General features: G+C 41.4%; 19 protein-coding genes across 24 annotated transcripts; 11 read left to right on the top strand and 8 right to left on the bottom strand.

Annotated features, from left to right (window-relative positions):
• Positions 1-3805: 3805 nt before the first annotated feature.
• Positions 3806-8538, top strand: LOC102710877 (replication protein A 70 kDa DNA-binding subunit C-like). The gene is made up of 2 exons (XM_040524075.1): positions 3806-4222; positions 5793-8538. The coding sequence occupies exons 1-2, from the start codon at positions 3930-3932 to the stop codon at positions 8188-8190; spliced, it is 2691 nt and encodes an 896-aa protein (XP_040380009.1). The 5' UTR covers positions 3806-3929; the 3' UTR covers positions 8191-8538.
• Positions 8539-9445: 907 nt separating this feature from the next.
• On the bottom strand, positions 9446-10248 carry LOC102711157 (mitochondrial import inner membrane translocase subunit Tim9-like). Its single transcript, XM_006654845.3, has 2 exons — positions 10126-10248; positions 9446-10047 (listed from the first exon to the last, which is right to left on the bottom strand). Exons 1-2 carry the CDS (start codon positions 10218-10220, stop codon positions 9861-9863), a joined length of 282 nt encoding a protein of 93 aa, XP_006654908.1. The 5' UTR covers positions 10221-10248; the 3' UTR covers positions 9446-9860.
• Positions 10249-11943: 1695 nt separating this feature from the next.
• Positions 11944-14945, top strand: LOC102716410 (outer envelope pore protein 16, chloroplastic). The gene is made up of 6 exons (XM_006653902.2): positions 11944-12144; positions 12229-12280; positions 13036-13067; positions 13559-13592; positions 13668-13735; positions 14654-14945. The coding sequence occupies exons 1-6, from the start codon at positions 12031-12033 to the stop codon at positions 14792-14794; spliced, it is 441 nt and encodes a 146-aa protein (XP_006653965.1). The 5' UTR covers positions 11944-12030; the 3' UTR covers positions 14795-14945.
• A 3340-nt stretch (positions 14946-18285) lies between these two features.
• Positions 18286-19084, top strand: LOC102716687 (metallothionein-like protein 2C). The gene is made up of 3 exons (XM_015837396.2): positions 18286-18444; positions 18557-18634; positions 18714-19084. The coding sequence occupies exons 1-3, from the start codon at positions 18380-18382 to the stop codon at positions 18826-18828; spliced, it is 258 nt and encodes an 85-aa protein (XP_015692882.2). The 5' UTR covers positions 18286-18379; the 3' UTR covers positions 18829-19084.
• A 4199-nt stretch (positions 19085-23283) lies between these two features.
• Positions 23284-26097, top strand: LOC102711435 (putative protein phosphatase 2C 46). Its single transcript, XM_006654846.3, has 4 exons — positions 23284-24528; positions 24613-24726; positions 25114-25378; positions 25813-26097. Exons 1-4 carry the CDS (start codon positions 23284-23286, stop codon positions 25926-25928), a joined length of 1740 nt encoding a protein of 579 aa, XP_006654909.3. The 3' UTR covers positions 25929-26097.
• A 535-nt stretch (positions 26098-26632) lies between these two features.
• Positions 26633-32123, top strand: LOC102711703 (pectin acetylesterase 5-like). Its single transcript, XM_040524117.1, has 12 exons — positions 26633-26926; positions 27029-27111; positions 27866-27995; positions 28501-28580; positions 28663-28752; positions 29437-29561; positions 30356-30416; positions 30497-30547; positions 30662-30739; positions 30823-30928; positions 31016-31161; positions 31692-32123. Exons 1-12 carry the CDS (start codon positions 26698-26700, stop codon positions 31815-31817), a joined length of 1305 nt encoding a protein of 434 aa, XP_040380051.1. The 5' UTR covers positions 26633-26697; the 3' UTR covers positions 31818-32123.
• Positions 32124-32851: 728 nt separating this feature from the next.
• LOC102716869 (E3 ubiquitin-protein ligase XB3) lies at positions 32852-36734 on the bottom strand. The gene is made up of 8 exons (XM_040524102.1): positions 36451-36734; positions 36290-36349; positions 36065-36136; positions 35860-35981; positions 35635-35775; positions 35374-35481; positions 34804-35065; positions 32852-34677 (listed from the first exon to the last, which is right to left on the bottom strand). Exons 1-8 carry the CDS (start codon positions 36631-36633, stop codon positions 34273-34275), a joined length of 1353 nt encoding a protein of 450 aa, XP_040380036.1. The 5' UTR covers positions 36634-36734; the 3' UTR covers positions 32852-34272.
• A 7139-nt stretch (positions 36735-43873) lies between these two features.
• LOC102711979 (probable clathrin assembly protein At4g32285) lies at positions 43874-45902 on the bottom strand. The gene has a single exon (XM_040524690.1). It carries the CDS (start codon positions 45869-45871, stop codon positions 44099-44101), a length of 1773 nt encoding a protein of 590 aa, XP_040380624.1. The 5' UTR covers positions 45872-45902; the 3' UTR covers positions 43874-44098.
• A 6814-nt stretch (positions 45903-52716) lies between these two features.
• LOC102712260 (dof zinc finger protein DOF3.6-like) lies at positions 52717-54862 on the bottom strand. Of its 3 annotated transcripts, none has more exons than XM_040524692.1 (2): positions 54557-54862; positions 52717-54141 (listed from the first exon to the last, which is right to left on the bottom strand). In XM_040524692.1, exons 1-2 carry the CDS (start codon positions 54623-54625, stop codon positions 53191-53193), a joined length of 1020 nt encoding a protein of 339 aa, XP_040380626.1. In that variant the 5' UTR covers positions 54626-54862; the 3' UTR covers positions 52717-53190. The 3 variants fall into 3 exon arrangements, with proteins under 3 accessions (XP_040380626.1, XP_040380625.1, XP_040380627.1); XM_040524691.1 differs by having other exon boundaries at positions 52717-54144; XM_040524693.1 differs by lacking the exon at positions 54557-54862 and adding an exon at positions 54331-54406 and having other exon boundaries at positions 52717-54144.
• A 9205-nt stretch (positions 54863-64067) lies between these two features.
• Positions 64068-66449, bottom strand: LOC102717152. The gene is made up of 3 exons (XM_040524262.1): positions 66194-66449; positions 65387-65566; positions 64068-64940 (listed from the first exon to the last, which is right to left on the bottom strand). The coding sequence occupies exon 3, from the start codon at positions 64891-64893 to the stop codon at positions 64390-64392; it is 504 nt and encodes a 167-aa protein (XP_040380196.1). The 5' UTR covers positions 64894-64940; positions 65387-65566; positions 66194-66449; the 3' UTR covers positions 64068-64389.
• A 1070-nt stretch (positions 66450-67519) lies between these two features.
• Positions 67520-68479, bottom strand: LOC121054552 (cysteine-rich repeat secretory protein 55-like). The gene has a single exon (XM_040524607.1). The coding sequence runs from the start codon at positions 68342-68344 to the stop codon at positions 67547-67549; it is 798 nt and encodes a 265-aa protein (XP_040380541.1). The 5' UTR covers positions 68345-68479; the 3' UTR covers positions 67520-67546.
• A 2055-nt stretch (positions 68480-70534) lies between these two features.
• Positions 70535-72824, top strand: LOC102712539 (pentatricopeptide repeat-containing protein At2g35030, mitochondrial-like). The gene has a single exon (XM_006654850.2). The coding sequence runs from the start codon at positions 70535-70537 to the stop codon at positions 72527-72529; it is 1995 nt and encodes a 664-aa protein (XP_006654913.1). The 3' UTR covers positions 72530-72824.
• A 1812-nt stretch (positions 72825-74636) lies between these two features.
• LOC102717431 (NEDD8-conjugating enzyme Ubc12) lies at positions 74637-79112 on the top strand. Of its 2 annotated transcripts, none has more exons than XM_006653905.3 (6): positions 74637-74890; positions 75837-75948; positions 77203-77311; positions 77801-77879; positions 77975-78091; positions 78737-79112. In XM_006653905.3, exons 2-6 carry the CDS (start codon positions 75840-75842, stop codon positions 78872-78874), a joined length of 552 nt encoding a protein of 183 aa, XP_006653968.1. In that variant the 5' UTR covers positions 74637-74890; positions 75837-75839; the 3' UTR covers positions 78875-79112. The 2 variants fall into 2 exon arrangements, with proteins under 2 accessions (XP_006653968.1, XP_015693224.1); XM_015837738.2 differs by lacking the exon at positions 74637-74890 and adding an exon at positions 75421-75522.
• Positions 79113-81429: 2317 nt separating this feature from the next.
• Positions 81430-85194, top strand: LOC102712815 (ACT domain-containing protein ACR9). Of its 2 annotated transcripts, none has more exons than XM_040524112.1 (6): positions 81430-81767; positions 82371-82589; positions 82675-82780; positions 82913-83252; positions 83603-83887; positions 84207-85194. In XM_040524112.1, exons 1-6 carry the CDS (start codon positions 81530-81532, stop codon positions 84360-84362), a joined length of 1344 nt encoding a protein of 447 aa, XP_040380046.1. In that variant the 5' UTR covers positions 81430-81529; the 3' UTR covers positions 84363-85194. The 2 variants fall into 2 exon arrangements, with proteins under 2 accessions (XP_040380046.1, XP_015692450.2); XM_015836964.2 differs by having other exon boundaries at positions 81431-81767; positions 82374-82589; positions 84207-84781.
• Positions 85195-93261: 8067 nt separating this feature from the next.
• On the top strand, positions 93262-97296 carry LOC102713086 (cation/H(+) antiporter 20). The gene is made up of 3 exons (XM_040523933.1): positions 93262-94518; positions 95617-96588; positions 96658-97296. Exons 1-3 carry the CDS (start codon positions 93316-93318, stop codon positions 97057-97059), a joined length of 2577 nt encoding a protein of 858 aa, XP_040379867.1. The 5' UTR covers positions 93262-93315; the 3' UTR covers positions 97060-97296.
• Positions 97297-97786: 490 nt separating this feature from the next.
• LOC102717707 (actin-depolymerizing factor 7) lies at positions 97787-99880 on the top strand. Its single transcript, XM_006653906.3, has 3 exons — positions 97787-97927; positions 99190-99455; positions 99549-99880. Exons 1-3 carry the CDS (start codon positions 97925-97927, stop codon positions 99697-99699), a joined length of 420 nt encoding a protein of 139 aa, XP_006653969.1. The 5' UTR covers positions 97787-97924; the 3' UTR covers positions 99700-99880.
• A 443-nt stretch (positions 99881-100323) lies between these two features.
• LOC102717986 lies at positions 100324-102774 on the bottom strand. 2 transcript variants are annotated; one of them, XM_006653908.3, is made up of 3 exons: positions 101843-102774; positions 100807-101078; positions 100324-100722 (listed from the first exon to the last, which is right to left on the bottom strand). In XM_006653908.3, the coding sequence occupies exons 1-3, from the start codon at positions 102182-102184 to the stop codon at positions 100554-100556; spliced, it is 783 nt and encodes a 260-aa protein (XP_006653971.1). In that variant the 5' UTR covers positions 102185-102774; the 3' UTR covers positions 100324-100553. The 2 variants fall into 2 exon arrangements, with proteins under 2 accessions (XP_006653971.1, XP_006653970.1); XM_006653907.3 differs by having other exon boundaries at positions 100324-100734.
• Positions 102775-108880: 6106 nt separating this feature from the next.
• LOC102718455 (probable histone H2A.6) lies at positions 108881-109859 on the top strand. The gene is made up of 2 exons (XM_006653909.3): positions 108881-109158; positions 109246-109859. Exons 1-2 carry the CDS (start codon positions 108943-108945, stop codon positions 109492-109494), a joined length of 465 nt encoding a protein of 154 aa, XP_006653972.1. The 5' UTR covers positions 108881-108942; the 3' UTR covers positions 109495-109859.
• A 1157-nt stretch (positions 109860-111016) lies between these two features.
• LOC102718738 (soluble inorganic pyrophosphatase 4-like) lies at positions 111017-114001 on the bottom strand. Its single transcript, XM_006653910.3, has 9 exons — positions 113871-114001; positions 112978-113118; positions 112872-112900; positions 112566-112631; positions 112343-112450; positions 112010-112075; positions 111814-111934; positions 111374-111455; positions 111017-111295 (listed from the first exon to the last, which is right to left on the bottom strand). Exons 2-9 carry the CDS (start codon positions 113108-113110, stop codon positions 111253-111255), a joined length of 648 nt encoding a protein of 215 aa, XP_006653973.1. The 5' UTR covers positions 113111-113118; positions 113871-114001; the 3' UTR covers positions 111017-111252.
• Positions 114002-118176: the final 4175 nt, after the last annotated feature.

The following is a 118176-nucleotide window of genomic DNA, read 5'->3' on the forward strand; positions in this document are numbered from 1 at the left end:
CAGGGAGAAGACAAGTACGTATAATTAAGCGTATGTGATTCATTGATCGTGAGTCGTCAGGTCCTAATGAACCAACTAAACAACCAATTACCTGCCACCAGTTGACCATGGAAACCATGCATGCATACATGTTACACACGAAATAAATCAAAATAAACCCATACATATCCAGCATATATTCTTCGAGATATATATGTAAAGAATACATATAAGGACAGAAAAAAGACTAGTTATATATACATGTAGCTAGAAGAGTATTTTTTGGCTGATGGTGACACACACGAAAATACATAAATATATGTACACTTGGCAGCAGGAGGTTTGCTATGTCGGCACGGTAGAGTTAAAAAGGCTTCTTTTTTATTTCTTTGTGTACATGTTGTGATCCATGAAAGTGATCAACCCTGACAGTGATTGCCAGCGTGATACGGCAGCCTAATATTGACGATCGAGACCACCCGGTCCCGGCTTTAATCAACTACTACAATAAAACATAACATTTTCCTGCATGTGTTGTATACTTTATGTGAAATGAACAGGCTGTTGTTTAGAAATAATAGCTGCTCCTTCCGTTTTTTGATTTTTTTTACAATGTTTGACCATTCATCTTATTTAAAAATTTAGTATAAATATAAAAAATATAAATTGTGTTTAAAGTTCTCTTTATAAAGTAAGTCACAAGTAAAATAAATGATATTTTCATAATTTTTTAAATAAGGCAAATGGTCAAACATTATACATAAAAAAGTCAAACATCTTAAGTTATGAAACGGACGAAGTAGTTTTTATTTTCGAGTGCCTAGTAACTTGTCGTACGTATATATACCCTCTTATAAAAAAGAAACTTATGACGATACACCTATCAAATAATAACGATGAAATCTAATTTCTTGTTAAGTTTTATTTATTAGGTGTTTATGCGTATATACATGTATCAGTATCACCCATTTTTTTCTGGTCTCGTTTATTTTTTCAATCCATTAAAATCTTAAGTATTTTTTTACTATTTTACGTAGGGACTTGTGAGCATATAATAGTTGATGCTACCATGACATTGTATACACATAACAATTGTTGTATATCTTATATGATGCCTTCTTATAATTTAGGAGTCAGAGCAAGTGACTCATCACGAAACTATTAACATATATACATCACAATCATATCGTCAATATCCATACGCTAAAATATTGAGGTAATCCTTTGTCATAGTGCTACCATCGAAAAAAGCATATACGATCCAAACTAAATAAGCCTAAGATATCCAAAACAGTTTATATATGATATTATTGGTTCTATATGTGTTTTGAAAAACACATTTCGTGAGAAGTACCCACGATAAAAAATGTAGTATTACAGATTTCTCATCTCATAATATGATCATGGAAGTAGTGTAGCGGATCTGCAATACGGACTAAGGGGTCTCTAGCCCTTACTACAGGCTCTAGTCTCATGGAGACCCCCTCCCTAAGCCACCACTAATTTTCTGCTATAGTTATAAAAAAGATGTGTTGAAGCTCCTTCTAAAAAGTGGGAGAAGAGATCCAACCTCCACTGTTATTTTTTCTAGATTCGCCCTGTATGGAAGTAACCATAGCAATTTGTTGGGTGCAATTAATATAATTGGGGATCAATGTGTGAGTGAAAAGGACAGAAAAGAAAGTGGGCACATGTACCATGCAAGCATATATGCATCAAGTAGTAGAAACGAAGGAAAGGAAAGGAAAAAGATGGAGCTTGCTAGCTAGGCGCCACCACCATTTGATTTGGACGTTCGCGATATATATATATATATATATATATATATATAGATGTCATTTGCTTATATATGAATATCATTGATTTCATAAATAAAATATTGGTTCTGATTGGTTAGATCGATTCATTTATTTCTGGTGGCTCACGTTAATTAGGACTAGCTAGCTAGCAGCGTGTCAATCAAGATACTCATCGATTCATATGTCCATCGTCATAAATATATGCACGAGAGAGCCTGAATAATTTCAGGGTCGAAATTAAGAGGGCGATCGATCGATCGTGATGTATTCATTGCACCTATATACTATGTATACATGTTTACTGTTCTCTTGCATCGCAAAAAGTATCACTTTGTCGGCTAGCTCTGTTACTTCAACTTAATTTTTGACATCGACGCAATCTGCAATACATATATTTTTCCTCAAAATTATATGGATATAATAAGACGGACATATATAAATACTTATATTCTGAAAGAGCAGAATATAACTATATGAAAGAATTTATTAGTACCGTTCTTTACATGTTAAACCTGAAAAGTTTTTCATAGTGATAACTAAATCATTTTGAAATTTAATTGCACATGTTATAGCTAGGATCGATATCACATAGGGCCGGCGAGCTGTTTGAACATGGAGGAGGCTGTGTATCAACTTGATAACAATATTATAGTAAAAACCATGAAGCTAGCAGTCTCTGACCAGGAGTTGTTGTTGTTGGACCTTTGATTTTTTGTGTATTGTGACGAACTTTTGGGGTGTCCGTTTCACACGCTACATGCATAAACAAGGGTACATACAGCTAACCTCATCAATAGATCGATCGATCTGTTTGTATGCAGCACGACTAGCTTGGACTACAGTAGTGATGCATATGCATTGCATTGCTTTTGGGAAGACAAGAAAAGCAAGAAACTCTCATGATCGAAAAGACGCATTCGTGCGTGCAAATAACACAAAAAGGAAGAGCATTGTACACATCCATCCCATGCATCTTGCTCGTGATTCAGGTTAATCACTACAGGCTGCGTTCTTTAGAGCGGATTTTTACATCAGATTTTGCACACACGTTTTTTGAGCCGCTAGAAGATATATATATATTTTTTTAAATATATATATATATAGATAAGTTTATCATCTCATGTTTATCAACTAATTCCATCATCTATATCATTAAATAACTATCGTAGAATTAAATAATCTTTTATCTTTCATCAATAATCTATAAAAGAACACGACTATAGGCATAGAATCATTCGTTTGTATTGAAAATGCATGAACGATCTTATATAATATTATAATCTGATCATTTGTTTATATTGAAATTATGATCTTTATACCCTTTTAACCACACATGTCATTGGCTATATCAATATAAATCCACAGTAAGTGATTAATTCTCTGAATTCTCTGTCAATAAACTGCTAATGTGAATAAGCATATGAAATCTCTCTCAACCGATTATGTACCATGCACGTGTATACAAGTAGAATCAAATACTAGCTATAAACTTATATTAGAGCTAACAATTATAACATAAATTATAAGGTTGACTTCACTATTTTTTTCTTTTGTCTATTTTCTCGCTTGTATCTGTACCTTGAGTATATCTAAATCTTACACGAGAGTCAATAATCATTATTTTTTTATTCACATGTGTTTGTACTTGGCTTACAACTTGCTAACTCTTAGCCGTCTAAGAGCATCTCCAAGATCACACTAACCAACCCTTGTGTGTGCCTAGGATTTGTCTTAAAAACAACCCTTATTATTTCTTCAAAAAAGAAAAAGAAAAAGCTGAGAGTTATCCTTGGGCTGTACAGGCCCATCTAGGCCCAATCCAAGGCCGCCTAATCCACCAAGGCCAAGGGCAGCCCCGTCATTTCGCATCAAAAATTTTCTCTCTCCCCGCCCTCTTTCCCTCCAGAGCGCGCCTCCCGAAAACGCCTCCACCACTCATCCTCACCCTCCAAACCGCCTCGAGATTCGTGCAACCGCCCTAGAAGAGGAAGAAGAAGCGTCGCAGCAGCAGCAACCTCTCCTCCGGCTTTTCTTTCTAGGGTTCAACGACTCCTCCTCCCCCTCCTCGCCCAAATTCGAAAACCCGCTCAAATCCCTCTCCTCGCGCGACGCGGCCGCGGAAGCTTCTGGAAGGCGGCGGCGGTGGTGACGATGGAGCCGCAGCTGACGCCGGGCGCGGTGCAGGCGATAGCGGACCACCCCGACGGGGCCGGGACGGTCCAGCCGGTGCTGCAGGTGGTGGACGTCCGCCCCGTCACCACCAAGAACGCGCCGCCGACGCCCAAGCCCGCCGACCGCTTCCGGATGATGCTCTCCGACGGCGCCCACACGCAGCAGTCCATGCTCGCCACCGCCCTCAACTGCCTCGTCAAGGACGGCACCCTCCGCCCCGGCACCGTCGTCCAGCTCACCGACTTCATGTGCAACACCATCCAGGGCAAAAGGTCACTCCCACCCTCCCTCCCCTCCCTTCCCATCAGATTACTACGCCCGTTCGCTTGGATCTTTTACACTAGAAAGATTGGATCTTGATTACTGATTGCCCGCCCTTCTGAGGGGATCCACCGGTTTCACCCCAAGATTCGGTCTTGAGGAGGTTGCACGTCTTTTGGGGCCGTAGGGGATGTAGTTTTTAGTTTTCTTTCGCTTGCCATGGATCAAGAAACCTAGTGTTCCTTCAGTAACTGAATGACCTGTGTCTGTTTCCGTCTTCTCAGATAGTCCCCTTCCCCTTTGAGGTGTTCGTTATTTAGAGATGCCAACCATGCAATGATATCCTACTAAAAAACAGCGAAATGCTACACCTGTCTTATGAGCTCCAATGTTACTACGTTGTACGGATCCTGTGATTTATATTTACATCTATTCACACAGTATTCTTGTGTTTGTGTCAACATGGGACGGCGAGAAGGTTACATTGCTTTCAAGGATTAATTCTGTTTTCCTGGGCAGCTGGGATGTTATTAAGGAGTTTTTTTTTTTGATGTTTTTTAAGTCACAGTCGAACATGCTATCCCTGTTTTGAACCATCATGGTAAAATTGGGGTGTTCTGAGTTGATTCTGTGTTTTTTGAGCTTTCAATTGAATATTGTGTTCAAGCATGTACAGAGGGCCAGAGGCATGGACACGACCTCATCTTATCTGTAGGTTCTAACTTCTAAGTAAGTTTTGATTTTTCCACATGTATATTGATTTGAGATGCACTTCTATCTTCTTGTGTGTTTCAGTCCAACGAGATTATTGCACTTTGGTTTATATTGTTGCTATTGCTACCAATCATATTCAACCTGTAAACATGTTACAAGTAATTTGTTGGGTGAGTTGGTTAATAAAATGATTTTCTTTAAGTGAATGCTTAGAGTATAGTATTTCATTGGTTTCCATTTAAATCCAATGAAATGGCAAATCCTGGAGTCATGTTAGAACTAACCTTCATAAATAAGTACCTTGATTGTTCTTGTGTCCACAATTAAACACATTGTCTGATGGCGTATTTATCTTTCACTATTTCATCATCCTCATTGAGAGTTTCTTTTGTATTTATGGTTTTATAAGTTTTTTCTTTGTATTTATAGTTTTATAAGCTAATTTATTTGTATCAGTTTAGTTCATGTGATTTAGAACTGGCATTATGTCTTCTAAGGCTCTCTTTGTTTAGACTTATAAGCCAACTCTTAAGCTAAAAAGTATAAGTCTAAACAAACAGGCAGCCTTTTTCATTTCACCTTTTTAAAGCCATAAGCCACTTTTACAGTGTTAAGCCAAAAGCTAGGTTTGAGTAATTATTTGAACTAGATGTAACACCAAACCATTGCATTTGAAACTTTTAAGCTGCCAACATATAAATCATATAAGCCGAAAAGTTACCTTAAAAGCTTAACGCCAATAAGCCTAAGCCAAAACAAAGAGGGCCTAAAAGGAGGAACATCCTATTTGGAACTTCATATTGTTGCTTCATTTTTATGAAGCACTTCGTATCACTGTAGTTGACAATCCTTCAATTCTTTTTTCAGGATTATTATTGTTGTGAAACTTGATGTTCTGCAAAATGACTGTGCCATAATTGGGAACCCCAAACACTATGAGCCAAAGGGTCTAACCAAGGAGCAAGACCCTAACTTACAGGCTAGTGCGGCTCAAACTAGTAGTGGAACCTACTCTGGTGGTGCAAGCATGTTGGGATCCTCCATGGCACCAACGGTGGACCCGGCCGCTAGCAATCGATCATATGGTGGACCCTATAATAGTGCTCAAGGAATGTTGGGTTCTTCTATTGGCCAGACAGTTGAACCTGGTCCTACAAATGTCTCCATTGGTGGCCCTTATCGTGCAATCTCAGCACAGAACACAATGAATGCCAACTTGATGTGGTCAACGTCTCAGCAGTCCTTGGTGAACCCTAATCAAAACCAAAGGTTTTCAGGTCCTGCCTCAGGTGGAGGCTCTGGCCCTCCTGGCAATGTTTATGGGCAGCCTGCACGTCCTTCATATCAGCAGCCACCTTCAGTGAATATGAATAGAGGGCCTGCTGCCAGGAATGACTCTGCAACCCGTATCATCCCCATTGCTGCGCTGAATCCGTATCAGCCTAAGTGGACAATCAAGGCTAGGGTGACTGCAAAGTCTGATATCAGGCATTGGAGCAATGCCAAAGGTTCAGGAACAGTTTTCAACTTTGATCTTCTTGATGCACAAGGTGGAGAAATTCGTGCGCAATGCTGGAAAGAATCGGTTGATAAGTTTTATGGGCAAATTGAAGTTGGTAAGGTGTATTTGATATCTAGGGGAACATTGAAACCCGCGGCAAAGAAGTACAACACCTTGAACCATGATTATGAAATGACTCTGGATGCCGGGTTAGCCAATCTTGAGGTTTGCTCTGATGATGATAACAGCATCCCCAGGCTGCAGTACAATTTCCGGCAGATCAGTGAATTAGAGAATATAGATAATGAGACCATTGTAGATTTACTTGGTGTCGTTACATCAGTTAGCCCTTCTGCCACAATTATGAGGAAGACTGGCACTGAAACCAAGAGAAGGACTATTCAACTGAAGGACTTATCTGGCCGGAGCATTGAAGTAACATTGTGGGGAAACTTCTGTGACGTTGAGGGTCAGCAGTTGCAGTTGCAGTGTGATTCTGGTTTGAACCCTGTGGTTGCTTTGAAAGGTGCCCGTGTGAGTGATTTTGGTGGTAGATCAGCAGGCACAATCAGTTCAACCCAGCTGATAATAAACCCAGACTTTCCTGAGGTTGAAAGGCTGAGGCAGTGGTTCATGACAGAAGGAAAAACTGCCCCTTGCATTTCTTTATCTCGAGAAATTTCTAACATGGGCCGGGCTGATGCCCGCAGAACAATTGCACAGATCAAGGATGATGACTTGGGACGACAGGAGAAGGCAGACTGGATCACTGTTAAGGCTGCAATTTCACATGTGGGTACTGATAATTTTTGTTATCCAGCTTGCCCCAAGATCTTGTCCGGTGGGAGGCAATGTGGTAAAAAGGTCATAAATAATGGCGATGGGATGTGGCATTGTGACCGATGTGATGAGAGTGTTCAAAATTGTGAATATAGGTACCTGCTTAGGTTCCAGATCCAAGACCACACTGGTACTACCTATGTTGATGTGTTCCAGGAGGCTGGTGAGCAGGTTTTTTGTCGCAAGGCAGAAGAGCTTTTCTCAATAAGAAATGTTGACCAAGATGATGCACAATTTGCAGAGATCATAGAAGGGGTCCGGTGGCATCAATATCTAATGAAATTGCGAGTCAAGGAAGAAACCTTCAATGATGAGACGCGGCTGAAATGCCACCTTATGAAAATCGAAAAACTGGACCCCTCGAAAGAGAGCAATATCCTTCTTGGAGCGATTGACAGCCTTTTGCTGGATGGATCAGGCTCAAGCCCAGAGGGGCAAAGTGCTCCTTCCCCTAACGCTGGTTTCACTGATCTGGTAGGTGGTCACAGCGCGACTACATCTAGTGCAAATCAGTTTGGGCAGCTAGCAAGTGTAAGCGCCGGGATGTCTGCTCCACTATCAGCAACACTAAACATGCAGACATGCAGCATTTGTGGAGCCAATGGGCACAGTGCGCAGAACTGCCATGTGGGTGCCGATATGGGTAGGCAGGAAACATCAGCAGTTGGAGGCTTCACGGTTAGTAATCACAACTCCATTGGTGGTAACACCAGCTCCGGCCCGTGTTACAAATGTAACCAGCCTGGGCACTTTGCTAGAGACTGTCCAGCGCAGTCGGGCCTGGGCCCGTGTTACAAATGTAACAAGCCTGGGCACTTTGCTAGAGACTGTCCAGGGCAGTCTGCTGGTGTCCAGCACCAGACATATGGGAATAGTGTTTCATCAAGGGGTTACAATAGGCAATCCTTTGTTGGGGGCTACTGAAGTATTTTGCCAGTGAAGAAGCAGCACTGCGGCAGCACCTTGGTTTTGTTTATCATGTATGGTATCAGTGCATCGTGTATAGCTATTAAATCTGGCTTTTTTTGTTTATGCCTTTATTACCTCCAATATACACTGGGTAACTGGGGTATCACTACCTTAAAAGAACATTATCCTTGTCTACAGTATTGTAAATTTCAATGCCAGTTTCAATCCATGCATGTTTACTGCTTTATGGTCAACCGTTTGTAATTTGCCTCATCAGCTCGCTCTGTAACAAGAGGAGCTTTGCTATTGTGATTTTTTCCCCGTTCGGTTGGAATCAACAGAATCGTGCTAGAAGGCATTTGATCTGCTTGCTTCATGATTTTCAAAGACTGGATTGTATGGGCTGCAGATTTAGATAATTCTGGAGATGTTTGCACTATAAAGATTACAGGAAGAAATGGATAGACTTGTGATCGCAGCACGGTTCTTTCTGTATGTAGTTTTTTGCATTTTCAAATGTGGAAGTCGTGTTATCCTTTCTGCAGAATGGATTGTTCAAATGACGCAGGAAAACCATTGCATTGGATGAGGCAAATGCTGGACCCGGGTGACGCTGAACCATTTTATACTTCTGTTTTAGGGCTCCTTTGAAACAAATGAATTTTAAAGGATTAGATTCCTATGGAAAAATATATGGCTTTTTGGAACAAGGAATGCCTCTTCCAAATTTCTTTTTAAATTTCTTAGGATGACTCGAAACATATGATTTTTTTAAGTATTTTCAACATGAGATCTGAACTCTTGGAAAATTTCTTTTGTGTCTATCTCTCTTCTAATTCCTACATTTTTTCTATGCTCTACAAATGGTTACTCTAGCAGTTTTCCGTCTCTCTATAGAATTTAGGTTGATAATACACTCTAATCTTGCATCCTTTCTATCGCTTTGTTTGGATAATCCTGCATTCCAAAAGAGCTATTAGCTTCTGAACTCTACACGTGTATAGTTTGCATTCTGTAGACTGTAGGTAGGTAGGTGTTAGCACGTGGCAGCTTACACTGACTGCCATGAAACTTCGTGCTTATCCAATTCGCTGGTGTTAATTTGAATACATGTTATTACAGATATATTGGGTTTAAAATATACAACTATATTTGGAAAGTATATTCGTTATATTTGAGATTTCGTCTAATACGTAAATTGTAATGACATTTTTAAAAAAATAAATCTGTAATGGCACATACCTAATTAATCATTTTTCTCTTTCGCTTATACCCGCTTCTGGATTACGACAACTCTCAACTCATTAAGCATGAGTTTATTTCGCCCTTATACCAATTTCGAAAAAATATGTACATACGTTTTTAACATTGATAGTAGTCTCACAAGATCATTGTGCAGTGTATCATCAGGGCCAGACAGACGCCTAGATCAACCATAAAACAGGACGAACTGGAGTGGGAGGGCACTAAAAGTTTTGAGGAGCATCAGCTACTGGATTCAGATATCAAAATGACAGAGATAGCACTAAAACTGAGATTTCGTTTGTGTTGACATCTCCCAATAAAAGATCCAAAAATCCGGAACAGCACTGAATTCGTCGCTAGAAGGTGCCGTATCATACTGCAAAACTCGTCCTTTTTTTGGTTCTTTCTCTGAAGTGTGGAGTGCAAGAATAAACCATTGGTCAGTCGTCGTCGGCGGCGGCGGCGGCGAGGTGGGCGAAGCGGGAGGCGGAGGCGGTGGAGAGGAGGAGGAACTTGCGGACGCAGGCGTGGACGCAGTCCTCCTCCGTCTTGCCGAGGGCGCGGCGGTAGAAGGTGGTGACGCAGTCGGAGAAGCACCGGTGCGACACCCAGTTGTAGAGCCGCAACCTACGATGCGAGCGAGCGACGCCATTACGACCGGAAGGAATGGATACCTTCAAGAGAAAGCACGCAAGGAGTACGTACGCGTCCCGGGTCTGGAGGTTGTCGGTGATGGCCTCCATGCGCGCCTGGTCCTCCTCCCCGCCGCCGGTGGCCATGGCGGCGGCGGCGGTGTCCATGCTCCCTCCAAGCTGCCCCCTTTTTTTTTGTTGCTGTGGAAGAGAGGCAGCCCTAAGCCCGTTTCCTCTCCTGCTGCTCTCTACAGTGAACAAGATATGGGCCGGGCCGCGTGGGCCTCACTTGTTGAGCCTGCCTCATGGGCCAAAACCTAAAAACACAAGACGTCGGTGTCACTGTCACTGTCACTTGGAGTGAAAAAGACAAACTTTTGAAAAACTTTCAACCGTCAGAACGTGTTAATTTTTCATCAGATTGTTAATATTTTTGGACAAGGATGAAACTTGAAACATGCAGCAGTAATGGGAATCAATCGTTCAAAGGCCGACCATGTAAAAAAAAAAAGCCAACACAGCAAATACGATATGTTCACCAGCCTCTATTTTATTTAGATAGCTAAGGATATATGTAATGGTAGAGTCTAATATTTTTTGGGCAAACACGTTTATTTAGAGAAAACTTTCTCCGTCCCATAAACTTTTGTTTTGTTGATTTTGTGTTCAACGTTGGACTATTTATCTTATTTGAAAAATTTGTAGAGAAACTTAAAAATTAGTCACGCATAAAGTGTAAAAATAAAAATATTAATCACAAACAAATTTAAATAAGACAAAGAGCCAAATATCATATCTAACAACTAAAAAAAAACTTATTTTGGATGAAGGAAGTAACTTTTAGAACAGTTGTAACAACAAACGCTCTAACCATTAATCCATAAAATTAAATATTTATTATTATTATTATTTTCCCTTTTTCCACCCTCCTCATGTAACCTAGTTCCATTTTACAATGCTAAGAATAGCTGTTGAGCCGTTGTTAACTGTGACTACAGTGCTTGATTATCATTTCTTATCTCTTCCGTATTTACATTCTAGTTCTTATCTACACCTACGTTTAGAAACACCTCATTACCCTTAAAAAAACACCTCATTACCATGCACACGACGCTTTTAGTTACTATTTTCTCTGTTTCATATTATAAAAAATTATAGGTTTGTTTACGATCATCAATGTATATGTAGGATCTAATTTTTTATATGTATCTAGATTCATTAGCACATATAAATACAAGTAATATAAAAAATATTTTATAATTTAAAACAAAGGAAATATTACTTTTTCTCGATCTCATTCTTTTTCGTCAAGAGAGAAAAAAAAGTACTAGCAAGAGGGAAAAAGTGGAAGATACAGAAAGTACGGTATACGTTAGCAACCTCCGTCCGTCCGTTGGTATACTTGTATATTTCTTGTACGCATAATGATGACCTTTTTTTTATAGCTGTATACTAGTCGTATTCTGGACATGTACATACTAGAGACGGTATTTGTGCCTGTCCTGGCCTGCTTTGCTTCCTCTTCCCAGGGAAAAAAAAGAAGAAGAAAGCAAAAAAGAGAAAGTCTAGAAGCAGTTCAACTTGGCCAGTTCATTGGCCGACCATTGGATTTAAATCCGAGAGCTAAAATTCATTTTGACGATGATGTACTATATCTTTGTCACCGTAGCTCAAAATAAATCTGAACCGCTTATCAGGAACGAAATTGGACGGACGGTGCAGTCCGCGTTGGCGCTGCACCTGCACGTGACCCCAGATTCTAGAAGGATGGTTCCGCACCGTCCATTCATGGAGGTTTGCATTGGCGTGACTGACGCGTGGGCCACCACTTGGGATTGGCTTTCGTGCCTTGTCAGCCACTGCCATCGCTGCGGCCTACGAGTACCTCCTCGTCTTCCTCCTCCTCTCGCCACCACCACTGCACACTGGAGACAGGAGAACTTGAGAGGAGGGACGGAGTGATTCCGCCAAAGAAGAAATGCCTCGCGGTGGGTTCTCGGGGTCCATCAGCTCGCCCAAGATCGACGTCGCCATCGACATGGGCAACCCCTTCCTCAACCGCACCGTCGACGGCTTCCTCAAGATCGGCGCGGTCTGCATTCATTCATTCTCTTCTCTTCTTCTTTTCTTTTTCCTTAATCACATGATCCCTAATCCGAATCGAATCGCATTGCAGGTCGGTGCGTGCAAGGTCGCCGCCGAGGAGACATTCGACTGCCTCCACAGAGGTCCATCTCTTCTTCCTCCCCGTTCTTCCACTATTCTAGTGTGTAAAGTTTTCGTTTTTGAGAACAAGGTTGGCTGCCTCACACCAACGAAGGCCGCGTTCGGCAGTAACGTTACTGATCCAGATTGTCAATTTTTTTTAAGTGCACGCTTTATAAACCGCTAAAATGTATTTTTTTAAAATTTTTTCAATAGTGAAGCTGCTTTAAAATATCATATTAATCTATTTTTAAATTTTTTATGATTAATTAATCATGTACTAATTTATTATTATATTTTTCGTGTAGATAACTTTATCTCAAAACTAACGCGGCTGAGGTGATTAAGTAAATACATAACTGCAGCATCAGCATGCATCCCAAAGTCGAGCATATTCTAGTAGGATGCGAAATGTAAAGTGGGTTTCAGTTTCTGGGCCAGATTGAAGGATGCTTGTAGTAAAATGCTGATTTAGCCTGACCAGTTGACAATCTGTCTTCATTCACTGTCGACTGAAAGATCCATCCCGATTTTTTATATTTGGTTTTTTTTGTTGATTGAGCTAGGCCTAGGCTCACTTGACATTGACAAATCAGCTTTACTTTGTTCATAGCAAAAAAAAAAAGAAGAAGAAAATCAATTACCTTTGTGTACTGTAGAAAGATTCTGCTAGCATAATGCATACTTGAGAATAAAATGGTAGAATATGTGCTCTTCAGTTCCTGCTTTATATATATGTGCCACGTTGGGTCATAAAGTTCTTTTGTTTGCTTTCCAGGGGATGTTTCAAAGCACAGGCTTGAGCATATGGTAAGCATTTTCCATGCAGAATGTTCCGCATGTTTTTTCATTTTATGAATCTATTTTTAAGGCCTAGCACCATGTTATCGACCACAGTACATTTTTATGCACGTTTTCTCATCTTTGCATCTATCTGCAAGTGGATCCAATAAAAATCTTCTTTTTTTTAGGAAATGAATTCTCCAAATTACAGTACAAAGTGCCTGAATGTTTTTAGAGTAGATATATGTAAGGTACTAACAAATAGGGATAGGGATTCCATTGAATTACCTGCAAAGTGGAGAATTATTTGGCACATGCTATTTTTTTAGTATCAATCCAGTGTGTTGTCATCTAAGAATTTGATATGCAGTGGTTGAGGCGGAAAATTTTAACCAAGACTCTGCTGCACTTTTGCACTGTGCCTGAAGATTTCATCTTGAAATCTAATTGCTTCACTCATTGGTATTAAGGTTCCATCTAAGGTTTACTAATATCCTCTCTGATGAATGCTTTTGCAGCTGAAGAAAATGTGCAAGGAGGGTGCATATTGGGGTATATTTTTACGAACTTGAACGAAGTGGCATTTAATTATTTGAGTATCCGACATGTTTCTCTGACAATACACAGGTACTATTGCTGGAGTGTATGTGGGCATGGAGTATGGAGTGGAGAGGATACGTGGTCGCCATGATTGGGTACTTCCTCCATTTCTTTTTACTTGTCACCGTTGATTAATCTTTAAATTCTACGAAACACTTATGTAACATATCAAAGTATGTTGTGTGATTATATAACCATACAACTTTCACCGAAGAATTTAATGGTTAAAATTTGAATAGTACCGGTCAACATAACAAGTATTTTGAAACAAAAGTAGCACTAAATATCTAAGAATGGATCTTTCACAGTCGATTGAATCTTAGTTGAAAGGAAAATAAATCTGCCTTACCTTGAAAATATTGTCAGCCCACTTCAAACGTGGCTGCTCCTGTCACATATGGAACAAGATCCTCTAACTTAAGTCACAGTGGATGACATGTGGGCCTATGGATGGTGGGGCCCATATGTCAGCCACCCACGTCCTTCCGACTTAAAGTAAGAGGAATTGTGTCCGTCACGTATAAGTACTGAATTTTTACATTGACAAGGACTGCACTAAATATCACTTTGACCAGCAATTGCTATACTAATATATTTTAAAAGGTTATAACATTATAATAATCTAACTTTTTCGATGAATTTAGCCACATCATTTTCATATGCAAAATATTCATAAAAATATCACTAAACAAAGTTACGGTAGTTTAAAGTGAAACTTTTTTTCCTGGAGTAGACATTATTTAAGTGCCATATTGTTACTATAGTCTGCGAAACAATATTACTGTATATTAGAGCTTAGGAAAACGACTTCTTGTTGTACTACATTAGGAAATTTACGCACATAAACTCACCACCATGGCTGATTCTGTAGCTAGCCGTTTCCTTGGATAGTTTGGTTTTGGGTCAATCTTTAGAGCACTTTGTGAACTTCAGTTTATTACTCTCAATCATTTATGCCTGGTGCTATTTGATCTTGATGCCTTAATTTTCTTTCCCTTCTGTGACACTTGCAGAAGAATGCGATGATTGGAGGTGCCTTAAGTGGTGCTCTGATCTCTGCTGCCAGCAACAACCACAGAGAGAAGATCATCAAGGATGCCATCACCGGAGGCGCTGTCGCAACGGCTGTTGAGTTCATCAACTACCTCACTTAGCTCTGTAACTGCATCTTGCAGTGCTGTTTGTTGGACAACCAGAATAAGAGCTTCTTCACTGAAGCCATGTTCAGTTAAATAAGAAGTTAGTACCTTGTTCAGTCCCGTTTTGTTCCCTGCGCTTGTGATTTCAGTGCTTATTCGGAGTAATCATTTCCCTGATTTCTTGGCTTGCGTTCGTCAGTGTGACCGTATGATGATTTTTTTCAAGTTTTGAGAGAAAAAAAAAACATATTTGCAAGTTGCAGCAACTGGTTGAAGCTTTTATGCAATGATTACTTGATGATATTGGCCCTTGATGACAAGGAAGAAGTCTGAATTTCACCCCAAGTTGCCCTTACTAGAAATAAGATGGTAATGATAAGGGATTTGTCTTGAACTGACATCAGGTGTTTTGGCATATTCTGATTTAGGGTGGTTGCATAGTTACTCATCTCTATTTCTCCCATTTTTTAAAGATTTTTTTCACTATAACCTTGGTTCACTAGCTGAGCTTAGAAGCTTATCCGTTTTAGAGTCAGTTTTTAATTGGGTGTTGTGTTGCTAGAAAATTAGGTATGACATACACATGACAAACAACAAAGCTCTTAATTAGGTGGTTGTACAGTGCATTGGATTGGAGTAAATAATCTTCAGGCTGGATGTAAAAAAAAACTTTGCAGACATACTACAGGAAGACTGAAACCGACAAAAGATATTATTCGTCCTCATCGGTTTACTGCAGTCCAATACTCTCAATCAATATATCGGTGATTCTGAACTGTTGATTTGCCTCAATTTTTTTTCCTAAAACTGTTGAAAATCACTCCAGTTTTCACGTGATGCTGCAGTGCCAATAATTGGTGCAGCACACTGTAGTAGTCGTCTATACCCCCAATGATATTTGTTTCGTCTGTTGCAGGTAAGAATAACTCGATTAATTGTTCGTCCGTGAGCGGTCGTTTTCGTTATCTGACTGCACGTACGAACTCGCTGCATCGATCGATCAAACTTGATGCTGTTTTGATTCGAGAGGTAACCGGCCAAATGACAGCGATTTGTGCACAGCCAGCCCTATCTCGATCGACCAATCGCCTCGTATATATATCGCACAAGATACCGATTAAGACAGATGCTAATCGAGTCTCTCTGATGCCAAGTAAACACAGCTTTACTCGTCAGGTTAACTCGACACAGCTACAGCCTGCAATTAATCACTCTGCTAAAAACACAACTAGTAATAACATTTTGTTGCATCACAAATACTATCAGGAAAAAAAATCAGGAGACAACATGTCAGCTGAGACGTTTCGTCAGTAAACCGTTGAACTTGATCTGACTGCAGGCTCTCTGAAACTGTTCATCGGTCGAGCCAACCAGCTCTCTCATTGCGATTGGGAATCAACACTGCACGGTTAAATAGTTTTATTGTTCTTTTTTTTTTGTGAGGAAAGGAAGTCACCGGTTTCATGATTAAGCTGAGGTGGAGATGTCTATTTTTTTTTCAACCACGGTGGTGTAGTGCTATACTCACTCCGGTTTAAAATAAATTGACATAGTATTGATATGTATAATAAGTTGCTACATTTTATAACGGAGAGGGTATATAGAGTATGTTTCGCTACGAGGACTAGTCTACCGTCCGCTAGCTATAGAGTCCAAAACATCATCCAAAAGCGCTACGATGATCATTACATGCTTTGTTATAAGGCTCCCAGGGTGAAATTGTGTATTACAGCCGAAAAATAATTTATGGGTAAACTTTTATATACATATTATAAAAACAAAAATTATAAAAAAAACTATAAGGAGAAAATCGTAAAATTAACATAAAAGGTAAAATTTAAAATTTAATAGTATATAAACAGAGGCGAAACAATAGGAGCCTGCTAATCCACTTATTTCTTTAAACTTTGGTAGTACTATCCTTTTTGATCTAGAGTAATTTCAGTTAGCTTTGTGATGATCATTGTTATTGTGACGTTTTTAACTCTGCAGATAAAAGTGGTAGCTAATGGATTATAGCATTATTTGTCGCTAGCACTTTTATACTCTACAGTGTTAAAAACGCACGAAGTCATAACCATTACCTTCATCTTTCGTGCTCATTAGAACGCCTATAGGCTATAAATTAGCTAGGTAGTTTGGTAGAAAGTAATTTATTACTCCTTTTTATCAAAAATCGATCATCATATAAGGACATGTATAACAGTATAGATAACTATTGTCTATTTGATATATGCAGACAACTAAACAATTATATAATAGCTTGTCTGCTTGGCTGTATGTATAAGTTTTTCCCTAGAAAATATTGCATGCAGATTAGAAGTACGTGTCCAAGCAGTAGACGAACAAAGAGAGAGCGTAAGTTTTTCTTGAGTTAATGATGCCACGTAGGATGATCAACATTAACTGTATATATATAGATAACCATTGTCTCACTGTTAGCCCTAAGATGTAGGTACAAAGACCAAGAATCCATTTAATCAGCGTTAAAAGGTTAGAGAGTCACGTATCCTAAGTTGCATGCTCACATGCAAAACCAAAATTTGAAAATCATACCAAAGCCAAAGCCGAATGGATGGATGCATTTAAACATTTAATATGCGTGTGAACCGAAGAGTTATTTGCATTCCAACTAACTCTGTTCCCTTATATAATGATCAATTTAAGATTCCTCTTTTCCTTTTATATGATAATTAATTTGGAATAGAAAAAAATACGTCTCAAGTTGCGCATAAGTACATGGGTTTTACCCATGGCATATTACTCAAGTTATCACCCCCAAGAGTTTTATTGACCAAATTAAGTTGATATTATAGAAAATAAAAATAATTAATCATATATAGGTACCACTTATATATGATAGGTAAGAAACTTATAGATCTAACATTAATTTTACATGTAATTTTATATATTATAACAGAACAAAAAATAATTGTTCGGAAGCGTAAGTTCATGAAACTCTATAATCACAATACCTGTAATTAAACGTAAGAATTTTGCGAAATTTGGTCCACTAGTACGTATTTGTGGTTTACGAAATTTATTTCAAAATACAAGAGATTTCGATTTGCAGCTCAGAAAGATCAAGGCAGAGAGAAAAGAATGAAAAAGAAATTGATGAAGGCCTTCATTAGCTTTTTCTTTCAAAACATGTAACGATATATTTGTAAATAAAAAAATAGTTTATAAATATAATTTTGTATACGTATTTTTAATCAATATAAATGTAATTAAAGTCTGAAAAATAATTTTAATAAAAAAACTCTATAATCAATTTTAAATTTAAGTTTAATCCCGTAGCTGCGAACAAGAGCGAAAAAACTGGGCGGATGGAATTGATTGGTGAGTAGGGAGTTGCATGCACGCATACGTGTCTATCCATATTCCTTGTCCCAACGCAGTAGCAATGGCGACAAGGTGGTGGTCCCTTGAGCGATCACCGCCACTCTTTCCGGCCACGGCCACAGCCACGGCCACCGCCTATTTATAGCCGCCCTCCTCCTCGCCATCAGTTCATCACAAGCAAGCAATCTACAGGCCAGCAGCTAGCAAACCTCTTAATTAATTCGCTCGCCGTCGTTCGAGAGGAAGAAGAAGAAGATGTCTTGCTGCAGCGGTAACTGCGGCTGTGGCTCCGGCTGCCAGTGCGGCAACGGCTGCGGCGGGTAACTTAATTAAAACCTGCACTCAACATCATCGGTCGAGATAATTCATATGCTCATATATGTACACATGATCGATCGAACGCATCGACTGATCAACCTGCATATATTGCAGATGCAAGATGTTCCCTGATGTGGAGGCCACTGCCACCACCAAGACGGCCTTCGTCCTGGCCGCTGCCTCCAACAAGGCGTACGTTCATCTCTCCATCAAACTGTTCGTCGATCGATCTGTCGTTCATTTGAATCAGCAATGGATGTGTAATATGCAGGAGCTCCGGAGGGTTGGAGATGGCGGCGGAGAGCGGCGAGAACGGCGGCTGCGGCTGCAGCACCTGCAAGTGCGGCACCACCTGCAGCGGCTGCACCTGCTGCTCCTGCAACTGAAGAACTTGCCATGCCATGGATCCTACCCTACTACTTACTACTAAGTTCATGCTTGCTAGGTCGTTGTTCAGAGCTTGCTTGCTTGCTCTGACGCACGCCTAAATAAAATCGTCGTCTGCGTGTGTTCTTGCGTGTCATGTAGTAGCTTGGATCATCGATCGATCTCGTCATGATGATGTCCCTGCTCCATCTCCTCATGCATGCCTGCCTTCATGGCTTTCTAATATATGTATCTCTGCTGCTTCCTTCCAAACTCGATCTCTTCCTGCCTACCTTTAATTTGGTTTGAGCAAAGTGGTGTTGTTCTTCATTATACAGGCAGAAAAATCTGCACAGTATCAGTTACAACAGAGGCTGCATCAGCTGAAAGTAAGACCTGAATAACCAGGACCAGTAATTAACACTGACAACTAAATGCCCAAACTGAAATGAAAGATAATGATTATGCTTCTTTTTCGAAGGGAAAAATGGTAACTGTTGAAAACTCTGCTGCAGAGTAAACTGTCTAGAAACTAAAACAGAGGATGCATGCATCGGCTGAAAGAAAGAGCTGAAAATGTAAGCAGAAGAGGTAACCCAGATAACTAATGTCCAAACTGAAAGGAAATGGTCGTGTCTCTGATCTGATCATCATGAGTAAAATACTACTATCAAACACTACTCCTTGGCTTTGGCTGTACGTTGTCTGAATATTTCAGTACCAGGATTCAGGAACGCTGAAATCAGAGCAGAGAAAAATACAAAATACTGGCACAGTAGCACTGTAAGCAAGCAGGGGCCCTGGAATTCATCATGACGGAGAGTACTCCCTCCGCCCCCATAAAAAAATATGATTAGTATTTTTGTTGTTATTACATCATACTTCATACATGAAATTTTTTAGATTTTTTATAAATCTTTTAAATAAGAATCCACGGATACGGTTAAACTGGGACACTCCTTAGCACCAGCAGTACAGCAACACCAGTGTGATTGAGTGTGTGATGAACTGATGACTAAGCAGTGGTCAGGCTCAGGCAGGTAGGCAGGCTAGAGATGGAGAAGGACATGGGCAGGGCCTGCACTACTCAAGCTGAATGAGACGTCTCTCGCAGTGCCGGCCCAGCCCATCACATGGTCATGCTTCTGGCAGCATTGCATACTCTATGATCACAAAACACCCCCAATATCTTGCAACTTTTACATGTCTATTTCACTCCATCCATTATGTTTTGGGTGGTCAAAGAATCTTCGTCTTAATTAGTACAGTATTTGTTGTGCATACAAAGCATCTGTTTTTAATGCCTGCCGTGTTTCTTTGAGAAAAAAAAAGGAAGATGAATGAATGTTCCCTAAGTTTTAGGGAGGTATGTAGACAGCAAACATTTGGTTGTTCATATTTTGGCCCAGTTAACCTTTTTAAAATCCTGAGACGCTGTCACAGTTAACCATGAGACAAGACAAGATGATCGATGGACGAAGCTGGAAGAGCAGAACGAAAGAAAAGCAGCATAAAGAAGGGAAGGAAGAGACAGGTGATGCTCATTCAGTCCAATCCTGTCTAGGAATCCATGTCCATTGATGAACACCTTTGAGCATCCAGTTCTCTCACCCCACCGCGAAAATAACCGCACCTACAGGTGCCGTTTAATGGTAGAGGAAATGAGTACATAGGACTGTAAAAGAAAAAAATAGCTCGTGAGCTGCTCGGATTGACTCGTCTTATACTCGATTCGAGCCCTTAACTAACTGAGTCTGAGCCTAAGCTCACGATCTTTATCAAGTCGAGCTTGAGCTTCTCTCACGAGCCTATCTTTTTTATTTAAAGAGACAGTAGATTAAGTATAAATTAATCTACTTTTCTTTCACTGTATTTGATATTATTGACTTAAAATTATTGTTTTTACCATAAATTATCATTAAAATATTCTTCGTGTATTCGAGCCGAGTCTACAGAAGAACTCGAAGGTTCAAAAGACTCGATTGAGCTAAGCTTGTTGACAACCCTAGGTATGAGTCCTTCAGCACCTCTCTTGTACACAAGATAAGTAGACACTTCTGTTAGAAAATAAGTGTTTGGACACCATCAGTATATAGGCATATAATTAAAGAACAAAAATAGTACAAACAGTATTTTGTTTCTAAAAGCTAAACAAGTTCAAGGAAAAAAAAATCCTGGCATATATAATTCTCTCTTCCGAACAGAGAGTATTTTCTATAGAAAACATAATATTAATTCTCTAGAGAAGAGAAGATTAATTGAATTACAAAAGTAATGTACGGCAAGACTAATAGCACCATACATAGCCCAAAATGCCAAAATTTATACACATAGGTTAACTCCTTTGGACAAAACGAGTACAAATACTTTATAAAACATAGTCACACCCATAAAACTCCATGCACCCTGATTATGCTCTATAGCTACAGATGATTTCACAAACAATTAACAATTATGCACTTGTATGTAATCTATATTAAGCTGCAAAAACTAGTGTATGGATCATGGATCAAATCAAAGAAGATCACAAAACCTTGGCTATTAAGATTCACCGATGCCTACAGAAGAGAACAAAAGAATCACAAATGCCAAATCGGGTATGACTTGCAAGAAACAGCCAGTAACAATATAGTATGTATGCATCATCCATTAGATGAATAAAATAAATCACACTCAGAAATTCAATCCTGTTTATGAAAGTACTAGGATCTACAACTAATAATAACTCCAATCCAAACTCGACGTCATAGGAAATAATTAACATTATTGCAACTGGCAATATATATATGTATGTGATGCATGTTGCAAGCTGAGATCCTTGGGATATTCGCCTTCTTCGATGCTATTATCTCATATATAGTACATATATTTTCATTGTATACACAGCTGCACATACATACATATATAAAAACTAAATACACATTGTATAATTAAGGAGAAAAAAAAGAAACCACTTGCTATATATGCAGTATTATTTTATGTGTGCAAGTAGCTAGCAACTTAACCAATATAGAACTCCAACCTGGGTGTCTCTTGCGTTGACTTGGATCCATCTCCCATCCAATTAATCATCACAACCCAGCTGCTTAATTAATTAATTTGTTTTAGAGTTCACCGTCGTTACTACTGGTCAATGGATTAATCGATCAGTAATAAGCTAGCAAGCTCTCTCTAGATGCATGGACTGTGTTTGATTGGCTATACTCTAATCGAAGTCTTGAGCCTAGCTTCTTCGATCCGTGCATGGATTAGAAAGTCAGATGATGATGATGATGCATTTACAAATGTCGGCATGGCGTAGCTGCAAGGCAACCTTAAACAACATTATACATGACGACATGCATTTGCTCTCTTTTGATCCCAATGACTGAGATGTAAAGTCCGATTATGACCTGACGTACTTCCGTTGATTTATCAACTCTCCATTGATTGTACAGAGTCAAAATTAATACACTGTATATATATATATATATATATATATATATATATATATATATATATATATAAAAACTAAATCAATGTAAAAATACACGACCAATATATATATAACAACTTGCTAAGCATGGCGGCTCAACTGGTTAGATTAATTTCTAGAGGTGAAATCTATCCGCTAATTTTCGGCTACCGAGCTAGCGTTTTTTGTAAGACAGATTAATTACTGCAAGAACTGAGAAGCTAGTAACCGTGTGATATTATATTGTAAACACACACTTGTAACACCTATACATTACCAGCATGCATACACAGACACATGGAGGACACCATATTTTTACTAGCTTGCAGAGTAATTTTAAAAACATTTTAATTTTTTCTACTTCTGAGTTCAATTCAAGCTTGTTTATTAACGGAGGAAAGTAGTAGCAGTAGTAGTGTTTGCTCGATCAGTAAGACTGTGAAGTAGTTGATCAAGTGATCAGATTGTAAGTACTTGGAATTACAAGCTAGCTAGCTATCGATGTCAATGGGGTTTGACCTGCACACAGTTCAATTCGATCGTTGATGATACAAATTTGCATTTCGCATATATATGTGAGACTTATATATTTAACAATCAATGGATCAATTTCATTTCAACACTAGCTAGCCAGGGAGGCCGGCGTTACGACACGTCGTGATTAAAAATTAATGAAACCGTCCTGCTAATCAACTGATTATTAATTAATTATACTCTCGTCGAAACAAAGTCAACTCCATGATGCCTATAGAAAGAAACTAGAAGAAGAAGAAAACTTTGAGGATGCAGCTATATAATATAATATATAGTAATATATAAGCAAAGAAAGAAAGAAATATTACTCATATATTGGTAGATCCTTGCAAGGTCAACTCCATAAACAAAGCATCGAGGCAATGGCGATGTCAACGCCCCTCCCTCGCCGCGCCCATTTTTTTGCCTTCCTTCTCCCGCCGCCGGCCGCTCGATCGATGCGCATCCAGATCCGGCGACGCCGTACGTCTCCTCGATCGTCCTCGTCATGGGCAACAGCCTGGCGACGCCGTGCTTCGCTGATGGCGGCGCCGGCCGCGGTCACCACGGCGGCGCTGGTGGCGACGCCGTTGCGGCTGACGACGACGCCATCGGTCACATTCTGTGCCACGAGGGCCCGGCCTTCGCCTGCGCCATCCATGGCGTCTTGCTCCCGTCGAACCAGGCGACGGTGGGGTCAACGGGCGGCGCCGGCGCTTCCATTCTCAACGACGGCGCCCAGTCCTTCTCCGGCTCGTCGTCGTTTGACAGCTCCAACTCCTTCTCGTTCCGGACGCTCCAGTCGCGCCAGTACTCCGGCCCGCTGGATTACTGCACGTCGCCGTCGCCGTCGACTTCCGGCACGTCGTCGTCGAGGCAGCTCGGCCCGCGCACCGACAAGCAGATCCTCGACGACATCGAAGCCAACCGGCAACGCCGCCGGTGTCAGGGGTCCAAGAGGCCCCCGCTCCTCGGCCGCCTCCGCAAGTTCGTCGCGTCGCTGCTGCGCGCCGGGCCGTGCGGCTTCCCCGAGCAGGAGGATCCAGGCGCCGTGACCAACGGCCGCGAGGCTCGCCGCGTGATGAGGAACGGCGACGAGAGCATGCGGAACGGCGAGGCGACGGCGGACGACGGCGGCGCGGAGAGGGTGCAGTGGGCGCGCGGCAAGGCCGGGGAGGACAGGGTGCACGTGGTGCTGTCGGAGGAGCACGGGTGGATGTTCGTCGGAATCTACGACGGCTTCAATGGCCCCGACGCCACCGACTACCTCGCCGACAACCTGTACACGGCCATGTGCCGCGAGCTGAGCGGCGTGCTCTCGGAGGAGGAGCCCGACCTCCCGGAGCAGCAGCCGGCGCCGACGGGCCCGCGGTGCAACGGCGGCGCGGCAGCGCGACACCGAGAGGTGCTCGACGCGATGGCGCGCGCGCTGCGGCGGACGGAGGAAGGGTACTTCGCGGAGGCGGAGGCGCGCGCGGCGGAGTGCCCGGAGCTGGCGATGATGGGCTCGTGCGTCCTTGTCGTGCTGATGAAGGGCGCCGACGTGTACGCCATGAACGTCGGCGACAGCCGCGCCGTGCTGGCGCACCAGGCCGAGCCGGACCTGTCCCACGTGGTGCTGCCGCGGGGCCACCACGACGCCGGCGACCTCGCCGGCGTGAAGGAGGCGATCAAGCGGCAGTTCGACGCGTGCGAGATGGGCGAGCTCGCGGCGCTGCCGCTCACCATGGATCACAGCACCAACGTCTACAAGGTAATGATCGACGAACGATCACCATTGATTGCTGCTGCATAATTGCATTGGTTGTGATGCATCGATCGAATTGGTGAATCGAAGGAGGTGAGAAGGATCAGAAGCGAGCACCCGGATGATCCAGGCTGCATCACCAATGGAAGGGTCAAGGGTTCTTTGAAGGTGACAAGAGCCTTTGGAGCTGGCTACCTAAAAGAGGTCTGCACTAGCCACCTAATTACTCTCTCAATCTTGTTCTGACATCACATAATTAATCCTTTAGTAGTGACTATCAAGCTACACTTGGCCTAAGTAGAGAATAATTCATTAGCCTCTAATGACTAGTAGCATAATACAGTTTTGAGATTACTTTTTGATTGAGCTTTGTTGTTGCGCCACCAAACAATGGGTTTTCTACATACACTTTACCATTTCCACTAAAGTGATTGTTGGTACCCTTCACTTTACAATGATTGATGACTAGCATTTCCTTACCTTTACCCCCTTCTGATCACCTTAAGAGCTTCTTTGAAATGCAAGAATTTTATGAAATCGAACATTTTATATAAAATTCCTGGAATTCAAATTAATTATTTGATATTGCAGCCTCGGTGGAATAGAGCTTTGCTAGAAGTATTCCGAGTGGACTATGTTGGCAACTCGCCATACATCTCCTGTCGTCCTTACATTCGGCACCACCGTCTTGGACCACAAGATAAGTTCTTGATACTGTCCTCCGATGGTCTCTACGAGTACTTCACCAATGAGGAGGTGGTGGCACAAGTAGAGGCCTTCACAACTAGATACCCTGATGAAGACCCTGCCAAGTACCTTAGCCACCAGATCCTCCTCCGTGCCGCCAATCAAGCTGGTGAGTTTTACTCTTGTGTTGCTATTTACTTGGTAATGTTGTCGATCTTTGTTACTCCTTCCGTTTTATAATATATGACTTTCTAGTCTTGTCTATATTCATGTGCATGTTAATGAATCTAGGCACATTTACAAATGATATATACGGATCAATGGATAAATCTAAACAATGCTAAAATATCTTATAATATGAAACGGAGGGGTAGTACCTATCAAATTATTTAAAAATTTACTATAGCGATCTATAGTTTTAGTTGCATAGACTTGATTTTCTGGTTACCAGTATCATTTTAGTTGCATTCCAATCAAGTGGGGGCTAAAAGAACAACTCTTTCTTTCTATCTATCATAATATAGTAAAGAAGAAGAGGTAATTGTTTACTTATGGAGTCATGGTTATGACTGATTTTTAATTTTTGATGGATCATACATGTAGGGATGGGATTCCATGAGTTGCTAGAGATTCAGCAGGGAGATCGGCGACAGTACCATGACGATGTGTCCATCATCATCATCTCCTTGGAGGGCAAGATTTGGAGGTCATCAGAATGAACTAATCCTGACCATACTGATTAATTTCTACCATCAATATTGTGTATTGGTAGCATACATGATGGAATCCACAAATGTACAGAATGTTCAATCAATTAAGAGGGTAGGAGCACATGGAGATTTTCCTCTTTGTGAGTCATGAATCGATCTCTCGAAGCAATGAGCAAGTTTTGGCGGCATTTTATTTCACATTTTAATTTTGGGTTCCCGTTGAGTTTTATATGAAGGGATTTTTTAGATAACGGAATTTATTCTGACATTTTCTTTTTAAAATGCCACAACCGATTATTACATAGGCTGAACGAATGCGAATTATAAATCACAACCATTAATAAAGTGATATTTTATATTTTAGGATTTATGTTTCGAATTCTTTGTATACAAGATTAATACAAAATTCTTACCCGTTCTAGAAATACAAAAATAAAAGAGCCCTTCCTTTACATAGAAAAAGCAAGCAAAAAGTATGAGAATAAACAGAAGTGTAAAAAGCAGAAAGAGCAGTTTTTGCATAAGCAAAAGCTGTGTTCATGTAACCATAACCGTTGTGGCTGAAATGAATTATTAATGTATGCGAGTCTAATTTTGAAACTAATTCATCTAAAAAGGTTTGAATTGGAATTGCTCAAGAACAACAGAGAAAAAAAATAATGAAAAGAGTATCCACTAGTACTGTAATAAGTAAGTGTGTACCTATCAGAGTATATAAAACCTGACAAATTGAGAGGAGGAGGCGGCGGCGATCAATTTCAGATCGGATTCGGATTCCATGGCGTCGCCCGCGACGTCCTCCGCCTCCGCGCCGGCGAGCCACCAACTGCGCCTCTGGTGGCGCCGCCGCGGCCGTGGCGGCGCCGTCGGGGCCACCTTCTCCGTCGCGCTCCTCGCCGCCGCGCTGCTCCTCGCGCTCTCCTACTACGCCTCCTCCCCGCCTACCGCCTCCTCCTCCGCCCTCGTTGGCCTCACCCTCGTCCGCCGCGCCAAGGAGAAGGGCGCCGGTGAGTGCTCCTCACCTCGGCCTCGATTTCGCTGTGCTAACACCACCGGGCGCGCCTTCGGTTGCTTCACTACAGCTGACAGTTTTGGGTGTGGTTTTGCAGTGTGCTTGGATGGGAGCCCGTCCGGGTACCATCTGCAGAGAGGCTCCGGCACTGGATCTCGGAGCTGGCTCCTCCACTTGGAGGTCAGCAACTGTTCTTTTAGATCTTATATTCTACCGATTTAGATGCATAACCTTGAATAATTAGCTTACTTTGGAGGACAATGCATGCTTACCGATTTTATGATTTAGGCACCGGAGTCATTGCACTTGCCAAGTAAATACTCTCTCGGTATTTTAATAGATAACGTCGATGATTTTTTGGCACACCTTTGACCATTCCTCTTATCCAAAATGCTCATGTAAATATCATTTTTTTGTGGCGATTGGATTTATTACTAAATGTATTATAATTATAACTTACATGTTCGCATATTTGCGTAACATTTTTAAATAAGACGAATGGTTAAATCTGTGCCAGAAATTCAACGAAGTCATTTATTATAATGTGGAGAGAGTAATACGCAACTGCTCAAGTTGTATCTGTCATGGCCTGTGACCTCTGAACACTCAAATTAGGATAGCTTGCACACATTTTAGGTATAATTTAGCTTTTACTGATTCACTGTTGAAGAATAAAGTCCCTTCAATGGTTTTTGAAAAAAAAGAAAGAAAAACTATGTTTGGAGGATATCAGCATATAGCAATGAGCTGGTAAGAAGAATGGCATAGCTAGATTATTCATGAAACATAATGTTGTGATATCTAGAGGACTTATTGTTACCAGTTTCTCCTAATGGATACTAGCTAGTCTGTGCAGTTTTCTCTTGTTTGAATTAGTCTTTGCCATTCTTGCTTACCTTTGACTTTATAAATTATCATGTTCCATGATCTTCAGGGTGGAGGTTGGTGTCGGAATTTGAGGTCCTGTGCTTCACGTCAGAAATCGGTGTTGGGATCATCGCGGTACATGGAACACCAAATTGAGTTTGCTGGGATCTTGAGTAATGACAGATTTCAGAACCCAGGTAGCTACAGTTTCTCTTTATACTAGCTGTTTGCAGTTCACTTCTTTTATTAATAATGTGCTCATGCATTCAAATTGCTGTATTGCTTCATTAGTGCACTGTGTACATTGGTTGTACCTGCTGGCAAAATGATCATGTCCAACGAACTAAAAAGTTATGTTGTTGCCACTGTTTCTTACTGCAGTGTTTCTTGCAGCATCAGCATCAATTCCTTGTTTAGACTTTGGACATTTCTTGAATTTTTATTCTCCACCTTAACCTATCTGATCACATTTCACTAATCGTTTCTGGCATAAATAATATATTTCACCCTCCATATATACCTAGAAGTACGTGCATCTATGTTTTATCACGTGTTAAAAAAGCGGCATCCGTCTAGAATTTAGATAGCGTGAGATCAGGATCAATTCTTAACTACAGGAATAAAGTCCTTAATCCTTTTGGGAATAATATTTTCGAACTCCTAAATGTTGGGATTTTCATTTAGCTTGTCTTCCATGTGCAGATTTTTATAACTGGAATAGAGTTAAGATAAGGTATTGTGATGGTGCATCATTTTCTGGAGACGTCAAGGATGAACTGCAGGTATGATTTGCCTATATTTCCAATATATGCTTTTAGTAACTCAATATTTATTCTGATATCCAGGTATTGTTAATCTCTGCAGAATGGCACAAAATTCTTTTTCAGGGGCCAGCGTATCTGGGAAGCAGTAATGGGCGAACTTCTGCTAAAGGGACTCAGCCATGCTAAGCAGGTAATTCCTGGCAAGCACAACGCTGTTCTTTTTTTTTTCAAGCGTAGGCATGATTCAACTGTATGAATCAAACAACCACCTTAATTTTATAATTTTTCCCTCCATGAATATATGTGTTTTTAGTTGAGGCTAAATGGATAAACATATGGAAGGTTACATCATAAGAACAGAATGGGTGGGATCTCTTCACCATTGTAATAAAGTACTAGCATATTGCCCATGCACCGCAATGAGATTTTAATTAGAGAAAATCGTTATTAACCTGTTATTATAATCATTTTCTGTATATACCATCTCTTAGTTGCTGCATATATTTGTTACTAACGTTTTGGGCCATTTGGCCGCACCCTCCTTTTTCCTTCCCACAAAAAGTTGAGAGTTTGGAGGGGGGGGGGGGGGGGTTACATGTCCCTCTAGTCCTACGGTGTCATTTTTTTTCCTTTCCAGAAAATGGGAGTTAGTGGTGGGGTGGTGGCAGGTTCATCACTTACCGCCACCACTACTCTTTTTTAAAAGAGTATAGATAACTGTCATGGTCTTTACTGTATGGTTTTCTTACCACGTTATGTATTCACATGCTTACAAAATGACGGTATATCTTGATCTAATACATTATGCTATTTTCCATACTAGAAATTTGACTGTTGTACTGATGGTGTAATGCTGATATTTTCCAGCTTTCAGGCTTTTCTAACAGGATGCTCTGCTGGTGGGCTAGCCACTTTCATTCACTGTGATAATTTCCGTGCACTGCTACCAAGGGATTCTAGGGTTAAATGTCTTGCGGATGGTGGCTTTTTCCTTGATGTGTATGTCTCCAGATCACCTTTGCTTGTGCCTTGTGTTTTTTTTTTTTTTGGTTTTCATTTGCATGCATGCATGAAGTACTTGCTAGCTGTTAGACATTCTGTGTCAATCTAAGTATTTGCAGCTGCAGGCACAGAGAGTAACTACTACTAGTAGAAGGCCTCAAACATCTAAAACTATTTGCGCGTATGAACATTGAAAATCTTGGGCTGACATGTATATATAGTGGAACTTGTCCAAAGATATATGTTATTATTCTTACTCTGGTGTCTTGTTATAAAAACATCCCTGGACCAACCAGCAGTTGTGCATATGCATTTGTTCTGACTTTTCACATAAGTTTTGGGCTCCATCGTTTCGCAGTTGCAACTACTTATAAGCCAAAATTTGAATTTTAGAACTTAATTTTGAACTTGATTTTGTGGTTTTTTTTATTATGTTTTCTTTTACACATTTCACTTTTGAGTCGCCATGGACACGTTTATAAAAGTTTTACCTGCAAATTATTTTTCGTTTGCAAAAACGTGTTTTCGCTTATTCCTCCAAAAAGCAAAACGATGGGAGCCTTTGTTTGCATTTCCTCTATGGCATCACCTAAGGTCACTGGTTCATTTCAAGTCATTAATTTAATCATCAGCAACAAACATGTTGCAAATATTCAATATCTCATCTTCCTTGAGGCATCAAACCTTTTGTGCCAATTTTCAAACCCCCCAAAAGCAGATAGATAATGGAAAATAGTACTGCACTACCTTCAGCTTCTATCTAGCTCATCATGTTGTTTTCTCCATTACAGAGAGGACATTTCCAGGAAAAGGACCTTGCGGGCATTCTACAGTGATGTTGTCCGTCTTCAGGTCTCTTTCCTTCCTTCCTCCCTCCTCCAAAGTTATCCATTTCCAATATTCAAATGTCTTTGTCGAATGTTGTTTTTCAGGATCTGGGGGGAAAATTTTCACATTGCAGTCAAAACATGGATCTTGGCCAGGTTAGTCGCTAATTTCCTGGCAATGCAATCATTTGGCATGCATTTACATCAGTAATCTTGCAATCCCTGATCTTATGTCATGCTAAAACCCTGGCCCTTAACTTTTTGTTCCAGTGTTTCTTTCCTAGTGAAGTTGTAAAGGATATCATCACCCCAGTATTTGTTCTTAATACAGCATATGATGCCTGGCAGGTATCTTCAGCTCTGCCACTAGAGTTTTCCAGTGTAATGTTAAAAATATTGGCACCAAATATTCTTAAAATTTCCCATGTCAGGTGCAACATGTGTTGGCTCCAGAAGCATCTGATCCACAACATTCATGGCTAGAATGCAAGCTGGATATCAGAAAGTGTGATTCTGATCAACTTGAAATTCTCCAAGGTTGAGTCACCTTGAATCTTAAATAATTACCTTATCTGGCTTTCAGGATTTGTAGTAATGTTTTGCTATGCCAAACTAATTGTGCAGGTTTAAGGAAAGAATTGCATGATGCTATAAGCGAACTTAAGCACAAAAGGAACTGGGGATTTTTTATTGACTCATGCTTTGTACACTGTCAGTCATTGAACTCGTTGACCTGGCATTCTCCATCTTCTCCTAGAGTCAACAACAAGGTAATGCTTTCATCCCCTAAAGAGAACAAAAAAGGGAAAAAAAATGTGTTCTGTGGAAGGAACATTGTGTCATGCCAAATCGACAGTTAATAGGTTAACCTGTGTTGACAGCTATCCTTCGCAAATTTATGGTGACCGTCAGCTGACTTAATACTTATTTTGCAATGATGATGTTCTTGATATTATTGAAGGGTCTAAACCATTCGATATATAAAAAAGGGTAGCATGCGAATCACAAGATAAGAGGGACTCCATAAATAGTTTTTCAAGGACTCCTGAAGCAGTCAGCCGTGCTACTGCTGTACACGAGTACATCGTCTAAGCCCCATAAAGAATATTTAATGTAACCTCATAGGGCATCCTTCATCTGTTGTAGATTGCATGTATTCATTACGCACTACCTTAGATTTGTTTAATTGCCTGCATGTAATACTTACTGAACTAACTATGAACATGAAGATGCCAGTATTTCCCAAATCTTGGTTTTCTTCAATATTATGCTAGTGGTCTAACGCTAAATCTGCAAACAGACCATTGCAGATGCGGTTGGAGATTGGTTCTTTGACAGGAGAGAGGTGAAAGAAATAGATTGTGAATATCCCTGCAATCCAACTTGCCACAACTTGGTTTTTTCCAGGCCTTTCAAGGGACGATGAAGTTCTAAACAGGTTTCTCCTTTTGCCATGATATTGTAAAACCAGGAAATTATATATGAATCATCAGTCATCATGTAATCTTCAGACTTGTTCGGGTTTTTGGCACCCAACATCATACCTTACTCTAGAAGCGAACTGTGAGATAGTTAGACTGCCTGAGTTTGGGCGCAATTATGTAAGCATGGAATTACAGTGTATTTGAAAGCAGAATCCTATGTACTGTACAACTTGTTTTCTATAAAAAAATGAAGTGTATTCTTATACTGTTATGGAATTTCTTAAGCATATATGGTCAATCTACCATACCATAATGTGCATCCTGAACCATCAAACAGCTAAGATCTTCCAACTTTTCGCTCCGACTAATGCTATAATTTCTAGTTCCCGAAAGCAAAAAGGTTGTTTTCTTTTAATTTTTTTTAAAGTAATCATATATAAATGAGAATTGCATGAATGTGCCTGGTGCGGAAAATTGTGAAACCAGGGCCCTATCAAAATATGGATGTTCGACAGGGCACCGATCGAATGCCCGAGCATCGATGGGACCCATTCGACAAGGCCCACACCTGCCATGAGTAAGAGGCATATCATACCTTCCATCCTTGTTCTAATAATATATGACATACTATGGTTGAGTAGATGCATGATGTGCCATTTATGTTACAGCTGCAATTTAACTGACAAAGATGTGTCGTATGAGACAGATGGGCATCTACTAACCTGTCATTATCTGTTAAGCAGTGGGATTACTGATCGTTTCCATTACAGGGACGGCCACGCACCCTGAGAAAGAGAAGCAAGCTACGAAAACGAAAGCAGCCAGCCAAGAGTCGTCGTCGACGATGATGCCGCGTTAGGTTCGCTCCTCACCAGTTGTTTTCTCTCTTTCTTTCCCTCCATTTCTGGCCCAGCCAGCATGAGCACCATTAATACAATTTTTTTTTCCTTTTCGAAGGAAAATCTGCTCAATACTTAGATTGAACATGGCATCTCTTTTCAGCAAAGAGAGAAAAAAAAAAGGGACATTATTCATCGCTGATAATGGTATGTGCCTCCCTGTAGACAGTAGACATGTCACTGCTCTCCAGGAGCAAAACGACACAAGCATTGCCTCCTAGTAGTAATTCAGCATCTATCTGGACCCACTGAGAGCACAAGTAAAACTGCCATTTGAGCAAAGTGATGAGCCATCAGAGATTAATTAATGGCACCTAGAAATTAGTTAGTTTCTGTCACATGATGAGGTGTGGCTCCTGGATATTTTGTTGCCTGTGTGATCATATGGACTAAAGAATGGCCAAGCTTCACAAATATCTACCCGTGTGATCGTCACACGCATGCTTAAACCAAGTCAAATCACCAAACCTGACGTGGAATTGCATCCATGACTTGGAAAGTTTCCACGCTGTGTTGTGTCCTGGTCAAACCAAATACCATTCTACAGTTGCACTTGGCATTGTCGCTCATTGTCATCTCTTAGTCCTAAAACTCTGCATAACAACAAAGCTTTTACCAAGAATTTCTTGTTATCTCCATGAATTCCATTGAATCCTAACCCGGTCCACACGGCAGGCTGTTGATCAGAGTCGGTGAAATGTTGTGATTTGGTGATAAAAATTTCTTGAACAGGATGAGCATCTTTCAGGAAAGCTTCCGACAACTATACGTACTGGGATCTCCACATCACTGCAGGTAATAGTATGAGAACAAAGCAACACCGCAAGAAAAGGTAGTAGATCGCAAGGACAACCAGGGCAGTGCAGCTACAGCTACAGGCAACAACAGGCCATCACCTTCATTGTTTCAGCCTGAATGAAACCATCTGATGCTGATGCCATCACGGACGGAAGCCATTACTAGCAGTAATCCGACTGTAACAGCCGGACGGCGATGGACAGTGCCACTGACAGAGACAGTGACACGCCACCACAGTTGAAAGAGCCGGTACATACTACATACAATGTCACACAGACAGCAGCAGCAGCAATTCATGGCGATCCATGGACCACCCTGCTGGTTGCAGCATCACCAGGACATGAACTCACACCATTATAACACGAGACAAGGGCCAAAAATGGGCATGATTCATCACACAGAGGAGGGGGGCAGGCGGCGCAGAGCTCACATGCCATGGCAGGCTAACTTTAGAGGCGATGAACCCCAACCAGTTTCACATCTCTGCATCCTTCACCACACAAGCACTGTGTGATAGATGATGAATAGCTCTCTCTGGTCTTTCAGAGCTCCTATGGCAATATGCTAAGCTTAACCTGGCAAGCCGAAAAAATAGGGTGGACACACAGACAATGGGGACTGGAGGGCTCTACTTATTTAGTCCCTATCTATTAACTTTCCATGGATCACCCAGAAAGTTGCTCCAAAACAGCCATTTGGATTTCATCTGGGTTCCGGAGTCCAATGGATGTTTTTCAGTGATTGTCCGTGCGTTTCTGCTTTATAGATCGTGCTCAGGCTTGTCCAGGGTAGCGCTGTCACTGTCCGCCATGCGGCTCGAGCCACGGCCAAGCTTGGAGAAGGAGCCCATGGCCGAAGATAGCCCTTTGAAGCTGCTGCTGCCCTCACTGAGGTTGTGAGATCGCCGAGACCGCCTCCGGGTGAGCTGCGGGGATGCTGGCTTGTCAGGATCACAAGCAGACTTTGTTTGGGCCACCACCAGCCGTGAGATGCTGCCACGGCAGAATGGGCAGGCTGGTGATGGCGGTGTCAGGGTCGTCGGGTTGGGTTTGTTGTGACAGCACAGTGCCAGCGTGCACGGTGCGCACATTTGATGCCCACAATCTTGCACCTCAATGGTGCAAGCCTGGTCGAAGCAGATGCAGCAGAGCTCCGTGTCGCTCACCTGCGCCCAAATGATCAATACAGCCATTCAGTCACCAGACAAATGCACCCAAAACCAAATTATCCTATGTGTTTATGGGAGCCCAATCTGACAGATAGCATGGAAATTGTTCAGCACTCAAAATACCTCCGAGCATGCATCGTCATCAGCACTGTCATCATAAGGTGAAGGGGATGGAAGGGAGTACTTTGTGCCATTCAAGATTTTCTTCTCCCTCTCCCTGTTGGCTTCCATCAGAGCTGCTTCCAGGAGAGCCTTAGCTTCTGGGTCAAGCTCACTGATGAACTTAAGTGGAGATGGCCACACCATAGGCTCTGCTGATGAAGGGTTTAGCAAAGCTGCACATGCTCCATGGTTGCGCTTTAGTGCAACGGAATAGGGAATTCTCCTGGGGAAACAAAACCATTAAAATTTCAGTGGTAGAATACAGTCAATTCAGCCAAAGGACAAATGAAGTTTGAGAAGAACAGCAAAATTCCTGTGATTTGCAGGACGAGAATTCAGCAAATGGTGAGTTGAGTTCACTTCATAACTAGAGTGAGTTCTACTGCCCAAGGACTACAGGGATTCTATTAAACACCTAAAAACAACACCTGCACAGGAACTAACAACTAAACTTGAAGCACATCAATGTTTACAAATTTTCCTGCCATATACCCTGAGACAAAAACTGCAGGGTAGAGATCTAGTTCTCACCCAGCCGAATCCCTTTGGAGCCGATCAGCTCCCCAGGCAAGCAGCTTCCTGATGCAATCCAAGTTCCCGCTACGAGCAGCCAAATGCAGCGACGTGCTTCCAGGGAAGCTGCATCATCAACAGCACATGAATCAGCGATTGAACGGGTGAGGAACCAACGGAGCTGAACTAGAAGACCAAATGTCTGATATGCCACCAAAATTTGTGGCATAAGAGCAATTTTCTCCCAGGCATTTGGGATGCCAAGATCAGCAGCATTACCCATATGATCCGGTCAGAGCCGACACAATGGCGCCGTTCTCCAGCAACACCTGCACACACCCCGGTCGCCCCTGCCTGGCTGCGAGATGCAGCGGCGTGGCGCCGTGGTCGTCCCTGACGTTGACGAACCGGGCGAAACCCCTGCCAGGCTTCGACAGCAGCAAGTGAGCAGACGACGACAAGAGACAATCCAGAGCTGGCACCGGCCACACGACAGGGTCTCACCATGAGTCGGCCACCGGCGTGGTCTGCGCGGCGGAGAGGATGGCCTGCAGGCAGTCGACGTGGCCGTAGTAGGCCGCGTGGTGGAGGCAGGTCCTCGCGTGCACCGAGTCGAACATCAAGATCTGGTGCGAGATCGTTGAGGTCAGTTATATTTTTCAAGCAGAATTACACTGCTACGGCTTACTAATTTTGCAGTTGTGCTCACATTTGCGCCGGCCTGGAGGAGCTTGAGCACGCAGTCGATCTTGCCGTGCATGGCCGCGAGCATCAGCGGCGTCTGCAGCAGTAGAGCAAGCAAGGTGAGAGAAAAAAAAAAGACGAGATTTTGATTTTCTTTTGAAATGAAAAGACGAGATTTTTAAGCAGATAGTAGTCGGAAGAAACACCAACAAGCCGCAAAAAAGGAAGAAATTTTGGTGGGATCTCTCACCTGCTTTTGGCGATTCACCGCGTCCGGTGGCGCCCCGCGATCCAAGAACATGGAGAGCACCTGGAAGAGAAGAGAAGAGAAGAGAAGGGGGGGTGAGGCAAGCAAGGAGGGATCGATGGCGGTGGAGAAGAAGAAGAAGCAGCAGCAGCAGTGGCAGTGACCTCGATGCGGCCATTGGCGGCGGCGATGTGGAGGACGGAGAGGCGGTCGTAGAGGGTGGCGCGGCGGGCGAGGGAGGGGTCGGCGGCGAGGAGGGCGGCGAGGGAGTCGAGGTCGCCGAGCTGCGCGGCGCGGAAGAAGTCGTGCTCGTCGCCGGTGCGGGCGCAGCTGACCCCGTGACCCATGGCCGCACCGCACCTCCCCTCCTCCAGCACCCGCCGCCGGCGAAGTGGGTGGAGGTGGGCGCTCCGCTCCGTCAACACAGTGGGAATGGGGAAAGAAACGAGCTCAACGCCTCTTTATTCACCCCTCTCTCTCTCTCTCTCTCTCCTCCTTCCTTCTTTTTTTTTTTGGGAAAAGAAAGAAACTTTCAAAACCGATGGAAATATCTTCGAATTATTTATTTGTTTTGAGTCTTTCGCTGCTGAAATTCATTCCATTCCTCGTAACTGCTACCGCTAATTTGTGGTCTCTTTTTAAGTCATTTTACACAGTTCGGCCTCCTTTGGAACAACTAATTTGTGAAGAAAGTTTTGCATGATTCAAATTTTTTGTGACTTTTTTCTATTTGGTTCTTTGAAACAAGTAATTGAAGCTTTCCAAATCAGGTGGGATTCCTAACAAATGGCTAAAATGCATTTAGATTTTAGAGGAAATTTAGCAAGAGCATCAATCTCTTGGAAATTTCATGAATCTACCTCTCTTATCAGTGTTTGGTAATTCTACCTTTTACACCTGCATTCTTATAAATTTTTTTATTCTTCTATTTTTTTTAAACTTACTTTTCAAATAAGCCCTTGATTTACACAGAAATCTTAATAAAGTATATCTCTTTTGAAATAATAGACGGACTGTATCGATAGAAAAAGTACTCAAGTATCAGAGAAACATGATCCTCTACAATAGTATATAGCTACTGCAGAAACCTACGATACCGTGTATTTGAAATATCCCGTTACCGATAGATTAAAACGGAAGGTTAAAATTTCATCGCTACAGTTATCCTTACATATTTATTACTCCTCTGCAGTACTGAGTACTGCAGAAAGAACCTAATTACCTAACCCATTTCTGAAAGGGTCTACATTTTCTTTCTTTTTTTAAAGGGGTCTACATTTTCTTTGATTCCTTTTCACAAGTCTCTCGGAGAATAGAATTGATTTACTGTCTTTTCCTTTCAGAAGTCTCCTCTGTGCTTCTTTCGGCCAGTGATCTGATGCTCTGTTCGTCTAAACCGCAGGTGAGATTTAGATTAGATTAGATTAGGTGGTAATGCTGGTACTGGATCAGTAAACGCCAACCTTTGCTCTGGTTATCGTGGACCCTTCTTTCCCTTCTTCAAAGGCAAGTCTATAAAAACATCTGTAGCTAGCCTCTCTTGTTTTCTTTTGCCAATGCACTGCACTGCACTGAATAATTCGGGTGGATTGGCTATTGCTGATTAATAGGGCTCATTTTTGTCAATTATTTATAGTGGCTAAAGTTATAGTTTTCTGATAAAAATCAAATGCAGGTTGTTCTTTTGCGAATCATTTACATGTAGTTTCTGTAGATTGATAGCTTTGTTAAAACAACGACAGTTTTGATGAGATGTAAGGCGTGTTTAGCAAAAATTTGACCAGCAATAAACCAAACACGCTCTAGTCCATTACCTATGCAACCCTACTAAATTTTAGTAATTCCGAAACTTTCCACTGTCAAGACTCATTCAAATTTGTCACCAACGTCCCAAACCAAACACCGCTAACCTTACTCATCTTACACTACTAAAATTTGGTATTATCAAAGTTTGGTTAGTTTTTCATTAACCAAACAAAGCACACACGTAGTACTCTTAATCAAACCTAGCTGAGAGATTTGAAATCTGATAGGGTCCTTCATGGATTGGTTAATCAACAAAATACACTCAAAACTGAAAAAGAAAAGTGAGGAGTCATGATTTTTGGGGATGAGTCGGCATGTATGATTGATGAAGGCAATCATGGTTCTTTTTTTCTTTCTTTTTTTTCATTGTGGTGGAAATGGTTTTATTGGACGTATTATTTAGTGTGGTCACAAATCAAATTATTGCGAACTCGTAAGGAGACGTGTGTGCACAAGAAAGGCAGAGCAGATTGTAAACGTAGGACCCATCACTCCATGCATGCGTGGTACCATACTACCAATATTAGCCATGCAAAGCTCTCTTTCATTTGGCCTTAAAATAATTAACTTGATCATGCAATTTAGTTAACTTAATTTGTAGTATGTAATCTTTTTTTTTACCTTTTCTTCCCCAAATGGTGGTTGGTGAAAGTTTGAAGGAGAATGATTCCCTCCATTTCCAGGGCGACATCTTGCAAGCAATGTGGCTCAAAGAAGGGAGCACTTTTGTTTTTTTATTTGTAACAAAAATAAAAGGTCTTTTTTTGGTAGTCTAGTGTCGGTGTTTCTTTCTTTCCGGCAATTGTTTTATTCTGTTGGACCTGAATTATTGAAATGAGTTATTAGTTGTCGAGAAAAGTGTAGCAAAAGCAATATTGCAACGAAATGCTGGTGAGGACATTAAGTAATTATAGCCTTATTTATAGCTATAAACCGAGAGGGTGATCATGTGGTATTTTGAGGGTGGAAAAATAAACGGCATATTTGCAAATGAAAAATAACTTATGAATAAAATATTCATAAAATATATGTGTTATATGACGATTTAAAATCCTATGATAAAAAATAAATTACAATAAAAAAACTTAAAATAAATTATCCATCTAAAATTAAAGATTTAATTTTTAGCTTATAAGCATATGCGTGGAGCGAAAAAGATAAGGGTGTGATCGTTTAATCATCAATCACCCCATACATTGCATTGAGGTGAGCAATGCATGGATATGACCAGAAGTTTTTGAAGAATTTTTAGTAGTATGAATATTAGCTGTAAAGGCTCACAGCTCGTACTATACGAGAAAAAAGAGTTTTGAGAAGAAGGCATTTGATTGATTGATCGATCATTTGATGTGATCCTTACTCTCGTTCTGTTGTGTTTTGTTTTCTCCAGCATCATGTCCGATATACGCAGCGTTGTCCCATCACAGATTCGAAATAGCTAGGGCTCTTTTACTACTGGAGATCCACGGTTTTGGCAATGGTAAAATTGTAATCTTTGGCAGGAAAAGGTTTCGTTTTTTTCTCTTGCTACGATTAGTAGGAGCAGTTATTGTCAGCTGGGCGTAAGGTTTGCAATTTGCAATTCAAAAGGAACAGGATTAGATCACGCTTAACCAAACCATATGCTGATGACAGTGATAACCAGAGAAGCACGTGATAAGATATTTTTTAGCTCCTCAAACCAACAAATGAGCTCCATTTTCGTCGCGAGGGTCTGTTAGGTTTGGACAAAATTTAACCCATACAAATAAAAGCAAATGAATATAAATGTTAATCTCTAAGGAGTTTTTTTTTAAAGAGATTTGAACGAATTACATATAAGGTGTTTAGAAAATATTGCTCTAGCACAAACAAACAAACCCACATATTTTTCCTATATTTCTCTCTATAATTAGTAAGACCATTCTACTATTCAAATTGCACTTACAGTATCCTCTATTTTTCTCTTCTAAGATGAAGAAACCCTAAATCATGTGTTAACTTTTTTTTAAAACTCTATCTAGAATAGGATTACACACATACACCACATCCTACTAGCATCCATAGAATATCATGTGCTCGATTAAATTGCACTAGTTAATTTCGAAGAGGCCCTACTGATTTGTCAGTTTGCATCCAAAGATGATGGGCAGAGAAGAGAGATCGATCTCCCGTGGGCAGGCAGGAGCAGAGCATGTATTGTCGAGCTAAGCACATGTCATGTACACAACCATTTCTCATTTCTTATTACTATAAATATTATAATACTGTGCTGGCATGTACACAACCAGTTCAGCAGGTTAATTAGGATTAATTAATTAGAGAATGGGTACAGTACACATCACTACTGTGGCATGTACCTGGACAGATGAACCACTGGGCCCATAAGGAGGAGGCTAGGATCATCTCACCTGCCTTAGCTACTTGCTTGATGCTGCACATGCTATGTTACATGATCCTACTTGGAGAGCCAGGTTAGTTACTGACACCATCTTAATTAGCACTAGTTTTTAGCTGATGGATGCATGGTCCAAATGATTCAGTAGTACTATGGTCAGATGATAAGCATATATATTTTCTTATTAACCCAAGTACCCAACCCAACCGAAATTTCTTACTATTGATCAGTTGCGCCGTTAAAGTTAGCTTCTTTTTAACTACTCAAATGGATCAACCTTAGCTTAACATGCTGACGAGATCGAGTCTCCATGACCGTGCATGATAAATGAGATCATGATTAAGTTGGCATCAAATTAACTGCAGAGATTGGCTATGTGCATCGCTGCATCCTATAGCCTATAGGGCGCTTCTGCAAATGCCAACGAAGACTATTTTTTTTCTTTTTTTTTTCCCAAACGTGTGTTTTCCGAACTGTTTAACGTTGTATTTTCTAATAATTATATAAAAATTGCTTGAAAATTAAATTAATATATATCAAATTTACAATAGTTAATACTTAATTAATCATATGTTAATGATTTTCCTTGTTTTACGTGCACTTATTACCCAACGTGCAATCGCCGCCTGTGAATGGACCTATAGCTACGCCGAAAATGTTCTCACAATAATTGCATTATCTTGGTGTAAATGATTGATGCAACAAAACTTCGATCATATACAAAATATTAACTACAGATAGATGCATTCATCAAGCTCCTTGTGAGCGAGGGAGCGTACTAATGTCAATTAGTAGAACACTATTGTACCAATTGGGCCACCGTGTTTGGGTTAGAGTGGACCTAAGCTTGCATCTAGTGTGGTCTCTGCTGATAAAGAATCAGTTCCAATCACTAGTTTTTGTCACTGTGGCCCCCCATCTCTTGCACTGATTCGACTGATCGATCATCACAAATATACTATATGGCACGTTTTATCTCAATCATATTAATTTCGATTTGGAACCGATCGATTGTTTGACTATAGATTAGTAAAATTAAGCACAAGTGTGTGCTAGCTAGGAGGTGTATCTGAGATGGTGTAAGTGTGGTGTTACGTGTGAAGTGGTGCATTTGAGAGCATTACGTCTAACCTTTAGTTATAAAAATAGAACGAAGTGATTAAAATAATTTATGAGTAAAAATTTAAAAATTTCCTGTACATACTATTCATTGTTTAAAATCCAAGGTTAAAAATATGTTAAAACAAATAAAATCGTACATCACCTCTAAATTAATTTTTAGAATTTAAATTTTGGTTGTTGACAATAAGTCAACAAGAAAACGATGAGAGGACCTATAAAATTAGTACCGGTTTCATGGTTTTCTATGCAAATTAGGGTTGGTCAAAGATGGTCTCAAAACTGAAGCAGAGATTATCTAGAGGAAATATAGCCCATCAACCCCAATGGTATATATGGTGTCAGCAGTTGAGGAAATTAACCATTTAATTTGCACACTAGAATTTGCTTCTGCTTATTTATGAAAAAGGAAACTAAAGTCAGAGGAAAATATCTTGGTCAGTACGCGTGGCATGCATAATGCTGATGGATGTTTCATCAGCAAATTAAGACACTCACAATCAAACAAACCTTTTGGTAATGTATAATCAATGCCTTCATTTCCAAGTGCTTTTAGTTAGCAAATGTTTCGCTGTCAGATTGATGGTGATGCCATCAGCTGCATGAGAGACTGACACGTCCATTGACGAACAGACAACTTGGTTGTTACTAATGTTAATGTTGTTCTCTTCACAAGGACATGTGAATCGAATCCAATGGAGCGTAATTATGGTGGATCGACTAGATCTGCCTGTAAATTATCAGTTATTACTCACTAATTGGTGTGTTAGTTTGGAGATGCTAAAGCTGAAAGCTTTGGTACTGAAGGCATTGGCTTACCAAACAATGGTAGGTTTGGATGCTGACATCTCTGAAACAGGAATTGTGTGTTTTTTTAACATTTGTGAAAAATATGAAATCTATAAGAGCTCCTTTGGAGCATATGAATATTTTATTTTTATGGGAAATAGTTTAATTCTCTAAAAAAATTCGTGAAGTTCTCTTTCAAACGAGTAGACCCTAAGGGTATATTCGTTTTTGAGGAAACATACATGATTTGGATTACTAAGTAATAATTCCTATAAGTGTCATTCGGTTTGTAGTAATGAAGTATAGGAAAACCAAAGAAAAGTTTCCTTTCCTACAAGTTATAGAGGAGAAAACAATTAAAATGTTATATTGACTCCAAAACCTCTTTGAAAAAAAAAATACTATGGACTGATGTGTGCATGCATTCATATCCCTCCACATTTCATATTCCTATAAGTGTTAAAATTCCTACGAACTAAACACGTCCTAAAATGTTACGCTGTATACTCCGATAAATCTAAATCTGAGCTAGCATTCCATTGGCAACTTACAGAAAAAAGAAACAAGAATATTGGTCGTTCGTAACATTTCAATCAAGCCCATTATTTTATAGCCCAGTATGCTGCATACTCTGATAAATCTAAATATGATTTTCTTTTTCCAAAGTTGTATTCAGGACCTAGGCCTATCAATAATGTTTGGATTGGACTGTCGAATTCCAGTCCATAGGCAAATCATTGGTTGCCAATTGAGCCCAGCCCATGAGGGATGGATATGAAATTTGGCCCATTTGAGCTTATGAGGTCGCCCATCTATGCAAATGGAATGATATCCGTTCTAGTAATTAAACATTGCCCCGTATCAAGAATTTCATGATCCCTTCATACCAAAAAAAAAATGTAATTCTCCAATGGCGTTTTCCTGAACAATCTGACTGAATCTTTGAATTGTTCAGTTAAGACTTATAAAGAATGTAATGCCAAAGATGCAACAAGAACCATCCAACCAACGATTGCTGCGGAATCCTAATCGCAAATGTGATCGTGCTCAATAATCAAAACTACCTTTTGTTTATAGTTTTGAGAATATGTGTACAGGGAGGTGGTTATCGTTTGGCTTTTGATGAAAAAAGCGAAATTATGTATTTACAAACAAAAATAATTTGTAAATAAAACTGTATATACGTATGCTTAGTGATCTAAAAGCAAATGTTGAAAAATAAACAACAATGAAAAAATTATACATAAGTTGAAAATTCAAATTTTGGTTTATAAGTATAAATAGAAACGAAAAGATGAGGCTGAGAAACATGCCGCCTCTTAATAGTAAGTGATTTGCAATTTATATGTAGAATCCTCAATTTAGAAACATTCTGCCAAGGTGTTTCCTGAACCGCTGGCTGAATTTCTGAGTTGCGCAGTTAAAAGAATTCAATGCCAAAGTTGAAAGAAGAACCGACCAACCATTTCTGAAAAATCCAAACAAAAAATGCGATCGAGCTAGATAATCGCTCGCCAAAACTGAATTTTGCATTCATGTACACTGTGTAATCGCAAATACTAATTACAGGTATAGTAGGACACATCAGCAAGTTCATCGCTTCTCTTGACGAATCGAATCAATCTCGCAAGAGAGGATTACTCCTTATTCACAACCTCATCAACTCTCTCTCTCTCTCTCTCGATGTCATCAATGGCGGCAGGTCATGGCATCTTGCTAGCTCAGTAGTAGCCACTGTACGACGCCATGGGCATCCCGTACTGCATCGGCATCTGCATCGGCATGGCGCCGCCGCCGGCGGCGAGCCTGTCCATGGCGACCTGCCCCTGCATGCCGCCCTGCCGGTAGTGCGCCCACATCTGCTGCTCCTGCACCAGCAGCTGCTGCTTCCTCTCCATCTCCGCCATCTGCACGTACGCCGGCGGCGGCACGGCCAGCGACGCGGCGAACGGGTCGCCGCCGACCGTGTGCACGGTGCCGTCGGGCGCCGGCAGCGCCAGGACGGGGGCGGCCGCGCCGTGACCGTGGCGCGGCACCGCCACGCTGCTCGCGCTCCCCGTCGCCGCCTGCGCGCCCACCTGCTGCCGGACGGCGCCCTGGTCGTACATCCCGTGGAGCAGCAGCGGGTCCAGCCCGCCGCCCATGGACGCCTTCTGACGCGACAGGTTGCTCGCCGTCTCCACCAGCGCCAGCTCCCAGTCCGCTTTGCCTGGCTCCACCGCCGGCGTCTGCCATGCCGACGTCACCTCGGGGGCGTCGTCCGATGGGAAGGCAACCCACCCGCCGTCCGCCACCGGTGGCCCCGAGAAGAGCGCCAGAGCGAGCTTGTTCTCCTGGTCATCTCCCACGGGTTCCCTGAGGTCGACGAGGTCACCCGTCTGCGGTGGCGCCACTTGTTCCGGCGACCTCTTGGCGACCGGTGCAACTTTCTCCGCCGCCGATCGCGATGGCTCAGCGGCGTGATGCTCTGGCGCCGGGAGCGCCTTGATGCCGTTCATGTCGGGGTAGGGATCGTCGCTGCGCGCAGGCTGCTGCTGCCATGGAGGCGGCGAGCTCTGGCCTGCCCTTCCGCGCTCTCTGACGAACTGCTCGAGTGTCTCGAGGAGCTTGTCGTCGATGCGCTTGACGTCGGCGAAGTCGGCCGGGCGGGCGAGGCGGACGTCGTCGCACCAGGCGTAGAACGCGAGGAGTTCGTCGGTTTGCTTGGCCGTGCTGACGTGGGCCTCGAAGACCTTTACGCAGTCGGGGTAGTCCATGTCAAAGAAGCGGTCAAGGAGGACGGCGAGCACGACGGCGACGTCGGAGCAGAGCTGTGTGCTCTCCTTGACCACCGCGTAGAGCGTGGCGAGCACGACGCGGCTGCTCCTGGCGCCGCCGGAGGGGCGGCACGCGAGGAAGCGATCGAGCAGCTGGCGAAGCTGGAGCGCGCGGCCGAGGAGCGCCTCGGTGTCCATGTCGTGCACCGACGACGCCGGCGTCGGCGACGATCCTCTCTCGTCGGCGAAGCGCACGGTGCGCGGCGCGGGGAGGAGGGAGATGAGGAAGCGGGCGCGGTGGTCGAGGTAGTCCGCGTAGGCACGGACGAAGGCGGAGTGGTCCCACGACGCGGAGTGCGCCTCGTCGCGGAAGTCGGCGAGGGCCGCGAGCATCGGCGCGCCGCGCCGCCCCACGGGGCGGAGGAGCTCGAGGCGGAAGTGCGGGTCGCCGTCGGCGACGAGGCGGTGGACGAGCGCGAGGCACTTGGCGGCGACGACGTAGTCGCGCGTCCTGGAGAGCCGCCGCGCGAGGGAGGCGGCGCAGGCGGCGGTGTACGGCCTGGAGTGCGCGGTGAGGGAGATCACCTCCCGGACGTGGCGGTCTTCCGCGGGGGCGTCCTCGTGCGACGTCGCGCGGACGATGGCGACGTCGAGCTCCGGTGCCACGGCGGCGGACACCTTGGCTATGCTGATGGAGGTCTGGTCCTTGACCGCGCCCAGCGCCTTGCGGATCGACATGGCCAAGCAGTCGCAGAGCAATGGGCAATGGCGATGGAGGTGTTCGTCTGGTTCTTGAGCTAGACGACGACGCGGTTTTGGAAGAGTTGAGGGGAGGATCCGACGGCTGGGATTGCGTGAGGGGTGGGGATGGACGGACGGCATAGGTCCGGAGAGTGGGTGGCACGTAGGAACGGAAAAGGTCAACGCGTGGTCGTTGATCGCTGACAGTGGGCCCCACAGTCGCCTGGGAAATTGGACTGTTGGTTCGTTGGGAAATTAAATTTGGTTTCTTCTCGACGAATTAAGCCAAGTCGTGTGATTTTTTTCTTCCCTCGTTTGGATCGATATAAATTTATGTTATATTTGTTGTCATTTTGTTTGATGGATTTTATGTGCACATTCCTTCGATCGAAAGGAAGGTAAAGAAAGAAAGTAGAGGGAAAAAACATGGAGAATCAAACGAGATGATGGGTAGGAATTTTTCTTATCAAGCTAGCTACCATATATCGATTGATACGATACGATTCCATATATATTCGTATGCCTCTTATCTGTTGTTGTAGGTTTGTAGTGACTAACGCATCAAATTAATGCTTCAATTCGTTCTTAGAAGCATATCCCAGAGTTCTGTGAATTATACTAGAAAATATATTTGCAACATATTTTCAAGTTTATTTTTTAATATTTGAACACATCTAAAATTAGCTCTCTCATATTCCAAATTTGGGGCAAAAATATATGTCCCCAACAAAAATTATTTAGTTTTGAACTTATGTTGGAGTATCCGTATTTTTTATGCTAATAATTTTTGGGACATGGAAATAAGTCTAATCATTCTCTAGAATATGCTCCGCTTATTCTCTTTCCTCAATTTAGACCCACAAAAATAGGGACATGGAAAATAATTCGCGCTTAACTTTTCAAACGGACGAATTACTCTCTTGCTTAGGCTGCGTTCAGCTTAGACCCACAAAAATAGTAGACTTTGAGCTAATCTAGTATCTTGTTTTACCTTGGTCGCTTCTCGAACAAATATAAGTTAAAATCTAAATTTTAAATCAAAGCTAATTTTAAGGGTTTTTAATATTTTTTGTTTTTATATTTGTATTTTAGATCGTTAAGAACACGTATACAAAATTCTTATTAGATAAGTCATTTCGCTTATATTTAATTTCAACCCAGCAACGAGGAGACCATAAGTTTCTTTTAGAGAACAGATAAATCCATTTTAAAATTTATAATAGTTAATATATAATTAATCATCTCCTAATGACATGACATATCCCTTTCTCGTGACGGCTATAATCTGATTTCGCTCACCATTTTTCAAGAGGTTGAAGTAAATATAAACTTTAGGGGTACGAAAGGGATAAAGTTAGTTTTTAGGGGCATACAAGAAATTTCTCTTAAAAATTATAAAAGTGATATGATTAATTAAGATGGAGAGAGCTCACAAGTTGAGCCAAACTAGGCTATTAACGAGCTAAATCGAGTTGGCTTATTGTAACGAGCATGAACAAAAACAAGCCTTAACGAACTGAACTAGTTAATCATTATCCACCCTAATTAACAGTCGTGAAGACCATTTTTACTAGACGAGCACACAAAGATAGTATCAAACACTAAAACACCCCTACATAACAGACAATATGGGTAAAGTACTACATTTTTTTAATACAAGGACTTTTGTGAATGAATTTGAACAGATATCTGTACATATTAATTTATCCTAGAATACCCTACATTTCAGGATGGATTGAGTTAAAAGAAAAAGAGAAGCTAAGAAAACCCTGGGTTCTTGTCTTGATCAGTGTAGTCTTCCATCACCTTATTTTGGTTCCCAATTTGGACGACATTTACGTACCCTCTATGACAGCATGAAGAAATGAAGTTGGTCTTTTAATTTTGATCCTACATACTCTCTTCATTCTTTTACGCATGACGTTGGTTAGTGTAAACCAACGTCATATAAATAAAGATGGAGGTAGTATCTTTTTGTGGGCCACAATATTCTCATGAGTTTCAGCCCAGGAATGACAAGGCCTTCAGCTAGCGGGCCCGAAAGCTCGTATTATATGTTTCACTTGCCGTGTGAAAATTAATTTAATTGGACAGTGCCATATGAAACAAATACTCCTACTAATACTACTTCATAATTGCCTCGTCTATATGCTTCCTCCGTCCCAAAACAAATCAATTTTTCAGTTTTTAGATACAATGTTTAACTCTTCATCTTATTAAAAAAATTATGATTAATAATTTTATTTTTATTAGATAATAAAACATAAATAATATTTTATGTGTGACTATTTTTTAAAAAATACTTAAAAATTATTGAGTAAAACATAAATAAGACGAATGGTCAAATGCTCGATAAAAAACCAAAAAGTTGGTTTTTTGGGACGGAGGGAGTATATAATATGTGGCATCGGCATGATATATATTGAGTAATTAAATGGAGACATGTATAGGGGTTTTCAAAGGAAGAACACCCATGCATTATATATTTAGATAAGTGAATAGCAAAAAAAAAAACACACACACACACCATATGTTATATGTGTCTCTTATATTAGATGAATTTAACCTCGCATATCAATTGCGACAAAAGTTACATGACAATAAGTAAACACTAGGTATAAATTGAATTTGCTTTAACTTTTAGCTACACAATATAACACCACGTGGTTTAATTATATAGCTATATATTTCGTAGCTAGATCACACAATTCTAGAAATATTCACATGATGTAGCTGCATAAGTGAAGAAAGAAAATAATTGAGATATGATTTCGTTAATTAAAATAAAAGTTAGTTGTGATAATGTGTTCATGGCTTTCTGAGAGAATTAATATGAACAATTTACACCATGGATGAACTAATATTATATCCGTACTAACGCTACAAATCAAATATATTATAAACTCTTTTAAATGCAATAATATATAAATCAAACATTCAAATTTGTTTGTTTATCACAAGCATTTAATAATCTGATTATTTAAAATAAACTCTAACAAATAACAGCAAACCACCAGTTAACCGTGACTATTGTAACTTTGCACAATTAATTATATGTTGAACCATATTGTAATAAATTATAAGTTTTCAAGTTTGGATGGTAATTGCAAAACTTGCAAGGCCTACTTTATAATATATGCAAATTTTGAAAACACTGCAACAACAAATTGATATATTAATTTCAAAATCACTATAGTATTAAGTTCACATATTGCAAGGATACTTTTAGTTAAATAATTTGTTCATATTATCTAATATTAACAGAAAATTTAAACTCTATAAAAATAAATTTAATGAAAACCACTTTATACAAACATGAATCGCATCACATGCAACCACCTTCTTACAATAAACAGAATTTTGTTTATGTTGTATATCAAAGATACAAAAAAATTGTGTACCTCTCAAATAAAACATAATCAAATGTCTAAATTTATTATGAGTTTAAAAACAAATTTCATAATGTTTTCTTATATTACATAAAAATGTATTTAAATCAAATATTAAGTGGTCATATAATACATAACATATATTTATCGTACGAGTTCTTTGTAGTTTAAAAAATATATTTGTTAATATTTGTTAATCATAATACTGATCCATGCACATGTCAGCTGATTTCAACATGCAATACGCTGATAACGTGATTATATAGATGTGCTTAAGGGTCTTCATTCCTCCAATATTAGTTAACACAGGTGTCTTGATCACATTGATGCTTTACTTAATTAATGGTTGCAAAGGAAATTTATTGGGGGTTGATATATATATATATATATATATATATATATATTTATTTATTTATTTTCAGATTAGCACCTCGATCTAGGCTGTTGCCCTGACGAAAAACGGTTATCTTTTGCTAAGCGTTCATCCTTAGCTAGAACCGACAGGTATTGTTGATGGAAAATTTTAAATGGTGTTTCATTACTACTCCCTTCATTTTATACCGTAAGACTTTTTAGTTTTGCCGGCAGTATATGTCTGTATAAAATGGAGGAAGTACAATATTCTTATTATGTATATATGTATGTATATACGTATGATCCTGGCCACCTCTTAACAAATTAAAATAGTGCACTTTTTTCCCAATGAGATCAGTGAACCCTGAGTGAATTAAAGATGGGGGACACTAATTAGCTCCAGTTGTCTTGAGATGCTGAGAGAGAGAGAACCATGGCATGTATTCTAGATTGATTGATTCCCAGTGCATCCATTCACCTGAATCATATATATGCTTGATCGCCCTAGCTAGAGATATGATGTGTCATTTAGTATCCCTAGATACTTAACGAACCAGCTGCCACATTCCAAGGCATACAGTACATACAATGTACGATCGATCGAATTAACGCCATTGACGACGACCACAGTCCTTCCTAGCTAGCTAGATTAATTAGCCAGTAGCTACATATGCATGAGATCGATGTGCATGGATCGAGATATATACCACAAAGAATATGTACATGTGTGTGACATCGATCTTGGAAGCATGGGTTAAATCATTATTCCTCAAGAATCCAAAAAGAACTATGGCTACAATATCTCTCTCTCTCTCTCTCTCTCTAACCATTACTAGCTAGCTAGCAAGCAAGATCGATGCATGACTAATTAAGCTGCTAGCTATATAGTAGATGAGATGAGAAGTAGTGGTGTATGGAGTTGCATGTGCATGGTGACTTTATTCTCCCAAAGGGGAGAACAGAACAAGAACTGGGTCTGGGAGGGGCCTAGGCCTTCGAGAAAGCAAAGCCAAAGCCAAAGCAAACCCAAAACAAAGCTATCAAAGCAGCAGCTGCTGCTGCTCCTGCGAGAATCTGATTCCCTGCCTGCGAGTAACATGCATGCATGCCCATTTTTCCTCACTCCCAGATCTATCTTGGACCAGCTACACCAACCTAGATGATCGACATCGTCATCATCGATACGATACCATTCTGTTAATCACTTTACTCTTACATCTCTTAAGCTTAAACGACCGACCTAGCTAGCTAGTAGCATGACTGATGATAATGATATGTCCTAGATAGCTTAGTTACTAATGCATGCACAGTAGAATTAATTACCAGTAAGCTAGCTAAGTAAGTACTACATATATGGTCTTAGTTGTCTCTCTCTAGCTTTCACTGCACACAAATATATGATCTCTGTGTGTGGCGGGCGCACACAGGGAGACACGCACACATTCTTTCGTACGCTTCATTCACTTTTCTGTGCCAGTGTTGTTGGCAGCAGCATGTGCTTTTGGGCACACCGTTCCGGTCCATCATCTCTCTCTCTCTCTATAGTTCAGTTCCCTCCCTTGCTGTTCTTGCTAGCTACCAGCCATCATAGACGACGTACGTACGTACGAGATAGATAGATCAGAGATCGAACAGCTAGCAAAGAGAAAGATGAGAGAGAGTGAGCTAGCTAGCTAGTCCCGGCCTGAACAAACACAAGCTTAATTAATTAATTAATTAATTAGCTAGTATGAGTACTACGCAAGTATATACATACTAATTAACTAACTAGTGCTGATCAACCAGCAGCAGCAGCTGCTCCTGCAATATCATCGTCCTGCACTTCCTTCTTCAGCTAGCTCCTCCTCTTTCTCAGTGCGTGCGTGCTCTTCTCAAACTTCTATGCACACACAACACGACGAAGACTAGCTCATGAATCTCTCTCTATATATATACATATACACACACTAGAGTACTAAACTCTCTCATCCATATATAATGCAGGTCGTCCTCCATTAATTAACAAATTAATTTAACTCACCCTAGCTAGCAACGCACATATATGTAGTGCTTGCTCTTAATTAATTCCATTTTATACACAAAAACATTGGACAGGATGCATGCATGCATGGATAGCTACCTCTGCATGCTTACCGATTCCTAGCTGGCTAGCTAGCTACGTGTTTATATATATATATATATATATATATATATATATATATATATATATATATATATATATATATATATATATATATATATATATATATATATATATATATATATATATTTATTTATTTATTTATTTATTTATTTACTAGAGTACATGCACATCATATGCATGCAGAGAATTTCAGATACATGCAGTGCACGGTGTGTTTATATATTTATGCGTACGTGTGGTCTGCTTAATCACTAACTGATTAAGCTATATATATGAATTTTGATCTCAAGTATATAAGTGTGCAGCTAGCAAATGCATGCGGGCAACTGATCGAGACCAAGTTATAAATTAGTAGCTAGCTAGACAGGAGTAGTATAGTATATGATTTGAGCTGATGAAATCAAAATGGCCCTCATGAAACACTAAAGATCAATCAGTGGGATATCTTCACACTTTAGTACGTTCTATCACTGTAAAAGGAGGAAAAGGTAAAGGTAAAAATCAAAAGAGCCTTACTTTTGAATGGGCCTCTCACCCCTCTTTGACTACACACCCTTTAATTTGTAATGGCAATCAATTAACATTGTAATCATATTTGCCAAGCAGTACTACGTATATATACACCGTAGTATTTGTCATATATATGTATATTCATTGTCTGCATATTTAATTTCATATATAGGGAATATGCTCAAAATTATATATAGACTGAGATTTTCTTAATAGGGCTGGGCTTACACATGCGATACATATATGTTGTATATTGCATGTTTTCTATATTTAGGAGTATCTCTCTTGCATTACTTAGAGAATAATTCATGCATTAGCTATAGCTAGCTAACTCTCCTAACATATTTCTCATCCACAGATCGATCAACTCAAATACATATATTTATGCTACTTGTGTTGCAGCAATAGCAACATTACCAATTGAGAGATAATTAAGACAGCAACATCACATGATATATAGGAGAATTAATTGACATATAATAGGAGTTTGCATGAACAACAGTAGTAGTGGTGGTACACATAACTTGGCCCCAATGCACGAGTAAAAAAACCTAACATTTAAAAGAAAAGAAGAAGAAGAAGAAACACATGAAGTGATCAGATAGATCATGCATCCAAAGCTAAACTAGCTAGAGAATACTAGTACTACTTTTGCATGATCCAAATTAAAACACTCCTCCAGTCTCCATTGGCACATTAGCTAGCTGAATTGCAAGCGCAAAATGCAAATGCCTCTCTTGATCACCATCCTCCTTAAACTTAATTTCGTTCTATATCTCACACCACCATTGATATATAATCATATCGATCACACGCCCTATGATATATATCTAGCTAGCTAATCGTAGAGCTACAATAGTATATTTGCAGCTCGATCACCATTAGCTAGCTAGATTGTTGTGTGATTAGCTAGGCTCTCATCACAAGAGATGGTTACCTGTGGCAGCACTGGAGTAGGAGGTGGTGTAGCCTCCGGCGAAGTGATGATCGCCATACATGCCCCTCGGGTAGCCTCCTCCGGCTTCTCTCTTCGATGGCATCGCATGGTGGAGCTCTCCTCCGTCGTCGCCGCCGCCGCCATGGCCATCGCCGTCTAGGCCTAGATGGAACATTCCCGGCATTGCCATTGCCGGTGCTGGCGCCAGCGTCGCCTGGTCCATCGCGTGGAAGAACGGGAAGCTCTGCATCTGCTGCAGTCTCCATTGCTCGAGGCCGGCGGCGGTGGTGGCGCCGCCGCTGCCGACAGAGTAGCAGCCTGCCGCGTCGACGGGCGGCTTGCCGCCCATACCGGAGAAGGTGGAGCCGAGGCTCATGGCGTCGAAGTCGGCGAGGCGGAGCAGCGGCGGCAGGATGGAGAGGTTTCCGCCGAGCATCGCCGGAAGAGCGGGCGCGTTGGCCGTGGTGCAGGTGGACGACGTCGTCGAGCCCGCTGGCGTCGAGCCGGCGGTGGCGGCTGATGACCCCGCCGCGGCGGCCGCCGACGCGGCCTTGGGCTTGGCGCGCTTGGCGTGGCGGCGGTACCCGCCGCCGACGGGGACGTTGCGGAGCGCGCCGCCGCGCGTCCAGTAGCGGCGGCAGGCGCGGCAGAAGTGGCGCGGCTGGGAGAGCGAGTAGTTGTTGAAGTAGCAGAACTTGGTGTTGGTGGAGTCGCAGCGCGGGCACTTGAGCCCCGGCTCCGGCAGCGGGATCCTCGCCAGCCGCGCCCTCTCCGACATCGACATCGGCTTCGCCGGCCCCACCCCGCCGCCACCACCGCCGCCGCCCTCGGGAATCGTACCCGGCATGATTGACTGCTGAAGAAGCTCATGACTATTGCCGTCGCCGCCGCCGCCGCAACCGGCTTCAACCTGGTGGCCATGACCATGAGCATGCTGCTGAAATAAATCAAACCAAATTAATTAAATGAAACACAAGCTTAATTAATTAGCTGGAAAGTGAAGAGAAGCATCAAGCATCAATACTCCCCAGCTGAATCAGAGGCAGCTAGCTAGCTACAAAGATGGAAGAAGAAGAAGACGAAGCAAACGAGGAAGACGATTATTTGTGCAGTACGTATATACCAAGACACTGCTGATCCGGATCGGAATATTGAGCTAGCCCTAGCAAGTATTCTCACATCTTTTTTTTTGTTTTCAAATTTAATATGATCTCCACAACTTTCCATCCATACACACAGCTTTTATTCGTGCTTGCGCAAAAGAGAGTGAATAAAATCTCTGGATGGAAAAGAAAAGAAAAGAAAAGAAAGAAAGGGGAGGAAGACGATGACTGAAAATTGATTATTACCTGTTGCTGCTGCTGGTTGTTGTTATCATTCCAGCTCGAGGAATCCAGGAAGGCAGGGGGGAAGATCATGGTGGTGGGTAGCTAGCGATGCTTCTGCTTCTGCTTCTGCTGCTGCTGTCTAATAGAGAGAGAGCTCTCTCTAGCTAGCTACCTCTGCTTGCTGAGCTGAGCTGAGCTCTTTGGAGAATTAAAGTGCTAGCTAGGGTTTGGCAGCACTTGTTTTTTTTCGTCCCAGCTGCTGCTTTCCCTTCTTCTAGCTACCTTGTATTTTGTTTGTGGTGTGGTGTGTATGGCCAAAGTTTTTTGTGGTCGTTGCATTGATAGGGGCCGGCTTGGAGAGATAGTGGAGGGAATCAGAAGAGAAGAAAGCTAGCTGAGACTAATAAGAGGTGAGAGAGAAGGAAAGAAAGAAAGATAGAGAGAGAGAGAGAGAGAGACAGGATCAGCGAGTGTGAGGTGTAAGGGATAGATCATGAGGAGAGAGAGAGGGAGGGAGCTAGCAAGCAGGGAAAAAAGGAGATAGAGAGAGAAAGGAAAGGTGAACATGTCATGTACCACCATCCTTCTATGTAGCCATCCTTATTTTTGTGATCTTGTGGCTTTCTTCTTTGCCGTGCTTGCTGCTGACTGCTCTCTCTCTCTCTCTCTCTCTGTTCTTCTGAAGAAGAGGGACACCAATGTGCAAGGGCTGACAGCTACCCAGAGAGAGATCCTGGATGGATGGATCGCTGGTGATGACTGATATGATGATGAGCTTGTAGAGAGTAATATGCCTTAATAAATCTAAGGTGAATTTAACTTTTAAACACTATTATTTAGATGTAGTCATATGAATCTTAACCGTGACAGCTGCAACATATGTGTGCAAAATGTGCAACTTTTATATAGTCCATCGATAAAATATCTAGACGAAAGATTCACATATAGAGCATACCAACATTATCTCTGCTTATTTGTTTTATTTTTCAGGAGTAGAGATATCAAACGCCTTGAAAATGCTTTCAAACTATTTAAGGAGTACACACATGGCCACAATGGCTTTTCAAGTAAAGCAATCTTGTGTACTAGTATATTATATTTCCTCGAGCATTTTACAAATGCAATGCATCTATAGGAGATATTAATTGACAGAGAAAATGTTTTAAGCTCATAAAAAGGCAAAACCATAGATCGGGTGCACGTCTCATTTTTGTTTATTTTCATCATATTGTTCCTTAAAAGTCTTTTAGAAATTTTTATTTTGTAGCAATTAATGTATTTTTGATACTATATATGGAGCGGGAGAGAATCAGAGGGCTACATCTTAATATGTTTTCCCTTACATTTCATATCATTTTAAAACTATTTTCCCTTATATTTCATATCATTTTAAAACTATCATTTGACAACATAAATCTCAAAACACCCTACTACATACCAACAAGTGATCCCCCGTTTGCTACCCTCTTTGTCCAAAAATATAAGAAGCGGTAGTGTTTGAAATTTATCCAAATACTATAAAGGCATGTTAAACCAATCTCAATCAATCACAACCATTGTTCATTTATTTATTTATTTATTTTCACATACTTTCCCATCTAAACCAATTACAACAATCCCTCACCTCAACCCTTAATCTTCCAAAAAATTCTAGATGTTCTAACATTCTTTTTTTAGCTAATGGATAATCTGGTCTTTATTTTCAGTACAAGATACATACACGCATTCCAAAATTCTTAGCTCAACCAAACACAAATGTGTTGTACGTTCTTGTATTCTTGGGTGGAGAGGGAGTAGTAGACATTATCTCGCAAGTATATGCAATTAATTCCAAAATACAACTCCCTCGTCATTCTGAATCTAAATCTGTTTTCCCCTCACTTTTCCCTCTCAAGAAAAGAAAAGAAAAGGATTTTTACCAACTATCTTCAAGTTCTAAAGGGTGTCCAAGAGGCAGGGCACACGCAACTACCAACTGCATAGCCTCAATCTCATGTTGGACTAGCAACAGCAAGCATGTCTAGACCCACACATCCAACATTTTCCTGACATTTTGCATGCAATTCCAAGCAACTATGGGAAGGGAGAGAGAGAGAGAGAGATTCACACGCAGTAGAAACAGTCTGGAGCCTTAATCTAACTAGCTTACTGTAGCTTGAGTACTATATTCATGTCCAATGCTACAGGATCACCAGGTGCATTGCATAGTTATTTAATGGTGTAGGCTTCATCTTCAAGCTAGCTAGCTTGTAAGAAGCGATATGTACTAGCTATTGTGCCATTCCATCTCAGCTTGATTAATGTTCTTCTTAATGAAAACAGTGATAACAAGTTGATCCGTCGGCTTGATCGCTAATTGCTTGTTAGGTACTATATACTATACTCACCAGCTGGTAAATTTAAGCTTTACACATGATGTGTTAAATTAATCTACAACCTCATCTTTTCTTTTCTGCTTATGCTTATAAACCAAAATTTAAATTTTAAACTTTAATTTTAGAGTTGATTTTGTTTTTTATTATAACTTATTTTCAGTATTCGCTTTTAGATTACTAAAAACACGTATATAAAGGTTATTATTAAAAAAATATTTACAAATATGTCATTTGGTTTGTTTCCTGACAATTGCATTAATTATTCCTATGTACCTGCAGAGGACCAAGAACTGTTCCAACAAGAAAATATTTTTTCCCTCAAAATATAAAGAAAATTGTGCATTATGAACGTGGCCTATATATTATAAGGACGATACAACTTGAGTAGTCCTAGCTCACCAGCAATAAACTGCATGTAGTCACTATTAAAATGGGCCAGGTTTTTAGAAATTTGCTGTCCTTTTTTGTATGTTACAGGTAGGATATGCCAATCATTCGTTAACTCACGTGCGGTTAATAATTTGGATCATTTGCTTTGAGATTCAGCGGTCCAATTAATTGCAAACGTACTAAATGTGTGGTTTCCTTATTTTTCCCTTTTGAGCCATGGTGCCTTAGACACCTAGAAAATTAGGCCAACTATCTCTCTCCAATGCAATTTCGCAAAGCTTGATTAAATCTTACTCCTATACATTGTCCTAAAATAGAATTTTTAGTGCAAATTAAGCAGAGAGAGAAAGAAAGAGTAAGAAGTCTTCACATCATCCCTGCGCGCAGAGGCTTAATTGCTAGATGGCCTTTGGGCTAATACATGCCATAATTAAATTGGTTGCTCCCTAGCCGATTGCATCTATTACTTGTAAAGTATAACCTATTTAATTTGAAGTTCTGATTATTTTTGAGACAATTTCTAACGGCTAGAAATACTTATATTTATTATTTTGCAAAATATTTTGTCTGTAATTATAAGGATCAATTTGTAGCATTATAGTACGGAGAGCTACCACGCGGTAATATATCCTTTTGACACTTAGAATTAATTAAATCCTTTTGGCCTTGTCTTAACAAATGAGCAATTTTACAGTCCAACAAAAAGTAATAAAAAATATCTCGAGATACCGGTAACCTCGCGGTACCAAATCGTTTTTGATCGTTGGATCTAACAGCGCACATCCTACTCAACTAGATTCAATGATGAGAAATAATTTGGTACCTCGAGATACCGGTACCTCGAGATACTTTTTGTTGGACAGGAGTAAATCTCTAACGAGATACTACTAATTAATAAAGATATCAAGCTTGATTATATCGCGTTGCACTGTGCATTCTTTAGAATATATAATCTCTCTGCTGTCACTATGTGGTGAGAATTGTGCACCACATATCGATCGATGATTGAAAAGAGATGATTACGATGATTGCTTGAAGAACAAAGAAAGCCATGCATGCATTGTGCACTACATGCTCATCAGCTTGCTAGCTTGCTTCTGGTCCCCCAGTGTTTGTGAAAAAGGCAGAAAGAAAGAAAGAAAGACAGCTAATGTTTGTTATTATTAGCGATCAATTAGATCTTGCATGTTGTGACTTTGCAAATTAATCCTGCCTTGTTGCTCGCTCGCTGCATGCAACCGTGAGAAAGAAAAGAAAAGAAATTATATATCACACAAACGATGATAAAGATATATTAACAAACAATGAACTATATATGGAATTAATAGTAGCTTGTACGTACGGTCCTCTGAATGTCAGAATCAGAATTGAAATTAATTAAAGTGTACATATAAAGTGTAGATCGAGTTGGTCCCGGCCGGGCCATTTGAGTATCGATCGTGCGTCGTCGTACTACCTTGTACGTACTAATTAATAGTGTGTCGTCGTTGAGTCTCTGACAAGCTGGCCCCACCGATGACTGTCGGTAGTGTGACCACGGTAAATACTAGTAGTAATCAGCTGGGAGGTGTAATTAATTTACTCGATCGATCGATCGATGAAATTGCGTGCCACCTGCCGACGACATATATAATAAGAAACCAACAACGACCAATCGTACATAGGATAATGTTCATTCCCTCATCGATAGGATATATATATATATATATATATATGCATGCTTGCAATCATGGATCTAAGGATCTTGCCCTTGAGTTATTTGGTTTTGGGATGGGTTAAACTCTGGACAAGAATATTTTTTCTCGATCCAAGTCTAACCTACTTAAAAAAAAAGAGATAATAAAACTTTGCGGTGATTGTTTAGTTTTTTATTAAAAAAATCAAACGGTATATTACAAACAAAAAATTGTCAATAAAATTTATTTATATATATATATATATATATATATTCCTAGCAATCGCTAGGAAATAAACTTCGGTGATAAAATACCAAAATCAACTTTAAATTTAAATTTTGTCTTATAAGTATAAGCAGAAGCGAAAAGATAGGTTGAAATTATAGATACCGTTACATCGTCACTCCAGTCGGTTAAAAAATGACACGCGCGCGTATAAAATCTCAAAATACACAGATTTGCTCTAACACACAGTTAAGCTGCCGTACGCATGGGTGCACTCATGCACGCACGGTAAAGATTCTACTATACGTGATGAAAGGTTGCCTGAAGATATGTTTGAGAATGGTTTCTTTTGTAGTGAGAATTTTACTACTGCTGTTGTGCAATAAAAAGCGTGGAAATGGTTATTCGGAGACGATATCTCTTATAGTAAAAATTCTACCGCAACTATCATATTTACTCCATTACATGTTATAAGATATTTTAGATTTGTCTAAATTTATTTATGTATTAATATATATTTTTTATATAAGAGGCTAGATTTAGCACACATATAAATGTAAACATAGTCAAGACAAAAGAATTTCTTTTAGTAAGGAACAGAAAAATATCATTGAAAAAAGGTACGGGAAGAATGGTGACAGGGGCTGGGGTGGGTGGGGAATATAATTTGTGGAAAATTTGTAGGTTTTTTTTATGTCAGTCAGTCACAGCCGTACGTCCTACCAGGGCAATCGATCGATCTGCAAGAAAACGGGTGATGGTAACCGGTATATTCGTAAATGAAAAAATAGTTTATGAATAAAAATTTTATACGTATAATTTTATTGATCTAAAGGTCAAGATTAAAAATAAACCACTATATAAAAATCCCAAAATTATATCTAAATTATGATTGAAAATTTAATTTTTATCTTATAATTAAGCACAAGAAGAAAGAAGAAAGTTTAGATAGGTCTGGATCGAATATACCCAGTTCATCCTAAACATGCATAGTATCTTAAGGTTAACTCTTTTACATTTGCGAACTAATTTTGCGAGGGATGAAAATCAATAATTAATTATGGAGGCAGATAAAAAGTTTCCACTTTGGTTTATACGTACTGTATGCTAATACAAAATTTCAGGAATTAATTATGATATCTTTAATGCTAATTATGACGCAGCAGTAACAAATAGAAAAAAGATTAGTACTCATAATTAATTCGACAATTGTTGATGTTCCTAGCTAAGCGCACATGGGAATATCGTCTCATCTAATTCCTTCGAAACACACCATGGTCCAACAAACCTCGAGAGAAAACCTTTTTTTTTGTTTTTTTGAAATGACACTATATATTGTAGACGACAAACATGCCGCTTTCTTCCTGTTTATAAAGGTCATATATAATTTAGTTTCTTACACCCCCATAAAAACGTATTTATTAGACTTACGAGCAGTTCATCAGATATTAAACGTTTTATGTATTTAATTAAGCTTCAGACGCTTTCTTATATTTAGAAAGGACAAGGATGTGTAAGCTTTCTTATATATATATGGCATGCATGTTTCTAGAAGTGCTAGGATTTTTGTTTAGTTTTTGATGCAACTGGGTCAAGGGAAAAAGCTTGTTAATTAGCCGTGCTTCAGATGACGTACCTTCAATGTTATTGCTAAAGGAGGTGCTGACGTGCTGTAATCGTTAGACCGACCGTGATATACAATCTTAGATTTGGCTTCTGTTTATAAATTTCTACTTATGTTCGTAAGTCAAAATTTAAATTTTAAACCTTAAATTTAAAATTGATTTTAGATTTTCTTATTGTAGTTTATTTTTCAACCAATCACCAAGAACACATATAAAAATTTTATTCACAATTATCTTTTTCTTTGCAAATATACCAACATTAACCCGTTGATTTATTACTCCCTCCATCCCAAATGCATATAAGAACTTTTGTGTGTGGCATTTTTTTCATCCTTGAGGAGATATCATGAGGTACCACTATTTTCTATGTAAAATTTGGTACCTTCTAGTATCTAAGTTACCAAGAGTTACTAAATTTTACATAGAAAACAGTGATACCTCTTGATACCTTTTCAAATACGGTAAAATTGCTCTAAAGAGAGTGGTGAAATTAAACGGAGGACGGATAGACTTGATTTTTTTCAAAGCCCTCGGTCTCTACCTCAACAGAAGCTATATATAGCTAATTATTACAAATTTTGTAGCATCCAAAATAAAGACAAGAATCAACTAAAAACAGATGACACAAAATGAAATTTAGATTTTGATTGACTGATTGAAACGATGCGGAGAAGTTATTATATTCTAAGATAGATTTTAAATATTAAAGTTGATATATTTTTGAGACGAGTGAAGTATAATATATGCTACACAATAATAGATTGTTTTGGTTGGATCTAATGCTCTTGATTTGTATTTAATTTAAAACCCAGCTAACTAGAAAATCGAACTTCATATCATAACATTTTTCACTTGCAAAATTTGGATTAATAAAAGTAAGGGTTATAAAGCCTGAAGCTATCAACATGATGCCAAGTGAGACGGCCTGCCGAATTACCCTAGCACATGTTATTGAAGTTGTTTCCATTTCCAACAGCCTACCTTTTGATGCCATCTTACACTTTTGGGCTTGACAAAACAATTAACCCCAAATTAAATGGAACTAATATATGGCCCAAGTCGGCCTAGTACTCCTGAAAACTATTACCACGAACTGAATATTCTAAATAAAATGGGATTGTTTATGTGGTAGGAAATTAATTAATAACTACTCCAGCAATAATAGAAGACCATTACCACGAACTGATTATTCCAAATAAAATTGTTTATGGAGTAGCAAATTAACTAATAATTACAGCAGGTAATTGACCAGAGCTTTTTTAGTCTGGCCGGCCGTCACCATCGCGGCGATAGAGGAAGCTGAAACTGGAAACCAGCATTTGCCAAATCTATAAGCTGTTCATCAAGGTTTTCTGGTGTTCAATATAAAGAAATTAGATACTAATATGCTTATTGCTAAAACACTTTTCTTTTTGAGTACTTAAAACTGTATGGTAATGTGCTCTCATTGGCTACTTGTTTGTACTTCGTTGGTTACCTTTGAACTCCAGTAATCATCGACCAAAGTCATTCATCATCCAGCCATGCAGATTCAGTTGCTACTACTGATACAGTGGCAGATTAATATAATTAAGTCACAGGAGAATAACAAACCTAATGATGCATAGCATGTCACAGGGCCCATGTACAGAACTTCTCCCTCTCATGCTGGTATATATTTAGAGCAAGTTCAATAGTATAGCTAACTACTGGCTCTAATTCATCTATAACCAATCTAATAGTCAATTCAATAATTACCTACAAAACATTAATACATGGTCCCACATATTATACAAATATTTTGTCTTGAAGCCCGTGTGCAGCTGACTATAGGGGTGAAAACGGGTCGGGTTCGATCGGATTTCACCTTTCCCATATCCTAATTCATATTTTGCAATCGGGTTCGGATCTAATACGGATATTATCGAATACGGATACCATCACGGATAATACTGGGTACAAATACGATACAAAATACGTATCAAAACGGATACGAACACTTACGGGTACGAATATTTATGCGAATATCAAGTCAAAACAACAACCATATACATATACTCAAAATGCGATGATATTAGGGGCTAGCAGCATATTGCAAAATGGCAAATCCATAGTCCAATACTCATATAACCAGTGCAAACCCACATCATAATAATATTCAGACAAATATCACAATAACCAAATAATATGAGTCCCAAAATGATGTGTAATCAAGCAATCAAATGGGTTCTAAGTTCTAACTGAGAATCAGACGGGGAGATGGCGAGATGCGAACGCCGGACTGGAGGGCGGAGGCTCGAGGCGGCCGGCGGGGGGAGGAGGTCGGGCGGCGCCTCGACGACGGGAGGCGCACGCCGGATGGCGCCTCGGCGGCAGGAGGCGGACGTCGGCTCGAACGTCGCTTGGACAGGGGGAGGCGGACGCCGAACGCCGCCTCGGCGAGGAGACGCGGCCGTCGGATGCCGCCTCGGCAGGGAGATGCGGACACCGGACCAGAGGACGGAGGTTTGAGGCGGCCGATAGGAGGCGGAGGCCGGACGGAGGCTGGTGCTTGGCGGCGGCGGGCTGCGTGCGACAGTGCGAGAGCTGGGAGGCGACGAGCCGAATAGCCGATGTCGATGCCACGTGCGTGCGTGACGCTGTCTCGTGACCACCCGTGGCCGTGACTCTGCTGCATGCGTGAGTTAGGGTTGGTATTTCTATGGGCCTTGAATTTGATGGGCCATAATTAGCAAATGTCGCCATTTAACCGGATATTAATTCGGGTATAATCCAAATAATACCCGTAATATATTCCAGATAATCCGTATCCATCGGGTATTGCCCTCCTGAACCCGATCTCATATCCGCCAAAAAATACCTGGATTTGGATCCGGATCCGCGTAAAATCCCGGGTACCCGAATAACTGACCCGAATTTATCCCGAATTAATATGGGCGGGCGGGCGGGAAATATCCGTCCCGTTTTCACCCCTAGCTGACTACAAATTAAGAGCAGATACAATAGTAGACTATAAGTCAGCTATAAGCATATTTTAAAGAGATAAGAGAAGAGAGGTAGGCTATTAATTTGTAGCCAGCTGCACACGGACTTCAAGACAGAGTGTGTGTATAACATGTAGGACCATATACTAATGTTTTATAGGTAACTATTGTATGAATTGGCTATTAGATTGACTATAGATGAATTGGAGCTAGTAGTTAGCTATACTATTGAACTTGCTCTAATAGCTCACATCTCTTCTCTCTCACCTCTTATCTCTTTAAAATATGCTTATAGTTAGCTTATAACCTGCTATTGTACCTGCTCTAAGAAGTAAGGTAGAAGGCTAACTTGTTCAACCAAAGGGAAAAGAAAAGAAATAATGTTATTCAGTAAGTTTTCATCAAGTAGACACTAGTGCAGCTTTGTTTTCAGTTAGCATGCTGCAATCGAGATGAAAATCACTATTCGGCCTTTTCTTTCAGTCTACAGCCTAGACAGCCCTCTTGCTACTATGTCTCAACTCAGGTTGAACACATACACACGCCGTGCTGAAACTTCAATGTGCCATCACAGATCACACCTGAGACATTCAGACAAAATCAGGATGACGGTGACTGCGGTGGCTTTGTTGCCTCATTGTCTTGCCGATGACCTTTAACCATGGCTTCTTCCTCCAAATGCTCTTTCAGACCTTCTTTGTAGGACTCGACATAGTTCTTCAGTGCATCTGTGTAGTTTGAGGCGCGAGCCATGTACAGCCGCTGTAACGCAGGCTTAGCCTTCTCTGCACCACCCTTTAATGCGCCGAGGAAGTCCTCAACAGCAGTAGGTTCGCTTCTTCCCTCCTCAGTCTTGATGTCAGGTTCCTCTTTGGCCTTCTTGTAGTCGTTTGGTCTGAGCTCAGGGCCAATGTCTCTGACCCAAGAAGCCCCATACAGCCTGGTTGCCTCCTTCAGAACACACCACTTTTCTTTCCAGGTGAGCTTTCGACGCTTCTTGATGTGTGGAGGATCTGGCAAGGATGAAGGAAAAGCAATCTCCTTAAGATCATACCTGACGTAATCATACAATTTCCTGCAAACAACTCTGAACTTCATGCCCATTGGTACCACAGTGCTCTCTTCTTTGTGTGGTCTGGCAGTAGAGTAACCTGCAGCATGATGAAAGTAAAGGCTTGTCAGGCCTTCATTTCATTTGCTCCTATGTTTCTATATTCTAGCACAAGGCATGTAAAAAATGCACAACGAGGTTGGTATGAATGCTGAAGCCAACCAAGATAGATACAACATGTACAGTAACCTGTGTCACTGGAAAGGTACAGAGACAACTTGCTAGCTACTACCTAGCCAAGATTTCAACATGAATGAACTGAAGATTCACTAACAGTTGGGAACTTCAAATTTCAGTCAGTCATGCTGATACGACGACTAGTTCTTAGTTAACCACCTAGCCATTAGTAACAGTGTGCAGAACCAGCCATAGTAAAGTTGTAATCAAAAGGCAAAAATATTTTGTTAAGTAGAATAGCATACATAGGCGATTGGTAAATTGTAAGAAAAGGGAAGAATGAAAACACTAAGAAAGGAAGAACTTCACTTGAATTTGGGGTCTTGGAGGTTGGAGAATCAAGCTAGAGCCTACAGGGGGTGCCGCTCGACCTCCGCCCCCTGCTGCTCCCACCCACGGCCAAGCGCTGTCGCCGATGCGTGAGAGAGGCAGTCCCCGTAGGCGAGGGAGCGCCGCTGCAATCCGCAAGCCCCTTCTCGCCTCTTGGAGCTAGGGTTGAAAACGGATTAAATACGATCAGAAACTAGCTCTATCATATTCGCTTTCACTTTTTTTTTTCGGAGTCGAAATCGGAATCGGAAACCCAGATACCGAAACGGAATCGAATATTATCGAATATAAATACAAAGTGAATACGAATCAAAACAAATACGGTGACAGATATTAATCGGAACATAAAACCCCCTTAAACTATGTTTCTCAAATCATAGAAGAAATATAACTTGTTATATTTTCTAATATAACTCATCAACATTGGTCTGAAGCAACTGTAAATTATAATTCTCTATATCACTTAAAATATTTCATGTTCTTTCTTGCACATCTAAATACATATGAAATCAGACCTTTAGAAGGAAATGGAAAAACATTGTGTGATCCGTAGTTGATGTTAACATGGCATTCATTTACCTGTTATGTGTGACATTTACAGTGAGCAGTCGAAATTCAGTGTTCTTTACATTTGACAGAAGTTATCAGGTGTTCAGGTAATTAGAACAACAATGCAAATGCAGATATTTGACATTTATAGAAAGTAGATGCTAATCAGCGAGAAGGCTAGGAGGAGCCAACGACTGCGGAGCGGCGGCGATCTGGCGAGTCGGCAAGGAGGCGCACCTGTGTGACCGGCCGAGGGTCGACTTGGCGATGGGGCGCAGACCTCCGCGGCGGCGATCTGGCGTCTCGGCACAACCCTCCGCGGCGCAGTCCAGCGAGGAGAGCCGGCGTGGTCCAGCAAGGGGCGGCGGCGAGGCTCGATCCTGCGAGGGCGACGGTGCGCCGTGGCCTGGCGCGTGCGGGTGGGGCGAACCGGCGAGGGGCGGCGGCCTGGCGAGTCGCCGTCGTCGTCGGCGGCGGCGGCGGCGGGGCCTGCGCGCGTGTGCGGCCTGCGGCCAGCCAGGCAGTGTGACTGCTGCCGTGCGGCGTGCGTGACCGCTTAGCACTTTGCAGTTGGGCTAGGCCTGCAATTTGGGTTGGGTTGGACCATTGGAGCACAATCCGGAAATCCGCATAAAAATTTCGATACTTTCCTACTGTTATCTGATACCAATAGATATCACTCGAACTGTTTTTTGATTTCGTATCCGAGAAAAAATCAAATTTGATTCCGGGTCCAAAAATAAAATATCTAGAACTATTCGACCGAATCAAAACTATTCCGGTCGAACGAAAAATATCCAAATACGTTCCAACCCTGCTTGGAGCGAGATTTTTCATCTTTTACCACTCAATTCGCATGCCTTTTATCTTTTACCATCTAAGTCACGCGTCTTTCATATTATACCATAGGAGTACAAATTCGCTAACGTGGCATGCCACAGTGGCGCACGAATTAGATGATAAAAGATAAAAGACATGCGAATTTAACGCTAAAAGATAAAAAATCTCGCTCGGAGCAGGTCCGCCGCCGCAGGCCACTGCTCGCCTCCTGGTGCAGATCCGCCGCCGCCGGTCGGAGAGTCCAAGACCTCCCTCCCGGATGGGCTTTTTGCGATTTCGTCGTGGGCTTGCTTACCATAGAATTGGGCCTCGTCAAGGCGTAAATTTAGTTTAGTCTTCTGATTGACTAATTTGTAGTAAAAGCTATTGGCCCAAGTAACTGAGAATTACAGCTCACAACTTGATGAATAACAAAAGGGAAAAAAAATTTACATACAACGCTAGCCTACTGACAGAATAACGTCACCAACATTGCACCGGCGTTTTGCCGTGTCTTCAAAAAAAAAAAATAACGAACCACACAAATAATTTGATTCCTGCCATGAATGTATTCCCTTCTGGCTTCTTATTCTCTGGGATTAAACGTACTCGTAATAATATCCATCTTATAAATGTATTCTGTAATAATAAGACAGTATATATATATATATATATATATATATATATATATATATATATATATATATATATATATATGTATGTATGTATGTATGTATGTATGTATGTATGTATGTATGTATGTATGTATATTTATGGGTTTAAGACGACCATGTCATAGTCGCCGGCGGCGGCGGTGGTCTGGCCGTCGAGCGGGAAGAAGAAGGGGTAGGTCTCGTAGCGCGCCATGCAGCTGCTGTAGAGCACGCGGCATCCGCGGCGGAAGCGGCAGTAGTTGGGCATCTCCGCCACCGCCTGCGCCACGCACAGCCCGCAGTCCGCCGCCGTGATGTCCCGCGTGCACCACCCCAGCCCGTAGATGCTCACCCCCTTCTCCACCCTCGCCGTCTCCCTCGCCAGCCCGCCGCCGCCGTCGCTCCCGGCGTCCGCCGCCACGCGAGCCATCACCTTCCGCTGCGCCCTGTCGAACGCCTCCGGGTCGGTGGCGTTCTGCGTGTTGAGGAGGACGAGCGCGTAGCCGGTGTCGGGGAGGCCGCGGAAGTCCACGTCGTCGTACCGCATGAAGCAGTAGTCGTACCACACGCGCGCGTCGGCGCTGCCGCGGCACGCGCCGGCGAGCTGCCTGGCGGCGGCGGCAGCGCAGAGCGCGCAGTCGGGGGCCGGGATGTCGCCGCGGCACTGCGCAAGGCCCCAGATGGCGGAGTCGCCGCGCCCGGCGGCGGCCGTCGCGTAGTAGCCCGCGGAGGCGCGCGGGACCAGCTCCGACAGCACCTGCCCGACGCTGACCTGCGCCTGCGCGCTGCTCATGTTCTTGCCGCAGTACGTGTTCACCGGGTCCACGGCGGAGCACGGCGCCGCCGCCACCACCACGACCACCGCCATCACAAGCAGCACGGACACTGACGGTGAGCACGACGCCGCCGCCGCCATTGATCCCGACTTACTTGGTTTGTGTTGATCGATTTGATTTTGAGCGGCCTCTCTCGAGAGCTTATATATGCTAGCTTGGTCCAAGTGAAGCTGCAGCCATGGATGACCAAGCTAGTGAGTGCATGGCCCTGCCTAGCTCGTCGATTCTTTTTTGCAATTAGAGATGAACATGTGTCGTCTTGTAGATAGTGCAGCAGACAAGTCCCGATCCCTCATTGATTTGCATGCTTACCATGGCAACAAGGTTTGGTCTCCATCGACATGGTCAACTCCTAGCAAATTAAACCAGCCAAAGGTGTAAATGGGTCCGTCTGCCAACCTGCTTATAGACCAATTAAACGAGTAGTTCATTAGGTTACCCGCTTAATCGTCCTGTAAACGGATTCGTGAATAAGCCCACTTACACCCCTAAAGTCAGCCACTGCCCAATTCAATATTTTCCAATATATACTTTTTTTTTCTTACTTGGCATTGTTTACTTTTAGAACTAAATGAAGGGAGGAGTATATTCTTATCTCAAAATGCCTACTTAGTATCCTCTGCGTTTTTAGAACTAAACTTCATTTCTAGATTGTACACGTTCAACTCGACCAAGACCAACCAGGATCTGCATTGCATTTCAAGATCAAGAACTAAACTGCAAGCAACTGTACAATCGAGAACTCACAACCTCAATTAGCCAGCCTGGTCATCGATTGGGTCACCTTTACCTTTCAAGCATGGGTTGCATTGGTTCTACTCGACTAAATTAGTTAATTATTATTACTGACCAAAATTGAGGCAGCTTTTGTTGACGACGTTATTAAACGCTGCGTTTTGACCGGTTACGAAAAATGGATGTGTCCGTATCGGTGGCGACACTAATCAGGCGGTCAACCCGGCCGGGATTATTAATTAGTAGTGGAGTGACTGTTCCTCTTAATTGCTCGGGCTGATGAGCGGCGATAGAGACATTTGTTAGGTCGTCGCTTCGACTAGTCTGCCACTCACTCACTCGAGTCGCTATCTAAATAATTTCTTTCTTCGTCTCAAACGCTTGCAGCTGAAAATCTCGTCCCAATCCATTACATATACAGAAGATCACATGATAATTCGTTCTGAAGGCAAGTGAACGAGAAAAATATACCTCTGTCCCTAAATTATTGTTGTCGTTGTTTTTTATACACGTTTGATCATTCTTCTTATTTAATTTTTTTTAAAATATAGAAAGCTATATATATGCATAAACATATATTTAACAATAAATAAAATAATAATAAAATAATCAATAATTATATAAATTTTTTGAATAATACGAATAGTTAAATATGTATAAAAAAATCAACGGCGTTAAAAATTTAACGAGGGAGGGTATCACATACCAAATTCTTGTAGGCTTAGATTCAGCTCGTAGCAGTTTAGACTTAAAACTTGAATGCCTCCCAAATCTTAAGTTGGAGTTTAATACATTCCTCTTCATCATAGTTAATTTAACTGAATGTTTAGTTGATAGTGTTATCTTGATCGTTTAAGTTTAAGGGTGTGTTTGGTTGGTGGGATATGCCTGGATGGGAGATGGCCGTCCAGGTTTTTGATGTGTTTGGTTCATGGACAAAACTGGATATGGTGACCCAAAAAGGAAATATTTCACGAAGATGCTGGATGGGTGTATCCGGTCAAATTGGCCGGATTAGCTCATCCACCTTCACGAACCATGATCATTAGTGATTATTTAGTGATAATTAGCTTGTTCTAACATTAATTAGTAATTACCAAGTTTAAATTAGTATTAATTAATGATGATAGATATTTTTAATTGATAATTTATATTAATTACGATAAAATCTATGACGATTAATTTATATTATTATTTATTAGTAATTCAATATGTCTATTCTATCCATCCAACCAAACAAAAAATTGGATCATTCTATCCATCTAACCAAATATAAAATTAGATCACCATATCTCTAAAAATATAGATGGTCATATCCTATCTCACCTTAACCAACAACCAAACCACCCTAAGTTGAGACGATGAACCAGGAAAAAAAATTCACTTAGAATCTGCGCCGTGTATACTCGATCGGACGGCCAACATTGGACCTGTGCCTTTGAACGAAGCGACGCGTTCGAGGCTCCTCTCCGGCAGCCGCCGCCGCCGCTGCCTCTTGCTACTCTCGCCCATGAGCACGCGTGTCCCGACTAACAATGGGGAGGCCTTCCTGTGTCGAACGCCTCCCTCCGGTCGCTCTCCGGCGCGGCGTCTCGGATGCTTTCCTCCGCCCCCTTCTCCGGGGCTCATTCCTCCGCTTCCTCGCCACCGCGGAGATTACCCATCCTCCGCGGAGGGGGGAATTCCGTCGGGACCCCGGTTCTGAAGAGCACAGGCTCGCCTCTCTCGGGCGGCAGCGTGGAGTGGCGGCCGCTCGCGCCATGGTCGACGGAATGCCGCACCGGGATGATGATGTTGACGCCGCCATGGTCGCCATCCACCTCAGGAGCCGCGACCTTCCGCGCGCGGAGGCTCTCTTCTGCGCGGCGCCACCGCTTGCCCGGGGACTCCATCTTGACACCTTGATGCTCGGTGGGTACGTCAAGTCTGGCCACCTCGACCGTGCCCGCAGGCTGTTCGATGGAATGGCGGTGAAGAGCGTGGTCGCCTGGACATGCATGGTCTCTGGATATTGCAGCGCGGGCCTTGTGGACGAGGCACGCCGCCTGTTTGATCTGATGCCATGTAGGAATGTCTTTGCGTGGACGACGATGGTGCAGGGGTATGCACGCAATGGAATGCTACGGGAAGCAAGGGAGATGTTTGATCAGATGCCGGAGAGGAACGTGGTTGCTTGGACAGTCATGGTTAAGGCCTATGCTGACAATGGTTGTATCCAGGAGGCTGGGGAGTTATTCAGCAGGATGCCTCGGAAGAATACATATTCTTGGCATGCCATGATTACCGGTTTTATGTTTGCTGGGAAAGTGGATGATGCGATTGAGTTGTTTGATAAGATGCCACATAGGAATGTGGTTTCTTGGACTATAGTGGTCACTGGCTTGGCACACAATGGTTTTGCTTGTAAGGCCAGAGAGTTCTTCGACAGAACGCCAAAGAAGGATACTCCAGCGTGGAACGCGATGATCACTGCTTATACCAAGGATGGCCATCTGAATGAGGCACGAAGGCTGTTTGATCGGATGCCTGCAAAGGATCTGCTGACCTGGAATATCATCATCAATGGGTATTCCATTAACGAACTTAAGGACGAAGCTTTGAGGTTTTTTCTTCTTATGCTCCGCTCAGCAGTATCTCCTGACAGCGCTACATTAATTAGTATCTTACTAACATCTGAGAGCACAATGGAGGTTAGACAAATTCATGGGTTGTCTACCAGACTGGGATTCCAGTCCGAAACTAACTTAGGAAATACTCTCGTCACGATGTATTCTAGAAGTGGCGATCTGTCATCTTCATGGCTTGCTTTCAGGGGTTTGAATGTCAAGGATGCCATAACATGGACATCAACAATACAAGCTTTAGCAAACCATGGGTGCGCACCTTGCGCCTTGCAGGGTTTCGCCCAAATGTTAAGGTATGGATATAAACCCAGTTCAACTACCTTCACTGCAGTGTTATCAGCTTGTACCCATGTTGGATTAGTCGAGAAAGGTCAAAAGATATTCAAATCAATTCACCATGTTTATGGACTGGAACCAACCATTGAGCACTACTCTTGCCTTGTGGATCTCCTAGGCCGAGGAGGGTATGTGAGGGAAGCCAAGGAAGTGGTCGACAGTATGGAGCAGGATATGTGTGATGAGGCCATTCTGGGGATCCTGCTGGGAGCTTGCATGACGCATAATGAGGTGGAGATAGCAAGAGAAGTGGCTGAGAGTCTTGTCAAAATTGACCCCTCTGGTTCAGGAGGCTATACACTTTTAGCCAATGTTTTTGCATCAGGTGGGATGTGGAATGATATGGCAAGTGTGTGGAAGATTATAAAGGCGAGCAAAGTCAAGAAGACTCCTGGTTTTAGTCAGATTGAAGTGAACGCAAGGAATCATGTTTTCTACTCAAGGGACCAGATGCATTCACAATGCACAGAAATTTATGAAATGCTAAATTGCAGTCTTGTCCCTCAGATGAAGGGTTCATCAAGCCTAGGAACAGGCTCTACTGATCAAAATATATATTATATAGTTTAGAGTCATGCCCAAATTAAAGGCTATCAGTAGTTCAGTACAATATTGATCTTGATCCCCTGGTCAGGAAGTAGAAAGAACACGATGCAACAGTCTTTGAAAACAAGCCGTCTTCCATGAAAGAAGTGTGCACAGCTGCACTACAGGAGCCACAAATATGGCAGCACGCTGTGTGCTTCTGATTCACCACCGCTTAAGCAGGGTAGCAGCTCTCTCAATATGAAATGGCATGCGAGTCTTTTACATATTATAAAAAGGCAAAATTTGCTACATGGCATCGAAAAAACGCGTAATTAACCGGTGGACACCGTAAGATCACGAATTTGTTTTAGGGCACCACAAAAATATGGTATTAGCTGTTAGACACTCCGGTCATTATTTTATTAATTTCATAGTCAAAATTTTAAAAAATGACGAGATTACCCTCGGTGGCCAACCAGTCGGTCTCGGCACCACACCACACCCAAACCCTAGCCTATAGGGCGACTGAGCAGGCGGCAGCGACGGCGACCCAGCTTCGGTGAGGACGGCAGCAACCCGGCAACCGAGGGCAATCTTGTCATTTTTAATTTTTTTACTTCGAAATTAATAAAATAATAGACGGAGTATCTACTAGCTAATTACCATATTTTTATGGTGTCCTATAGCAAATTCGTGATCTTACGGTGTCCACCGGCTAATTACACGTTTTTCGATACGCTCTGATAAATTTTGCCTTAAAAAAAAAGGGCTGAGAAGCTTATCAAGAGTTTACGTGATCATGTCACTATGTCAGCATGCTATAGACGGGCACAACCGACATATATTCAAAGGATTATTCTGCATTCGAGAATCAAACTTGGCATCTTGAGGGCACTGTCGCTTCGCAGGTGGAGGTGCAGCTGTCTTTAAACTTAGCATTATTAGTAAAAAAGAGTAATCCCTAACAAAGAATTAGAGGAGAAGCATATTTGCGTCTAGAAAAAGAAACGAGAAAATCGCCGTCTCTCTCAAGTACTCATTAAGAAATTTGCTATTATACTATTGCTAACAGTTGGGTTCACCACAGTGTCACTGTAACATGTGGCGGGGCAAAGTATCATTATAATTAACATGAACTCTCTTCTCGACGTTTAATTGGCAGTGAATATGCCCCGTCCGATCAAAAATATCTGTTATTTAGAATAAAATTTGGTCAAACTTTTAAAATTCCGACAACTAATTATTTTTAGATTCTTATTAAATACAAAATAAATGATATATATTGTACTTATACTTAACTATAAATATATTTGACCAGAGGGTTTAATTAAGTCACGTAGTAAAACTTTCTAGCTACCTGAAAAGACCAAAATGCCCATTCAACGTTACCAAATCAATCATCTCCTCCCACCATCGTTCTTTATAAGTAAAAAAAAATAATCCATAACAAAAAGTTACTCCCTCCGTCCTAAAATAAACCATTTTTTCACTTTTTATCTATAATTTTTGACTCTTCATCTTATTTAAATTTTTTTGCGATTGATATTTTTGTTTTTATTAGATAATAAATCATGAATAGTACTTTACGTGTGACTAATTTTTTTCTAATTTCCTAAAAACTTTTTAAATAAGACGGGTGGTCAAACGCTGGGCAAAAAACCAAAAGAATTTTTTTTTTGACAGAGGGAGCAGAGGAGAAGCATATTTGTGTCTAGAAAAAGAAACGAGAAAATCGCCCTGTCTCTCGAGTACTCATTAAGAAATTTGTTACTATATACCATTGCTAACAGTCGGATTCACCACAATGTCACTGTAACATGCGGCGGGGCAAAGTACCATTATAATTAACATGAACTCTCTTCGCGACGTTTAATTTGTAGTGAATATGCCCTGTCTAACCAAAAATATCTGGAATAAAATCTGGTCAAACTTTTAAAATTTTGACCACCAATTATTTCTAGATTCTTAATTTAAATATAAAATAAATGATATATATAATACTTACACTTAACGATAATTATATTTGACCGGAGGGCTTAATTAAGTTAAAACTTTCTGGCCACCTGAAATGACCAAAATGCCCATTCAACGTTACCAAATCAATCATCTCCTCCTCCCACCATCCTTCTTTTCTCAGTCCTCTCTCCTCCCGTACGCGGCACCGCCTCGCCACAGCCGCAAGGTGGCCGCCGGCCGGCCGGCGAGCTCCCCCCACCCATCCGCGCTCTCCCTCGCGGCGGCCCCGGTTCCCGGCTTGTTGGGACTTGGGAGCGGCGGCCCCGGTACCAGATTTCTCCTCCCGTCTCGTTTCACGTCCGTCTCGTCTCCTCCTGGCTTCGCCCGCCGCCTCCGCCTGCGCCGATCTCCCGCGAGCAGGGGCGCCGTCTTCCTGCATCCTCACCGGTGAGCACCCATCCATCCATCCGTTAAGCAGCCACATCCTCTTTCTGTCTCTCTCTCTCTCTCTCTCTCTCTCTCGCTCGTGGAATTTGCATGACAAACCCTAGATAGTTTCTCTTCTGGATCTGGCTTAATTTGCCTCAATAATAACCTTAAGGGAGACTAATAACAGGTTATTTTTTTGTTCCCAAAAGGTTTAGGTTTGGGGGAACCTCCATTTCCCACGTTAGATCCGCCCCTGGTTATTGTTTTTGCAGTGTCCCACATAATAAGCATATAGCAATCGTTTCTTACATCTGAGTACCATCCAATCTCTCATATTTGCTTGTCCTCGCATATGGTCTAATGTACAAGTATTTTGTAAATGCATGTGTATTGTGTTCTTTTTTGTTCGTCCCGTGGGAGTTTAGAAGATTGTCCATCTGAAAATGTAAAAGCATTTTAAGGAAAGAAATGATAAGACGATCGTTCTGCACACAGAAAAATTATGCGGCTGCAAACACCAAATTGTGTACAAAAGCATTAGCAGGTCTAGAGGACATGACAAAATGGAGAACACCATCGTTATGTGCTGTATCTGGTTCCAGTGTGCTTACATTCCAACACAGCTGAAACAAACAAGAAGAATGCGCCAGGTTACATCCAAAAAACCCGAATGAAACACCTCCTAAGTTTAACCAAGCTACTTTGTTACTGGTTAGTGCATATTATTTTTTGAAATTTTGGACCCTCCTACTAGTTTTCCAGTCTCCAATGTCGAAATCCATTCAGCTAGTTCAAAATAGAAAAACAGACCGTTCCATTTTATGCACTTAAGTTCTAACTGTTCAACTAAAATAAGGTAGACATCACAGATGCAACAGTGCAATTACTTATATTTTTCTTTTGTGCTTCTATCAGTTGATACTGTTTTTCTCTGATTTAGTTATTTTCCCTTTTTTCTTTGCAGAAGATGCTTAATCTCATTAAAATAAAGGATAAAAAGAAAGAGCAGGCAGCAAGTGCTGCTGGAAAGGCTCCTGTAAAAAAGCAATCAGCTGGAGAACTCCGTCTTCACAAAGGTGCATTGAATTATACATGACTGTCCGTACTTCTTTTTCTGGTCACAAAAACATGTTGTCTGGACATTTACAGAGTCTTTGCAGTGCATTTTTTATATCTAATTTGTTTTGTAATGAATTTGCAAAACATGATAAATTACAATATTATGAAAATATTTTTAATACTAATCTACATATTGTGATTGCTATGTATCTGAAATAGATATTTGGAAAATGAATGTGTTTCTGTAACCAAAGGAATTACCCTTTTTGAATTTTATTTCAAAATTTGGTGAGCTAGAGATACAAATACAACTTTTAAAAATTTAACTAAGTCTCAGAGCTCATCTAACTGTTTTGGGAAATGAAAATGTTCCTTTCACAGCACAAATACTCTTCTTCTTATTTTAAAATTTTAACCAAGTTGTTAGCAATCTCTTTATTTTCAAGTTAAGCATGATTAGTAATCCCTCCATCCCAAAATGTACTCGTAGCCAGAAATAGCTGCATTTTGGACAGAGGAAGTAGTATGTTTCATGTGGGGCAGTCCTGCCACTGTTGACAAGGGAGGAGATAACAGCACTCCAGAACACTTGCTAGATGTGGAAAGTAGCTCACTTGTCTTCTCTTTCCTCTGTTTCTCTTGTTATTTGCTCTCTGTCCTGATTTAGAGGAGATGGAGCATTCCTTATCCCGTAAAGTTATGGTGGCAGGTTGACAGCTATTCCGATGTAGTATTAACTTGTGGCACTTAGGCTAGGTGTATGGTATCTCATTCAGTAATATATTCCATGGCATGCCGCTGTCTGTGCCATGCTGTCCAGGTGCTACAGAATATATGAAAGCAATTCTTCCAGCTATGCACTGTGACCAAACCATGAATTGATGGACCATCTGACTAGGAGTGCCTTGAAAGGTTTTTCTTGAGGCCAAGAACTGGACAAACTAAGTCACAAGTTCATGTGTGCATGTGTATCTGTCAACACTATTTACTTGAATAGTAATTTGTAGGGATCTGTGCAAGAAAGTTACAGGAGTTGCTGTTTTTGTATGTAACTAGTTGGGCCAAATTGGACTTATGAAGTTCTCTTCTTTCTTTATTTTTGTACCATCAAGCCTGTATCATTATCCACATGATCGAGTTGGATTGGATTTTGATGTAAATAAATTTAGATTTTGATAATCCAGTTTTGTATTTTGATTATCATAAATTTCTCCTTATTACAACTTTATCATGCCATAAATTATTTATGACTTCTATATGATACTGAGCAGATATTAGTGAGCTAAACCTACCCAAGAGCACATCAATTTCTTTTCCCAATGGCAAGGATGATCTGATGAACTTTGAGATCATCGTCCGACCTGATGAAGGATATTACCTGTAAGTAGAATGATTAATGTTTACTTCGCGTTTTTATGTTCTTCTGCACTACCACACAGGTTTATGTTCATTTAAAGAACTTTTGGTAGTTTTGAAAGATTATCTGTCATGTTAAAGAAAAACATTTACAGTTTTTTCGGAGCTGTTTATGGCAAAAGGAGTTTAACATTACCATAAGCTAAAATGGATATCCATTTTCCCACTGTCTGTTGGCTAGGTGATAGGCCTGCCACCACTTCATGTGGATACTTTTGCCTTGACATAATCGTAATCACATTTTACAACCGACTTGTGTAAGCCTTTAAAAAGGCATCCACCTAGGCTGGTAGCACCTTCCAGCCCTGCTGACTCACCCACATAGATGGCTGACTATCCCTATCTAGGTTGCACTGATAGTGCATTTGTGAATTTTTTTTGTGTGAAATGTCAATTCTACATACCATAGTCCTACTACTGTTCTATCAATACTGATTTTTTTTTTCTTTTTAGAGGTGGCACTTTTGTCTTTACTTTTCAAGTATCTCCCTCTTATCCTCATGAACCTCCAAAGGTCAAGTGCAAGACAAAGGTATACAATATAACTATCTATGCTATATTTTCTTCCCAGTGAATTGTGTGTTGCTGCCTCTTAACCAATTTCTATGCATTGTAACTTGCACTCAGGTGTACCATCCAAATATTGACTTGGAAGGAAATGTATGTCTGAATATTCTGCGTGAAGATTGGAAGCCTGTTCTAAACATCAACACTGTCATTTATGGCCTGAACCTTCTTTTTACGGTATTTCAGCTTCCTTGACACTTATTGAATTCAACTATGTATTTTGGAAAATAAGGACAAAAAAGTTGATTATCTAATCATTTTAATCATGTCTGCAATTATGTTCAAATCTAGCATATCATTGCACCCTGTTTACATGATACTTTCAACAGTAAAATTATATTTATGATGACGTTGTCATCTACATTGCGCTTCACGGTTTATGTGACGCCGTTATCAACTTTAAGAAGCAATGTGGCCATGAAGATATTGGAAGTATAATATTATCATGTTGAGAAATGCATGCATAATCCATGAGTTAGTTATGTTTGTGATCTTATCAATTTCAGAAAGGTTTCTATGGCATTGTTTCATTGTTTTTTGAGTATGGATGCTGCCATGGTACACTAGAGTAATATCGATTACAACTGGTGTAGTACGAACGATGAAAAGTTGCTTCCCTGAAACCTGTTTTTGAGCATGAGACTGTAGAAACTCTTGTTCTGTTGCCCAAACATCTCAACAGAAGTGCTGAATATCCTGAATGATTTTCTTGAGATTGTTCGGATGACCAAATTATACATTGATGCCGTTGCCACTACTGGGTTGTAGTATAGTAAGATCCCTCGTTTAATGGGCTTAATTTGCTGTTAATTTTGTCTGTAGCAACCAAATGATGAGGATCCCTTGAACCATGAAGCAGCTGCTGTCCTTCGTGACAACCCAAAGATGTTTGAAGCTAATGTCAAAAGGGCAATGGCCGGAGGCTATGTGGGTCAACACTATTTCCCAAGATGTGCATGATGGTGCTGGGTGCCAAAAACATTACTACGTTTTAAGCCAAAAACATTACTTCCGACATTTTGGATGTATGGCTTCGGTCCGTAAAAGTGTTGTGGGATGCATGCGATATGTTGTTGACTGTATGACGGCAATGCTGCCATCTGTGTGATATTTGTTTGAAGTCAGTAAATTGGTAATCTGGAGGTGGTACAGATAAAATTTGAATTGCAGTTCAAGCAGGATTTATACATCATTTTCTGACTGCAAGGTCATAAGTTTCTTGTTCAGTTTGCTTCTGACACATTTAGGTCAAAATTGAGATACTAATAATCAGGCAAATGCCAAGTCCGATGATGAAAAATTTGGATGACAAGTTACGAGGATAATGCCAATTTACTTTCTGCGAAATTTCAGTGAGATAGATAAGCAGTCTGTCTTGAGAGTGCCCAGCCGAGCAGAAGCAAGGGCGGTCTCTGTTGGTCCTGTAGACAGCTTCCACCAGGGTCGTGTTCACCTCGTGACAATTTTTGTTTTCCCAATTTTTTTGCTGCAAGCTGGTTGTCTCAGATGTCTCCATCTATTGGCTTATTCGAGAAATAAGTGAAACAATATATTTATAAATAAAAAATAATATGTGAATAAAATTTTTATATACGTGTTCTTATTAATCTAAAAACCAAAGATGAAAAATTAACTATGATAAAAAAACTCTAAAATCAACTCTAAATTTAAGATTAAAAATTAAACTTTGACTTATAAGTGAAAAGATAACTTTACTAGTTGCATATATATACTGATGGATGCACTGGAGTTCCGATTTCTGAATCCAGCGTGTCCAGCAGTAAACATGGAAAAAGGTTATGAAAAAGGAAGATTGATTTTAGGGGCTTATTAATTTGTGGTCCGGAGAGCGTCAAATGGTTGCTTCGTTTTTGTGTGTTTCAGGTGGTTGGTCGCACTGTTCCTTGAGGGCTGCTGCTGCTGCTTATCTCTAATCATGATAAGAACAGTATTATTCAGCACCACTGTTGTTAACCTAATGCTCTCCATAATGCATGGCTTTGTGAAGAGTAGTAGTAGCTAACGAAACAAAGCTGCCTCGATCATGTAACAGGATAGGGTGATGCTAGCCTCAAATGATGAGGAGGAGCTGATTAACAGCAGGAGGAGAGGCTCCTTTCCAAGGTAGTAACCATCTTCCTGATTGATTGGGGGATACCTCTACAGGGACTAGTTTGTCAGAAACAATGGGACAATTAGCATCAGACAGACACACCCGGCCGGCCTGTCAAATAATCTATCACCACTGCCTAATGACAGACACCAATAGCTGGGAGCTCGACCCTGACAACTTTCACTGTAACCTCTACTGTCAGTAGAATGATTTTATATAATCAATATTGGATCCACAGGAAAATCTGAGCTGAACACATGGTTTTTTTTCCCCTTCTTTATCCAATCAATTAACTGAAGCTAGGTAAGGTAGCACACCAGCAGCTCCTGGTGCCTAGCTAATTTATGTCCTGTACAAAATATCAAACTGAACATTGACACATCTCTATCTTATCCTCCCAAGTTGTCAGACAAAGGATAACAAAGACATATATGTACAGCATGCCCAGGCTAGACGCCATCTTCTTGAGTATTAATTGTGACTAATTAAACACCTGCTTAGTAGTAGTACTTAGAAGCATTAATGATCCCACTGTTTGCCATACCCATACATGCGAAATCTGGAGAGAGCAGCTGGTTTGGGTTTTGATACTTCCGGAGAAATGCAAGGCTGTCCGAATAGAAAAGGAAAGGTGAGTAATTCTGGGCCGATCAACTACAGAGAGAGGGGCTGCGGTCGGGTGGCGATCCATCGATTTCGACTCGAATGTGTGGCTCCGATTCGTCAAAGTGACCTTGACAGCGAAGCACCCCACGCAACACACATGAGCAACACGAGCAGATTCCTAACATACCCTTTTCTTTTTCACCTTTTATTTTCTTTAAATTTCTGAAACTACCCATTTTAATGTCCTACTCCATATGGCATGTCCAAGTAACATCGGTAGAATTTTATCACACTAACCTGTCCTCAAATAAGACGATAAAAATTAATTACTCCATTTGTAACAATCTAGACAGGGTCCTGTTTATATTCATAATTTTTTATTCATGTTCATATACATACACAATGTCTAATAATCGTAGTCCGAGGTAATTATATTTTGAGACGTAAGGATTAATTTTTATTTGAAAATTTCTCGGAGGATTCAATATAGTACGAGGGAAATTTCCTTGGTCCGTGAATGTTTCGAATTGCACTTAATAACTTTTCCTTGTTCATAACTTTCCTGGTAGGATTGACGAGAAGGGGACCGAAAACACAAGAGGAGAGGTAGTTAGGGTCGGTTTCGTTCCCGCGCTCGGCGGCGAACGGTCAATGGCAGGTGGGGCCCACCCCCTCGTTCATGAGCCACGCTGACTCAGCACGGGGGCCCACCTGCAGTCCACAGATAAAAACAACTCCTCCCCCTCGATTTATTATTCACTTGGACTCCTTCTCCTCCCTTCTCTTCTCCGGATTTCTCCTATAAAAAGATTTGTTTTTTAGGAGCAAATTTTGATTTTTATAGCGAGAAACTAGGGAGGAGAAGGAGGAGGAGGGATCCGGAATCTCCGCGGGGTATGCCACCGGTGGGGGTGGGGGAGGTGGCGGCGAGAGGAGGAGGAGGAGGAGGGATGGTGCTTGGCGGCGGCGCGGCGGCGGCCGCGGTGGGGGGAGCTGAGGACGCGGTGGTGATGCAGCTGGCCGCCGGCGAGGGGCAGGACACCGTCATCACCATCAACTGCCCCGACCAGGCGGGCCTCGGCTGCGACCTCTGCCGCACCATCCTCGAGTTCGGCCTACGCATCACGCGCGGCGGTGAGGACTCGACGTCTCCTCCTCCTCTCTTCTTCTTCTTCTTCTTCTTTCTCTTTTAGGGTTCCTGAATATGTTCACCAACGTCTAAATCGGGACCGAGAGTTCGGAGATTAGATTAGATTTGATTAATGTTTCGATTTTGGACTGACGACTGGTTTTGCTATTTCTGTATTTTTTTTTCTTTTTCTTGTTCTGCCCTGCCGTGTTTCTGGGGAAAAAAAGGATTTCAACTTTTTAGCTGTTTCGTTTTGTTTATCTCATCGTTATCGGATTTTCTTTCCTTTTTTCCTTGCGGCAAGTCGCCATCTAGTTTCGTGTCCCTGTTACTGTGTTCTCACTGCGTTTCGGATTCATGTCGGTCTTACTAATCATTGGTGTTTTCCATCTTAAACATTAATTCTGTACTGCATCATAAGCTGACGAACCACTGCAACTTGCAACCAGTACTTACTCATGATAAGTAAACGCTTTTTAGTTCAAAACTATGTACTACTACTTACTTGCAAGTGGTCCGCCTGTTCCACTTTCTTCATCAAAACTATGTACTGCAATTTTCTTAATCCTTCACCCAACATCTAAAATTTTTAGTCTTTGGGATTTTAGCAGATGTGTCTACGGACGGGCAATGGTGCTTCGTCGTGTTCTGGGTCGTGCCCCGCTCATCTTCAATCAAGGTCCGGTGGGCGAGCCTCAAGAACCGGCTCATGTCAATGTGCCCGTCATCTTACCCAATGTCTTTCTACCCTGAGATCACCCAGCCAGGCCCCTCCCAGTTCTACCTCCTCAAGCTTTTCTCATCGGATCGGAAGGGGCTATTGCATGGTGAGAACCCGTTTCTACCTTGCATTTTATAATGTTTGTAGTAGATCAAACTGTGATATAATTGCAATTACCATATGAGTCGCAGATGTTACACATATATTGTCGGAGCTAGAGCTTATAATCCAGAGAGTGAAGGTGTCAACCACTCCAGACGGCAGAGTTATTGATCTCTTCTTTGTCACTGATGGCATGTAAGTTGTCATTGTTAAAGTTCAGGCTTTCTGTTTATGGTGCCCACTTTGAACAAACTGCTTGTGCAATATGCCGATGAAATGCATCACATAATAATTCTTTCATATGACTGCTGATACTTATATGTGAAGGGAATTATTGCACACAAAGGAAAGGCAAGAGGAGACTTGTTCAATGCTGATTGCTACCTTAGGTCCTTCCATAAGCTGTGAAATCCTATTAGCAGAAGGGTTCCAGCAAGGATTCTCCTCTCTCCCACCGACAATCTCTGAGGAACTGTTCAGGATGGAACTGGCTGACGGAGACAACTGTTCAAGGTCTCTTAGTGCAGAGATGAAGAGGGTGCAGAAAGCCACCATCAACTTTGACAATTTCCTGAGCCCTGCACACACACTGCTCCAAATTAACTGTGCTGATCAGAAGGGTCTCCTTTATGACATTTTGAGAACAATGAAGGACTGCAGCATTCAGGTACATGGAGATATATGCCTGTATTTGTAGTGTACATAATTAATGTTATGAATGCTTATTAATCTGTAACATTCAGATCATTTTGCAAAAAGTAAAACAGAGGGATTTAGATGTTCTGAACATCCAAGGGAACTGTCATAAATGACCTTAGAAATTACTAAGATATGAATAAACAATTTTTGTCCACCTTGTTGAGAAAGTTTATAGCCATCAACAGCCGCATAATGATTTCTTATCTGTTATCTAAGCATACAAAGGGTGCATACATTAATGGCTTACAAGGAACAGTACTTGTTTCATTGCACTTGTCACTAGTATATAATTCACATGTGCCATTGGTACTTTTTCAGGTAACATATGGCCGGTTCTGGTCAGACAAGAAAGGTTTTCGAGAGGTGGATCTTTTTATCAAGCAAGCAGATGGAAAGAAGGTTATTGATCCTGAGAAACAGGATGGTCTCAGCTCACGCCTGAGGTCAGAAATGCTCCATCCTCTCAGGGTGATGATTGTCAACCGTGGTCCCGACGTAGAACTCCTTGTTGCCAACCCTGTTGAGCTATCTGGGAAGGGACGGCCACGTGTATTCTATGATGCTACATTTGCTCTGAAAGCGCTTGGGATCTGCATTTTCTCTGTAAGAGTAACACCCCCCCCCCCCTCACCCCCCTCCCCCTATCCGTTCACTTTTGTTTATGTTTATAAGCTAAAATTTAAATTTTCAACCTTAAATTTGAAGTTGATTTTGAGGTTTTTTTTCCACCGTACTTTATTTTTCAGCTTTGCCTTTTAGATCGTTAAGAATATGTATATAAAAGTGTTATTCAGAAATTATTTTTCGTTTACAAATATACCGTTTGGCTTTTTCCTCCAACAATCGAAAAGATGACCCCCATAAATTATTCAGAGAAGGTTCAAAAGGCGTTTGTGTTAACTCTCTTGTTTATGCATTTCAGGCTGAAATCGGGAGGCAGACAGCATCGGAGCGTCAATGGGAGGTCTACAGATTCCTCCTGGATGATAGCAATGAGTTCCCGTTGGCAAACAGCCTGGTCAATAGGAACCGTGTTGTTGATAGGGTAAGGAAAACACTGCTGGGCTGTTTCAACTGAGGCTTGGTTTCTATCTCCATCAATCCAAAGCTCAAAGACGACTGATACCGTCAGTATCCAAACTGTCCTGGTTAATTACCAGTCGAAAGCTCAGAGTAGGACTATTTCAGGTTTGTCAGTGTCGGTGATAAACTTGTTGGCCAAGCTGGCTGGTATCACTGCCTGCAATTGCAGCTTCTGTTCATGTCATCATGTCATTGAAGGATGATACGGGTTTTTGACCAACTCATCGTGTTCAGTTGTGATGGAAGAGTCATCTCTATCTAGGTCGTCTGTGTGTCATCTTCAGAAATAGCTGTCAATATATTTATAGCATAGGAGCAGATGACATACCCAGTTCCAGAGTTCCACACTCTGGACACTGTTGTAAATTGTTTCTGACAGTAAAAAAAATGAGAATCAGTGCATCGCCATCTCCCAATTCCCATCCATTTTGGCGTTGCTCACATGCTGCTATGAAGAGAGAAGGGAAGGGTGGAAAAGTGCATGTTTGGTGGGAGGAGCAAATCGGAGCTTCAATTATTGTGCTTTATTTTGGGTAGAGGATTACTGGATGCTGACACAGATACATGAGCTTGTTGTAAAGTAGTGCAAGATGTGCCTCACCTGCCTCTGCTTTCCTGCCTCCTTCCTACCTTCCTTCCTGTGTGATTGCCATTTCTTGAGTGGGTATATTAAGCTTGTTCCCTGATGTGGGGTTTGTACTTTCTTGTAAGCATTCATGGTAGCATCATGGTTAGCTTAGAACCCTACTTTGTTAATGCAAAAGCATGTGTACCAGGTTGTAAATATACTCGATGGAATTCTCTAGTGGCCACTATGTGTCCGTGTACATTGCTTCCAGACCAAACACCTGATGAATAATTGGCTCGCATGAAACCTCTGGATTATTCATTTATTCAGATCGTGTCCGGTGAGAACGGGTGCCACTTCGTTTGTCAGGGTTACTGTTCAAAAATCAGATTGAAGACCAGGTTTAGTCATATCAATATTATTGTGTTCAATATCATGGATGAGATGACTGATGAGAGTAAACATAGATGCTTGAAACTGCATTTATCTGCAATAACTGCATCATCATCACCTGTTGTCTAGACAAAACACAATTTGGCCAAGTTGCATCGATGATTGGTATTTGGACGCGTGCATCATCCTTAAATTTGGGCTGGAGTTTGTTTTTTTATCATTGGGATTATCCTAGACAAAGTCGGGAACGTACATATGATTAGTGTCGTTAGCCTATATGGTCTCCTAGTCCTTAATGACGAAATGGACCTTAATTCATGTGATTAGTATATTGTCCTTGTTTTTCTTAAACTAGTAATAAATCTAGCGTGCTGATCCTTTGCTGCAACAATAATGTTGTTGTGATATTTGTATTGAGAATTATACGTGCCAAGATACCATTAGCCAAGGAGCAGACGAGCTAGCTTTTTGGGCCAAACTAAAATGGGCCTCACGTGTGGTGCACAGTCCCTTTGCGGTCCATATAACACCTCAGCCCAATCCCGTTCTAGCCCCCCCCCCTCCCCAAAAAGGAATAAGTCCACTTGAGGTCCCTCAACTTATCGTCCAGTCTGTTTTTCGTCCTTATACCGTAAACCAGATACGACCGGTCCCTGAACTGTCAAAACCGGCACAAAAAGGTCCCTCGGCTTATTGGTGAATAAAAACCAACATATAAATAAAACTTTCATATACCTTCTTAGCATAAATACAAGCGAAAAAAAATAAGGAGTCTAGTTAAAAGTTGGGAAAGGAGAGGAAGTGTACTGCTGGGCAGTGCCAGCATGCTGCATGCTCAATTCCATTTATCAACTACGAGTGGATGTGTTATGTTATATATATACGAATAATATGACTAGTATGGAGATAGAAAAAATGATAGAAGTAGCGGTAGAGAGTAACATGATTCATTTTTAATACTTCTGGTGTAAAATGAGTCAAAAGATAGTTTAGAGGCGAATTGCTCTAATAAAATAAAATAAAATAAAATAGTTTAGGGGAGTAAAATAGACTTTTTTTCTAAATTTATTTTTAAGATGTAGTTTTATGATATAACAAATTAAATCTATATTTTTTTAATAGTTTGATTAAAGTATTCGTAGTTTTGCGAACTTTACTGTTATTTTTATCAGCTTGGTACGCATCAATTTGTAATGCATTAGAATTTAGATATGATATCCAGCGTGCATGGTCTTGTAGGAGATGGATGGAATCATGCGATCGAAAAGCATTTGCGTGGAAGACGAACAACTAATTAATCAGTTGAGTTTCATGGACTCTAATTATAAGATGGTTGGAGTCTAGGCAACGTCGTTCAGTTTTTGGCCGATCCCGTGAATGATCACATGCATCATATTGAGTTCGACCGATCGAGATCCCTGTTGCAACCCCAGTAATATTAATTAATATTTATGCTCTCACGGAGATTTAAATCCAGAAACTTACGTGCTACTTAGTTTATGCTACATGCTCTTTTACTGAAATAATTAATTAATGTGCATATTAAGACGATCATAAATATATATGTGTTGATTAGTTTAGAAAAGATATATATGCACGTTGATTTGATTCCATGGATCGATCAAAGCTGATTAATTGATCCACATATATAAGCACGTAGGTATATACAGATTTTGCTTTACTGCTACGTACTCAACTTATGCTCATCACCTTTCCGTGGCATCTCATCATCTCGATCTCGTGCTACGTAGCTTCATAAAGTTGTTCAATGCCACATGCATCAACTGTGTACTTCGACCAACACAAGTAGCAGTTTTTTTCAGTACAGGGTGGATGTCCACCCGCTATTTGTATATCATCTAAATAGTCATAAAAAATATGAAAAATTTTAATAACATAGATAAATATAAGTTATATTACTCCATAAACATGCAAGGTTAAATTTAACTTCTACAAGTTGTAGCAAAAATAATAAAAACAATTATAAATATGTGTATCCTTAGTTTTAGTTTTGTATTTTTTTTCTATAACTTGTAGAAATTTAAACTTACATATTTGTGGAGTGATATAACTCATATTAATCTATCTTGTTAATTTTTTTCATATTTTTGACGACTATTTATATAGCTTGCAAGCACACGGGTGAATGTCCACCGTGTGCTAAAAACTGTTTCATCTCTTTACGAAGCTAACTAGTTCACGAAATTATAGTTGTTAATGAACAGATTATATATATAGTTTGAAGATTTGAAGTATTACGGATAATATGCTAACATGTCCCTGTGTTCATAAGTCGATCTGTTGATTATAACCGTGGTGTTTAAAGACTTCTGTTGGTTCTACTTAGGAGCAAGGGCACATGTCAATAAACTTGAAAGCCTCCTATTAGGGGAGGATATCGAATCTCAAAACAAACACACGCCACGTTAAGCCAAGATTTAAAGAGTCGTCTCGTTGCTAACCACCGATTTCGATCCTACAACCTAAGTTATAGCATTTGTAGTTGGATATGCTATAATAGTAGATTGCCCTCGACGTGTACTCTATGTTGTTCTCACCAAATACATCAAAATAATATGAGATGTGCTGTTACCCAATTGTCACGAGACTGAATGTATATTAAAAATTCACGTGTCTTGCTGCAATCTTGTGGATACATTGACACCAGAAAAATCTAAGTTTAAAAATAATGTAGTTGGGTGACACCCCTCGACTAATATAACATTAGTGATTTAAAGATTAAATAGTCACTCCGTCCCAAAATAAAGTTATTTCTGCCACACATACTTAGTTTCAAAATAAAGCTATTTATACAAATATCTTCTCATCTCAACCAATCACAATAATTCTCCATTTAAATTTTTCACATACATTCTCTTCTCACCCAATCACACACCATTTCCCAATCATTCTTACCCATTTTCTTACTTTTTGAGCCTAACTCTAGAAATTATTTTGGAATGGACGGAATATTAGATAGTAAAATATGATAAAATAACTTCTAAAATTAACTTCAAAATTTATTTTAAATTTAAATTTTGGCCGTGACTATAGGACGAAAGTACATGAACGATGGAGCTGCTGTTAGTTTAGAATGGACGGTCACGGTCGGTCGGCGCTTGATTGCTTCTACAAGGCAGAAGATGCTGATGCTAGCAGCTAGCCAGTAGTAAAACTTTTTTTTTACTGCTCCGTCCTATAATAATCTTATTTTTGTTTTTTCGGGTCTAACGTTTGACCATTCGTTTTATTTGAAAAATTTATTAAAAAAACTTAAAAAATTAGTCACGTATAAAGTATTATTTATATTTTATCATCTAGTAATAATAAAAATATATATTAATCGTAAAAAAATTTCAAATATGACAAATGGTCAAACATTGAACATGAAAAAACGAAAAATAAAATTATTATGAGACGGAGACAGTAATTAGCTAGAGTGAGTAATTAATTAGCTTCCAAGGCACGACGACATTGAAAGGTTGACAAGTGTTTCATATATCAAGATACTTCATGCATTATGCTAGTGCTTGCTGTGTGATGACGTAGTCGATTAGAATGATGGTGTGCGCTCTCTTCGGTATTTAATATATAACGCGGATGACTTTTAGCAGATGTTTTGATCCCTTGTCTTCTTTAAAAATAATTACGTGATTATTATTTTTTTAATTGTTTATTATTACAAACACTTTAAATATAACTTATATTTCTTACATACTTAGATTTTTTAAAATAAAATAAATAGTCGTGGACAATAAAACAACGACACAAACATTAACACCAGAGGAAGTAATTAATACAGTAGATGGTATGAAGTTTACTGTGGAAAAGAGCCATGTCACGTTGCTTTTGGTGAATGGTTGGACGCTTTATGTGATGCAATCATGGCAGGAGTATTCGTTGAAAGTTGATATGCATATCCCTGCACTTTCGTAACTCTTATGGTTTTAGGTACGAGACGATCTTCTAAATTTATTTTTATTATAATTTTCTATTAAATATATATAGAAAATACATAAATATTTTGTTTTTATTAAAGTTTGTTAAGACTCGTCTATACGGATTGTATAGTGTTTTTAAACTAAATATTTTAAAAATTATTAATAGGTAAAGTTTTAAAAGTTTGACAAATCCATATAAAAAACAAGCAGAATTATAAAACTGGAACGAGTAGCACACTAAGGCGGTGTTTGGGATAAGAGACTAAACTTTAGCCCTTTATCCTATTGGATGTTTGGACACTTATTATAAATAATAAACATTGACTATTAATAAAATTCATCCATAATTTTGGACTAATTCGCGAAAAGAATCTAATAAACCTAATTAATCCATGATTAATCTATGTGATGCTACAGTAAACATACTCTAATTATGGATTAATTAGGCTTAAAAAATTTGTCTCGTGAATTACCACTCATTTATAAAATTAGTTTTTTTATTAATCTATATTTAATACTTCAAATTAGTATTTAAGCCTCCAATATGATATGTGGCTAAAAATTTAGCACCATGTAAACCATCCCTAATAGATTGGAAGTGGACAGAGGCTTCTCGAATTCGATCGTGGATTAAGAATTGATAACCAGTAACACCTTTGGTTGACGCAGCAGAATAACACGATAAATAACATGGGATGCATGCAAAGTCGTACTCCATCATGGACTAACAGTACAGATGTCGCATCCTCAGCTAATTTCAAACTGTATAATTAATCTTCAAATTCGCGTGGTTAACCATTTAGAATCTTTGAGGTTGCTTGTACTAATTACTTGTCCAATGCTTAATTTGTCAACAACTTAATTCTATTTTACATGTGCATTTTATTTTTCTCCTTTTCTATAAAGCAAATATATGGGCTAACACCACCCATACGGAAGGTGTGGATGATGTCATACGTGTTTCACTTTCACTATTGCTAACTTAATTTGCTTGTGTTTGACCCTCGTGGTTAAGCTAATTAAGCACCTGGATATATAGTACGCAGTTTGTGATCAATCCGAAGGTTGGAGAAGCATGCACACAGTGCTGGAGCAGTACAGCACTACAGTAGCTAGTGCCTTGTGAAAAGTGTAGTGCAGACCACCCGTGTTGTCCTGTTCAGTTTGTGAAAACTTTTTGAAAATCATCCCATCGAATTTTTGATATATATTTAAAGTATTAAACGTAGTCTAGTTATAAAACAAATTTCAAATTTCGCCTGGAAACCGCGAGACGAATCTTTTGAGTCTAATTAATCCGTTATTAGCACATATAGTTACAGTAGCACTTATGGCTAATCACATCCTAATTAGGCTTAAAAGATTCGTCTCACTATTTTCCCTATAACTGTGTAATTAGTTTTAACGTTCATATATGTTTAATGCTTTATTTAGATATCCAAATATCCGTTGTTTTTTAAAAAAGTTTTTGAAACTAGGCAGAGAGAAGATGCTAGCTCTACAGTACAAGTCACCATTTAATGGTGTTTTGCCTTTCAGAACTTGACACTCCTTTTTTTTATTATTATTATTTCAGTCTTATTATCTTTCCCGAATTTACGTGGGTTGATTGTGTGAGTTTTTCGTGAAAAAATCAAATGACATATTAAAATGAAAAATAATCTATGGCTAAAAACTTTTATATGTCTGTTCTAAGTGATCTAAAAGATAAACTGGAAAATAAATCAGGATAAAAAATATCAAAATCTACCCTAAATTTAATGTTAAAAATTTAAATTTTAGTTTACAAACATGAGAAGAAGCGTAAAGATGGGCTACATATGTCCAAGATTTTATATCTGCAACTCAAACATAAAAAACTAATCATAATCACCCCAAATTGGTAAATATCCCCATCCGATTTCTTAGCCAGTGTTCTTATCTCATTAAGGCATTATTGAATTTTATGAGCATGTTTTTCAAGCCCCTGAACATCACGTTTCATATAAAATTCCTTATTTTTAAAGTACTTAATTCAGTCATTTATATTCTCGAATAGTCATCAAAAAATCAGATAATCCTTCCATATCAACCATCTCAAACACCACCTCAGTCAGTCATCTGTTGTTCACTCCATACCCTGCAGCCATCCTTCAATTTTCATAGTGCCTGCCCCCTTTGGGCTCCTGCCTCCGTCACACCCTCTTCCCTCTCCAATCTTCACCTTTGTATCTTCCTCCTATAACCTACATTATCGTCTCTCTTACATCCTCGAGCTCTGTCGCCATCGTACCCCCCTCATCATTGGAAGACATGATGCTCTCTTTCCCCCCACACTTATGTATCATGAGTCATTGTAGCTGGGGGAGTGGCTTGATATTGCAACGTCAAGGGTGGGGCATGGAGGAGCACAGTTTGGTGATGTAAAGACTAAGACATAAGAAAAGAGCTTCATGGGGCAATGCTCAAGGCTCAGGCATACGGGAAGAGCTCAATGGGGCTCAAGGCTCAAGAGAACTTGTCGTCACACCCCTCTCATTCTCTTCTTCTCCACCAGCTATCGCGGTTGCCACGTGTGATATGTAGATATTGGTATTGCTCTAGAACAACAGTCGTTGTTGTCCCTCCTCCTCTCACGGGCTTGTCAGATCTAGTTGCACGAGCTCCCTCTTATCTACAACGGTGCATATCAGGCAAGCTTTATAGCAGCAACAACAACAAAAAGGTAAGCTTAGTGAAGATGAAACTAGAACAAAGTCATACGCGTGGGGTGGATGGTACGATACATTGCATGTGAGGTCGATGTACCCTATGCGAGACACGCACATCCTCGTAAGGACATACCATCTGCCGAGTTAGAACAGAATCTCATGTATGATAAACTAAGACTACTCGTAACATAGAAACACCATGGATGCTCTAAGCCAACCAATATGTTGCTTGCTTCACACGTGCCTCACTGACTCTTCAATTTGCAGCTGACTCTAAGTCTCTAACCATAGCTAGCTTAGTAGTGGTCAAGTTTATAAATTTTACTCGCATATGGTACTCCAATGGTATTATTAGTCACTCAAATTTGGGAAGATTTTAGTCAGGCGAGCAATCCCCAGGTGTTGACACATGTTTATAGCTAGGGATTTTAGCTTTTAAAAGAAAAGGAAAGAAGAAAAGATGAATCGTACCAGAGAAAAGAAATATTCCGATCGGTGTGATCGTTGGTTATCTAGAATTAAGTTATTCATTTTGAAGATTCGCTCCGGTCTAATAAAAAGTATCTCGAGGTACCAAACCATTTTTTACTATTGGATCTAGCTGAATAGTAAGTGCGCTCTTAGATCCAACAATCAAAAACGGTTTGGTACCACGAGGTATCGGTATCTTGAAATATTTTTTATTAATTTTTGTTGGACCGTAAAATTGCTCTTTATTTTGATCTTGTAGGTGTTGCGAGCTTAATAAATTATACACCCTACTTACATCTATGGTCTAAAGGCTTGTATAAAATTATAAATATGTTAAAATACCAATGATAAAATAAATCATAAAAATAATTAGTAATTAGTAAATTTTTAAATAAGACAAACCATAAAGATAGATCTCAAGTCAACTATATTAAATACTCCTTTCGTATCATAAGATGTTTGATTTTTTCCTGTAATATTTGACCATTTATCTTATTTAAAAATTATGAAAATATCGTTTATTTTGCTTGTGACTTACTTTACTATCAAAAGAATTTTAAACATGACTTATCAATTTTTATATTTATACTAAATTTTTGAACAAGATAAATGGTCCAACATAAAAAAAAATCAAACATCAAAGTTTAATTTCGAATAATCACGTAGATTAAATAAAAAATATACATAAAAATTGCTTACATATATGGCCCAGGGTGGGAGCCATCCGTCGCCGTCACATGCACACGAGACCCCCGTCCCGCGCGCTCGCTTCCTCTTTCCCTTTTTTTTTTCTCAAAGCTTCCCCTTACTCTTCTTCGAGCTCGACGACGACACGACACGAAGCCGAGCTCCATCGCCGCTGGTCGGGTCAGGGGAGCGAGCACGATGTCGGCGGTGACGGAGGCGGAGATGGCCAAGGTGAAGACGTCGTCCAACGGCGTGTGGCAGGGCGACGACCCGCTCCACTTCGCCTTCCCGCTCCTCATCCTCCAGGCGCTCCTCATCCTCCTCCTCAGCCGCCTCCTCGCCCTCATGCTCCGCCCGCTCCGCCAGCCCAAGGTCATCGCCGAGATCGTCGCCGGCATCCTCCTCGGCCCTTCCGCGCTCGGCCGCAACAAGTCCTACCTGCGCGCGCTCTTCCCGCCCTGGAGCGCGCCCGTGCTCGAGTCCGTCGCCAGCCTCGGCCTCCTCTTCTTCCTCTTCCTCGTCGGCCTCGAGCTCGACCTCCGCTCCGTCAGGCGCAGCGGCCGCCAAGCCTTCGCCATCGCCGCCGCCGGCATCTCGCTCCCCTTCGCCTGTGGCGTCGGCGTCGCCTTCGTCCTCCGCCGCCAGCTACCCGGCGCCGCGCAGGCCGGCTACGCGCCCTTCCTTGTCTTCATGGGCGTCGCGCTCTCCATCACCGCCTTCCCCGTCCTCGCGCGCATCCTCGCCGAGCTCAAGCTGCTCACCACGCCCATCGGGGAGACGGCTCTGGCGGCCGCGGCGTTCAACGACGTGGCGGCGTGGGTGCTGCTCGCGCTGGCCGTCGCCATCTCCGGCAGCGGCGACCACCGGAGCCCCATCGTCTCCCTCTGGGTGCTCCTGTCGGGCGCCGCGTTCGTCGCCGTCTGGATGCTGGCCGTCAAGCCGGCGATGGCGTGGGTGGCGCGGCGGTCGGACGGGCAGGGCGGCGGCGAGGTGTGGGTGGCGGTGACCCTGGCGGGCGTGCTGGTGTCGGGCCTGGCCACCGACATGATCGGCATCCACGCAATCTTCGGCGCGTTCGTGTTCGGGCTGACGGTGCCCAAGGACGGCGAGTTCGCCGGGCGGGTGACGGAGCGGGTGGAGGACCTGGTGTCGGAGCTGCTGCTGCCGCTCTACTTCGCGTCGAGCGGGCTGAAGACGGACGTGGCCACCATCCGCGGCGGCGGCGCGTGGGGGATGCTGGCGCTCGTCATCGGCACCGCCTGCGCCGGCAAGATCGCGGGGACCTTCGGGGTGGCCATGGCGTGCGGCATGTCAGCGCGAGAGGCGGTGGTGCTCGGCGTGGTGATGAACACCAAGGGCCTCGTCGAGCTCATCGTCCTCAACATTGGCAGGGAGCGCAAGGTTTACCTCTTCCTCTCCGCTTCTTCTACTCCATACATCCTTCTAGTCTTTTTTTTTTCTCAGTACGCACGTATTTTTGTTTGCTCATTTTTTTGACGTATTTTTTGTTGAATTATATCATTTTTGGGATTCTTTTTGTTGATTTTCTCTTGGGGGGTGTGTAGTATTTTATCTTATCGAAAAATATGAAATTAGGGGGTGATTGTTTGGTTTTTTTGATAAAGTCAAACATTATATTTGTATATAAGTGAAAAATAATTTAGAAATAAAACTTATAAATATATATATATATATTCTTAGTAATCTAAAAGATAAATCTGAAAAATATATATAAAAAAGCTCTAAAGTCAACTATTTAGGATTGAAATTCTAAATTTTGATTATAAGGCTAAGCAGGAGCGGGTTGTATTTTTTTTAATTAAGCTTGATTACATGGTTGCATGTTTATATAGATATTTTGGTAAGATTAATGGTAAAGTCAAAGGTTAAAAATGGAGGAGAACTGTGTTTTTTGTTGAGTTGCCCTGCAATAAGAGGATGGCATGGAGCCAAAAGAAAGGCTATTGTGATGACAAAAGCAGAGGTCACCTGTTCCATGCGGCTCTTGTTGCTGTTCTACGCTCTCTTTTCTTTTTCTCATGCCTCATGCGTTTGAGCAGTAGATGTCTTCTTGATTTTGGACTGTCAATGTCACAGATCCAAGCAACAAAAGTAGTTTGCACATGAATCTTCTCTTCTGTTCTTATTGCACATAGGGAAGTGAGAACACTGACCAGAGTTCAAAGTTCAATGTTGCATACACATGCTTGCCATCCATAGATCATAGTTCCAATGTACATAGCATAGGCACTCTCCTCTTGCCTTTGGACTGCACCTGTCCTCCAGAGGTTGAAGATGAGCGGCGTGCAGTCGCTGACAGGTGGGCCTCCTTTAGCCGTCCATCTGTCGGTCATGCACCGAACCGGTCCACGCCACGCATCCTGGTTTTGGATACATCCAAATCGAACGCATGGATGGGAATGGCAAATTGCATTCGAATTTTGCATGGATTTTGCACGAAATGGACTCCAAAATGCTGGGTGTTGGCTGGTGCAACAGGTGCTCGACGAGGAGACGTTTGCGATCCTCGTGCTCATGGCGCTGGTCACCACCTTCATCACCACGCCCACCGTCATGGCCATCTACAAGCCGGCGCGGCGCGCCGGCCGACGGCTGCACCACCGCAAGCTGCACGGGCCCTCCGCGCCGTCCTCTCCGTCTGCGGCAACGGCGGCCACCGCCGGCGCCAAGGAGCTGCGCGTGCTGGCCTGCATCCACGGCGGCCACGACGTGCCGGCGGTGATCAACCTCGTCGAGACCATCCGCGGCCACACCCAGCCGCGCCGCCTCGTCAAGCTCTACATCCTCCGCATGGTGGAGCTCACCGAGCGCACCTCCTCCATCCTCATGGTCCGCGCCGCGCGCCGCAACGGCATGCCGTTCCTCCGCCCGCTCCGCGGCGGCGGCGGCGGGGGTGGCGGTGGCGGTGGCGTCCCCCATGACCAGGTCGACGTCGCCTTCGACACCTACGCGCAGCTCGGCCACGTCCACGTCCGCTCCATGACCGCCGTCTCCGCGCTCCACACCATGCACGACGACGTCGCCGCCGTCGCCGAGGACAAGCGCGTCTCCCTCATCGTTCTGCCCTTCCACAAGCGCCACCCGGGCTACGGCGGCGAGGACCTTGGCCCCGAGTGGCGCGCCGTCAACCGGAGGATCCTCCGCGAGGCGCCCTGCTCGGTCGCCGTCCTCGTCGACCGCGGCTTCGGCGGCGGCGAGCAGGTCAGCTCGGAGCAGGTGGCGCACGGCGTCTGCGTCGTCTTCTTCGGCGGGCCCGACGACCGCGAGGCCCTGGAGCTCGCCGAGAGGATGGCCGAACACCCCGGCGTGCAGGTCACCGTCATGCGGTTTGTCGACGGCAAGGCAGGCAGCGAGGAGCACGCCGAGGTCACGCTGCAGCCGTCGAACACCAAGAACGCCGACAAGAGCTACACCTTCTCGACGGCCATCGTCGACACCCACAAGGAGAAGGTACACACATCCGCGATCAATGGCGAGGCTAATTAAGTTACTGACTTGTGACTACACGGCGGTGTGCAGGAGCTGGACGAGGCGGCGGTGGCGGAGTTCCGGCAGAGGATGGGCCCCATGGTGCGGTACGAGGAACGGGTGGTGGCCGGCAACGTGGTCGAGGAGGTGGTGTCGATCGGCAAGAGCCGGGAGTACGGCCTAGTGGTGGTCGGCAAGGGGCGGCTGCCGTCGGCGATGGTGGCGGAGCTGGCCGTCCGGGCGGCGGAGCACCCGGAGCTGGGTCCCATCGGCGACGCGCTGGCGTCGGCGGGGCAAGGGGTGACGTCGTCGGTGCTGGTGGTTCAGCAGCACGACATGAGCAACGCGGACGAGGTGCCGGTGTCCGTCGTCGTCGTCGTCGACGGCCACGGCCACGGCCACGACGGCGGCGGCGAGCTCGGCAACGACAGCAAGGACATGGTGGAGCCATGAGATTGGGGATTAGTTGTACGAGTATCTCCTGCCTAGGATGATGACAATGGTGATCAATTAGTTACTACTCCTACACTACTAAGTGCACGTTTAATTAGTGAGTAAATTAAGCAAATATAATGGCGACAAATTAGAATAAGCCAGAGCTGCTCGTACTACCATGCAGAAGCACAGGGATTACTACACGTCTGTAAATCTGTACATAAATATTGGCAATGCTATCTAAATTGCATTGGTAAACTACTCATTTTTTTTAATATCGTGTTTAACTCTTCGTCTTATTTAATATTTTTATTAATATATTTATTATTATTAAATGATAAAAAAACATAAATAGTGACTAATTCTTTTAATATTTTTATAGTATTTTTCAAATAAAACGAATGATCCAGCACTGGACCCAGAAAAGAGAGGCAGTAGTTTGAACTTTACACAGTGTAGTCCAGCAAGTAATTTGTACTTGCACCCTGGAATTTTGATAATTGATACTCCGTGTCATACTCATGCATGATGAACATGGGCCAGACCAATGGGAGGCCCAGGATAGGAAGGGGCGGTCCGAGTCCGGCCAATGGGCCATGGTGGAAGAAGTGGCGGGGCCCACGAACGGATGACAGGTGGGCCCACGGTCGGTCGGTGCCACCGAAAAGAAAAGCGGGGACGGGGAGGGAGAGATGCGGCGAGCAATCGAGCGTCCATTCCACGCGACTCCCCCACACAAATACCACCTCCTCCCAACGCCACCGCGCAGCCAGCCACAGAGCTCGACGGCTCTCTCTCTCGAGAGGAGGGATCAGCCAACGCGAAGCGCTTGCTCACTTTTTGATACTTCCTCCTCGCCGCTGAATCCGCCGACGCCGCCGCAATGGTATAACCGCCGACCTCATCCCATCTCCTTATGATGCGTACCCACTGTTTGCCTGCCGCTCTGGTTCTTGATTGATTTCGCACAGTAGTTTCTGTGTTTAGATTCTTAATCTGTTTGTCAGATGTCGTAGATCTTAGTGTGTTCGTTGGTGAAACCATCTTGTGCTCTTGGCATTAAAAAAAAAAAGGAAACTTTTACGACTTCACGGCCTGGTTAGTTTGCTCGGTGCTAGTTTTGGCTAGAGTGTTGGCAATTTTGCCCTAGCAACTAAGATCTGTTCCAAATGCGCTAATTTACAATGAACATGTGGAGTAGTAAGCAGATGCCTTCAGTTTTGCCATGGATTCGTCTGGTATGGTTCATCATCCGTACATCTATAGTTTTCTTTTTTGAGGGGTAGTATATACTTTTGGATTAAATCCACCCTGAGCTGCTGCTGAGCTGAGCCTAACCTTTAGCCGGCCCCTCGAAGATTTTGTATATTGGGGGCGGCGGCGGTTGGCGACTGCCTGGCCTGTGGCTCCCATTGCTTCTTCAGGAAACCCTTAGGTGTCAGGGCACCTAACATTCTTGTAAAGCTTATTGGATTTATTTGGTGGATCATGTGGTTCATTGTTCACAGCATTGCTCTTGCAATCAGGTATAGAAAGACTGCAAGTGAGAATCAGGATCTCTTGTTGATTTATCTATGAATTGCGTGCCGGTATTGATCTCCGCCTCATATTACATACCTAAAAAAGGCCTAGTTTACTGATGACAAGATTGCGTGAAAGGAAATACGCATGACCAATCATCGTATTTTCTTAGTTACTTATCTATGCAAGATTTGCTCTGATGATGTCTGGTCCTTGGTCACTTTATCAGCCCTTTGTTCACCATAAGCATTATCATTATCTGATGTGGACTTGCTTATTAGGCTGTGATATGTGGACATCCTGCCAGCCGAGCTTGCGATTGACAGAGTAGATCCTATCATGGAATTCAATTTGTTAGACAGCCTTTGTCCTGCCAGGCATTTGCAATGAATTGTGTTTTAATGCAGATTGAACATTTCAGCCAACCAATTCCACCCAATCTTACTATAAATAGACCTGGCCAAATCCAGCTATTCTTTTCTGCATCATCCCCTGTTTTAATTAGTTGCTCTTGCAGCATGCACTTCTACAAATGTAGCAGCCATATAATCCTTAATACCAGGATTAGTGTTCTATATGAGAAATGGTGAATTTACTTAGCTTAACGATCATCCTTGTTACCTGTAGGCGAATGCAGCATCTGGAATGGCTGTGGATGATGAGTGCAAGCTCAGGTTCCTGGAGCTGAAGGCGAAGAGGACCTACCGATTCATCATTTACAAGATAGATGAGAAGAAGAAGATGGTCGTTGTGGAGAAGGTTGGCGAGCCTATACTGAACTATGACGATTTTGCTGCTAGCCTCCCTGCCAATGAATGCAGATACGCAATATTTGACTACGATTTCGTGACCGAGGAGAACTGCCAGAAGAGCAAGATATTCTTCATTGCATGGTAATACTTCTGCGCTTCTCTTATCAACTTCTCTAGCGTTCGTCACCTGAATATAGAAACTCCAACTCATTGATTCTGTATGCGAATGCAAAGGTCTCCTGATACAGCGCGTGTGAGAAGCAAGATGATTTACGCGAGCTCGAAGGATAGGTTCAAGAGGGAGCTCGACGGCATTCAGGTGGAGCTCCAAGCGACAGATCCAACTGAGGTTGGTCTGGACGTGATCAGAGGCCGTGCAAACTGAGCATAGCTGTGTTCTTGCAGCTACCTACTGTATGAAGTATGAGCCTCAGATGAGAATTTAGAGCTTAGCCTGAGGCAATGGTTATGACTTTGTTATCATCTACTACTATCCTGGGGACGGTGTAAGGCTGTAATCTATGTGCGTTGCAATGATAAGGCTATCCTTTCTGCGTTTGATCATGACATCTCATCGTTCTTTGATTCTTTCTCGCCGCCTTCTGTACTTTCGATGGTGGAAATCTTCTGTAGGATTCTCCTTTTGATCGAAATATCTTTCTTAAAAGATACCAAATTTTAATTGGAATATGGTTATACGGATACTCTTTGAGCATACGCAATAATCACTGAATCTTTTTAAGAGAATATTGTCTGATCACCAATGAGAACTCGGAAGTGCGCTACCTGGTGGCTACCATTACGATAAACCGGACAGAATATAGTTCTTCCCTTCTCTGCTGATGAAATGGCAGGCAGGGAGTAATGCAGTTGAGTCTGCTGTTTTGCTGAACATCGATACAAAAACAGCAGGCATTGTTTGGGCGACTGGCAATCAACAATATCAAAGTCAGAATCCACAATAACCAGTACAACAGCAGCTGAACTCAAGGCAACAATCAATGAATCATTTTCATCAAGGAAACAACTGCGGCTCCATAGATTAATGCTTAGTTTTGTCCATCACACATACAAAACCCAGTATAACAGTCATGGTAACTGCTCCAAATCAAAAGCACGCCATAAGTTCTCTTAACGCCTCCACACAGGAGGAAACACATCAACAAACTGGATTTATTTATCTACACACATCCATCATATTTACATACTAAGGGTGAATCAGCAGGACCCATTTTCCTTTTAGGAAGCCTCAGCAGTAGAGAAATGCATTTTAGCAGCCGTTTCACGCAAAAAGCTGCTTCCACATTTGGCTTCTTGACTGCTGATGCCATAATCCAATATCTCAGTCTCATGTTTGTTGAAATCATCTGGGGCTGAACTACCACTTGAGGCTTCAGCATCTTCCAGCCTATCAAGTTTGCTGAGCATGCAACCGTTAGAATTTACTTTGCATGCCTTGTGTGACAATAAAATAGCAAGATAGCAACCTTACCCAGGAGCTTGGAGCACCGCAGAACTCTGGATAGTATTCTGACGGTTTTTCTTGGACCTCCCCTTTTTCTTTTGTTTCTCCTTCTGCTTATTCTTGTCCTTCTTCCGGGACTTGGACCGACGCTGATAACTGTTATTCACTGAATGACATACAGATGTCACAGGGGGGTCATACACGTCAGGGGCCCATTTGACGTGGCGACTCTCAGTTGGTGAAGCCAACCCATTCTTTTCGCGGCTTCCTTTCATGGCAGATATGATCTTCAAAGTTGGCTGTTGGCACAGGACAATGAAGATGGCGGTCATTAGACAACGTTAACAACTAACTAAAAAGGCATTCCAACTGCCACAAAGTTCCGCGAGGCAAATAACAACACAACAAGAACAATATACCAGTCAGTTCACGTGCAAAAGCAATGTCGGTTGCTTACGATATTAAAATTGCCAACTATAACATAGCATGCACAGTTACCAGAGATGCATAGAGACATTAACTACGCAAGCCTTTAGTAGTAAGGATAACGTACTATTAAAAAAACAAGTATATCACATTCATGTCAACAGTGTGCCAATAATATTAGGCTTATCTGATTTCCTGTTAATTATCAGAGCAACTGGAAATAACAAAATAATAGCGTAGGATACATATCTCATGCATGCTTTGTAATTATAGCATACACAATAAGCGACAAGTTTTCACATAAGATGATGATAAGAGACATCAATTTCAGACAGTTAAGACCAAATTTATATTGTCATCGCAGTCAACAAATTAATCAGTGTTATCACCAGTTCTGATGTTTCTAGTGTCATTTCAAGAAGGCATTTGCTAATATATAAGTTGGGTAGATTAAACTAGGCATAAGCTAGTACCAAGCCAGCAGTTGAAACCATTTTGCAGTGACTATGATTATTAACAATATCCTATAAGTCCAGTATCAAGTTCACATAACACAGGCTAGGAAGATGATTGCGAGTCAGAATAAATGTCATTTTTTTCCTATATATGATGATGCTATTTAAGAAGTGATACTCACGGGCAGTGACACCGAGCGCTCATAGATGGGCGCATCCTTGTGATCCTTATCTGCAGCACAGCATGAACCCTGTTGCTGTGCCTCACCGCCAGAGGGTGGAAACGTCATGCACTTCTGGAACCCTTTCTTCACCCCCAAGCTGGTGGCGTTGGAGAAATCCATACCCGTCCCAGCTTCCGACAACCTATCGGCATTCTCCGCCGCCACTTGAGAAGCTCCATCAACCAGCGCACAATGCTTCTCAGGCAGACTCGTAATGCCGTCCGCGAAAATACCCGACGAGGTACCGTCAGATGTCACTGCCGGCACTCTCTCGAGATCACCACAGGAATGACCATCCATCAAGCAACAGCCTAGCACCGAAACCCTAACACCCCAAGACCAAAACCAAAGCGAGCCGATGGCCCGATGCTACAGCGGCGCTGATCCCGGTCCAACCCAATCCAAACCGAGTGCGACCAACCGATTCAACGCAAACACTCCCAATCCAATCCAAATCAACAGCAGTAATCAGGTAAGAGGCCTATCGCTGTGGGTAGCTATGAGGAGCGGCAGAAACGGGGGAGGAGGAGGAGGAGGGGGAGGGCACGGGAGCAGGTCGCGGAGGCAGGGAGGGATGGGCGTTAGGAGGAGGAGGAGGAGCGGGGGTAGGGATGAGGGAGGAGGGAGGACCAAGGCTTGAGACGGTGGGAGCAAGCGGAGGGGAGGACGAGCGCGTCGACGCGGAGGAGGAGGCGGCGCAGGGGCGAGCCCCCCTGCTCCGACGAAGGCATCGTGGAAGGCCGCCGGCGCCGGCGCCGGGGAGGGAGGAGGTGGTCGCCGCAGATCTGGAGCTCGGATCGGAGACGCGTGCGTGCGGGTGGGGTGGGGATATTTTCCTCTCTCTCTCTATTTCTTCTTCTTTTTTTTCTCCGAATGGTTTCTTCTCTGTTGACGCGGGGAGGGTGATGAGTCCAGTGTGGGTTTATATACTCCGTAGGATTTGGGTGGATAAGGGGACACGTGTGCACACGCCTGTCTGAGAGAGTATTCTGTGTCCAAATGGAGTTTTTTTTTCTTAACCCTGCCTTAAAAAATACTTTACTAAATAAAGCTGGAGTATTATCCATGGCAAATAAGGTGATTAGAAAAATAAATGTTCTTCTCGCGTTTTCATGTGCATCGGATTATCAATGGCAAATAGGTTTATGGGGTGATTGTTTGAGTTTTCAATGAAAAAACCAAAAGTCTTATTTGTAAACGAAAATAATTTATGAGTTAACATAGGCTCATGTTTCGTTAATGTCAAGAGAGACATGTGAGCTAGTTGGCGAATAAATAGTCTAGCTACTTTCTCAACCTAGATTAATTTATAAGAACAATAAGACCACTACTTCCAGTCTAGTTCCACGAAGAACAACAATATAGTCGGCTTCTCAGCCACTTGTACATATGCTCGCGATGGCTACTATATGTGCCTCCTATGTGGCTAACATGGTTCGCATTTATTTCACCAACATATAAACATATCACAAGGTTATGGTTTACTTCGAGCTTCTGCTTCTTGTTGAAAATATTTTTATAACAGCATTTCATGTTCCATGTATGTCTTTATATTGTAATTGTTTAAAGTCTACATCAATATCATCATCTTAGTTGCCACAGGTAGCACCTCAGATGCTCTGGTTAGTAAAAGTGCACCTCATCCATCTTTGTTCCAACTAGTCGATATAAATGGCATGAACATCATCTCAACAATTATACCGGGCGATAAGACTTGTTACTTTTGCGGGTATTGTTCGATGACATAGCGATGAGATGTTGTGTCACCAACGTTTTAAGGTATTTGACTTAATCATATTGATAGATGACGATCAAAGCCTTAGAGCCTCCATTCATGAGCAAAATACATTCCTTATCCATGTTCTCACAAGACGAGATGACCAAGGTTAGCAAAATCTCAACAAATATATCGGATCATACCAACCAGTTTTCCATGCACTTTTGTATATTTCCAATTTGCCATCGATTAGAGAAATGACGTTCTAGAACTATACATTGTGTGCAAATAAAGTTAGCTAGGCATCCACCTTATTTTTCCATAGCTTCGCCCCTGCGCACGTACGCTCCTCTTGTCACTAGAGGTATATGTTTACTTGCGGGGGCGAGATCTAACATTCACAAACTTCCCTCTATGTGCTAGACCTTAATTCATGACTCAAGGGAGACACCTAGCCGTCTAGGAGTTCTCAACCCCTAAGAGTAATAGACGCAACAAGGATTTCTTAGTGTTGAAAAGCTAGTGCTCAAAATCAAGTCAACGACGCATCAAGCACAAGATCTTCCAAGAACCAAATCACTCTCCAAAGGCCAACTTGAGTAGATGGACATAGTGAAGGATTTGAAAACAAGGCTCAAAGTGAATCAAAAGAAAACTCAAGCCAATGGCGCAAGAATATTCAATGTGTCCCACAAATCTATCTCGTGGATTGGGAGTCACTATATATGAATCCTAACCCAAATCTAGCTATTGGAGGCTAAAATTCCTCATATAATATATTTTGACAATCTCAAGAGAACATTATGTAAGATCATATGCGTGATTAATATTTTCTGATGAATAATTGGCTTGCGATTTGGTTTATAAATTGAATTTGGTTTGGGAACAATTAAGGTGTTGGTGCGAGTGTGTGTAACTAATGTGAATCAGGTTGCGATATCTGTGCTCGGAAATGGTTGGTTTGTCTCTAGTTGTGCAGGTGACTTGAGGTCAATATCAGTCAACGGTGGCGGAATCGTGACTAAGCTTAGGGAGGAGCTGACGTCCGGACGATCGAGAATGTCGGGTGACGATATTGAATGCAAGTTGACACATGGTGGAGGAACACCGTGTGAGATGGAATCATAACAGGCTTCACATGTTGTATGTGTAAGCGCCGGAAAAATCGGGAAGTAAATCGGATCAAAACTGGATGAGAAAAGGAAAGGAATTTGCTACAGTACTCGGTTCAGATCACTGTAACAGTACTCGGTTTTGATACCCTATTGTATTCATTATTCTCCCTTTCTTGGGTGTTACTTGTTGAGTACGGTGGTTTGTACTCAGCCTTGCTTAATTTTTCCCCCACCAGAGCAAGTGCCAGAGCCTGAGTCAGAAGTCGGAAGAAGGTTGTTCCCAAGGTTGAAGTGAGGTTCAGTTCGCCGTCGAGAATGCCTGTGGTATGGAGCCGTCATCGCCAGCTAAAGTTGAAGATTAGATGGTCTAGTCTTATTTTTCTTTTTCCGCTGCATTTCGATAGATAATTGTTTTTATTTGTTTTTAAGTCGTGGAACTATGTATTGATTTGTCATAGTATGTACTCGGGCTGATGCCTGGACCGAGATTTAATACATGCTATTGTTCAGAAATTTGGTGTAAATTTCTGGGCGTGACATTAATATTGCTAAGAATCCTGTTCAACACTCACGCACTAAGTACATTGATATTCGTTTTCACTTTTTGAGGGATCATGTTGAAAAGGGAGATGTGGAATTAAAATTTGTTGATACTACATTGCAATTGGCTGATATTTTCACGAAACATTTGGATTCTTCTCGATTTGCTTTTCTTCGGGAAGAATTGGGAGTTATTCATCCTTTTGGCATCAATTGAGGGGGAGCTTTTGGCTCCGTGTTGCATTCATATTTCTTCTTCCTCTTTTGATTTTGCTTTTGCATACATGTTTTAATTAATGCATGACGTGTTTTAAAACAAAAAAAAAACAAAAAAAAGGAAGAGCTTTGTTTCGTGCCTTTAGTATATTGTAGTACTTGCTTGCAATACTTGTTAGAGAATATGATTAGTAATCTAGCTTGTGTACAATTTTGGTTTATACATGAGCTTTTGATATTGCTTTTAAGGGAGATGATGCATGACACTTAAATTCTATACTTGAATTAAGTAAATATGCAATATTGATGCTAGCATATGGGTTCTTTTTTAAATGCTTATATATATGCTTTATTGATTTGTTATTCCTCAGTAGCTTTTCAAATTGCTCAATAGAATAAAAAATATCTATAAGAAAAAATGAATACCGAATCCGTGGACAGTCTTGACGACAAGGACGTATTCGATGTGAGCAAAAATAATGGGTGCCGAATCCTTGAAAACAGTCTTGACGACAAGGACGTACCCGGAATAATTGAGAGAAAAAATTGAGCAAAAAGGCTTAAGTAAAAATGTTAAAAATTCTCTTGATAATTTTGTGCTAGAGCTAATTTGAGAAAGAGTGATAAATGCAATGGGTATATATGTACAATATTTATTTTTCAATCTATGTGCTTATACCGATGTTGCATTATAACTCTTTGAAATCATGAATTCTTAATGTTGACTTGATCTTAATTGTCATATCTCGAGTTTATGGTTTTACTTTAATGCATGCTTGTTAGTTAGCTAGTCACCTTTTCTACCTTGTTATTGCAATACAAGTTCTTGAGTTACTATTGGTACATTGCAAAGCTCTCCGAGAAAAAAAATGAAAATAAAAAACCTTCATTGATGAATTCGTTGTCAAAACGAGGAGAACAAGGTAACAAAAAAAAATTGTACATAATTGTCATACTCAAAGGATTTTCTTTCTTTTCAAAAGTGAGAGACTTTTCCTTGAAATATTTTTGCATTGCATGCTTTTTGGAGTTACTTCACAAAAACAACAAAACAAATTTTGAAGTGTTTGCCAATGTGTTTATCAAGGGGGAGATTGTAAGATCATATGCGTGATTAATATTTTCTGATGAACAATTGGCTTGCGATTTGGTTTATAAATTGAATTTGGTTTAGAAACAATTAAGGTGTTGGTGCGAGTGTGTAACTAATGTGAGTCAGTTTGTGATATCTGTGCTCGGAAACAGTTGGTTTGTATCTAGTTGTGCAGGTGACTTGAGGTCAATATCAGTCAACGGTGGCAGGATCGTGACTAAGCTTAGGGAGGAGCTGAGGTCCGGACGATCGAGAATGCCGGGTGACGATATTGAATGCAAGTTGACACATGGTGGAGGAACAAAGTGTGGGATGGAATCGTAACGGGCTTCACATGTTGTATGTGTAAGCGCCGGAAAAATCAGGTAGTAAATCGGATCAAAACTGGATGAGAAAAGGAAAAGAATTTGCTACAGTACTCGGTTCGGATTACTGTAGCAGGTCGCGGGTTACTGTAGCGGAATCGGGTGACTGTAGCGGAATCGGGTGACTGTATCGTCGCGGGTTACTGTAGCGCCGCGGGTGCTGTAGCGCACATTCACGGTTTGGGAAACTGGATTCTAATTAGAAATAGTTTTCGAGGATAAGTCGTATTAGTATAAGGAGTCATACTCCTATTTGGTGATAGACTTTTGATATAAATAGAGACCGAGGGGTATGTCCCTGGTGTGCTTTTTGTGAGATTTAGTTGTTGATTCTAGATCGATGATTTTGATAGGAGTGCTGTTGGTGCATTTTGTAAATACCAGTTGATGCAATAAAGTCAAGATCATTCAATCTACGTTTTTGGCTTTCATCTACTGGTGATTTTTTGGATTTCGACGATCTGATCGACGTCATAGTAGTGGCGCGATCCGATGATCTGATCGGTGGCACATGAGCAGCGCGATCAAGATAGCGGCGGCACAGGAGCGACGCGATCAAGGTAGCAAGTCTTCGTCAATTTCTTCTTCGACAGAGGTAATCTTTTATTCCACGAAAGATTTTTGAGTTTTGTTTTTCCCTACCATTCACTCTCCTCTCTTAGGTTTGTTTAATCTTGTTTGATCCTACACGTTACAACTACAGACATTCCAATTTGCATTCGCCTTGTGGGAGTGCTCGCTTTTGTCGTGCGGCTGGAGTGGAGAAAGCATGGCCTCTAGCCATTGGCACCACGTCTGGAGGAGGAGGATCAGTAGAACATGTGTTGACGCCATCTAGAGGAGAAGGTGTGGACGCCAACTGCCAGCACATCTAGAGTGGAGGAGTAGGAGGTGTAAATACGGGATATAGCAATTACAATTTACATTGTAATGCATGTTACTATATAAGATATGTAAGACCAACAACAAAAAACACACTTTGTTTGATAGTGCAACATCTAATATTTTTTCCTGGTGTAGATACCCAATTAATAGCATTGTCATTAAAAAAATATGTCCCTTTATGCCCCGTGAGTTTGATGAGACATTTAAGTTTCTTGCTACTGTTATAGTAGTGGAGTTTAACAATTTTATAACTCATATGCCCCTTGAGTCCAAGGGACATTTAAGTTCTTGCTACTTCTATAGTAGTGAAATTTATCAATTTTATAACTCATGTACCTATAATATGTGGGTCAAGGACCAATACATATACATAGGGTGGAACGGATTCACCGCCATATGGCTGACCAGCGATTACTAGCGATTCCTGCTTCATACATGCGAGTTGCAGCCTGCAATCCGAACTGAGGACGGGTTTTTGGAGTTAGCTCACCCTCACGAGATCGCGACCCTTTGGGAAGTCATTAAACGACACTTATACGAGTGATAAATCCTTAGATATTCCCGAGTATGATATTAACATCATGTTATTTCTGAAATTCCTATACCTGTGCCCACCATGTTGTGACCATCACCACTATTGTCCACCGAGATCCTTTACTGTAACATGTTACAAATTCATGTAACAATAAAGTTCTCATTATCCGGCTCTCAAAATCTGAAGCCTCTGAAACAGTACAGTGCCACTTGCGGCCCAGGCCCCATCGCCAGTGCCATGAATTCATGGCCCACGCCACATTAATCCATGGGCTGCGAATTCAGTTACAAGGCCCAATTGTGACAAAAGAAGGAAAAAAACAGAAGATGAGAGGCCAATACTGAAGCAGGCGCACCTGATTGGTCCGCCGCGTCCTCCCACGGATCGCCCCCTCCAAAACGAATCCCCCCTCCCCTCCCATCCCGATCCGACGGCTGGCACCCCACGTCACGCGGATCGCCAGCCCCGCGCCCCCCTCTATATAACGCAAGCCGCGCCGGATTCAAAAAAATCCCAAATCAAATCAAATCGAAATCCAGAGCAGCCAGCGGCCGCGCGGAAGGAAATCCCTCCAGAAATCCATTTCGCCGGGATGGACAGCGTCGTCGGCGGCGGCAAGGTGAAGAAGGCGGTGGGGCGGAAGCTCGGCGGGCCCAAGAAGAAGGCCGTCTCGCGCTCCGTCAAGGCTGGCCTCCAGTTCCCCGTCGGCCGCATCGGCCGCTACCTCAAGAAGGGCCGCTACGCGCAGCGCGTCGGCTCCGGCGCGCCCGTCTACCTCGCCGCCGTCCTCGAGTACCTCGCCGCAGAGGCAAGCACACACGGCCGCACACCGCGAGCACCTCCTCCGGCCCTGATCCGATCGAGCTGACCCTCCCCCCCATGCGTGCGTGTGCAGGTGCTGGAGCTGGCCGGGAACGCGGCGCGCGACAACAAGAAGAACCGGATCATCCCGCGCCACGTGCTGCTGGCCATCCGGAACGACGAGGAGCTCGGGAAGCTGCTGGCCGGGGTCACCATTGCGCACGGCGGCGTGCTGCCCAACATCAACCCGGTGCTGCTCCCCAAGAAGACCGCCGAGAAATCCGACAAGCCCGCCGCCAAGAAGGACGCCGCCAAGTCGCCCAAGAAACCGGCGCGCTCCTAGACATCCCCAACTGTATATGCAGCGCTCCCGTTTGTTCGATTCCTGATTAGTCCTCACAAGCACAAGTTAACTGCATGCTTTGATTGATTTGCACGTAGACGATAGTAGAAACCTAGTGGTAGAAGTGATGAGAAGACCAAAGTGACTCGCTTTGTCTTCTCAGTTCCATGTGTTTTAGTCAGTTGAATTTGTTTGTGTTGCTTTCTGCATCAATGTGATAGTCTGTTTGGCTAATGCGAATTTTTAACCTAGTGAGTTGATCTCTATGACACTATTCATCTATCGTGTTTGTTGATTGAATTTGTTCAGCAGCGTGGAATCCTAAGGGGGAATATGAAGCAATGACAATTGAGTTAGTCATGTTAATGGGCAATGCAAGTTGACATTATGAATTACCCCGTTTCTTGAGGAATTTTTGGAATCACCTGGCGAGGGAGAGATTCAAATCAAAATTCAAATTTTGTAGATGTGAGAAGAAAATCCTTCTCCAGATCTCGCCAACTCCTCTAGGCTCTTATTTGAAATTTTGGATCCACACAAATGTTTCCTCTATTACAATGCTCCTGTCAACGAAGGTGGCATCCCCTCGAATATTGCACCATAGCGATGGTTCCACGATGTCTAGAAGCAAAGAAAGAAAAACTAGAATCGGCGATGGTTTCATTCTCGCCAAGCTTGCAACCGAGTGGAATTCCACAAGTTTGTTGCAGCCATGCATCATAGGAGATGCGACACAGTTTCTTAGGATCGGTGGCAAATGTCACAAGCTGCATTAGGGACAATGGGTATTTATAAACGAAAAATAATTTGTAAATGATATATTCTTAATAATCTAAAAGCTAGGCTATAAAATAAACTTTAGTGAAAACCCTGTAAATCAACTCCAAATTTAAAATTCAAATTTTGGCTTATAATCATAAGCAATAAGTAGAAATGAAAAGATATGCGTGAATACTTTTATTCACCGAGATATGTTATATTCATTCACCGAGATATATTTTATTAGGAGCGAAGAATTGTACTTTCAAAGGTGCTCTATGGTTGTGTTTTTGTCTCGAACTTATTTTTAGTTTTTCATTGACTTTTGAGCGCAACCTTACTAAACTGTTAAGTAGTAGTATAATTTTTGTAAGAAAAATTCTATATATAAGTTCATTATATCACATCTTTAAAATAGATTATCAGCTTTACAGTAATTATCACATCTTGAAAATAGATTATCAGGTTTATAGTAATTAATTCTATTGTTTATATTGTATTAAATAGCTATAAAAGAATCAAACAATCTTTTGTCCTTCACGGAAAAAAACATAGACTACTTCCCCAAATGAATTCCCAGTTGGGGCACCAAGGTAAAGGATGAGATGTTTGTGAGGAACTGAACTGGTTTCTGAAAATTTACTTATAGGGAGCCGTAACATTGGTATTTTTCTGAAGTTCAGAAACGAATGACCAGGCATTTCGGCTCGGTACTTTATAAAAAAATGAAAAAAAAATTCCATTTTTACTTGAAACGTATCAATAGAATCAACATAAAAGTATCACAATTCATCAATAATCCATATCGTGGTGGCACTGAGGGCCATTGAAGGAATCACTCTTTGTTCTCCTACTAGTTTCTACTCTTGCTGTTACTACTTTAAACTGATTTAATATCGGTGTATATCATACCAACAAAACAATTGTATTTGTTTGATAAGGTGATAATATGTCTCCAGTTTTTGTCAACATCTTCTCGGTCCTGAATGCAGCACAAGTCTACCTCCTCAAGCCCTCCACGATGTAGGTAGCATACAGATCCCTGCATGGCAACATAAGCATTGTCAGGGATTCAGCTTGGTGCTGACTTTACACAGAAATATTTTCCAGAGTTACTCACATGGAGTGCTGTATGGCCTCATAAGCAGAACTTGCAGGCAGGAAGTCATTGACAGCAACTTCCTTGTTCTCATTTTTCTTGTCTGAATGTCCCAGTTAAAGAAACCATTCGATCTAAGAGAGGCAAGTGTGTGTAAATTTGCATGATCCTGACATGCTTGCAAGTTTGTTTAAGCTGGTGTGCACTTGATACATGATTGTTGGGATATAAAAATAATGGCAGATTAGTTTAGAAAGGCACATATGGGAACACCATGGTTGTGGTGTCCAACATGTTAATAAGGGAGGAAATCTGCAATCTTAGTCAAATCACATGCATTTTCTAACAGTACTTTGCAGGCTCAAGGTTAGACGTCAGTTATTGAATAGAACTCATTTTTTAATGGTGAATGCAACTCATTAGAATGCACAAGTAGATTTTAAGTTGATATAAAAGGATACAGTCCTCAAAAAAGCGCCTGATTTCAGCCAAGCGATGAGGTGGGAGCTCCTTGATATCATTGTAATGCTTGTACTCAGGATCATCAGCACAAACTGCAATAATCTTATCATCTGCCTCTCCCTGTTCGAACAAATATGTGCATCAGAATCTTTCCCTTACTTGAGTCTTTGTCAGGGTTAAGAGATGAAGCCAAACCTGGTCAATCATAGGCATGAGGCCAATGGCCTTTGCTCGTAGGAAGCAACCTGGTATAACTGGCTCCTGTATGAACAAAAAGTAGCATTAATTTGGTTACCCAAACAAAAGAAGTGACACAGGAATTGGATCTTATGTAATATATGTTAGTATCAGACAAGAGGTAAACCAAGGCACATGATTTCACATATCTATATTAAAAATTATTCGGTTTACTTTAAAAAATGGTTGAAGGGAAAAGGAAACCTGCACAATGTTTCCTTAAGATGGCAAGCAATAGGATTCTACCATATGAAATTAGTAGTTAAAAAAAAACTAAAATATCAAGCATACCTGCATAATAACCAGCACATCCAACGGATCACTGTCTTCACATAGTGTGCGAGGAATGAATCCATAGTTGTGAGGGTACACAACAGATGAATAGAGCACACGGTCCACCTTTACATGTGCATACAACAAAACAAAGAACACGGCATTTTAGAACCATTGGAAAATAGACTTGTAGAGTTTAATGACAACAACTATGATGAATCATTGAATATCTTGGTTTTACCTTTATCAGTCCAGTTTTCTTGTCAAGTTCATATTTAACCTTGCTGCCCCTTGGTATCTCAATAACCTGACATGTAATAAAGAAAAAAAGACACTTTTTTAGGGCATTCTCTCTGTCTTTTCTCCAGTTGAGAAATTATGGAGCGATGTGAAATGGGCAGAAATGCCAACCAGCACGTGAGCCCTAAAAGTTCAAAATAGAGGCATTTCGATAGGGTTATACCATAGGCATAAATTCTCAGTAAGAATATGTATCAAACTGAATCAGGGACAACAAATAAATGGAAATCTTTTATGATGGCCTTACACAGTTGAACACAGTTGGTGCACCAGGTCCTGCATGAAGTCAGGAATCTGTAAGCTTTGAGAATAATATAGAAAATGGTGTTTTTTCAAGATAAAATTTCAAGTACCTATCTCAAGATCATGCCAAGGATGTGCCGCAACAGATCTCCGGGACATGGAAGACAGTATCCTTTCATTGAGAGCAGGAGCCTTGGGGGCTGAGTTTGTCTTCTTCTCCACAGCTTCAACAGCAGGAGCCATGAGACAAGCTGTCAACAGTTACAAGATTTATGATTAATTTGATTCCAATACAAGTCAACCTAATTGATTCCAATACAAGTCAACCTAATGCCAACCTCGACCATTTGGACAGGCATAATCACATAATAGCCAAACAAATAGATTTGAGCCAAGAAATACAATAAAACCAGAAACTTTAAAGCCGTGAAGAAAATGGTTGCAGTTTGAACCTGATGCAGCATGGAAATATCTTACAAAAAATATGTCGTTTAAACCTGAGGTTAGAAGGTTCCTCCAGACAAGAATAACTACTAGCAGTACTACTTTGCATGATTTGACATCGAGTTTTGGCAGGATTCCTAGTTCGAATGATTCCTTCATTCTTGAGAAACCGGAAATGTACTAGTAAAATATGTAACACCAACACGGTTAGTCAGATTGTTTACACCAAGCAGTTTAGGAGCAGTGATTTTCTTTTGGTAAAAACAAAAGAACAAAAAATGAGCAACAAGTGTGAACATGTGAAGAAAGTAAGTAAGCAACATATATATGAGAAAAAAATGACATCTTTGTATTGAAAAACAGAGCAACCGATACCATACGAAAGATGAATGGAATAGAAGTAGGGCCAGAGCCCACAGATTTGAAAGGAGACAGTAGCACAAGTATAGAAGAAGCTTAGCAAACGGGAGAAAAAGGCATTGCAAAATAGTGGAATTGGATCCAACATATCAGCAAGGCTTAAGGAGGATCGGGGAAGAGGAGGAGGAGGAGTAGGCACCTTGGCAGAAGAGTAGATCTGAATCTGGTGGCTGGAGATGCAGAGGGCGAGGAGGCGGCGCGTGTCTGCGGAGGAAGAAACCCTAGAAGGAGAAGACGAGGAGGAAGAAGAAGAGGGTTGGATGGGCAAGGAGAGGAGAAGGGAAGGGAATATAAAGGAGAGCAAGCAGGAGCAGAGAAAGGAGACCGACAGAGAGAGAAGCGAAACGAAGTGTTTGAGATGAGGAGTATTGTACTTCCCGCTTCTTCTTTTGCTGTCGCTTGCAGCTTGCTTGCTTCCCTTTTTTCCATTTAAAAGCCGTGCTGTCTTAGGGGGGTTTAGTTTGTAAAAAGTTTTTGCAAAAACATCAAATCAAATTTTTTGACACTCATTTAAAATATTAAACGTACTCTAGTTATAAAATAAATTTCAGATTCCACCTGAAAACCAGGAGACGAATCTTTTAAGTCTAATTAATCCATCATTAGCACAGGTTGGTACTGTAGCACTTATGTCTAATCATGTCATAATTAGGCTCAAAAGATTCGTCTCACGATTTTTCGCATAACTGTGCAATTAGTTTTAATGTTCATGTATATTTAATGCTTCATTTAGATGTCTAAAGATTCGATGGGATGTTTTTGCGAAAAGTTTTTACGAACTAAATAGGGCCTTAGTAAGGCAGCGTTTAGATTACAAATACTTTTGCAAAAAATATCATGTTACACGTTTGACTAGATGTCGGAAGCGGTTTTCGGACACAAATGAAAAACAAATTACAACCAGATGTCAGAAGTAGGTTTCGGGAGAAATTTAACTTTTCGCCACTCTTACAAGCGATCAAAATAGATTTGTCACCGTGAGTCTATGACATGTGGGCCCCTGAGTCTATGACAGGTGGGTCCAGTAATAAATCTGTTATAAAAATCTGTAAGAGTGGCAAAAAGTTAAAAGCCCCGATTTTCGGACACAAATGAAAAAACAAATTACAGATTCCGCCAAGAAATTACGAGACGAATTTTTTATCCTTAACATTTACTATTAAAGAAAATTTCCTTACGTGAAAAAGAAAACTAGTGTAATAAAAAATCCGAAGAAACCATTGTATCTAGGTACATGTCATTATAAATAGATTATTCTTGTTGATGTGAATCAGATAAAAGTCGATAACATTCCAACATATCTTAAATACTTCTGGCTCCGTCCCAAAATAAGATCATTTTTCAGTTTTTAATACAATATTTTGACTATTCATCTTATTTGAAATGTTTTTGGGATTAATATTTTTATTCTTACAGTGATAAAACATGAATAATACTTTATGCGTGACTAATTTTTTAAAGTTTTTGTATAATTATTTTAAATAAGATAGATGGATAAACGTTAGATATGGAAAAACGAAGAATAAAATTATTATTGGACGAAAGTAGCAACAGTAGAAGCGATTTTGGTGAAGGCATGAGATGATCGGTCCACGTGGCGTGAACTTTTTGATGGTCGTCGGTGTTGCGAATGGGAGGGTGTCGGTGGGGTCTCGGAGTAGAAGAAGGAATCTGCCTGCCTCTGCCGCCTGCGCGTGGAAGCCAAGCCAACCCAACCCATCGGCAGCAGCAGCAGCATCGGTGGGGGCGAGATGCGAATCGTGCTGCGTCGGTCGGGTCCGGCGAGGAGAGAAGGGAAGGGGGCGGTGGGCGGTCCCGCTCTTCAGTCGTTGCCGCGTCCTCTCTCCTCCCTCCCTTACACGCTGTTTATTCCTTTCTCCCCTTTATATATAATATAAATATGCTCATGTTATTTAGCGAGGGAATATAAAATATTTTTAATAGTATGAATGATAAAATTAACTAGAACAAAATTTAAAAAAAATCTGTTTTTTCGTAAAATAAACTGTAACAAAAGATATCTTAGAATTTACCTTAAATTTAAGATTAGAAATTTAAATTTTAGTTCATATGTATAAGTGCGAGCCAAGATACGGGGTTGGAACTCAGTAAGCTCTTAAGAACGGCCCCACGGCTGCTTGTTATCGTTCGGAGGAGGAAGAGCGTCGGTGTTTCACGACCTACTAATCAACCGCTTCCTTCATCAAACTAATTATGATTATGATGATCAACTATACTACAAGTACGTTGTAACAATCAACTCTTCTCTCTCTGTCTATCTTTTTTTTTCTTCTTTCAATAAAATATCCTTTATTATTTTAATAAATAAATAAAATATATATACACTCCAGTTCAACATGATTAGCCTGTTGTAACAATTATTAAACATATAATGATTATTTCATAATACCAACGATCTATCGAATTAGGTGGAGTGAGTGCTATATATATATCCTCTGTGCTCTAGTTGGGTGGCGTTGCCTTCCAAAACGAACGCAAATGCACCCGCAATTAATATATATAATTAAATGAACGATCATATATACAATATGGGAGTTGCATGCGTTGGATGGTTAACTAGTCACTCGGGTTGCGGAACTGCTACTGCTTACCAACGCTTTATTTCTATATGCAGCTGCAAAGCAACTGTCAAGCCATGAATTAATCTAGCTTGCACGCACGCCACAATTTTCCTAGTTCTAGCTAGTTGTTGTCAACACTACTCCTTAATTTGTTTTAATTTTTGCAGACACTGTGCGTTATCTGTACTTAAGAGTGTTAATGGGCCAAGGCCCTTGGGTTCTTTCACAATCATATTTTTAATTTTTCAAAATTTTTAGTTCAAAACTTTATATAATTTTATTTTTAACTTGTTTTGAACCCGACCTTAAATTTTATAGACAAAATAGTTGGGTCTATTATCACCCCTACCCATTCTATATATATTTTTTTGCGAAATATAATCTTTCGTCTCTGCAACAACTAAAAGTACACATGGTCAGATTGGCTATGTATATAACATTTTCATTGTAACAATGCAACACACTACTTGCGGTAAGCGGGTAATGGAGAAATCTTCATCAACCAGGGTTCATGTTACCGCACGGTAAATACATTACCACTGGCATATGGATATAAAAAAACACGGTAACCTAATCTAAGGTTTTAATCAAATTTAATGTGATTTTACATGGTTTAACCATGCATTGTTATCGTGCAGTAACTATCGGTACCACTGGAATGGCAACGGTGCTCCCCATGGTTCCGTAAACATATATATACTTTTACTTATTCACGTGGCTTACTTAAAAAAATAATTTATGGATATCATATAGTAACTTTTTATATGCACACATTCGTAGCGATTAAAAAAATATAAAATAAATCGTGGTGAAAAACCATAAAATTTGGGCTTAGAGATATAAATATAAGTAAAGCAATGGAACGTATGAATATGAGCGGCACTAGTGTTTGTGTATGCATTTAATTAGTCCAAATGAATTAAATACGGATAGTATAACAGTGCTCCACATGACAGCGTATCCAATACTCTTGGACGGACAGCATATGCCGATCGATGTGCGCTTCTGCATCCATCAAATCAATGCGTGCATGCCACGCACGCACGCTGCTGACTCGCTTCCTTTTTCTCCCTCTTCCTCTTTTCCAGCAGAGGCCTTAATTAATTTGTGCGTGCTTGCTACTCTCTCTCTCTCTCACCTTCTTTTGATTTCTTAATTATCTTGACTCGTACACCCTTTAGATTCCTCTGATCTCTCACTCACTCACTCTCTCTCTTCTTTTTAATCCCAGCAATTAATTAAGCAAAAGGACTAGGTCGACTTTGCGGTGGAATTAGCTACATATGTAGATCTAGCTGCATCAATTGTGTACCTGCTTAGATACAGCACAGGCCAAGCTGTTCTTCTTTGTCTCCTTTTGATCATCCTGGTTGGTTTTACTATTATTATACTCAAGTCAGACAATATATTCTAAGCTTGCATCCATCACCAGTTAGTTTCAGTTGACTATATATACAGCTGCATCGATCTCTTGTCTGACTGGCTCTAAACATGCAAGCATGTGCCCTCCTGTTTGCTTCCATCTCTTTTTTTTCAGTTAATTGGTGCTTACTATTAATATGCTAAGTGTGCATCGACATCTCTTGCTTTATTTTGTTTAGAACTATTTCTAGCTTTATTAGATAGGGAATATATGTGTGCAAGAAGATGACACGGCAATTATATGCTTTAGCATCTCATCTGCATGTTTTTTTTTTCGGTTCTCGTGGTGCATCCATTCATCACATAATTAATCTAGTAATACTCCCTCGGTCTCTAGATGACTACATGTACTTAAACTTTGATCACATATCCTTTTCTTTCTCTTTTTTTCTTTTGGAAAAAAAACATCAACATTCAGAAAGGATGCCGCATTATCAAAGA

The sequence above is a fragment of the Oryza brachyantha genome, chromosome 5 (assembly GCF_000231095.2).
Source record: "Oryza brachyantha chromosome 5, ObraRS2, whole genome shotgun sequence".
NCBI lineage: Eukaryota > Viridiplantae > Streptophyta > Magnoliopsida > Poales > Poaceae > Oryza > Oryza brachyantha.

What these genes read in the sequence shown, in the direction of transcription:
- LOC102710877 (XM_040524075.1), top strand. Translation starts at nt 3,930, where the DNA reads ATGGAGCCGCAGCTGACGCCGGGCGCGGTGCAGGCGATAGCGGACCAC. An exon ending in AACACCATCCAGGGCAAAAG is followed by an intron (nt 4,223 to 5,792) that starts GTCACTCCCACC and finishes TTCTTTTTTCAG; the next exon opens with GATTATTATTGTTGTGAAAC.
- LOC102711157 (XM_006654845.3), bottom strand. Translation starts at nt 10,220, where the DNA reads ATGGACACCGCCGCCGCCGCCATGGCCACCGGCGGCGGGGAGGAGGAC. An exon ending in AACCTCCAGACCCGGGACGC is followed by an intron (nt 10,048 to 10,125) that starts GTACGTACTCCT and finishes CTCGCATCGTAG; the next exon opens with GTTGCGGCTCTACAACTGGG.
- LOC102716410 (XM_006653902.2), top strand. Translation starts at nt 12,031, where the DNA reads ATGCCTCGCGGTGGGTTCTCGGGGTCCATCAGCTCGCCCAAGATCGAC. An exon ending in CAAGGAGGGTGCATATTGGG is followed by an intron (nt 13,593 to 13,667) that starts GTATATTTTTAC and finishes GACAATACACAG; the next exon opens with GTACTATTGCTGGAGTGTAT. An exon ending in TACGTGGTCGCCATGATTGG is followed by an intron (nt 13,736 to 14,653) that starts GTACTTCCTCCA and finishes TGACACTTGCAG; the next exon opens with AAGAATGCGATGATTGGAGG.
- LOC102716687 (XM_015837396.2), top strand. Translation starts at nt 18,380, where the DNA reads ATGTCTTGCTGCAGCGGTAACTGCGGCTGTGGCTCCGGCTGCCAGTGC. An exon ending in TGCGGCAACGGCTGCGGCGG is followed by an intron (nt 18,445 to 18,556) that starts GTAACTTAATTA and finishes CATATATTGCAG; the next exon opens with ATGCAAGATGTTCCCTGATG. An exon ending in GCCGCTGCCTCCAACAAGGC is followed by an intron (nt 18,635 to 18,713) that starts GTACGTTCATCT and finishes TGTAATATGCAG; the next exon opens with GAGCTCCGGAGGGTTGGAGA.
- LOC102711435 (XM_006654846.3), top strand. Translation starts at nt 23,284, where the DNA reads ATGGGCAACAGCCTGGCGACGCCGTGCTTCGCTGATGGCGGCGCCGGC. An exon ending in ACAGCACCAACGTCTACAAG is followed by an intron (nt 24,529 to 24,612) that starts GTAATGATCGAC and finishes GGTGAATCGAAG; the next exon opens with GAGGTGAGAAGGATCAGAAG. An exon ending in GAGCTGGCTACCTAAAAGAG is followed by an intron (nt 24,727 to 25,113) that starts GTCTGCACTAGC and finishes TTGATATTGCAG; the next exon opens with CCTCGGTGGAATAGAGCTTT.
- LOC102711703 (XM_040524117.1), top strand. Translation starts at nt 26,698, where the DNA reads ATGGCGTCGCCCGCGACGTCCTCCGCCTCCGCGCCGGCGAGCCACCAA. An exon ending in CGCCAAGGAGAAGGGCGCCG is followed by an intron (nt 26,927 to 27,028) that starts GTGAGTGCTCCT and finishes GTGGTTTTGCAG; the next exon opens with TGTGCTTGGATGGGAGCCCG. An exon ending in TGACAGATTTCAGAACCCAG is followed by an intron (nt 27,996 to 28,500) that starts GTAGCTACAGTT and finishes TTCCATGTGCAG; the next exon opens with ATTTTTATAACTGGAATAGA.
- LOC102716869 (XM_040524102.1), bottom strand. Translation starts at nt 36,633, where the DNA reads ATGGGTCACGGGGTCAGCTGCGCCCGCACCGGCGACGAGCACGACTTC. An exon ending in TCCTCCAGGCCGGCGCAAAT is followed by an intron (nt 35,982 to 36,064) that starts GTGAGCACAACT and finishes ATCTCGCACCAG; the next exon opens with ATCTTGATGTTCGACTCGGT. An exon ending in GCTCTGACCGGATCATATGG is followed by an intron (nt 35,482 to 35,634) that starts GTAATGCTGCTG and finishes TTGATGATGCAG; the next exon opens with CTTCCCTGGAAGCACGTCGC.
- LOC102711979 (XM_040524690.1), bottom strand. Translation starts at nt 45,871, where the DNA reads ATGTCGATCCGCAAGGCGCTGGGCGCGGTCAAGGACCAGACCTCCATC.
- LOC102712260 (XM_040524691.1), bottom strand. Translation starts at nt 54,625, where the DNA reads ATGATCTTCCCCCCTGCCTTCCTGGATTCCTCGAGCTGGAATGATAAC. An exon ending in ACAACCAGCAGCAGCAACAG is followed by an intron (nt 54,145 to 54,556) that starts GTAATAATCAAT and finishes GATTTATTTCAG; the next exon opens with CAGCATGCTCATGGTCATGG.
- LOC102717152 (XM_040524262.1), bottom strand. Translation starts at nt 64,893, where the DNA reads ATGGGCATGAAGTTCAGAGTTGTTTGCAGGAAATTGTATGATTACGTC.
- LOC121054552 (XM_040524607.1), bottom strand. Translation starts at nt 68,344, where the DNA reads ATGGCGGCGGCGGCGTCGTGCTCACCGTCAGTGTCCGTGCTGCTTGTG.
- LOC102712539 (XM_006654850.2), top strand. Translation starts at nt 70,535, where the DNA reads ATGGGGAGGCCTTCCTGTGTCGAACGCCTCCCTCCGGTCGCTCTCCGG.
- LOC102717431 (XM_015837738.2), top strand. Translation starts at nt 75,436, where the DNA reads ATGGAGAACACCATCGTTATGTGCTGTATCTGGTTCCAGTGTGCTTAC. An exon ending in AGAACTCCGTCTTCACAAAG is followed by an intron (nt 75,949 to 77,202) that starts GTGCATTGAATT and finishes GATACTGAGCAG; the next exon opens with ATATTAGTGAGCTAAACCTA. An exon ending in AGGTCAAGTGCAAGACAAAG is followed by an intron (nt 77,880 to 77,974) that starts GTATACAATATA and finishes ACTTGCACTCAG; the next exon opens with GTGTACCATCCAAATATTGA.
- LOC102712815 (XM_040524112.1), top strand. Translation starts at nt 81,530, where the DNA reads ATGCCACCGGTGGGGGTGGGGGAGGTGGCGGCGAGAGGAGGAGGAGGA. An exon ending in TTCTTTGTCACTGATGGCAT is followed by an intron (nt 82,781 to 82,912) that starts GTAAGTTGTCAT and finishes TTATATGTGAAG; the next exon opens with GGAATTATTGCACACAAAGG. An exon ending in TGAAGGACTGCAGCATTCAG is followed by an intron (nt 83,253 to 83,602) that starts GTACATGGAGAT and finishes GTACTTTTTCAG; the next exon opens with GTAACATATGGCCGGTTCTG.
- LOC102713086 (XM_040523933.1), top strand. Translation starts at nt 93,316, where the DNA reads ATGTCGGCGGTGACGGAGGCGGAGATGGCCAAGGTGAAGACGTCGTCC. An exon ending in ACATTGGCAGGGAGCGCAAG is followed by an intron (nt 94,519 to 95,616) that starts GTTTACCTCTTC and finishes CTGGTGCAACAG; the next exon opens with GTGCTCGACGAGGAGACGTT. An exon ending in TCGACACCCACAAGGAGAAG is followed by an intron (nt 96,589 to 96,657) that starts GTACACACATCC and finishes GGCGGTGTGCAG; the next exon opens with GAGCTGGACGAGGCGGCGGT.
- LOC102717707 (XM_006653906.3), top strand. An exon ending in AAGATATTCTTCATTGCATG is followed by an intron (nt 99,456 to 99,548) that starts GTAATACTTCTG and finishes GCGAATGCAAAG; the next exon opens with GTCTCCTGATACAGCGCGTG.
- LOC102717986 (XM_006653907.3), bottom strand. Translation starts at nt 102,184, where the DNA reads ATGGATGGTCATTCCTGTGGTGATCTCGAGAGAGTGCCGGCAGTGACA. An exon ending in AGCGCTCGGTGTCACTGCCC is followed by an intron (nt 101,079 to 101,842) that starts GTGAGTATCACT and finishes CTGTGCCAACAG; the next exon opens with CCAACTTTGAAGATCATATC. An exon ending in GCGGTGCTCCAAGCTCCTGG is followed by an intron (nt 100,735 to 100,806) that starts GTAAGGTTGCTA and finishes TTGCATGCTCAG; the next exon opens with CAAACTTGATAGGCTGGAAG.
- LOC102718455 (XM_006653909.3), top strand. Translation starts at nt 108,943, where the DNA reads ATGGACAGCGTCGTCGGCGGCGGCAAGGTGAAGAAGGCGGTGGGGCGG. An exon ending in TCGAGTACCTCGCCGCAGAG is followed by an intron (nt 109,159 to 109,245) that starts GCAAGCACACAC and finishes GTGCGTGTGCAG; the next exon opens with GTGCTGGAGCTGGCCGGGAA.
- LOC102718738 (XM_006653910.3), bottom strand. Translation starts at nt 113,110, where the DNA reads ATGGCTCCTGCTGTTGAAGCTGTGGAGAAGAAGACAAACTCAGCCCCC. An exon ending in ATGTGCTGGTTATTATGCAG is followed by an intron (nt 112,076 to 112,342) that starts GTATGCTTGATA and finishes TTGTTCATACAG; the next exon opens with GAGCCAGTTATACCAGGTTG. An exon ending in CAGGCGCTTTTTTGAGGACT is followed by an intron (nt 111,456 to 111,813) that starts GTATCCTTTTAT and finishes TGGGACATTCAG; the next exon opens with ACAAGAAAAATGAGAACAAG.